General features: G+C 42.4%; 4 protein-coding genes, 1 long non-coding RNA gene and 1 other non-coding gene across 7 annotated transcripts; 2 read left to right on the top strand and 4 right to left on the bottom strand.

Moving 5' to 3' along the window:
• Positions 1 to 5,347: 5,347 nt before the first annotated feature.
• On the bottom strand, positions 5,348 to 15,963 carry nat16l (N-acetyltransferase 16, like). Its single transcript, XM_024373344.2, has 6 exons — positions 15,874 to 15,963; positions 15,380 to 15,529; positions 11,011 to 11,208; positions 10,734 to 10,843; positions 10,448 to 10,571; positions 5,348 to 6,359 (listed from the first exon to the last, which is right to left on the bottom strand). The coding sequence occupies exons 3-6, from the start codon at positions 11,197 to 11,199 to the stop codon at positions 5,778 to 5,780; spliced, it is 1,005 nt and encodes a 334-aa protein (XP_024229112.1). The 5' UTR covers positions 11,200 to 11,208; positions 15,380 to 15,529; positions 15,874 to 15,963; the 3' UTR covers positions 5,348 to 5,777.
• An 8,811-nt stretch (positions 15,964 to 24,774) lies between these two features.
• Positions 24,775 to 36,691, bottom strand: si:ch211-196f2.6 (immunoglobulin domain-containing protein). Of its 2 annotated transcripts, none has more exons than XM_024373343.2 (7): positions 36,363 to 36,691; positions 34,683 to 34,856; positions 34,300 to 34,485; positions 33,862 to 34,018; positions 32,202 to 32,256; positions 26,059 to 26,283; positions 24,775 to 25,824 (listed from the first exon to the last, which is right to left on the bottom strand). In XM_024373343.2, the coding sequence occupies exons 1-7, from the start codon at positions 36,427 to 36,429 to the stop codon at positions 25,555 to 25,557; spliced, it is 1,134 nt and encodes a 377-aa protein (XP_024229111.1). In that variant the 5' UTR covers positions 36,430 to 36,691; the 3' UTR covers positions 24,775 to 25,554. The 2 variants fall into 2 exon arrangements, with proteins under 2 accessions (XP_024229111.1, XP_024229110.1); XM_024373342.2 differs by having other exon boundaries at positions 24,775 to 25,860; positions 36,363 to 36,688.
• A 25,260-nt stretch (positions 36,692 to 61,951) lies between these two features.
• nat16 (N-acetyltransferase 16) lies at positions 61,952 to 86,703 on the bottom strand. Its single transcript, XM_024373341.2, has 5 exons — positions 86,518 to 86,703; positions 67,715 to 67,938; positions 65,364 to 65,588; positions 64,830 to 65,099; positions 61,952 to 64,528 (listed from the first exon to the last, which is right to left on the bottom strand). The coding sequence occupies exons 2-5, from the start codon at positions 67,928 to 67,930 to the stop codon at positions 64,196 to 64,198; spliced, it is 1,044 nt and encodes a 347-aa protein (XP_024229109.1). The 5' UTR covers positions 67,931 to 67,938; positions 86,518 to 86,703; the 3' UTR covers positions 61,952 to 64,195.
• A 25,484-nt stretch (positions 86,704 to 112,187) lies between these two features.
• Positions 112,188 to 112,269, top strand: trnal-aag. The gene has a single exon. It is a non-coding gene; the product is annotated as a tRNA-Leu (tRNA).
• Positions 112,270 to 112,416: 147 nt separating this feature from the next.
• On the top strand, positions 112,417 to 117,044 carry snapc2 (small nuclear RNA activating complex, polypeptide 2). Its single transcript, XM_024373340.2, has 6 exons — positions 112,417 to 112,542; positions 112,933 to 113,171; positions 113,600 to 113,773; positions 114,492 to 115,260; positions 115,709 to 115,797; positions 116,197 to 117,044. Exons 2-6 carry the CDS (start codon positions 112,941 to 112,943, stop codon positions 116,803 to 116,805), a joined length of 1,872 nt encoding a protein of 623 aa, XP_024229108.1. The 5' UTR covers positions 112,417 to 112,542; positions 112,933 to 112,940; the 3' UTR covers positions 116,806 to 117,044.
• A 719-nt stretch (positions 117,045 to 117,763) lies between these two features.
• On the bottom strand, positions 117,764 to 136,848 carry LOC112214529. The gene is made up of 3 exons (XR_002948124.2): positions 136,810 to 136,848; positions 119,642 to 119,752; positions 117,764 to 118,008 (listed from the first exon to the last, which is right to left on the bottom strand). It is a non-coding gene; the product is annotated as an uncharacterized LOC112214529 (long non-coding RNA).
• Between the last annotated feature and the right edge of the window lie 7,331 nt (positions 136,849 to 144,179).

Genomic DNA, 144,179 nt, shown 5'->3' with positions numbered 1-144,179 from the left:
ATTAGTTTGCAACAAGCCAGGCGGCCCAAACTGTTGCATATACCCTGACTCTGCGTGCAATGAACGCAAGAGAAGTGACACAATTTCCCTAGTTTAATATTGCCTGCTAACATGAATTTCTTTTAACTAAATATGCAGGTTTAAAAAAATATACGTCTGTGTATTGATTTTAAGAAAGGCATTGATGTTTATGGTTAGGTACATTCGTGCAACAATTGTGCTTTTTTCGTGAATGCGCTTTTGTTAAATCATCCCCCGTTTGGCGAAGTTGAAGTAGGCTGTGATTCGATGATAAATTAACAGGCACCGCATTGATTATATGCATCACAGGACCAGCTAGTTAACCTAGTAATATCAACCATGTGTAGTTAACTAGTGATTATATGAAGATTGATTGTTTTTTATAAGATAAGTTTAATGCTTGCTAGCAACTTACCTTGGCTCCTTGCTGCACTCGTGTAACAGGTGGTCAGCCTGCCACTCAGTTTCCTCGTGGAATGCAATATAATCGGCCGTGTTGATTACCGATTGTTATGAAAACTTGAAATTGGCCCTAATTAATCGCCCCATTAATCGGTCGACCTCTAGCTACAATAGCCCGTTGTAGGGCTTTAAAAGTCAGAGGGAAAATAATGAATGAGAATGCAAAACCGAGAGCAGCGAGAGAATAAGAAAATTGAGATATAGAATACAGAATCAATGCAAAGAATACATTTAATAGGAAATCTATACAATCACAGTTGAAGCATCTGTCTAACCTCTCAAAAGAACAAGGACAGGTACTTTAGGCTTCTGACTGACTGTGCGTTGGAAAGAGGGCCTGGTCTACACAGGGAAAGGGTGTAAGGGAAAGTGTCCCCACCTCACAGCTGTTTCCTTCCAAACAAAAACGTGAAGTGAACTGAGTTACATTTGAAGGTAAACTCTTTTTCCCGTCCTATAACCTTGGTTCTGTAGATTCTGAATGGAAGTGTTGACCTGTTTGTCCTCCCCTGCTGTCCTCTCCATCTCTCCTCTATCACCTCAATCTCATCTTTCTCCTCTTCATTTTCACCATTCTCTCTCTCAATCTCCCTCGCTTTTCTCTATCATTTTCTCCTCTCCTTAATTTGACCACTCTTGCCTCCATCACCCCTCCTCACCCCAAATCTCCTCACCCTTCTCTCTGCGTTCTCTCCATCTTCTTCTTCTCCATCCATCTCTCCCTTCCTGTGACGCACATTTCACCTTGCTCACCCTCCATACCTACTCTCCTTAAATCTCTCCTCTAACCTGTCTCTCCTTTTTTCCCTTCTTTTTTCTCCTCTCATCGCCCTCCACCTTTCATCTCCTATGACGCACACAAGTGATACATTTCGTCTGCATCCCAAATGGAGCCCTTTTTCCTTCAGCGTGCACTACTTTTGACCAGAGCCTGATGGACCCTTATGATCAAAAGTAGTGCACTATGGAATTTGGGACACAGACTCCGAGTCATCATAGAGCCACTTTAGTGCACCAGAAACTTTAAACTGTTTTTGGGGCGAGTTGACACAGAGAGAGGATGGGAGCTAGAAGATAATGTGTGTGTTTGTTTGTTTGTTTGTTTGTGTGTGTGTGTGTGTGTGTGTGTGTGTGTGTGTGTGTGTGTGTGTGTGTGTGTGTGTGTGTGTGTGTGAGATAGAAGATAGATAAGGAGAAGATCATATGAGAGTGAAAGTAGGCGTGTTTGAGCTTCCTCGCCGTCCAAATTGATGATAATTTGCCACAGAGAGTGATGTGTGTGTTAGTGTGTGAGCAGCAACGGAAGTGTGTCATTACGTTCATCGCCATCCTAAGTATCATGATTAGCTGAGGACCTGTCTCTCTCTCCCCCGCTCTCTGACTCTCTCTCTCTCCCTCTCTCTCTCTCTCTCTCGCCTTCTCTCCCCATCCCCCCCTCCTCTCTCACTTTCTCTCTCCATCTAAGGGATGCGTCATTCTCAAACTGCCGGGTCAAGTGCGAAACCAATGTAAAATTATAGCGGAGAGAATAAGGGGAGAATAAATGAAGATTGGAGAGAAGACAGAGAGTTGATGAAGAGAAAGAAAGGGAGATGGAGAGAAAGAGTTGAAGAATTGAGAATAAAAGAGAGCGAGAGATAGCGAGAGAGAGGGGGAGACAGCGAAAGAAAGGAAGATATGAAGAGTTGAGAAAGAAATGAGAGAGAGAGAGAGAGAGATAGATAGAGAGAGAAAAAAACAAATCAGCCCACCTCCCGCTACCCCTTTACATGCACACGCTACACCATAAACCCTCTGAAAGGCGAGAAGAATGAATCTGAAGAACCTGCTTCTGCTCACTTACTTTCACTCTCACTCTCCATCTTAAACTATTCCCTTTCTCTTTCATTACTCCACTATACCTCCCTCCCTACCTTCCTCACTCCCCCCCACCCCATCTTACTTTCTGTCTCACTTTACCGTTGAAAACCCTTACCCTCTCATTACTCCCCCCTCGACTCCTACGCCCCCTTCATCCCGTCCACCCTACCTCCATCCATCCATTCTGGCAGCTTAAATTATCTCTCCCCACCAGCTATTATTTCTATGACTCACTACACTGCAACATCACCACACCAATACCGCCCTGACAAATTACTGTCTGACTCTCTGCTGCCCACTAGAGGACACACACACCCACACACGCACACACGCACACACACACACACACACGTGCGCATGCATACACACACATGCACGCACGCACGCATCACACACACACACACACGCAAACGCACACACACACCAATACCACCCTGACAGCTTTATTGACTGACTCTGCTGCCCACTAGAGGTGGGGACTGCAGTCCATTCATAAAAACAGATGGGGGAGGGAAGAAAATGGTTAGAATCACCTAAATTCGCCAAATACATCTGAATGTACAAGAATTTGACTCTGAGAAATGGTGCTGCCCCAATAAACAGAATACACAGACAGACAATAAATATGTGTGTGTATATCATACATAAGATTATATTTTCTTGCGTTGTTGTTTTCTTCTGTCTTTTCCTTTTTTTCTCTTTTAGTTCATTCTTTTGGTTGTTGGTGCATTGGGGGATTCTTGGGGGTGGGGAATGGAATTCATTGTATTTTTTATTTTTCTTCTTGGGTGGGGGCTGTGGGAGGGGTCTCGAATGGTTGAGGGACAGCTATTGGGGAACTGTGGGGGGGGATCTTGGAGGGTTCGGGCTCATGTTTTTTGGCCTGATGGTAGATCGGTCAACATGCCCTTGAGCAGGGCATTGACCCTGGATGCTTCTGTGTCTCGCTCTGAATGGGAATCTGTTGGATGACTGGTATGATGTAGTTGTTGAGCGGCTTCACCGCAAGTATATTGCATGTTTCGAATATTCAATAAATAAAATTAAAAAGGCAATATCACCTCCTTCCACCTCTCCAATTCGCCCACCACGCTGACAGATCCACTCTGCACACTGCCCTCACCCACCTGGACAAAAGGAATGCATATGTGAGGATGCTGTTCATCGACTACAGCTCGGCCTTCAATACCAGTGTCCTTGAAGCTCACGGCCCTGGGACTGAACTTAGGTCTTGGACTTCCTGATGGGCTGCCCCCAGGCGGTAAAGGCTGGCAACGTTACCTCCTCGACACTGATTCTCAACACGGGGGCCCCACAATGGTGCGTCCTCAGTCCCCTCTTGTACTCTCTCCTTCTCCCTCAATGTCAGCAACAACAAAAGAGCTGGGGGTTTAGTCGTGATTGACCTGAACAATTTTGCCAGAGGGGAGTCGTTGGAAGAGGGGGAGGCCAGGGTAGAATGGAACAGCAAGGATCTTTCCTGCACATTGACCTTTCCCTAGAGTCGTGCAGGACCTTAACGGAGGGCAGGTGGCAGCTGATAACCCTCTCAGCAGACCGGACAATCCTTTGCAGTTTGCCCTTGGACCAGACAGTGATTGAGGATGTGAGGATGGAATCTATTGCCGTGTTTACACAGGCAGCCCAATTCTGACCTTTTGTCCATGAATTAGTCTTTTGATCAATCACATCAGATCTTTTCAAATTAGATCTTTTTCAGAGCTGATCTGACGGTCAAAAGACCAACAAATGAAAAAAAGATCAGAAATGGGCTGCCTGCGTAGAACCGTATCAGTATTGTCTGTGAGAGTTTGATAGCGATAGTCATAAGTAAAGATGTGCAGGTAGAGGATTGGACACACCAAGCTTATTCTGTAGATAATGTATTAGAAATTGTAAAGCTTTCTCATTTCCTATATTGCCTTAGCAAGGCTTTTACAATACACCAGGTATAATTGAATAGGTAAATCTAATATTAGTGTTCCTCCTTTCCTTATATACTGTTTTATCCGTGGCTACTGTTTACGTTGCCCCTGCCAGTACTTTATTTTGTTCCAAATAAAACCACTTGAAAACACCACACAGCCCATTGAGAGCTACAGTACTTTGGTGGCGCCTAATTGAACAACAATGCAACTAAATGTATGAAAGCTATGTTACTCACAGAGCTGTTTTGGATAGTAATGTTCTTTAATTCTCTTTGGGATCCAATTAGTCATTCTAATTAGGTAAATACAGATGTAAAATGTTTTAGTATTCAGGAACAAGCACTCAACACACACACGTTTTACCCTGGTTGAGACGGAGGGAATGGAGTGTGACTGAACAGACAAGACACCTAAAAGCTGAAAGCTCTGTCCTCCAACCAAGGACCTTTTAACTACGATATATACTTCACACCAGCCTGTATCATTGATAACTTTCAGATATCAACTGCCATTAAGATATACAGGTACTGTACAGTACATCTCAAATCAAATCAAACGTTATTGCGAGCGGAGCGAAACGCTTGTGTAGCAAAATACTGGTCTGGTGTGACGTCAATTATGATTTCACACATGTTGAGATGCTACAGTTACTGGCTGATGATGTATCATAAACTAAAGTCACTGGATACAATTGTACTATAAGATAAAGAGTCAGGAACCATGTATTCATTGTCTCACAGAGAAAGGTCATTGAGTTTACTGGAGCCACAATACCCAGCTCTTTTCTCTGTGAGATGGAGTGAGTCAGTAACCATGTTTTGTACAGTAGCACGACAGCGTCAGTCTTCATTGAGTTCAATGATCTGAATCACCTAAAAGTACTGAATAACAGACATACTGTATCAATTAGACAGCAACCGGGATTCATAGAAGTGCTTTCAAGCATGTTTTCCATGCAGCGCGCACACGCGATTGGAAATGATGCAGACAATTAGCTCTGTCATTTCCCCCCCTTTTTAGCTCCACCTGCTTCAGTTATAAATGGATACAGTAATGAGAGAGAGAGAATGATCAGCGACATTCTATTCATTTATTCTTATTGATACTGATTTGCATTTCACAGTCATGATGAATCAGTGATTTGATAGACTTGTCTTTACAAAAATGTATAATGATTTAATAAGAAAACATTTATTCCTGTAATGTCCCATTATAAATTCTTGCATCATCACAATCGTACAAAAAAAAAAAAAAAAAAAAAATCATATTAACTTCTGGCTGGCTTTGTTCCAATCAATCAAATCAATATAAAAAGTATGTTAGATACTGTATGATATATAATGTATATTGATTACATGGTTAACCCTCCCCCAGGGGGGTATGTTTAGTTTTTTCCCTAGCACTATACAGCTGATTCAAATAATAAAAGCAAGATAATGTGGAAAACCCTTCTCTAAGTCTAATTTGCGCACTCTCACTGGCCTCTCTTTTGCTCTCCCCATCTCCTCACATCCCTCTCTCCAGAAACAGTTGTTCCCAGTACTCTCTACACCTCGTTACCCCTGTATATCCCTCACAGAACTCCCTCATCCCCTCCCATAGCGACTTATTCAGATACACATGAACCAACACCTTCCCCTTCACCTCCCTCCTCTCCCTCACTTTCTCGAAATGGCCGGCAAGTGCCCTCTTTGCTGAAACTAGATCAGTTCCAAACATATCGATATTGAATCTCAGCGATCCTCCCTTGTATGGGATTGGATAAGGTGGAGTGTAAAAGCTGAGGAAGGCAGGTCTTTCCGGCTTGTCGGCCAACCAGGTGAGGTTTCGCCTTGCTAAAATCTCAAGATTGCCTTCGATTGGTTGTAAGGCCTGCCAGTCTTGGATAATGGCACCACCAGGAAGTTCAACCCTGGAGGGGAGTTCAGGATCAAGGAGGATGTTCTTCAGGTGTTGCTCATCCTCTATCAGAAACATTTGAGGGACGGACACACCTGGCTCACTTCCTGTGGTGGAATGTAGTTTGTTCCTCAGGTGTGAGATGAAACCCTCGAAACTGTCGGCCTCCCCGATGATTGAGAGTCCAGCCTAGAGAGAGAGAGAGACGGAGAGAGATTGAGAGGGGATGGGATGGAGAGAGAAATTGAGAGAAAACGAGTGAGTGAAACAGTGACAGCAAACGTATATATGAGGGGGATGAAGCGGAGGTAGATGTAAAAAGAAGAAAAACAGGGGTGGTTTGAGACCTTAGTTACGAGTCCATTGTGGTTTTTGTCCCCTTGTGAAAGGTGCAGCAATAGTTTGTGTGTGTGCCTGTGTATCTGTGTGTGCGCACGCAAGTCTCTTAGCAATACAAGCACAGCCTATCCCTAACAAGCTCCCTCAGAAACTCAATGAATAAATCATCCATTCAACTTTATTGGCCCATAGGGCTGAGGTCAAAAGTACAGCACTATATTGAACAGGTTCCATTTGAGACGCACTCTTTGACTCAGTTAGATTAGATATAACTTGTCTCCATGCGGTCCGCAGTCCTCAATGGGACTACTGCTGCAATAAACCAGTCTAAGTGTTTCCATTAGTACACAGCACTGTTTCATATTGTATTCACCACACCAGTACCCATGACACAGGCTTGCATCCCAAATGGCCCCCTATTCACGCTGTAGTGCACTGGAGCCCTATGGGCCTTGGTCAGAAGTAGTGCATTATATAGGGGATAGGGTGCCATTTAGGACAAAGACACATGCTGTTTCTTCCTTTAGTCAGGTGTTCTTTGAAAGGCAGTTGTATAGAGCACCACACAGCCACACGCTGAGACAGACTTTTAACCACTGTGTTTCCAGGTATGAGATACTGACATTTGGGCTGGTTTCTAGGAAGAAATAGGACATGCAGACAGACTGTCTGCACATTTGCCTTTCAAAAGGCTTTGACACAGAAGTAAAAAATTCAAAAAGGAATTTGTGGTTAATGTTAGTATAAGAATATTTTTAAGATAAATACACAACGCAGAGGACGAGAGAACTAGGATTAACGATCAAAAGGAGTTGGTTTTCAGTTCAACATCTGTGGGATGTCAGTCTTGACAGCTACGTTCTGTGCATTGAGCCGGGGGCAGGAAACTTGTTATTTGGTTATTGGCTCAGTTGTCCTGCAAGGACTTCTGATTGGTCAACCCCAGGCTAGGATGGGGGTTATAAATGGCATCCTGTTCCTTTGTTCTGGGGAAAATCTGAGGACAGGGGAGACTGAACATCTACCTCCCAGCATAACACCTTGATTTGTCCTCACTGAATAAACCCATTCGTCTCCCCCTGATTTGCTTTGGAGTTTGTGTTATTCAAGAATAACATAAATTGCTAACATTAGGGTTGAACCAGTATGTGGACATGAAGATAGGGTTAGGGTTGAGGCTGGGGTTAGGTTTGAACCAGGATGGAGACATGAAGATAGGGTTAGGGTTGAGGCAGGGGTTAGGGTTGAACCAGGATGGGGACATGAAGTTAGGGTTGAACCAGTATGTGGACATGAAGCTATAGGATTAGGTTTAAGATGGTTTCTGTTTGTGCTGATATCAAAACTTGGGTTGCACGGGCCTATTGCAACTTCCTCCTCGGTCTGCATGTGTATATGGAAATTCAGTCTGGAGAGGGTGTGGGAACATGGGGCAGTAAATCAGTCTGGTCTGGAGAGGGTGGGGGAACATGGGGCGGTAAATCAGTCTGGTCTGGAGAGGGTGGGGGAACATGGGGCGGTAAATCAGTCTGGTCTGGAGAAGGTGGGGGAACATGGGGCGGTAAATCAGTATTCAACACTACTACAAAACATAAAATGCGCTTCTTTCTACGTCCACTTGCGTTGCAGCTGCAGTGAATGAGTAGCCAAGTGTATCGATCGCCTGCATTTTTATTATTATTAGCAGCCCGTTGTGTGCGACTCGAGTTTCACCATCAGGTGGAAGACTGTGTCCTCTCTCTCTGGTCAGTCTCACCGGAGGAAAGGAAGGAGAGAGTAGAGACTGTGAGAGGTGGACCCCTCTGCTGCTCTCTCCCTCCACTGATTCTAACGCCGTGTAAAAAAAAAAAACTGGGAACTCTGAAATCTTTGACTTCCGACTTCAGTGCATTCAAGACAACTGGGAACTGGATTAGACTGGGAAAAATAATTTTGAACGGTTATACAACTCGTAAACTCTAACCAAGTTCCCAGTTATCTTGAAAGCAACATGACCATCAGATGCAGGTATCACCAGTCCAGTAAAATTGCCAGCTGTGCCTCGCAAGTGTTACACAAACTGATCTATTTTGTTATCAAAACTCGAGTTTTGAAATATAATATGGTCTGAGAATAACAATATTGGCATATAGCCAATGTATTAGGCCTACTGCACAAACGTTATTTCTACAGAACTGTTTTTACTAGGTTAATGTTAAAAATGTTTTTTTTTTAAAATCTTGACTCGATTTGATCTCGACTCAAAAAAGGTTGGTGACCACTGGGTTGGGTTGGGGGAATCATGCAATCTGTTCTGTGGCTGAATTCAAGTATTTTTGTTGTTTTATTAAACTATGTAACCCTTTTGTTAACAACAGTTCTGTTATTGACAGCGCCCCCTTTCAACCTATCACAAGGCCAATAAACGGATCTCACTTTACGACTCTGAATGGCCCTGAGGAGGTCAGGAGATAGAAAACAGATGCCATTGGCAAGTCAGCAGAACATCTTATGATCTTTACGTGTTACTGGATAAACGACCAATCAGGATTTTGAGTGCTAAGGGACTTTTTATTCCTAACCTTTGTCAGAAAGAGAAAATGGCGCCAATAGCGCAAATTACATATAAAAACGCTTTATAAACACTGTATTAAACTGAAGGACTCATAACATGTTGTTATAACTTGAAACATAATGTAAAGTTTTCTGATCCTCCGATGTAAAAATAAAATAACTATAACGGACAATTTGCCGTAACATGAATGTATGCACTTTTACACAAGGAGTGTTGGGTACCTACAGGCTACGCATATCATGTTAGAGATTGTGAAACTACCTTCTGTTCAAGAAAAACATGATATAAACACTTATGAGTAAGTCTTATACCCTGACTACACCAAAATACTTTTGCTAAATAAATGTATAAATCTATGTTATTCAATCATTGCACCCAAACGTTAACGAGCGTCTGCGTTGCCAAGGGCTAAAATAGAAGTCCTTTATTTCTGACGCAGATCGCGCTGCAAGTCCTGCCTCTCCCATCTCCTCATTGGTTTATAGAAGCAGGGACCCACGTGCCATCTCCTCATTTGTTATACCCACGTGGGTGATTGAAAGACGAACTGAGTTGCCGGTCGTCATGGTAATATTATGAAAGTGTAGATGCCAATCACCATATAAGTTCAAAAGATGAAAAGCTTGGAAGGAGGAGAGATGACTAGAAACGATTCGGTTGACCGTTTTATGTGTGGATTAATTGTTGGAGTTGAGGACCTTGTGTATTTCAGGTAAAATAATGTTTATATACCAGGACAAATTAGCTAGCAACAGCAAACTAGCTAAATAGGATAAATTAGCTAGCAAGTGCAAGCTAACTAGCTAAATTGCCATAAATGATTAATGCTTTTCGTTTTTTAAAATATTTTAACCTGCATGTTGTGATCGTGTTTGGTGTAGGGGGACAAAATAAATGTATGCACAATGGCGCACGCGCTCATCCGGTTTGGGTTCCGTGTCAGGTTTATCTCAGGCTGGGGATGTTGTGGTGGATTGTCTTGGTGAAGGTAAGCGGGAGAGTCTCACAATGGGCTCTGGGAAACAGACTGAAGGGGATGGGTAGAAGGTAGGTGGAGAGGTTAGTATTGGGGAGGGTTCAGAAGGGAAACGGTCAGGATTGGTTTTCCCTTTGTTTTGTCCGGTCATCACAACTTTCTCCACCTTTACCCCTTTCTCCATAGTCACCACCTCAGAGGTCTTGACGTGTATTGGGTTGGGTCCCTGTGTTGGGTTGAGGGTTTGGGTTGTGGTTGAGGGTTACGGTAAACAACACCCTTCAAAACAGTTTTCTACACCACTCATTAAAAAAGTTGAAGGTTTGTACAGTAAAGTAAATTATACAGTAGTATAGTAAAGTATACAGTAGTATAGTATATATTAGTATAGTATGAATTATAACTCACCCGTCTCCCTAGCTCTGTGAATTTGGATAATGTCTGTGTGGGCCCAGCTGAAGGCTCGTCAACCTTGGTTTGTCTCTTGGTCCTGACGCTGGGGTACAGCTGCTGGATGTACTGGTCAGCAAATCTGTATATGTATACATTCCGTACATTTGTCTTTAATTTACGATGGACTTGAGCTGTGTATGTGACGTTATTTGGTGTTTACTATGTTTGTTGCTGTTCTTTTTTGTTGTGTGTCAAAAAACAAATCTATAAACAAATAAATCATAAAAAAAGATCCGCAAACCTCTGGATAACCCCAGCCACGCCGCGACCCCTCTCGCTGGGACACACCCTCAACCCCTCCACCACTACTGTACACCCCTCGTCAACGATTAGACCAGACACCAGTGCCACCTAGGGGAGAGGGGAGGGATGACGATGGATTTAGGGATGGATGGAGGAGGCAGAGGGAGGGAGGGAGGGATGGATGGTAGAAAGGGAGAGAGGGAGGGATGGATGGAGAGATACGGAAGGAAGAAATAGGTATGGATGGAAGTAGAGAGAGAGAGCACTACACGGACCAATTTGCCATCTCTGCGACCCAGTATAACCGCTCTGTCAGGCTCAGTCATCCAACCGGCATATCGATGAGGCAGGTAGTCATTCCCTCCATAGATTTGAACAGAAATGGACATGACATCATCGTAGTCCTTTTGTTCAGCCACCCAGAATGTCAGGCCGTCGCTCTCCCCAACACAGCTACCTGCCATGGTTTCGGTCTGTAAAAGTTGTTGTTTACAAACAATGGAGTAAAGAATTATTGGCTACATATCAGTGGTCACTAACTGGTCAATCGCGATCGACTGTTTGATCTCAAAGACATTCCTAGTCAATCGGCAAACATTTCTGTAAAAAAAAAAAAAAAAAAAAAAAAAAACATGAGGCCTTGCATTTGGTTTTATTTATTTTTGCAGTTTTTTTATGTTGTTATTTTTAGGGGGTGCTGGCGGTAGGTGCAGCCGAATCAACAGGCCAAGTGTTCCCATTTTCCCCCCCGGAGGGTCCAGAAAGCAACTCAAGTGCACTACAGGCCTACTGCTGGCCAATCGGATGGCTCAGATTACAGTGTCTGCAGTAACGTAGCAGGTGTAAAAGAAAGGTACAGCAAAGTTGATATTGTGAGATTTCAAAACCTTGACTAGAGAGACTTAAGGAATACAGCAAAGAGCTGCTGTTTTTGTGAGCGAGTTCATGTTTTACTTCCTACTCAGCACTGTCAACAATTTTTATTCAACACTTGAGCAACAAAATGCAACCTCTTCCTACTTCCACTTGCGCTACAGCCAGCATTGCAGCTGTAATGAATGAGTAGGAAAGTGTATCGATAGGCTTGCGTTATTATTAGTGGCAGGGGTCTTTTTCAATATCGAGGAATATTTCACTCTCTCTTCATCGGAGTAACAACATTAATTTGTGCACAAAGCAGAAATAATGCTGTTCCACTTGAGTTTTGCCATCAGCTGGAAGACAGAGGTGTGAAGTTTGCAAATGATTCATTCTTTTTTAACAACGCTTTTGACCTGCTAGTGACTCGTTCATTTTAGTCGTTATTTTGACCTGCTAGTGCTGGCCGCAATGAGTCCTTCAGCAGGATTAACTTCTTATGGCTGCAGGGGCAGTACTGAGTAGCTTGGATGAAAGGTGCCCAGGGTAAATGGCCTGCTCCTCAGTTCCAGTTGCTAATATATGCATATCATTATTAGTATTGGATAGAAAAAACTCAGAAGTTTCTAAAACTGTTTGAATAATGTCTGTGAGTATAACAGAACTCATATGGCAGGCAAAAACCTGAGAAGAAATCCAAACAGGAAGTGGGAAATTGAGGTTGGTCGATTTTCAACGCAGCCCCTATTGAATACACAGTGGGAAATTGGTTATGTTGCACTTCCTAAGGCTTCCACTAGATGTCAACAGTCTTTAGAAACTTGAATGAGGCTTCTACTGTGATGTGGGGCCGGATGAGAACTCTTTGAGTCAGTGGTCTGGCAGAGAGCCAGGTCCTGGTCGCGCATTTCACCGGATAGCGACCTGCATTCCATGGCTTTTCTACAGACAATGGAATTCTCCGGTTGGAACGTTATTGAAGATTTGTGATAAAAACATCCTAAAGATTGATTCTATACTTAGTTTGAAATGTTTCTACGACCTGTAATATAAGTTTTTGTTCGACGTTCGGCTGGACCTGCTCGAGCGTTTGGATTTGTGTACAAAACACCCTAACAAAAGTAGCTACTTGGACATAAATAATGGACATTATAGAACCAATCAAACATTTATTGTGGAACTAGGATTCCTGGGAGTGCATTCTGATGAAGATCATCAAATGTATGTGAATATTTATAATGCTATTTCTGGCTCTGAGCACCGTACTCAGATTATTGCATGGTAGGTTTTTTCCATAAAGTGTTTTTGAAATCTGACACAGCAGTTGCATTAAGGAGAGGTATACCTATATTTCCATGTCTAACAATTGTATTTTCATCGACATTTATAATGAGTATTTCTGTAGAATTATGTGGCTATGTAAAATGAGATTTTTAAAATATAAATATGAACTTTATCAAACAAAACATTCATGTATTGTGTAACATGAAGTCCTATGAGTGTCATCTGATGAAGATCATCAAAGGTTAGTGATTTTATCTCTATTTGTGCTTTTTGTGACTCCTCTCTTTGGCTGGAAAAATGACTGTTTTTCTGTGAGTTGGTGGTGATCTAACAATCGTTTGTGGTTCTTTTGCTGTAAAGCCTATTTGATATCAGACACTGTGGTGGGATTAACAACAAGATTACCTTTAAAATGGTATAAGATACATGTATGTTTGAGGAATTTGAATTATTAGATTTCTGTTTTGAATTTGGTGCCCTGCACTTTCACTGGCTGTTGTCATATCGATACCGTTAACGGGATTGCAGCACTAAGAAGTTTTAATGCACGCTCCTCTGTCTCCAGAGACGTGCTCCGACCACCAACTTTCTGTCATATGCGCGCAGGAAAATAGATCAAGAGCACAGAGATAAAAAATACATGTTTAGAAATTATAATTGATCGCATGGTGCAAAAATGACTGCAATTCATTGATTATTGAACGTTATGGATACATCTTTGTAGAACCAAAACTTATATTACACAGCCTCTGCGCAACAAACTAGTACTCGAGAACAAATCGTTTTGGGGAAGCAGTTTGCGAACGACTGTGCTTATCATCTTGCCTGGCTACACATACTCCTTGCTCTGGCCAACGCCCACAGACATTAGTTTATTCTCCACAATGAGAAGTATGTAGCGAATAACAGAGCAGCGGAATCATTTCGTGTGTCGTCAGGCTAATTATCATCCTCACGGCAGTCAAGCAATGCATTCTGCCAAGAGTCATTCATAATCTAGTCCAAGCATAGTGGTGGCTGCATCATGTTATGGGTATGCTTGTTATCGTTAAGAGATGGAGTTTTTCAGGATAAAAATTAAATGGAATAGAGCTAAGCACAGGCTAAATCCTACAGGAAGACTCAGTTCAGTCTGCTTTCCACCAGACACTGGGAGATGAATTCACCTTTCAGCAGAACAATAACCTAAAACACAAGGCCAAATCTACACTGGAGTTGCTAACCAAGAAGACAGTGAATGTTCCTGAGTGGCCGAGTTAGATTTTCAAGAAGATTTAAGTTAAAACTATAACAAGACTTGAAAATGGTTGTTGAGCAACGATCAACAACCAATATGACAGAGATTGAAGAATTTTGAAAAGAATAAATGGGCAAATATTGTACAATCCAGGTGTGCAAAGTTCTTAGAAACGTACACAGAAAGACTCACAGCTGAAATTCCTGCCAACAGTGATTCCAACATGTATTGACTCAGGGGTGTGAAAATGTATGTAAATGAGATGTTTCTGTTTTTAATTTTCAAGAAATTTGCAAAAATGTCTAAAAACATGTTTTCACTTTGTCATTATGGGTATTGTGTGTATGATGAGTGAGATTTAATTTTTTTAATTTAATCCAATTTGAATAATGCAAAGAAAAATGGTTAGAATTGGTTTTGTCCCATCATGCTCTAGCGATTCTTTGTGGCGGACCGGGCACCTGCAAGCTGACTTCGGTCGCCAGCTGGACGTGTATCCTCCGACACATTGGTGCATTGGCTTCCAGGTTAAGCGAGTAGTGTGTCAAGAAGCAATCCTCAGTATTCAATTCTCAGGTTTAAAAAAAATATATATAATCAATAATATATCAACCGGGACTGTAGTTTTTTCAATATGAGGGAGAGAATGGCTGCTCCACTATTGCACAAGCAAAACTCTGCGAACACCCAGAAATCCACTGTCACGAAGTGATCTTTCACGCTCATTTTTTCAAAATAAAAGCCTGAAACTATGTCTACAGACTGTTGACACCTTGAGTAAGCCATAGGAAAAGGAATCTGGTTGATATCCCTTTAAATGGAGGCAAGGAATCCAATGGAACAGAGAGCTTTCAGGAAAAACAGCCCTTCCTTGGTGGATTTTCCTCAGGTTTTCACCTGCAATATCAGTTCTGTTACACTCACAAACAATATTTTGACAGTTTTGGAAACTTTAGAGTGGTTTCTATCCTAATCTGACAATTATATGCATATTCTAGTTTCTGGGCCGTTTCAAATGGGTACGTTTTTTAGCCAAAAAACAAAACTCCTTCCCCCTACACTCAAAATGTAATAAAACAAAGTATTGGTGAATTAGGCAATCGTTTCCTTTCTTTTTCAGCTTCAGACTGGCCTATTTCTCACTTGAATCATTGTTTGTGTGTTTAATAGTTAATAGGCTATATTACACGATGTAGTGAACTACTTTTTTCAAAGTAACTTAAGTTAACAGTATTATTCTTAAAGGTAGATTTAGAGTAGCTTACCTTCTTCCAGTGTGGAGTAATTGCTTGGTAAACAGTATTTTCAGAGTAGCTTCCCCAACACGGATCAGTGTCCCACGTCGGTTCTAAAGCAATTCCGTGTCCTAGCTTTTACATTGCAAAGTCACTATAGGCTGTAATTTACACTGTAGGCTGTATTCAGACAGACAGACAGACAGGCAGCAGGTGTAGTTAGACATTCAACACAGGACAACACACGCAGGCTATGTCAGCCAATAACGAAAACCAATCCATTTTTGGCAATACAGGGATCCGTTTTCAATGCACCCCAACAAAACATACAACTTTGTTGCAATGTTACAATTACTTTTCCATTAAGAAGTTGTTAAACATAGCGCTAGACATGCAAACACTGAACATTATCACAATAGCAGACATTTTCTCATTGCAACTTTATCCCGAAAAGTAATATGATAAAGAAATATTAACTTAATGTGTAAGGAATCTATATACAGAGACTGAACAACGTTTCATACCCCGTGACTTGTTTTGAGTCGCCTGGAAATCCGTCAGTTCCGTGATTTTACTAGTATTCTGCCAGCAGCACCAAAAACAACGTCATGTTTATATCGTAATGAGAAACCTTCAAAATAAAAGCCCGCATTTCAGAACATTGCAATATCGTTGAATCATTCAAATGATGCTTAATTTTCTTCAATGGCCACTTTTATTGTCCCAACAATAAAAGGCAATTAGTCATTTATGTCTCAGCTAATGTGGGGTGGAAAATATGTTAAAAGTAAAGTGTGTCAAAATAAAGTTAGGACAACAATTTTTAGTACACATTTTTTTTTTAACCTTTATTTAACCAGGCAAGTCAGTTAAGAACAAATTCTTATTTTCAATGACGGCCTAGGAACAGTGGGTTAACTACCTGTTCAGGGGTAGAACAACAGATTTGTACCTTGTCAGCTCAGGGATTCAATCTTGCAACCTTCTGGTTACTAGTCCAACGCTCTAACCACTAGGCTACCCTGCCACCCCATCATCTTTAAGGTGTCCAGTTTTGATATATGCATTTTCAATTACTCAACTTTGTTCAGTGTGGTTATAGAATGTGTAAACATGTTGACGGCAACAATAGTGACCGGTGGGATAACACCGTGCATCTAGGTATACACATACTTATACACATACATAGTTCTTGTTCTACCAAACCAACTCTGTTCTTTCTTTTAGTTTCACTTTGAGTCAAGTTCTGGATATGTTGGGTCTAGGTGACTGCCCAGACAAGGCATGCAACATTGCAGTTATCCCTCAAAATGAGAAAGATGCTGTCCTGAGGGATTGTGATAGCGATGGGTCAGATATGGACTATGGACAGGCCATTTGCCAGCCAGGCTGTTGAATGCATATGCTGCACCTATGCAAACAGATCTTGACAGGAATAACGTTATCAGTGATGATGACCTACCCCCCCAAGGGCCTCTACCCGCCAGAGGGTCCAGTCAGAAGAGCCAAGGGCCTCTACCCGCCAGAGGGTCCAGTCAGAAGAGCCAAGGGCCTCTACCCGCCAGAGGGTCCAGTCAGAAGAGCCAAGGGCCTCTACAAGCCATAGGGGTCAGCCAGAAGAGCCAAGGGAAAAGCTGCAGGTGGTCAAAAATAAAGATTGAGTGTTCAAACATCAAAGAGGCCTGCCACTGATGTGATTCCAAAACACATAGTATACAGCCCAAATATGCAAAAGTTTGGCACGAAACCACTGAGCCATGGAAGGAGATCTTTACTGGTTGCTACTGTTGAAGACTTCTATTTTAGCCATTGGCAACACAGACGCTCTTTGGCGCACATGAGCAGTCTGGGGGCAATAATTGACATGTGTTATAACATATATATAACATGTATTTCTACATTTATTTTGCAACGCTTGTGCAAGCAACGTGTCTGGTTATTCTAACATTTATTAAATAAAACAAATCCCTCATCAATCTACACACAATGCCCCATAATGACAAATTAAAAACAGTTTTTAAAAAAACAACAGAAATACCTTACTTAGATAAGTGTTCAGACCCTTTGCTATGAGACTCGAAAAAATTGAGCTCAGGTGTATCCTGTTTCCATTGATCATCCTTGAGATGTTTCTACAACTTTATTTGTCTCCAACTGTGGTCAAATTTAATTGATTGGACATGATTTGGAAAGGCACACACCTGTCTATACAAGGTCCCACGGCTAACAGTGCATGTCAGAGTAGAAACCAAGCCATTAGGTCGATGGAATTTTCCGTAGAGCTCAGAGACAGGATTGTGTTGAGGCACAGATCTGGGGAAGGGTACCAAAACATTTCTGCAGCATTGAAGGTCCCCAAGAACACAGTGGCCTCCATCATTGTTAAATGGAAGATATTTGGAACCACCAAGACTCCTCCTAGAGCTGGCCGACAGGCCAAACTGAGCCATTGGGAGAGAAGGGCCTTGGTCAGGGAGTTGACCAAGAACCCGATGGTCACTCTGACAGAGCTGCAGAGCTCCTCTGTGGAGATGGGAAAACCTTGCAGATAGACACCCATCTCTACAGCACTCCACCAATCAGGCCTTTATGGTAGAGTGGCCAGACGGAACCACTCCTCAGTAATAGGCACATGACAGCCCGCTTGGAGTTTGCCAAAAGACACCTAAAGGACTCTCAGACCATGAGAAACAAGATTCTCTGGTCTGATGAATTCAAGATGAAACTCTTTAGCCTGAATGCCGAGCTTCACATCTGGAGGAAACCTGACACCATCCCTACGGTGAAGCATTGTGGTGGGATATTTTTCAGCAGCAGGGACTGGGAGACTAGTCAGGATCGAGGGAAAGACGAACGGAGCAAAGTACAGAGAGATCCTTGATGAAAACCTTCTACAGAGCGCTCAGGTTCACTTTCCTACAGGACAACAACCCTACAGTAAGCACACAGCTAAGACAACGCAGGAGTGGCTTCGGGGCAAGTCTCTGAATTTTTCTGAATTTGAGTGCCCCAGCCAGTTTTAGATTAAGGCTGTAAGGTAACAAATGTGGAAAAAGTGAAGGGGTCTGAAAATTTCCGAATGCACTTTAGACATATGCATTTAGTCCTGTATGTTATATTAATTCCAAAACATACATTAATGTACTGATGCTGTGTTGAATATCGGTTGGAAAGACAATACACCGTAACACTTTTTTTTGCTTACCCTGTTTGCTTCCAGTGTGAAATGAAAAGCCTTTCCATACTAGACTTTCAAGCACTCTTGTCCTTGCCCTGATGGAGGTGCCAAATACAGATTCTTAGCAGTTGACTGTTCGAGAAGCCAACTGCATCAAAGGACACAGTGTGAGCATTGATGGACTGGCATACCCTTTAACGACCTAGATTATCCTAAAGGTGATGCTGATGGCTGCACCTTTACACATTTAGATCAACTCAAGGCCAGCCTTAACATGAGCCAAAATATGCATCAATTTAATCGCTTGGCCTGGCAAATAAAACATTTTTGATGCAGTATCCTAGTAAAATCATGTTGCTACAGGTTTCTAACACTACAATTATGCAGAGCCTTCCAACGATTTTCTTAAACCCACGTTGGTCGCAGTTAATCCAAAGATATGCCTCTTTGATAAGGGTGTTGGACTGATTCATGGGTCATAGCCCATCTCTACAAATTGTAATTTGCGAGAAAATGCAAATTATTGTTACTTGGCCTTATTAGAAGTCCTGTCTTAGGGCCTCCTGAGTGACGCAGCGGTCTAAGGCGTCACTACAGTCCCGGGTTCGATCCCAGGCTGTGTCACAGCCGGCCATGACCGGAAGACCCATGAGGCGGCATACAATTGGCCCAACCAGGATTTCCTTTTCCCATCGTGCTCTAGCGACTCATTGTGGCGGGCCGGGCGCCTGCAAGCTGACTTCAGTCGCCAGCTGGACGATGTTTCCTCTGACACATTGGTGCGGCTGGCTTCCAGGTTAAGCAAGTAGTGTGTCAAGCAGTGCGGCTTGGCAGGGTCGTGTTTCGGAGGACGCATGGCTCTCGTCCTTCGCCTCTCCCGAGTCCATTGGGGAGTTGCAGCGATGAGACAAGACTGTAACTATCAATTGGATATCACGGGGTAAAAAGTACAAACAATTATACTGGTTAATATTCATTACATTTAACAGGTAAATAAAATTGATTTTCATTTTGATAAAAAAAACACTTAGCTTTTGTGATTATTTTGTTGTTGTGAGTGGGTATTGATTTCAGGACCATGGATAGTACCAGGTCATTTACAGCTGTGTTGTTGGATATGTACGACACGGTCCCCATTCAAAACTAACCATATTTGGTTAGTAAAGACCCTACGGAGTATTTTCAACCCCACTTTAGCTGAGACAGGTAGAATAGATATTGATAAAAGTCACTTTGTCCGAGAGAAATTTCCGTGAATCTACAGCCCTTATTTTATGTGTTTCTAAAATCCCCTAAGGGAAAAATGAATGGTGGAAAAAATGATTGGAACCATTTCCCTGTTTGACTGCTAGGTTTCATGGGTATTATGACACCTCCACTGTGTGGCTCTATTCCAGTGGGGGCAATAGAGGGGACAGAGCAAAAAGCCAGCAGCAGGCTGTGTGACACAGCCCCCCTCAAAAACGAACCATATTTGGTTAGTGGAGATCTGACTGAGTATTTCACACACCAGTTTAAATGAAACAGGTTGTACATGTGTTTCACTACAACCCAATAAATATCCCATATACTCCTCAAACTCAGCTCTGGACCTTGAAGCCAGCTTTTTTTCATTGTTCCCCAATAATCAGGGACTGATTTATTTCTTCAAATACATCCTACACTTCAAATACATCCTACTGCTATATTGTATTTACTTTGCCACCGTGGCCTTTTTTTGCCTTTACCTCCCTTATCTCACCTCATTTGCTCACATCATAAATAGACTTGTTTCTACTGTATTACTGACTGTATGTTTGTTTTACTCCATGTGTAACTCTGTGTCGTTGTATGTGTCAAACTGCTTTGCTTTATCTTGGCCAGGTCACAATTGTAAATGAGAACTTGTTCTCAACTTGTCTACCTGGTTAAATAAAGGTGAAATAAAAATAAAATACAAAACAAAAGTTTTCAACATACCAGTATTTGTGTAAACGTTCAAAAGAAATGCTGGTATAAAAATCAAATACATCAAATTAACAATGAATTTTTTTAAAGGTGGTTGCAATGTTTTATAAAACAGTTGTACTGCACCATAGTCATATATATATATTGTATATGAGTTTGAAGCCGTTCCCTTTCCCCTGCTGCAGGTGTAAATCCAGGTGTAGATGTAACATAATATTAGCAATCATGGAAAATCAATGAGTATGGTATTTTACATTAGTTATGGTATGTCTTAATTTGTGGAAGTTCATCATCCAATATGAATGATACAGTTTTAAGTCGGAAGTTTACATACACCTTAGCCAAATACATTTAAGCTCCGTTTTTCACAATTCCTGACATTTAATTCTAGTAAAAATTCCCTGTCTTAGGTCAGTTAGGATCACAACTTTATTTTAAGAATGGGAAATGTCAGAATAATAGTAGAGAGGATGATCTTTTTCAGCTGTCATTTCTTTCATCACATTCACAGTGGGTCAGATGTTTACATACGCTCAATTAGAATTTGGTAGCATTGCCTTTAAATGGTTTAACTTGGCTCAATTGTTTTGGGTAGCCTTTCACAAGCTTCCCATGATAAGTTGGGTGAATTTTGGCCTATTCCTCCTGACAGCTTGTGTAACTGAGTCAGGTTTGTAGGCCTCCTTGCTCGCACACACTTTTTCAGTTATGCCCACATATTTTCCATAGGATTGAGGTCAGGGCTTTGTGATGGCCACTCCAATACCTTGACTATGTTGTCCTTACGCCATTTTGCAACAACTTTGGAAGTAGGATTAGGGTCATTCTCCATTTGGAAGACCCATTTGCGACCAAGCTTCAACTTCCTGACTGATGTCTTGAGATGTTGCTTCAATGTGTCCACATAATTTTCCTCCCTCATGAAGCCATCTATTTTGTGAAGTGCACCAGTCCCTCCTGCAGCAAAGCACCCCCGAAACATGATGCTGCCTCCTCCGTGCTTCATGGTTGGGATGCTGTTCTTTGGCTTGCAAGCCTCCCCCTTTTTCCTCCAAACATAACGATGGTCATTATGGCCAAACAGTTCTATTTTTGTTTCATCAGACCAGAGGACATTTTGGAGCAGTGGCTTCTTCCTTGCGGAGTGGCCTTTCAGATTATGTTGATATAGGACTCGTTTTACTGTGGATATAAATACTTTTGTACCTGTTTCGATCTTTGTCCCCATGTGCAGTTGCAAACCGTAGTCTGGCTTTTTTTATGGTGGTTTGGAGCAGTGTCTTCTTCCTTGCTGAGTGGCCTTTCAGGTTATGTCGATATAGGACTCGTTTTACTGTGGATGAAGATACTTTTGTATCTGTTTCCTCCAGCATCTTCACAAGGTCCTTTGCTGTTGTTCTGGGATTGATTTGCACTTTTCGCACCAAAGTACGTTCATCTCTGGGAGACAGAACGTGTCTCCTTCCTGAGCAGTAGGATGGCTGCAGGGTCCCATGGTGTTTAAACTTACATACTATTGTTTCTACAGATGAACGTGGTACCTTCAGGCATTTGGAAATTGCTGCCAAGGATGAACCAGACTTGTGGAGGTATACCATTTTTTTCTGAGGTCTTGGCTGTTTTCTATTGATTTTCCCATGATGTCAAGCAAAGAGGCACTGAGTTTGAAGGTAGACCTTGAAATACATCCACAGGTACACCTCCAATTGACTCAAATTATGTCAATTAGCCTATCAGAAGCTTCTAAAGCCATGAAATAATTTTCAGTGACAGCTTTGCACACTCTTGGCATTCTCTCAACCAGCTTCATGAGGTAATCACCTGGAATGCATTTCAATTAACAGGTGGGCCTTGTTAATAAACGTTAATTTGTGGAATTTCTTTCCTTCTTAATGCGTTTAAGCCAATCAGTTGTGCTGTGACAAGGTAGGGGTGGTATACAGAAGATAGCCCTGTTAGGTAAAAGACCAAGTCCATATTATTTCAAGAACAGCTCAAATAAGTAAAGAGAAACGACAGTCCTTCATTACTTTAAGACATGAAGGTCATTCAATCATGAAAGTTTCTTCAAGTGCAGTCACAAAAACCACCAAGCACTATGATGAAACTGGCTCTCATGAGATCCGCTACAGGAAAGGAAGAGCCGGAGTTACCTCTGCTGCAGAGGATAAGTTCATTAGAGTTACCACCCTCAGAAATTGCAGCCCAAATAAATGCTTCACAGACAAGTAACAGACACATCTCAACATCAACTGTTCAGAGGAGATTGTGTGAATCAGGCCTTCATGGTCAAATTGCTGCAAAGAAACCACTACTAAAGGACACCAATAATAAGAAGAGGCTTGCTTGGGCCAAGAAACATGAGCAATGGACATTAGACCAGTGGAAATCTGTCCTTTGATCCGATGAGTCCAAATTTGAGATTTTTGGTTCCAACCGCCGTGTCTTTGTGAGATGCTGAGCAGGTGAATGGATTATCTCTGTGTGTGGAGTTCCCACCGTGATGCATGGAGGAGGAGGTGTGATGGTGTGGGGGTGCTTTGCTGGTGACACTGTGATTTATTTCGAATTCAAGGCACACTTAACCAGCATGGCTACCACAGCATTCTTCAGTAATATGCCATAACATTTGGTTTGCGCTTAGTGGGACAGTAATTTGTTTTTCAACAGGACAATGACCCTCATGGCTGTGTAAGGGCTATTTGACTAAGAAGGAGAGTGATGGAGTGCTGCATCAGATTACCTGGCCTCCACAATCAACCAACCTCAACCCAACTGAGATGGTTTTCAATGAGTTGGACCGCAGAGTGAAGGAAAAGCAGCCAACAAGTGCTCAGCATATGCAGGAACTCCTTCAAGACTGTTGGAAAAGCATTCCAGGTGAAGCTGGTTGAGAGAATTCCAAGAGTGTTCAAAGCTGTCATCAAGGCAAAGAGTGGCTACTTTGAAGAATATAAAATATAAAATATATTTTGATTTGATTTGATTAACACATTTTTGGTTGATACATGATTTCATATGTGTTACTTAATATTTTTGATGTCTGCATTATTATTCTACAATGTAGAAAATAGTACAAATAAATAAAAACCATTGAATGAGTAGATGTGTCCAAACTTTTGATTGGTGCTGTATATTTCTCTATGCATGGGAATGCTTCCTAATTTGAAATCACTTGGAGCTGATTTGCTGGTGTTTTTAAGTCTTTGCTAGTGTTTTTACAGCCTTTGGCAGGCCACCAGTTGGGGAACTCTGGGTTAAAGGTATTTATGGTTAGGATTAGGGGGTTAGCTAAACTAGGCTTTAGGGGTTAAGGTTAAGGTTATGAGTTAGGTTAAAGGGTTAAGGTTAGGTTAGCTAACATGCTAATTATTTGCAAAGTAGCTAAAAAGTAGTAAGTAATTGCTGAAGTTGCTAATTAGCTGAAATGTTCAAGTTGTCCGTGATGAGAGTTGAACACGCAACCTTTGGGTTGCTTGACATTCGCGTTACTTGCCTTAAGTAACCATCTGTCTTATGTAACCATACCAAATGTAACATCTCATCGGCCCCTAGTAATTTGAGTGTCCCCGCTTTTCATTTAGTATGTTACGTTTTGTCTGTGAGACTAGGCTGCCTAATAACATCAGGAAGGGATTGAACTTTAGTCCCAATTGTGGCCTTCTGTGTAACCGTTATAAAAGTTGACTTTTCACCTGGACTTGGACTGCAAATGTCAGAAACCTGTACTGCAATATATGTCATTGTAGCAAGCGCCACATGTGCCATTGTAGCCTACTGCTATTCCCGATTTAGGCTAGCCTATTTGTTTTGACTTCTTTTCAAATGGTTTCTGGAAGAACTACTGTATCTAGTATCCATAATTAATATCCTTTGCCTCATAACACATTATTTTACATGCATTCGTCTGTTAGAACCACGTGAGTCTGCTGAGGGGAGAAAAACTCATAATAATGTCTGGAGCGGAACATATGGAATGGCATCAAACACCTGGAAACACTGTTTGACGTATTTGATACCATTCCACTGATTCCACTCCAGCCATTACCATAAGCCTGTTCTCCCCAATTAAGGTACCACTAACCTCCTGTGGTTAGAACTATCCCAACTTTACCCAGTTAGGTCACTCCCATAGAATTCTATGCTCACTCCCACTAAGGCCAACTATGAATCGTTGACGTATGCGTTGTGCTAAATTTCCTGGGACTGAGGTTAGTGAATAAATGGTCTTGTGTCGTCCCCCAGTGGCCCCCCAAAAAAAGCAGGCATATTCTAGATATCAAGTGAAGGACTCAAACACTTTTGCTAGTCTGATTTTTAATTGAAACAAAGAAATAAACATTATATACAGAAATTGCAATCACAAAACCAGATACACAAAATAAAAATCACTCACTGTCTTGTTCCTTACAGTGTTGGCTATAAAGTTGGCTATAAAAGCTCTTTTTTAGAATCTAAAGGTCATTCAACCCATTACTATATTCAAAAGCATAATGTTCTATTCACACCGCACATCATACAGTTACTGTATGCCACACTGTTGTGAGCTCAAATGTGAGAAACATCTGAGCGATGGCCGAGACTTCAAACCCCATTGACCAGTGTGTGTGTGGTGTCTGTCTGTCTGTCTGTCTGTCTGTCTGTCTGTCTGTCTGTCTGTCTGTCTGTCTGTCTGTCTGTCTGTCTGTCTGTCTGTCTGTCTGTCTGTCTGTCTGTCTGTCTGTCTGTCTGTCTGTCTGTCTGTCTGTCTGTCTGTCTGTCTGTGTGTGTGTGTGTGTGTGTGAGAGAGAGAAACGTCTGAGTGATGGCCGAGACGTCTAACCACATGTACGATGTTCACAGTAAACAAAAAACCATGGCGATTACCTGTGAGTTTAATTTTCACTACAAATTTCCCACTGGGGCAATAATTATTAATCGTATTGATTGACAGCTAACCTTAGGAGGTCAGGGTTATTCACCCAATGTCAACAGTGCATTATTCCTCCCAACACACACGTACACACGCACACACGCACGGCCCGCACACACACACAACAACACAACACACCTTCCCTTCATGAACCTCCTCGCTGAAGGGTTAGTCTCTGGTTTCTTCAATTTCCTCTTTCTCTGTTCCTATGTCTGATTCCAGTTCCCCCCTCCGTGCAGAAAGGGTTGATGGGAAGTTGGGTTCTAGTTCTAAATTACATTCTGGTTCTTGAACCTCCATCTGTGTTCCAGGTTCCAGGGCTAATGGATGGATAGGTTCAGGCTCAGTCTGTGGTTCCACGGTTCCTTCAAGGGTTGGTTGAGGGTCTTGTTCTTGTTCTAGATTAGGTTCTAGTTCTGGTTCTTCTGGTTCCTCTCTCTGTGACACCCGATGATCCCCCAGAAGAAAATAGACCTGATGACGATGATGACCTTATCAAATACTCTACAGTATGTGTGTGATTTCTGTGTTATTTGGCATGAGGCACAGGCTTCAACAAACATTACATAATGTTTTTCAATTTCTTTGTTTTCAATTGACTGTTTTGTAAGGCAATGTTTCCTTATGCATAGTCATTATTCATTTTAAAAAACTTTTGAAAGAAAGATATACCTTTTGTGGCCCTAGTTCTGCCCCTTGTTGTGGCCCTTGCTGGTGTGGTCCCTGCTGTGTTGTGGGGTCCCAGGCCTTAGCTGTCCCCTGGTAGGCCTTCCACAGTCGTCCATACAGCAGATCCTGCTTGATCTTAGTGTACAGCTTAGAGGGGTCAAAACCCTGGAGCTGGAGGGGAGGAGGTGAGGGAAGGGGGGGTTGATGGGGTGGCTCCTCTGTGACCTCCTGGATGGTATAGAGAGAGAGGGGGTGGGGCAAGAGAGACTAGGTCATATGCATGTTGTTTTGAAAATAATTGGTAAGTAATGTTTCAGTTGTCCTTTTATCCTATTCTATCATGTGTAAACACTATTCAAAATAATTGGTCCTGTTGTCCGGACCTCTGGCAGTCTCTTTGGGGGTGCCACAGGATTCAATTCTCGGGCCGACTCTTTTCTCTGTATACATCAATGATGTCGCTCTTGCGTTTGGTGATTCTCTGATCCACCTCTACGCAGACGACACCATTCTATATACCTCTGGCCCTTGGTTGGACACTGTGCTAACTAACCTCCAGACGAGCTTCAATGCCATGCAACTCTCCTTCCGTGGCCTCCAACTGCTCTTAAATGCTAAATGCATGCTCTTCAACCGATCGCTGCCCGCACCTACCCGCCCGTCCAGCATCACTACTCTGGACAGTTCTGACTTAGAATATGTGGACAACTACAAATATCTAGGTGTCTGGTTAGACTGTAAACTCTCCTTCCAGACTCATATTAAGCATCTCCAATCCAAAATTAAATCTAGAATTGGCTTCCTATTTCGCATCAAAGCATCCTTCACTCATGCTGCCAAACATACCTTCGTAAAACTGACTATCCTACCGATCCTTGACTTCGGTGATGTCATTAACAAAATAGCCTCCAACACTCTACTCAACAAATTGGATGCAGTCTATCACAGTGCCATCCGTTTTGTCAACAAAGCCCCATATACTACCCACCACTGTGACCTGTATGCTCTCGTTGGCTGACCCTCGCTTCATATTCGTTGCCAAACCCACTGGCTCCAGGTCATCTATAAGTCTTTGCTAGGTAAAGCCCCGCTTTATCTCAGCTCACTGGTCACCATAGCTGTCACGCCCTGGTCAAAGTATTTTGTGTTTATCTTTATGTATTTGGTCAGGCCAGGGTGTGGCATGGGGTTTTTGTAATTGTGGTGTGTTTGTCTTGGGGTTTTGGTGGTGGTATTGGGATTGTAGCTTAGTGGGTTGTCTAGCAAGGTCTATGGCTGTCTGGAGTGGTTCTCAATCAGAGGCAGGTGCTTATCGTTGTCTCTGATTGGGAACCATATTTAGGCAGCCATATTCTTTGAGTTTGTCGTGGGTGATTGTCCTTAGTGTCTTACTTGTACTCTCTGTTAGTTTGCACTAGATAGGCTGTTTTCGGTTTTCATTACGTTTATTTGTTTTTGTAGTGTTTAGTGTTTAGTCGTGTTTACGTTTTGTTTAATAAATATGGATCAAAATCGACACGCTGCAGTTTGGTCCGACTCTCCTTCATCACCACTAGAAAACCGTTACAGAATCACCCACCACCAACGGACCAAGCAGCGTGTTAACAGGCGGGAACCACAGGAGAGGCAACAGAGGCAGCAGCAGCAGGAGCAGCAGCAGCTGCAGTGGGAGAGGCTGCACCACCTGGAGAAATGGACATGGGAGGAAGAACTGGACGGTAAAGGACCCTGGGCTCAGCCTGGAGAATATCGCCGCCCCAAGGAAGAACTGGAGGCGGCGAAAGCTGAGAGGCGCAGATATGAGGAGGCAGCACGGCGTAGCGGATGGAAGCCTGAGAATCAGCCCCAAAAATTTCTTGGGGGGCTCAGGGAGAGTGTGGCAGAGTCAGGAGTCAGACCTGAGCCAACTCTCCCTGTTTATCGTGAGGAGCCAAGGAGGAGACCAGAACCAGAGACTGTGAAGGAGTTAATGGGGAAATTGGAGGAGAGAGAAATGAGGGAGTTGCTGTGTTGGTGCTTTTTGCATGGAATTCGCCCGACGGAACGTGTTGGGGATTTGATGGCACCTGGGTTAGCGCTCCATACTCGTCCTGAGGTGCGTGTTAGTCGGCTGGTGAAGTTGGTGCCAGCCTCACGCACCAGGCCTCCTGTGCACATCCCTAGCCTTGCACATCCTGTGCCAACACTGCTCTCAAGATCTCCAGTACGCCTTCACGGTCTAGCCCATCCTGTGCTACCTCCACACTCCAGTCCTCCGGTAGCAGCTCCCCGCTCCAGGCTTCCTGTGCGTGTCCTCGATCCAGTACCACCAGTTCCAGCACCATGCACCAGGCCTTCAGTGTGCCTTGCCTGTTCAGCGCAGCCAGCGCTTTTCTCCTCTCCTGCGCTGCTGGAGTCTCCCGCCTGTTTAGCGCAGCCAGAGCCTTTCTCCTCTACAGCGCTGCCGGATCCTCCCGCCTGTTCAGCGCAGCCAGAGCCTTCCTCCTCTACAGCGCTGCCGGAGCCTCCCGCCTGTTTAGCGCAGCCAGAGCCTTTCTCCTCTCCTACGCTGCCGGAGTCTCCCGCCTGTTCAGCGCAGCCAGAGCTGCCAGCCTGCATGGAGAAGCCAGAGCTGCCAGCCTGCATGGAGCAGCCAGAGCTGTCAGTCCGCATAGAGCAGCCAGAGCTGTCAGTCCGCATAGAGCAGCCAGAGATGTCAGTCTGCATGGAGCAGCCAGAGATGTCAGTCTGCATGGAGCAGCCAGAGATGTCAGTCTGCATGGAGCAGCCAGAGATGTCAGTCTGCATGGAGCAGCCAGAGCTGTCAGTCTGCATGGAGCAGCCAGAGCTGCCAGTCTGCAAGGAGCAGCCAGAGCTGTCAGTCTGCATGGAGCAGCCAGAGCTGTCAGTCTGCATGGAGCAGCCAGAGCTGCCAGTCTGCATGAAGCAGCCAGTCTGCATGGAGCAGCCAGAGCTGTCAGTCTGCATGGAGCAGCCAGAGCTGCCAGTCTGCATGGAGCAGCCAGAGCTGCCAGTCTGCATGAAGCAGCCAGAGCTGTCAGTCTGCATGGAGCAGCCAGAGCTGCCAGTCTGCATGGAGCTGCCAGTCTGCAAGGAGCAGCCAGAGCTGTCAGTCTACATGAAGCAGCCCGAGCTGCCAGTCTGCATGAAGCAGCCAGTCTACATGGAGCAGCCAGAGCTGCCAGTCTGCATGAAGCAGCCAGAGCTGTCAGTCTGCATGGAACAGTCAGAGCTGTCAGTCTGCATGGAGCAGCCAGAGCTGTCAGTCTACATGAAGCAGCCCGAGCTGCCAGTCTGCATGAAGCAGTCAGTCTACATGGAGCAGCCAGAGCTGTCAGTCCGCATGGAGCAGCCAGAGCTGTCAGTCTACATGAAGCAGCCCGAGCTGCCAGTCTGCATGAAGCAGCCAGTCTACATGGAGCAGCCAGAGATGTCAGTCTGCATGAAGCAGCCAGAGCTGTCAGTCTGCATGGAGCAGCCAGTCTGCATGGAGCAGCCAGTCTGCATGGAGCTGCCAGTCTGCATGGAGCTGCCAGTCTGCATGGAGCTGCCAGTCTGCAAGGAGCTGTCAGTCTGCACGGAGCTGTCAGTCTGCACGGAGCTGCCAGTCTGTAAGGAGCTGCCAGTCTGCAAGGAGCTGCCAGTCAGCACGGAGCCGCCAGAGTGGTCAGTCTGTAAGAAGCCGCCAGAGCTGTCAGCCTATATGGAGCAGCTAGTGCCGCCAGTCTGCCCAGCGCCGCCAGTGCCCCCAGTCTGCCCAGCGTCGCCAGTCTGCCCAGCGCCGTCAGTCTGCCCAGCATCGCCAGTCTGCCCAGCGTCGCCAGTCTGCCCAGCGTCGCCAGTCTGCCCAGCGCCGTCAGTCTGCCCAGCATCGCCAGTCTGCCCAGCATCGCCAGTCTGCCCAGCGTCGTCAGTCTGCCCAGCGTCGTCAGTCTGCCCAGCGTCGTCAGTCTGCCCAGCGTCGTCAGTCTGCCCAGCGTCGTCAGTCTGCCCAGCACCGCCAGTCTGCCCAGCGCCGCCAGTCTGCCCAGCGCCGCCAGTCTGCCCAGCATCGCCAGTCTGCCCAGCGCCGCCAGTCTGCCCAGCGCCGCCAGTCTGCCCAGCGCCGCCAGATCTGCCAGTCAACCAGACTCTTCCAGATCTGCCAGTCAACCAGACTCTTCCAGATCTGCCAGTCAACCAGACTCTTCCAGATCTGCCAGTCAACCAGACTCTTCCAGATCTGCCAGTCAGCCAGGATCTGCCAGTCAGCCAGGATCTGCCAGTCAGCCAGGATCTGCTGAAACCACCAGCCAGCCAGGAGCTGGTAGATCTATCTACCTGCCTGAGCTTCCTCTCACTCCTGAGCTTTCTCTCACTCCCGAGCTTCCCCTCAGTCCCGAGCTGCCTCGGTCCCGAGCTGTCCTTCAGTCCCGATCTGCTCCTCAGTCCAGTGGGGTTCTGGGTGGGGACTACTAGGCCATGGTCGGCGGCGAGGGTGGACTATCCAGGGACGAAGGGAGAGGGGACTAAGACATTAAAGGAGTGGGGTCCACGTCCCGCGCCGGAGCCGCCACCATGGACAGACGCCCACCCGGACCCTCCCTATTGTTTTGAGGTGCGTTCGGGAGTCCGCACCTTAGGGGGGTTCTGTCACGCCCTGGTCAAAGTATTTTGTGTTTATCTTTATGTATTTGGTCAGGCCAGGGTGTGGCATGGGGTTTTTGTAATTGTGGTGTGTTTGTCTTGGGGTTTTGGTGGTGGTATTGGGATTGTAGCTTAGTGGGTTGTCTAGCAAGGTCTATGGCTGTCTGGAGTGGTTCTCAATCAGAGGCAGGTGCTTATCGTTGTCTCTGATTGGGAACCATATTTAGGCAGCCATATTCTTTGAGTTTGTCGTGGGTGATTGTCCTTAGTGTCTTACTTGTACTCTCTGTTAGTTTGCACTAGATAGGCTGTTTTCGGTTTTCATTACGTTTATTTGTTTTTGTAGTGTTTAGTGTTTAGTCGTGTTTACGTTTTGTTTAATAAATATGGATCGAAATCGACACGCTGCAGTTTGGTCCGACTCTCCTTCATCACCACTAGAAAACCGTTACAATAGCAGCACCCACCCGTAGCACGCACTCCAGCAGGTATATTTCACTGGTCACCCCCAAAGCCAATTCCTCCTTTGGCTGACTTTCCTTCCAGTTCTCTGCTGCCAATGACTGGAACGAATTGCAAAAATCACTGAAGCTGGAGACTCATATCTCCCTCACTAACTTTAAGCATCAGCTATCAGAGCAGCTTACAGATCATTGCACCTGTACATAGCCCATCTGTAAATAGCCCATCTAACTACCTCATCCCCATCCTCATTGTTATTTATTTTATTTATATATATATTTTTTGTTGCTCCTTTGCACCCAAGTATCTCTACTTGCACTTTCATCTTCTGCACATCTATCACACCAGTGTTTAATTGCTAAATTGTAATTATTTCGCCACTACGGCCTAATCTTACTTCATTTGCACACACTGTATATAGACTTTTCTATTGTGTTATTGACTGTACGTTTGTTTATTTAATTTGTAACTCTGTGTTGTTGTTTGTGTCGCACTGCTTTGCTTTATCTTAGTCAGGTTGCTGTTGTAAATGAGAACTTGTTCTCAACTGGCCTACCTGGTTAAATAAAGGTGAAATAAAAATAAAAACATTTTAAAAAAGTGTGGGAAACTTATGAGCGATGGCCGAGACATCAAACCACATTTACCAGTGTGTATTTGTGTGTGTGTGTGAGAGAGAGAGAAACGGCAGAGCGATGACCGAGACGTCTAACCACATGTACGTCATTCACAGTGAACAACAGGAAACCATGGCGATAACCATGGTGACGGTGCCCTGTGGGTTTTCATGGTAACGTAGGTTGCTATAGTTACAGGGGTCACTCTAGCCATAGAGAGAGGACATGCTTTATCTCTATGACTCTAGAAAGGCTTGTGATTAGGGAGCCTACATTAGATGAAGTTAGGCCAATGTATTTTGGCAATGGTCCAAGGTAGCCTACTTTCAGTTACATCAATGGCGTTAGAATTGCCTTGCGATACTTAATTTATTTTCCATTGTGTCAAAAAGGTATGTAGGGGATGTTGAGCTGGAAGAATAGCTGACAGAATAACTTTACCTCCGAGTCTGTGTGCTGGTCTGTCAGATAAGTCTCCACCTCGAACAATCGCCTCCTGGAAAAAAAATATTTTTATAACAGCAGATATCTGAGATCTGATGACTTTTGGTGTTATAGTCAGTGCTACTGGAAACTTTACTGAGAGAGAGAGGCCCGTCGTTCCATGTGAGTGTGAGAGAAATAAAAGTGAAAAAGAAGACAGAGGGGAAGATAAAGCAAATGATATAGAGAGAGAGTGAGATGGAGATTTTTTTTGAAAGGAAAAGAGAGAGATGGATTGCGAGAGAGAGTTATAATAAAGATACACAAAGAAGAGAGAGATACAGAGATGAATGATATTGATAGACATATATATATATACTGTATATACAGTATATACACTGAGTGAACAAAACTAATATTGAGTTGCCGCCCCCTTTTGCCCTCAGAACAGTCCTGATTCGTTGAGGCATGGACTCTACAAGGTGTCGAAAGCGTTCCACAGGAATGCTGGCCCATGCTGACTCCAATGCTTCCCACAGTTGTGTCAAGTTGGCAGGATGTCTTTTGGGTGGTGGACCATTCTTGATACACACAGGAAACTGTTGAGTGTAAAAACCCTGCAGGGTTGCAGTTGTTGACGCACTCAAACCTGTGCGCCTGGCACTTACTACCATTCCCCATTCAAAGGCACTTCAAGCAATAAGGGATCATAGCTTTCACCTGGATTCACCTAGTCACTCTGTGTCATGAAAATAGCATGTTTTTCACCTAATGTTTTGTACACTCCGTGTATATATTTATATACCAATCAAAAGTTTGGTCACACCTACTCATATAAGGGTTTTTCTTTATTTGTACTATTTGCTACATTGTGGAATAATAGTGAAGACATCAAAACGATGAAATAGCACACATGCAATCATAAAGTAACCAAAAAAGTATTAAGCAAATCAAAATATATTTATATTTTACATTCTTCAAAGTAGCCACCCTTTGCCTTGATGACAGCTTTGCACTCTCTTGGCATTCTCTCAACCAGCTTCACCTGGAATGCTTTTCCAACAGCCTTGAAGGAGTTCCCACATCTGCTGAGCACTTTTTGGCTGCTTTTCCTTCACTCTGCAGTCCAACTCATCCCAAACCCTCTCAATTGGGTGGAGGTCAGATGATTGTGGAGGCCAGGTCATCTGATGCAGCGCTCCATCACTCTCCTTCTTAGTCAAATAGCCCTTACACAGCCTAGAGTTGTGCAGAGGAAACTCTGGGTCTTCATTTTCCTGTGGCGGTCCTCATGAGAGCCAGTTTCATCATAGCGCTTGATGGTTTTTGCAACTGCACTTAAAGAAACTTTCAAAGTTCTTGAAATGTTCAGTATTGACTGACATTCATGTCTTAAAGTAATGATGGACTGTTGTTTCTCATTGCTTATTTGAGCTGTTCCTGCCATAATATGGATGTGGTCTTTTGCCAAATAGGGCTATCTTCTGTATACCACCCCTACCTTGTCACAACACAAATGATAGACTCAAACGCATTAAGGAAAGAAATTCCACAAATTACCTTTTAAAAAGGCACACTGGAATGAGTAGGTGTGTCCAAACTTTTGAGAGAGAGAGAGAAAGAGAGAGAGAGAGAGAGAGAGGGAGAGAGAGAATGGGTTTGGTTGACGAGTAGGTACCTGCGGCAGCAGTGTCTGCAGCAATACTTCAAGCAGTAGTAGAGAGAGATTGCGATACTGAGGAGACAGATGGTAGGTCCCATTACTAGCAGAGCCCACTGCTCCACTTGTCTCTCCTCTAGTAAACCCTGTGGGCCTTCTGACACCTTGGCCTCCTCTGTGAGTAGACCATAGATAGACACACATTTAAACATGCTCACATAAATTCACACAAAATTGTGCATACAAGCACTACCTAACCCAAGTGGGTTGTAATGGCAAGGTTGAACTTGTGTTTTGGTGAATGTTGTGAAATAATATAATTGTAATGTTTTTTTTTATGGATAGTTGTGATCAATAAAGAACAGGAACAGAAAATGAAAGAGGGGAAATACCAGGATGTGTGGGGATAGGAGAGAGAGAAACAGAGAGAGAGACAGACAAACAAGATAAAGGTACCTGTGCTTTCATTAATCCTGGTATTTGTACACTGCTCCAGTCCTCCAGAGGGAAAGGTCATGAATTTACAGCAGAACTGATTCTCCTCCAACACAGTGCTACCTTTCAGCCTGAGCGTGTAATGGCCGCTGGAGGCGTTACCCTGGATCTCCACAGTATCGTTGTACTTCGGGAACACGTAGGTACCTTAATGGCAAAATATTACATTATTCATATATATTATATTATATATCTAAGTGTGTTATTCTTGTGGCATTTTGTGTTATGCAAATTCTGCCTTTCTTCAGTTTGTAAACTGGGACCAATAATCAATAGTCAAAGTAAAAGCGAGTAATATGTATTATTATGTATTACGTATTAATATGTATTATTATATTAAGTACCAAACACGGGGTGGAAGATGCCCAGTTTCAATCTGGTGGTGGTGTGGTTCGAACTGCTGGTCATCTCCCAGTTGATCTGAGAAACAGTGTCTTTGTCCCCCATGAGACGACAGGTGATAGATAGGTAATCTCCATGCCATTTGTGAGATACAGAAATCCCACTGTCTGTCATGCCTGTGGGAAGTAAAAAAGAAGACGTTGTTGCGGCAAGTTGTGTAGGTGCTAGTAAAAACTAGCAGTGAAACTTCCAGTGAAATAATGCTGAAACCATGTTTTTGTGGATCATACACTAAAGACACTAGAACACGTATTCAGACAGTGGTGTAAAAAAGTACTGCTTAAGTAGTTTTTTTGAGGTATCTGTACTTTACTATTTATATTTTTGACAACTTTTACCTTTACTCCACTACTTTCCCAAAAATACACTTGAGTATACAAAATATTAAGAACACCTTCCTAATATTGAAAGTGTTCCACAGGGATGCTGGCCCATGTTGATTCCAATGCTTTCCATGGTTGTGTCAAGTTGGCTGGATGTCCTTTGGGTGGTGGACCGTTCTTGATACACGCGGGAAACTGTTGAACTGCAGTGTTGCAGTTGTTGACACAAACCTGTGTGCCTGGCACCTACTACAATATCCTGTTCAAAGGCACTTCAATCTTTAGTCTTGCCCATTCCCCCTCTGAATGGCACACATACACAATCCATGTCTCAATTGTCTCAAGGCTTAAAAATCCTTCTTTAACCTGTCTCTTCCCCTTCATCAACACTGATTGAAGTGGACTTAACAAGTGACATAAATAAGGGATCATAGCTTTCACCTGGATTTGCCTGGCCAGTCTACAGTATGTAATGCAAAGAGTATGTATCCATAATGTTTTGTACACTCAGTGTATGTACTTTTTTACTCCCATACATTTTCCTTGGCACCCAAAAGTACTTGTTACATTCCAAATGCTCAGGCAGGACCGCAATATGGCCCAATTCACGCAACTATCAGGTTAACGCGTTGTTGTTTCCATAACGCCTCTGATCTGGCGGACTCAATAAACACAAATGCTGCGTTTGTAAATTATGTCTGAGTGTTGGTGTGTGTGTAAATAAAATAAAACATTTAAAGAAAAGTGTGGCGTCTGGTTAGCGTAATATAAGGAATTTGATGTATAGCATTTACTTTTACTTTGTACTTTTACTCAATTATGACAATTGAGTACTTTCTCCACCTCTGTACTTAACTACATTTAAAACTAGATACTTTTGGACTTTTACTCAAGTAGTATTTTATTGGGTGACTTTCATTTTTACTTGAGTCATTTTCTATGAAGGTATCTTTACTTTTACTCAAGTATGACAATTGTGAGTACTTTTCCCACAACTGCATTCAGACATGCATGCACACACACGCACAAACACAAACGGTCAAAACCTGCAACATACTTTTCTTTTTGTCGAAACCTTGCACTTTTTAAATCAGCTGGATGTGTATTACCCTACATTCAACTGTTAAAATAGGTTTTAGTACTGCATAACCAGAACAATGCAATGTAATGAAACCTTGGTTTTTGAAGACCACAACGGAAAATATGTATATATTTTTTTACATGCTCAATTATTATGTTAATTCAGATTTTGCACAACTAAAACTTGAATCTTGTTCTAGACAAGTTAGTCTAACCAACCTGTCTGTATCAGCATGAGGACCAGAAGAGTGCCGACACGGCGTTTTCTCATATCCGACTCTGTCATCTGTCGCAACGTTCAGCCTTCTCCTTTCCTCTTCACTTGTTGCCTTTTTGTTGTGTTTTCCAGTTCAGTTTCATCCGTTGTTTGTTTTTTACCTCTGTCCTTTTTTCCACTTCACCATACTTACTCTAATTTGTTCATGCCTTGTTTCTCTGAGTGTATCTCTGTCTTCACACCAATTTCTTGTCTCTGACTCACAACTCTCAACTTCCTCTTTCCGAACACTTCCGGCCTTAGCACCTTTCATATGATTTCGCTGTGTGTATCGCTGTATCTCCCTCTCTCTCTCACACTCTCACACTCACTCACTCACTCACTCACTCGAAAGGACGAGGAAGAGGAAGTGAACAGAGTCACGATACAGCTTCTGACATGTTCACGGGTTACTTCGGTTTTCCCATTCTGCTTTCATTTGAACTACACACACACACACTGACTCAATGAAGCCTGAAACACAGACATTATAGAACCGTGAGGTTGGTGTGGCTGAATAGACAGTACCCTAAAGAAACCAGAACCCAATAACATATCCCATCACTAATATTAGGATGCAGCTTTGGATCTCTTGATGTGGTTTGGACAGCAGTCATGAGGCCTAATCTGGGATCTTTCCTGCTGTTCATGGTCATTTCAATTGTGACACGTACAGGGCCAGTTCCAAGCATAAACAACATCATTTTGTGTGTGTGTGTGTGTGTGGGGGGGGGTATACGCTTGCTCTTATTCCAGAAAGCACACCAGATATACCCTGGCATTATGTGGCTTAGTGATGAGGAGAAGGTTAAATGTTTTTTTGGTCCATTGTGTATTTACGTTTGCGGAATATTTACATAAAGCCTGGAATAAAAGAAAAAGGGCTTCCTATAATTAAATAGTAAAAATATGTATCTCCTTTCTGGTAAATGGTGTGTGTATATAGATTGTGTGTGGGCTTGTCCACTGTATGAATCTTCTCTTTGTGTCAGACGGGGCTCAAGTGACTTCTGTCAAAAACACTTTTTTTTTCAATTATTCTTTTCTTTTCTTGTGTCTTTATTTATTTAATTTCTGTATTTATTTGTCTGTTTATGGTATGTATGTATGTATGTATGTATGTATGTATGTATGTATACTACCATTCAAAAGTTTGGGGTCACTTAGAAATGTCCTTGTTATTGGAAGAAATTTTTAAAAATTGTGTCCATTAAAATAATATCAAATTGATCAGAAATACAGACATTGTTAATGTTGTAATGTTGTAAATGACTATTGTAGCTGGAAACGGCAGATTTTTTTATGGAGTATCTACATAGACGTAGAGGCCCATTATCAGCAACCATCACTCCTGTGTTCCAAATGGCATGTTGTGTTAGCTAATCCAAGTTTATAATTTTAAAAGGCTAATTGATCATTAGAAAAACATTTTGCAATTATGTTGGCACAGCTGAAAACTGTTGTCCTGATTAAAGAAGCAATACAACTGGCCTTCTTTAGACTAGTTGAGTATCTGGAGCATCAGCATTTGTGGGTTCGATTGCAGGCTCAAAATGGCCAGAAACAAATATATTTTTCTGAAACTCATCAGTCTATTCTTGTAATGAGAAATGAAGGCTATTCCATGCGAGAAATTGCCAAGAAACTGAAGATCTTGTACAACGCTGTGTACTACTCCCTTCACAGAACTGTGCAAACTGGCTATAACCAGAATAGAAAGAGGAGTGGGAGGCCCCGGTGCACAACTGAGAAAGAGGACAAGTACATTAGAGTGTCTAGTTTGAGAAACAGATGCCTCACAAGTCCTCAACTGGCAGCTTCATTAAATAGTACCCGCAAAACACCAGTCTCAACGTCAACAGTGAAGAGGCAACTCCCAGATGCTGGCCTTCTAGGTAGAGTTGCAAAGAAAAAGCCATATCTCAGACTGGCCAATACAAATAAAAAATTAAGATGGGCAAAAGAACACAGACACTGGACAGAGGAAGATAGGAAAAAGGTGTTATGGACAGACAAATCTAAGTTTGAGGTGTTCGGATCACAACGAAGAACATTCATGAGCCGCAGAAAAAATGGAAACATGCTGGACGCCATCTGTCAAGCATCGTGGAGACAATGTGATGGTCTGTGGGTGCTTTGGTGGTGGTAAAAGTGGGAGATTTGTACAAGGTGAAAGGGATCTTGAAGAAGGAACGCTATTGCTCCATTTTGCAACGCCATGCCCTGTGGACGGCGCTTAATTGGAGACAATTTCCTCCTACAACAGGACAATGACCCAAAGAACAGCTCCAAACTATGCAATAACTATTTCGGGAAGAAGCAGTCAGCTGGCGTTCTGTCTATAATGGAGTGGCCAGCACAGGGTTGAGCTGTGCTGGCCACTCCATTATGGGAGAAGCTTGACTGTATGGTACGTAAGAAGTGTCCATCATGCCAATCCAACTTGTGGGAGGCTTCAGGAAGCATGGTGTTACGGTTTTCTTCCGTCGAAAGAGAGTCGGACCAAAATGCAGCGTGGTTAGTTAGATACATGTTTAATAGCGAAGAAAAAACAAACAAGACAAAAACAACAAACGCAAAATCCTAAACAGTCTATCTTGTGCTAACACACACAGAGACAGGAACAATCACCCACGAAACACTCAAAGAATATGGCTGCCTAAATATGGTTCCCAATCAGAGACAACGAGAATCACCTGCCTCTGATTGAGAACCGCCTCAGGCAACCATAGACTTTGCTAGAACACCCCACTAAGCCACAATCCCAAAACCTACGAAAAACCCCAATACACAAACACACCACAAAATAAACCCATGTCACACCCTGGCCTGACCAAATAAATATAGAAAACACAAAATACTAAGACCAGGGCGTGACACATGGGGTGAAATCTATTTATGTATTTAATTTTTTTCACTCTTTATGTGATGCGCAATGCAGAGAATGCCGGAAGAATTATTATCATTTAATTACCGTAATGAATTATTGCAATGTTTGTTAATGCGTCAATTAATCCCATAAGGGATAGGTTGCCAATTGTCAATTTGACACAAAAATAAAAGTTAATTCATTCTTTCAAATTTCATTCGGTAGCTAGTCTAGCCAGCTTTCTAAACTTTTAGTAATCACGGTTGAATACCGACCGGGGCACGTGCCCAGGTGCCCTGACGTCCAGGGGGCCCCATTGACTTTTTTGTGGCATAAGTAATTACAAATTTGCAGGAAATGAGTGGTCATTTAGTTAGCTAGCAAGAAATGTGAATCACTTTGCTAGTTAGTTAGTTCCCCTTCAGTTGTCAAAACGTGGGTTGAGAAAAGCATGCATTCGCATGCAAGCTGCAAGAAGGACACGCAGGCTACCATTCCCCATTGTTTATCAGTGCAATTTCAACGTCCATCTAGCTGGAAAAGTTTCAGATGGTTTATCTTAATGTTCCCTCGTTAGATTTGAGCTCATCTCACTCTGGCTAGCATTAGTTGTTGACCTTGTTGTTGTTGATGTGCATAGGCACATTGAGGGAGAGAGAGTCTACCTTTTCATGGTTGTTTGATCAATAGGACTCTGAAGTTCCCAAATGTAAGATGACTCCCGTGGTATTAACGTATTTGCAGAAATCCATTCAGGTGTATTTTGGCGAATGCGTTGTAATGATCTGAAGTCGCGCTGTTGCTGCTGCCTGTAAACACACAGTCCAGTTCAAAGTGAATGGTGGCAGGCCAGTGTGGCAAATCGCTTATTTGCATATAGGCTTGCTGTAGCTTTGATTTTCTATGGCGCACCGGTCTGCATAGACTCCGGTCCTGAACAAGACTGATATTTTTATTAGGTTTTATTTACTGCAGTGTCTACTACTTGACCAAACGCACGGCCACTTTCCCACTCCATATTGCTATGCCTTACATTCTATGAATTTGTGAAAACTTTAAAATAACCATGTCTAAGTGCTTGCTTGTCAGAAAATGTAACAATAATACATTTTAAAAGTAACATTCTTCCTGGGGATGTATATGAACAGATTTGAATAAGATTTCATATTCCACTTAACGTTAACACACCATGATGTCACCATGGTGTGTGTGTGTATGTGTGCCTGTTTGTGTTCTCCCACCGGGCTCTTCTATTAAATACTAACCACATGGAAATGTCAAACACGAACATCACAGCTCTCACCACCAGAGAGCATACTGAGCTGCACCATCACCACCAGCAGCAGCAGCATGCATGCAGTATGTTTCCTCCATAGAGATAGATAGAGGACTCATCTATGTATCTGTGACAGCATTGGCAGCGCCATTGTGACAATCTCCCTATTGAATTAGTCCATTTTCTTCTACACGGTTGGCTGATCCCTCATGATGTCCCGGGTGGACATGACTCCAACAGGGTCACCAGGAGGGATCAGCCAATGAAATTGGAAGTCTCACACAGTTGACTACATTAAAATGGTGGAAGCACTCAATGGCGCTGCCCATGCTCATATAGCCTTTTGGCCACTAGAGGACTCTATCACTCTTTATGGTTTCACCACACCAGACCTGAGACCAAATTGTATTTGTAATCTTTGAAATATGTTTAGCTTTTGCTCTATCCTTCTTGGAGTGACAGATAGAAGGGGTTTGTAGTTTTGGGATATTTTATTGGTTCCATTAAGCCAGGCAAGTTTAGTCAAACACAGATACATTTATTTGAAATTATTTAGAATAGTATTTGAACCCTGCTTTTCGCCACAAACTCACATGGAGGAGTATTTTTAGTTCTGCACAGCACACTGCAGATAGATGCTAGATATAGATGTAGCCTTCCTACACACTGGAAGCCATGTAGGTCATGTAGGTCCTGGTCAAAAGTAGTGCACTGTGTAGGGCATAGGATGCCATTTGGGACATAGCCCCAGTGGCTTTGGCCTTCATCTCCTGATGACTCTTTGTCTTCCTATGTTCTGTAGATTGATCAGAGCTGTGTGTGTGTGTGTGTGTGTGTGTGTGTGTGTGTGTGTGTGTGTGTGTGTGTGTGTGTGTGTGTGTGTGTGTGTGTGTGTGTGTGTGCGTGGGATTCATCAGTCCATTACAGACAGAGGGGAGCTTCTGTGTGCCGCTGCCCACCGTTGTCCTCCAGGAGCAGAGCAGCTAATCAGATCGCAGGGCCGGGAAGCAGAAGCCAATCAGATCGCAGGGCTGGCATGTCAAGGTTATGTAACAATGGGGTGGAATTTTGAGCTGAGTGCTGTGCTGTCGGCAGTGAGAAAGGTGCTGGAACCTGTTCTAGAGTGCCGTCAAAGTTCTATCTAGAAGCTAAAAGGTTCTTCAGCTGTCCACTTTAAGGAACCCTTTTTGGTTCCAGGTAGAACTATTTTGCGTTCCATGGAGAATCCTTTCCATTGAGGGTTCTACATGGAACCAAAAAGGGTTCTACCTGAAACCTTTTGGAATCCTTTTTTCTAAGAGTGTAGGATTGCTGTCCTAGAATCAGTTTTGCCTCTTAAATCATAGTGAATTAGAGGGGGGACCTGATCTTATATCAGACACTTAGTAAATACAGACTCAGGTCTCTGGGAAACTGTCTCTGCACAACTAGACAACCTACTGATAGATCTGCATCTGAAAGGCCCTTAGGAATGTGTGCCCATAAATAGGTCACTAATACACAGCCAAACCCAATGCTTTTACACTTTCTCTTTTTTATCCTCTTATTGTTGCTCTGAGTATTCCAAAACTCTATAGGAGATTTTGTAAACACAAAACACAAGAAAATAAAGAAGGATTATTAAAAGCAGAACCATATGCACACTGACTATTCATAATAAGCACTCACGCTAATCATATACAACCTAATCGTATACGCCCTACCCCCTTTTTAACCCTTTCACCTACACTACATGACCAAAAGTATGTGGACACTTGCTCATCGAACATCTCATTCCAAAATTATGGGCATTAATAAGAGTTGGTACCCCTTTTGCTGCTATAACAGCCCCCAATCTTCTGGGAAGGCCTTCCACTGTTGGAACATTGCTGTGGGGACTTGCTTTCATTCAGCCACAAGAGCATTAGTGAGGTCAGGCACTGATGTTGGGCGATTAGGCCTGGCTCGCAGTTGGCGTTTCAATTCATCCCAAAGGTGTTCAATGGGGTTGTCAGGGCTCTGTGCAGGCCAGTCAAGTTCTTCCGCACTGATCTCGGCAAACCATTTCTGTATGGACCTCGCTTTGTGCACAAGGGCATTGTCATGCTGAAACAGGAAGTGCCTTCCCCAAACTGTTGCCACAAAGTTGTCATTGTATGCTGTAGAATTAAAATGTCCCTTCACTGGAACTAAGGGGCCTAGTCTGAACCACAAAAAACAGCCCCAGACCATTATTCCTCCTCCACCAAACTTTACAGTTGGCACTATGCATTGGGGCAGGTAGCGTTTTCCTGGCATCCACCAAACTCAGATTCATTTGCCGGACTACCAGATGGTGAAGTATGATTCATCACGCCAGAGAACGCGTTTCCACTGCTCCAGAGTCCAATGGCGGCGAGCTTTACACTACTCCTGCCGATGCTTGGCATTGCGCATGGTGATCTTAGGCTTGTGTGTGGCTGCTCGGCCATGGTAACCCATTTCATGAAGCTCCCGGTGAACAATTATTGTACTGACGTTGCTTCCGGAGGCAGTTTGGAACTCGGTAGTGAGTGCTGCAACGTAGGACAGACGATGTTCATGCACTATGCGCTTCAGTACTCGGCTGTCCTGTTCTGTGAGCTTGTGTGACCTACGACTTCACGGCTAAGCCGTTGTTGCTCCTAAATGTTTACACTTCACAATAACATCACTTACAGTTGACCGGGCAATTTAACGAACTGACTTGGAAAGGCATCCTATGACGATATCACGTTGAAAGTCATTGAACTCTTCAGCAAGGCCATTCTACTGCCAATGTTTGTCTATGGAGATCGCATGGCTGTGTGCTTGATTTTATATACCTGTCAGCAATGGGTGTGGCTGAAATAGCCAAATCCACTAATTTGAAGGGGTGTCCACATACACTATATATACAAAAGTATCTATCTAATAGCTGTAAGCTTCTCTAATGTTAAACATGTAAAGTGTGGTGTATGCAGGGCAGCTCTCTTGGTCCTCTAATATTTTCTGTTTTTACCAATGACTTGCCACTGGCATTAAATAAAGTCTATGTGTCCATGTACAGTTGAAGTCGGAAGTTTACATACACATAGGATGGTGTCATTAAAACTCATTTTTAAACCACTCCATAAATGTCTTGTTAAACAAACTATAGTTTTGGCATCTACTTTGTGCATGACACAAGTAATTTTTCAAACAATTGTTTATAGACAGATTATTTCACTTATAATTCACTGTATCACAATTCCAGTGTGTCAGAAGTTTACATACACTAAGTTGACTGTGCCTTTAAACAGCTTGGAAAATTCCAGAAAATGATGTCATGGCTTTAGAAGCGTCTGATAGGCTAATTTACATAATTTGATTCAATTGGAGGTGTAACTGTGGATCTTTCCGTCGATCCTGAGTAGTCCCTGTTGCTGAAAAACATCCCCACAGAATGATGCTGCTGCTACCACCATGCTTCACCGTAGGAATGGTGCCAAGTTTCCTCTAGATGTAACGCTTGGAATTCAGGCCAAAGAGTTCAATCTTGGTTTCATCAGACCAGAGAATCTTGTTTGTCATGGTCGGAGAGTCCTTTAAGTGCCTTTTGGCAAACTCCAAGTGGGCTGTCATGTGCCTTTTACTGAGGAGTGGCTTCCACCTGGGCACTCTACAATAAAGGCCTGCTTGGTAGAGTGCTACAGAGATTGTTGTCCTATCTCCACAGAGGAACTCTGGAGCTCTGTCAGAGTGACCAGCGGGTTTTTGGTCAACTCCCTGACCAAGGCCCTTCTCCACCAATTGCTCAGTTTGGCCTGGCGGCCAGCTCTAGGAAGAGTCTTGTTTGTTCCAAATGTCTTCCATTTAAGAATGATGGAGGCCACTGTGTCCTTTGGGACCTTCAATGCTGCAGAAATGTTTTGGTGCCTCAACACAATCCTGTCTCACACCTCTACGGACAATTCCGTCGACCTCATAGCTTGGTTTTTGCTCTGACATGCACTGCCAACTGTGGGACCTGATATAGTGTCATGTCTGTGACTGATTAAATTATGTGACAAGCTATTTTATCAAACCGATTACCTGACATTTGATTGATTACAGCAATACAACATTTTCTAAAAATTGTATTTACTGAATACCTAATTAATCACACAGAATTACATATACACAGGATGGATCATACATTGATTACTAATCATGTCATAAAAGAAAAAGTCCCTAGCGGACGAAACCGATATGACGGCTGGTTACACAAAGAGAGGGTGTTGGGTTTGAATGGTAGAGTGGGAAGACTGAGGTACAAAGGAGATTGGTACTCTATCGGACCTTGAAAAGCTTTGCTAATGTAAATACAGAATCTTATGCATTCTAATAACCGCCAATTCGGAAAAGGAAAATGCAAGATATATATTTACCCTGAGCTGCACTTTGATAGATGGGTCGAAGATGGAAGACTGGTTTGCCCAGCAGAGATCGTCCTTGTACTTTGTAGAATCTGTCTGGTCGTAGTGTTGTATGGCGGATATGTTGTAGTACCCTGTCTTCTCAGGAGATTGTCTGTCCTTTCCTAGGCCACATATGTTTACAGCTGCTGCTGATAACTCGACGTTTAGGAAAGTTCAAAGTTCATACCAAGTTGCCATACTCAGCTCGTGCCTTATTCTGGCTGGTCTAGTCGAAATTCACCATTCCAGCGTGGTGATCGTCACCTCCATGTTGAAATTAGCCCTTTTAAACATATGGACACCAGCCCTTACGTCAACGGGAACTAAATGTTAATTTCGTTAGGTTGTAGTTGAAATTAGCCTTTTTAAACGCATGGAAACCAGTCTTCATGTCATCGGGAACTAAGGTTTGACTCCTGTCAACAGGCTTTTGCAGTGGGGGAGAGAAGGGCTTGTTTCATAGTTCTCAACCAAGGTCTGTTCACTTGGGCGTGGCCACTGAGTGAGCATAGTTTACTTTATGAAAACAATTCTCTCATATAGAAGTTAAAATTACATTTAATCTTTTCAGATATAGTTTCATATTTAAACATTTAAATTACACAATTCCAAGTGAATCTGATAAGTAGAATGTGTAGACTTTCCAAGAAACAATTTATGTTGACCTATCATCCGATATAATGTCCTAGACACCAACTGATCTGACATCATATTCTTTAAGTACCAACTGGTTGGATTACAGAAATATTGTTATTTTCCCCAACCTTTTTATGCTACCATACTCTCTCTATGTTAACAAAGGGCTTTCCAAGAGTCCATTATGTTGAGTGGAGAGAAAAGGGGGAAAGGTATTTATGGGGGTCGTAAACCTCCCCCAACAAGGCAATGTCATGACAATAGACAGGTGTGTGCCTTTCAAAATCATGTCCAATTAATTGAATATACCACAGGTGGACTCCAATCAAGTTGTAGAAACATCTCAAGGATGATCAATGGAAACAGGATGCACCGGAGCTCTATTTCGAGTCTCATAGCAAAGGTTGTGAATACTTATGTAAATAAGGTATTTCTGTTTTTTTTAAAACTGTTTTTGCCTTGTCATTGTGGAGTATTGTGTGTAGATTGATGAGGGGGAAAAACAATGTAATCCCTTTTAAAATAAGGCAAGCGTAACACAATGTGGAAAAGGGGAAGGGGTCTGAATACTTTCTGAATACACTTTTTATATTCTGGACTCTGACATTGCTCGTTCTAATATTTCTATATTTCTTCATTCCTTTTTTGGATTTTCCTGTATTGTTTTGTATTGTTAGGTATTAATGGACTGTTCTCCAGGAACATAAGCATTTTGCTTAACATCTTAAAATGATTTAGAATTGTATTTTATTTGTTCAATAATATGCATGCCAGTCTCTCTTGGCTAAGAGTTGGGGAAAGACTGACTGCATCACTTCTTGTGGTTTGCATAGTCAACATAAACACAGCACTGACACACACTTACCCCAACAGACATGCCACCAGGGGTCTTTTCACAGTCCCCAAGTCCAGAACAAATTCAAGGAAATGTTCAGCATTTTACAGAGCCAAGATTGCATGGAACTCCTTTCTATCTCATATAGCTCAAGTGAACAGCAAACCTGGTTTCAAAAACAAATGGCACGACGCCTCTCCCCCACGTGACCTACTTGTTGTGTGCATGTACCGACATGGATCTGTAACTGATAGGTGCAAACACACACTACATGTTCATGTTTTTAAATGTATGTAAATCTTTTTTTTCCTGTAATGTCTTTATTTGTAACGTGTCGGACCCCAGTAAGACTAGCTGTCGCCGTTGGCGTCGGTCAATGGGGATCCTAATCAAATAAAATCAATCACATACACACATAAGCACGCAAGACAAGGGTAAAGCCCTAAATCTTATTCTCCTTATTGCATAATGATTCCCCTTCGAAACACTTTGATCTGTTCTAGGTGACTGCCCTTGGAGTACATATATTCATCTCACTTCTATTATTACTACTTAGTGTTGATGATCACCCAAAATGTTCCAGGTTCTATTTAATCCTCCCTCTCCATCTGTCTGGTTCCCTCTCCCACTTCCTCTTCTCTCTGTCTACGTCCCTTCCTCCTTCCTTCCATCCCTCTCGTATCTCCATCTCTGTCCCGCCCTCTATTCCCCTCCCCCCTCCCCCCATCTGTCCATCCTGGTTCTATCCTCCGGTCTGGGAGGGAATATTATGCTTGAAGAGACTTCAGTTTCAGCGTCATGACACACGCACGCACACACATTCAGCTTCACGACTGTGGGGAAGAGTCCTCTGCAGTGCTGTACAAACACACATGGTTCTCACATTGAAGTAGTGGAGCAGTGATACACTCACACATATACATACACACACAGGCACTTAGTAACGCATGCATACACGCACATAGTCATGCAGGCACACATGCACACACACACACACACACTACACTGTGACCTCAGTTGGCACAGCATGACCATGTGTATTATAAACTATCTTGTTGCAGGAACTTATATATGTGTTTATTTAGTTTTGTTGTTATCGCTAAGATTACAAAGAAGGACCAGACAGACACAGATTGGGATATATATATTGTATACCTGCAGGTCTTAGGAAGTAATTAGCCACGAATATCTAATACATAGATATTCTATATAGATATGCCACCACTTAGTAAAGACTATGTAGGTTGGTGTAATCCCGTGTCCCTCCCTATATGTTCTATCTGCCTCGCCTACAGTCTGCTCATAATGATTAAAGAGATATATGTGTGTGTGTGTGTGTGTATCAGGGGGGATGAGGAGAGGGGAGGCTCGATGCGCTGCGGGGCCGTTTGTTACATCAGCCTGTAGTCCTACAGTATCCTCCATCCCCTCCTCCTTCTCCCCCTCTCCTCCTTTTCCGCTCCTCTTCTCTGATGCTGAGCCATGAGCTTGGCATGGATGCCCAAGGGCTCAGAGAGACACTGCCAGCTGGGATAACTGTGCCAGCGTGCCTCGTGCACACACATACACCACACTCTACATGCACACACACAACTCCCCTCCCACATTTACCCCAACTCTGTCCAATCAGAATTCCACCCCTCCCCCAGAGTGCAATTGGGGGGGGGGGGGTGTATAGGAGCGGGGGCATAGAGGGGGATGGAGAGGAGGAGAGGAAAATTCCACTGGGTTATTGTCTGGTCCACTGGCATTATATACGCACACACAGTGGCATTCAACCTTGGGGTGTCAGTGCCATGGTGGGATTATTGTGCGTTCGATGCCATCCGGTGTTTGCAGCAGCTAGAGGGCTGTACATTCACGTGACACATTACTCACTCGGTGTGTACGGCTGTGTGTGTGTGTGTGTGTCTTTGCATACACATGATGTGTTACTGTCTGTGCAGAGCAGGGCTTCAATATGGCCCTGGATGGAAAAATACAACGTGTATGATACATGAATTGGATCTAAATGAAATGTCATATGGTTGGACCATTTCAACGAGTTATTGACTATGGTTATGAGGTATTCATACTATATCCTAAATTGATCTGCAAAATCAAAATAATAATGATAAGAGTGTGTGTGTGTGTGTGTGCATAAACACCATATCCTGCTACTATTTATAAACCCTATATGCGCTACAGTTTAATGCATGGAAAGAAGTACATCATATGAGACAATATCCTGATAATGGATATATACAGCGGCACAGAACAACACTCATCCCATTGCAGAGCATTTGTGGTCATACTTGTGTCCGTCTGTGTTGAGTCCCACCCACAGTGCATGTGACTACTGTGTACCTACAGTACATTATACATAAATGAACGTTATCTGTAGCCTATAGGATATCTCGTACACAAAATGCAGCTCAAAGTGAAAACTGTTGTTGTTAACTGTATGTGTGTGTGTGTGTGGATGTGTTTAACTATACTTGTGGGGACCAGAAGTCCCCACAAGAAAAGTAAATAAACAGACATTTGACCAACTGGGGTCAAATGCTATTTCTGGGGAGTTTAGGGTTAAGGTTAGACTTAGTGTTAGAATTAGGTTTAGGGAGGAGCTAGGGTTAGGATTAAGGTTAGGTTTTGGGGTAAGGGTTAAGGTTAGGGATTCGGGAAAAATGGATTTTGAATGGGACTGAATTGTGTGTCCCCAGAAGGTTAGTTATACAAGACTGTGTGTGTGTGTGTTAACAGTACATGTTACTGGACCTGCTACCTTGTAAAGTGATGAGATCGTCACCTAAGATATTCATTGAGTGTAACTCTGTAAGAGTAACCGTCTGTGTGGTGTTGCTATGGCCAGGGGTTAGAACACTGTACAGTAGGTAGACTGGTGCTGTGTATCTTGAAGAAAGACATGCTAAATCAATTAAAAAACAAACGAATAAAAGAGCAAGGTAGCTTGAAGACTCAATAGGAGTATTTTTCTAAAGCGTTCTAAAATAACGCTCCACTAAATCAATTGGAAAAGATGTACAACTCTTCCCTGTCTTAACCACCCCTGGTCAACCACGTTCCCCCTCTGTAGGGCCCCAAATGTCCCTGATTCTCTTCCCAGTCTGAGTGCAGCTCTGAGTCTATCTATGTGTGTGTGTGTGTGTGTGTGTGTGTGTTTGTTTGTGCCTATCAATGTCTCCTGTGTGGTCTGGCCCAATTAAAACCTCAAAAAGAATACTGAATGGCCGTCGCTAATTGTGGGCAGAAAACAACACACCCAACCCAACAAATATCAACCCCTCCACCCTCTTCCATACACATACCAAATGGATCCATTTGTCCATCTGTCTGTCCCAATGTGAGTGTTAGCCGCACCATGGTAGAGGTGGTTGGGTTTAGGTTCAGGGTTGTGGGAGGGTGCTGTCTGTCTGTCTCTCCCAGTGAGGGGGCCACCATGTGGGGTCATGGAGCAGCTGGGGTCAGCTGGCACTGGTGGATCATCCCCGTCTAACCCCACCTGTCAAACATGGACACCATTTGTTGCTACCAGAAATAAACCTTAGTGGTGTTTATCCCCAACCGTAATAAAAGCCTCTCTCTTTCTGTTTCCTGTTCTCTGTTCCTATTTGTTGCCCAAAATGACCCATAGGGCTAGATTCAACCCGGATCGAGGAAAATCTGTGTTTTAGCGCGATTGAAATGAGGTCATTTCCGATTGAGCCAACATACGGGACGCAGCGTTTCATGTAAATGCAGTCTCACGCCATAGCGCGCCTCTTCCGAGATCCAAATTGAATCTAGCCCTAAACCCTAATCTGGTGGTTAGCCCTAAACTCTACTGTGTGATGTTTTTTCTTAAAAGCAATTTTGGCTCCCTCTCTTCCTGTTTCTAGCTTTTTTCCCCCCAATTTCTCCGTCGGTATTCCTCCCTTTCGTTCACTCGTTCTCCATCTCCCTCTCCAGGGAGTGTGATCTGACTATTGCAGGTTGCCATTTACAGCCATTTGTTGTCCCCCTCCCCCTAAATTAACCCACAACCATGTCAGAGCAGATGAGAGACCATAGACACCATTGGAATCTTATACATTTCTATTACCATTTGCAGTTAAAGTTGTTAAAAGTGCTCCCGTTATTAAACAGGTGCTGTGTTATTTAGAGGTGTTATACAGCAGATAGCTTTTGATGGGTTGGTGTGTTTTATATATAAAACAGACAGAGAGGAATAGATATGGAGAGAGAGAGAGAGAGAGAAAGAAATCCATGAGTCGTGTCACAGACGCATTGGTAAGAGCTCCTGCACGCACGCGTACACACACACCCACACACACACACTGGGCACCTAAAAATATTTTTAAAAAACAGAGGACCAAATGCAGTCCTCTTTCTACCCACAAAACTAGATTATCTCTGTGCTTTGTTTTTTGAGTGGGGGAGGGTGGAGGGGTTATTTGTTTATTTTCTTGGTCGCAGAGAGCACAACATACACACACACACACACACACACACACACACACACAGCCACGTACTCCCACACTGATTTACTGTTGTATTCCAACCATCTACCCAAAGTAGGCTACTGTCAATTTTACTTTACAACCCACTGAGAAACAACAACCGTGGCTCTTATAAAACCCTGATATTTAGTGGGCTAGTGTGTCATTTCAAACCATAATGACATGGAAAATCTGGTAACCTTTTATAACCTCTATATAGCCATCCTTTTGACCTCTATGGTAAGTGTGCCATTGTATTGTTGGGTATTGAAAAACATAATGACATGAAAAATCATGTAACTTCTATATAACCTTTTATAACGTTGTTATAACCGTTGAGATAAGTTCCAGCTTGTCCTTTATGCCATTGTATTGTTGGGTATTGACCAAGTCTCATTTTGCATTAAACATTGAGTTCCAACAGAATGTGTCCCTGAGGCGTATATGCCACTGCTTGGCTATAGTGTTGTGTTGTTTAGTAATGGCTCCATCAAACCCAGTGTTGGGGCCAAGGCCATAACACAAAAGTGTGTGTGTGTATGTATGTGTGTGTGTGTATATGTGTGTGTGACCCAAAACGCCTTCTAATGGATGCCATTTTTATGGACAATTTAAATCAGATTGGTCTTCCATGCTGACTCTCTCTCTCTCTCTCTCTCTCTCTCTCTCTGTGCCCTGCCACACATCAACTACTTTGCCCATTGCCTATACCACTGAACCATTGCCTATAACACTGAACCACTGCACCATTGCCTATACCACTGAACCATTGCCTATACCACTGAACCATTGCCTATAACACTGAACCATTGCCTATACCACTGAACCACTGCCTATACCACTGAACGATTGCCTATACCACTGAACCATTGCCTACCACTGAACCACTGAACCATTGCCTATACCACTGAACCATTGCCTACCATGAACCACTGAACCACTGCCTATACCACTGAACGATTGCCTATACCACTGAACCATTGCCTATACCACTGAACCATTGCCTATACCACAGAACCATTGCCTATACCACTGAAAATAAATACAGTACATTTGAGAAAAGGATAGTTCTGATACTGTGGTGCCATTGAAAATGTCATAGTTATGTTGGTTGTTGAGTTAACGCTACAAACAGATAACAGTCTTGTTTTTAAATCTTCCACCCGTCAAGCCTTGTCCGGCATCACCATTTCAGACCATGCTTACAAATGTTTTCACCAAAATGTCAGCTTAACTTTGATCTTTTTTTTGGACCCCCCCACTACATTCTACTGTGTGTTTGTATGTTTGAGAGTGTGCGTGAAAGAAAGGAAGAAAGAATGAAAGAAAATGGTAAATGTAGCCCGAAGTCTACACACGTGGCTTTTTGTGTGATTTATGTTCAATGGGTATGCTATCTGTTTCATTTGTTTATGTTTTGTGTGTTTTTGTACATTGTGGTGCATTATAACACTTGTGTTACACTCTCACATTGATTGTCGTGGCGTTTCGTTTGTTTTGTTGTCTGTGCCCCTGTAAAACACACACATCTCACCACCCCACCTTTATTGTTCTTTTTTTTTTTTTTTTTGTCCTTGTAAATATCTATAAGTCTAACACAAAAAGTGAGCTCTTTTAATATATAGAAAGAGCCTAACATTCTGGCATGCACTTGTTGTTTTCTCTTTTTTTCTTTTCGTGTTTCTTTTTTTTTTTTAACTAACAACACCCAACAAAGGCAAATATCAAAACAGAGAAAGTTGAGGGGGATGGAGGGGGGGAACTAAGGAACAAAAAAATCATAAAGAAACAATCAACAAAGAACTTCTGAAAACGTCAGAGTCTGTAGTGCTGTGTTTCATTCTCGAACATTTCTAACATTTCTGTTCTGTTCCCTGTTAGTCTTGCATTGTTCACTTATCCTATAGGAAACAAAATACCACTACAGATATACTACTCAAATACTACTGAAATACTACTCAAATATTACTCAAATACTACTACACACATAAGCAGCCCGGACTTCAGTTTGCTATTATCATCACAATGTTAGAATGGCTTCACAATGTTTCTACAGTTACACAACGTCTCTGTGTTTTACTGCTGTTCTGTCTTTAACAATGTCACAATATCTACTGTTGCATTACACATGTAATAAGGTTTATATGTTTGTATATGTTAAAACGTCCTTGGTTAAACTACCTATCCTAACAATGGAGAGAAAGGGAGGTAAGTTGAAATGCACAATTTTCTTCACAGATTACTACTACTACAACAATATTATATAAACGCAAGCAAAAATTGTAAAAAAGGAAAGAAATGTTACCAGTCAATACTACTTCCCCTTTTGTAGCCATCACTTTAAGATTATACAGCGTTTAAAAAATAATAATGTATTACATGTAAGTATATGGCTAGGTTTACACCGAAAAATCCTTTTGTGAGTTTGTGTGTGTGTGTGTGTGTGTGTGTAAAGTCATGAAACTTTAACTTCTACCTCTGTGTCCCATAATCTAAGCATATACTCGCCCCCCCAAATAATACTAGCTTCCCTCCTTAGTAAAGAATAACGTGTTAAAAGAATGCATAACTCAATCACTTGGTCAATACAGAAACATACTGCCATTGGACAAAGTCAAAATGCATATCTTAAGTATTGTCCTATGAGGTTTCTCCAGTATTTATCTTGTAATGTTTGAACTTGGTCATTTTGCTCAGTGTAAACCTAGCCACGTTTCTGTGCCAAACCCATCGTCACTCCCCAACATTCACACATTTTGCATTCGAGGTGGATAGAAACAACACGTTCAATTAGACCTCTCGTCGATTGTGAAGGTTGTTTTTTTTTTTTAAATGATTGTATTTAAAATAGTTTTGCATCTGTCAGTCTCACAAATGGTTTTCTCTTCTGAAAACGGAATAATAATAATCAATAATAATAATAAATAAATAAACTAAATCGTTTTTTTTTTTTTTCAATCCGTTTTTTTTTCTCTCCAAATCACCGCTTGAGAATAAGCAGGGAAAGTTGGGTATAAAAAAAAACTATTAATAAGAGAAAAAAAAAGGATTACATTTTTTTCAAATAACCAACTTGGCTTGATTATTGTATGTACCCCTCGGCAGACACACAGCTGGAAATCCAATAAGAAGTCTCACTAAAATGACTTTAAACTGTAAAGTTATTAGACTAATAAATGTACAGTATATCCTGACTTTTATCACTCAGGATCCTATAATACTAGCATGAATTGATCAATATAACCTGATTGCAGGTTATAACCTGTTATAACTGTTGAGTCAGTGGCATATTGGCTTCAACACACAATATATTCCACACTATACTCTGCGTCTGTATATAATCGTGAGACTCTAGGTGAAACTCGACAGCTGCAGCCATATCAAGGAAAAAAGGGCTATATGAAAACTCCAGCACCTTAACCTTTGCTCTATGACCTTTGACCTTATGACCTTGGTGGTTCCGAGCAGGGGTCAAGGTCTTGGCACTTTCATGTAACCCAAGTCTACATAACATATGTATTTGTATGTTCATTCAGACATTGGTCATTTAGTTGGACCCCCTATAGGGAAAGTTTGGCAAGGTACGTATGAATATTTTGCCGCTTTTGACTTTTCGATGTTGAAAAATAAAAACAATCATGAACAGCAATGGCCATGTCTTTGACCAAAGCTGTCTATTTGTTAACTTTGAAGGCGTCTCCAGATACATCTAATCTTGAAATCTCCAAAATATCTCTTATTATTTCTAATAAAGGAGATTGTTGAGTCACTTTCAGGCACAGCAGTAATTGCCATCATTCAATTTCTGTACATGCACATTTACGGTGATATTTTTTCCTTTCGATTTTTACAGTAGGTCATACAGAGAAGCTGTGTTTCGACCTTCACATTATAGATAATCAATTCTGATTGTGACGTTATAACAATAGTATAGTGTGACAGATGGGGCTGTGTTGTGTTGCCTGGGAGACCATCTGAGAAGACTTTGGTTTGACTTTAACTGACATTTGGACACAGAACACCACAGTATTCGGGTGGGATTATTCCACTTAATAGGGAGTATAATATCATAGTATGCTGTTTCTTTGCTTTACATCTTTGGATGTAAATAAGAAAGAAAGAAGGAAAGGGAGTTAAGTAAGAGTATTCACTCAAGATTACCTGAGGAATGAATGTGGTGGTGGACCATTTGATCAGGAAGCTCTGAGACCTTTGAAGTGAATTGAATGAAACCCCACTGAATGACCACGTCTGGTGTTACACAGAAATCCCCCCACCCCGGTCTGGTGTTACAGAAAAATCAATCCCACTTAACATTTTTCCAGAACTTGGGTATGGATACGCAACCGGAAACTGTTTTCGTGTTTGTTTTAATCTTAAAGTGCATATAGCATCTAAAACCTCTCTGTTCAAACATACAAAATTACAATATGGTGTGTCTTGTTTTCTTCTAAAAGTCCATATTCAGATTTCCTTTCAGATAGATAGATTTTTAGGCTATTTACAATGTACACATGAATGTATGCAACAAGGGTACATACTGTATTTCATGTGCAAGACAGTCAGTGCTACTTTGGGTTGGATAACATGCACATAGCACGGTTCGCACGATTAGTTATCACAACACAGACGCTATATGCATGGTCACAGATAAATGGGGTAGAGGGTCCAGTTGCGTTTCACCCATAGAGATAGAATACCTAGAATGGCCATCCCCATTCAAATCAATGGTAATGGCCGCCATGTTTCTATTCCTAGGGTTTCTTCCACTCCCATGTTCCTTACAGTATTTTTCATCAACAGTCATAACATATAAATGCACAAAAGCACAATACAGTAGTTGTTCACAGTTCGAAGAGACATTGGCATGGGGCAGTATGGTCAAGTAGTCACTTTATATAATTTTCTTTTATCTCCCCCTCGGAAAGGAAATGAAGAGGAAAAGACTTGAAACCTCTTAGTTCTGCTTGTGGTTTCAGTGGAAAGTGTTTTGTTTGAATGACAGTTTCAGTTGAATTTATCATTTGCAAAACATTAAGCTTTCATTTGTGCTTCTCGTCTTAATTACTTTTCACAGGCGTGGACAACATTTTGACACAAACTTACGCCTGCATTTCTGTCTTCGACTGAGATGAAGATTTGTCTTAAATGAACCTTGAGTTGAATGAGGAGATGTAAGACTCTTCCAGGGTTCAGAGGAAGAGGAATAAACGTAAAGAAGAAGGGATGAAAAAAACAAAGGAAAACAAAACAAATGTAAAAACCACTTTCCCGGGACAGGGCGATGATCAAACACGCATTATGGGTAGGTGCTTTCATCCATTTAGAAAATATAGAAAAATGGGATTATGATCAATTTGACATGTTACCGTATGTGCTTGTGTGTGTATTACTGATGTTACATGTGTGTATTACATATGTTACATGTGTGTATTACATATGTTACATGTGTGTATTACATATGTTACATGTGTGTATTACATATGTTACATGTGTGTATTACATATGTTACATGTGTGTATTACATATGTTACATGTGTGTATTACATATGTTACATGTGTGTATTACATATGTTACATGTGTGTATTACATATGTTACATGTGTGTATTACATGTGCATGTCTGTGTACAACTACGCTACTCCTGGCTACTCGATATCAATGGCAGCACTGTCTGAATCCATTCCAAGCCTAGCTATAATTTACCCATTAATGACTATTATCCTGTCATTATACCCTCGACACAGAGTCCATTCCAACATCCAGAGCTTCACGCATTGAGCCAAAACCACATCCACCAGCAGCGGCTTCCAACAGCCATAAAAGTAGACAGTAGGTACCCGTCTGGCTCTCTCCAAAACCCACAACAAGCATCTGAAAAACTCTCTCTCTTCCTAACCTCTCCCCCCGTTCCCTCTTCTCCCCTTCCAAACTCGAGATAAGCGCCCGAAAAACCCTACACATCTCTCTTTCCTAACCTCTCCCCCCCTTCTCCTCTTATTCCCCTTCTCCTGTTCTCTCTTTACAGAGCCATTGTCCTAAATGGAACCATATTCCCTACATAGTGCACTACTTTTGATCAGAGCCCTATGGGGGCCCTGGTCAAAAGTAGTGTACTACAGAGGGAATAGGGTGCCAATTAGGACGGAGGAGGAGTCTTTCCATTCACAACCTGCTGAGACAGTAGCGGATCAGGTGGTTCGGTAAGGAGACCATTGCCCTATTTGACTGAAAAGGGTCTCTGTCTCTCTCCCCGTGCAACCAGACACTGCGACACATCGACAGATTACGCACACACACGCAGGCATGCACACACACACGGGGAGAAAGTCTGGCTGAAACTCTAGCTAACTGTCGCGGAGCCTCTTCAGTGTCGCTGGGTAAGCAGTAAGCAGTTCAGCAGAGGAATAGACATTCCTGCCTGTGTTCACGTCGACGCATGTAAAGTGTGTGTGTGTGTGTGTGTTTAGGGCCCCTTACTGTATCATTTATCCTGCCATCAGCAGGCGATGGGCCTTCAACTCCATCTCCATGTGGAGTTAGTCTATATATATATATAAATACAAACCTTGCTGGTTCTTACCTCCCCATAGGGGATTAAATGTATTTTAGTCTTGAAAGGAAACCCTGACCGTGTGTCTGAAACAGCACCCTATTCCCTATATCAGGGATGGGCAACTTTGATGGGGTTGGGGACACAAAAAAACGGAACACGTCATGAGGGACCACAGTTACTCGTGGGTCTGCGTACCCATATGTGCGTACCCCCCACCACATTGGCAGCAAATTATTTTAGCAGCCCCCCTCTTGACAGCTGAGAGAACATTTTAGATTTTTTTAGAGGTACTTTTTTGCAATTCTACACATTTTGCCATGGGGTGGAGAGAAATGTTTGCATAGCTGCGGGAAGTAGGGGTGCTGAGAGTACTTCAACACCCCATGAAAAATCGAATTTAAATTTTTATATATTAAAATACATTTTCTCCATCAAATTAGTACACTAGCCCTTTATTACTTGTGTATGAGTGGAGATAAATACTGGCCAGCAGAGCAGAGAACCTTGTGTATTCTACTATTCTAACTTGCAACAGTAAGTTAAGATCCCAACTGAATTGATCTGAGGGCCATCAAAAGGGGGCGGCGCCAGTTGCCCATCCTTGCCCTATATAGTGCACTACTTTTGATGAGGGCTCTGGTCAAAACTAGTGCACTTATGTATGGAATAGAGTGTCATTCCGGACACAGCCTCACCCTGCATACAGAACAGCTTAGCGCTTTCACTTGACTTCCTGGTTCTCTAGTTGCCCTGGATAGATGTGAACACAACACTGGTTGTGTGAAAAATGTAACCCAGTCGAAATAACTGGTGACCAGAAAAGACAACCTATCACTCACAACACTGCCAATGAGACACAGGCTGTACACCTGTTCCTGGAGAGCTACCATCCTGTGGGTTTTCACTCCCAACCCTAAAATAGCGCACCTGATTCTAATCACTGGCTGATAAGCCGAATCAGGTTAGTTACAACTGGGGTTGGAGCGAAAACCTATAGCTCTTCAGGAACAGGGTTGGAGAGCCCTGCTGAAGTGTCTACAAGGACACATAGTGTGGATACATGTCAATGGTAGTATGTATGTATAAATAGTTTGACTGGCCTCGTCCTCAGTTGTCATTCACCTCTTCCTCTCTGTTGCTATCTCTGTCCCCCCCCACACGTTTTTGCCTGAACTTTTACCCACAAACATGTGGGTAAAAGTTGAGACTCTACAGTATGGAACCTCATAGAGTGGTTATAAAGCACCTTAGTGTGGCTACAAAGCTTCACGGAATGTTATCAGGGTGCCTGGGGTACAGTAGAGTCTACAGTTCCTACTGTAACCATCCGCCCCTGGTTTTTCCAACCTCTTACGCCCTTTAATTACCAAAGTGGTAATGCAATAATAAAGAGAGAGAGAGCGACTCCTGTTACGCTACTCTACTCTAATCTCCTCTTCCACAACCCCCACACCATCCCTCCTTCCCCTCCTGCTCTCCCTGACCTCTCCTTCCCTCAACCCCATATCCTCTATGACCTCCCTCCATCTCTCCTTCCCTCGTCTGTCTTTGCGACCAGGCCAAGAAAAAAGAAGAAGTGAAAAGCCATTTCCTAAACGAGTGACGAGGGGTTCGTTTTACTCTCGCCTTCTCCACCACCAAGCATAGCTACCGCTAGCCACTAGACTGGTCCCAGATCAGTATGTGTTTTAATCAACTTTCTCTGACTGTCATAGACAGAGGAGATGGCTGAAACGCCTACAGATCTGGGTACAAGCAATGTTACCAATACAAGTTCGAGACAATACATCTTCCCTGTGTTTGAAACACATCCCATGGCACCTTTCATGCTTCCCTATCAGACAAAATGCTAACAACTGTAACACGTCTCTGCTCTATCTACTTCATGACAGCTCAGGCTTTTAATAACAACCATCTCTGCATTCAAAATGACCAAATCTAGATTTAAAGAGATTAAATGTTGAGTGGTTTTAAGAACAAGGTGAACATGGGTGAGGAATTAAAATTAGAAAAAATGGGATGGTGGAAAAATACTGGTTAGATAAAGAGGAAATAATTAGTAGAAGATAAAATAATTTTTACAAACTAAAGAATCTCAGACAAAATTATCAATTTGTACAATTGGAGAACACAAACCCACAGCAAGATGATAACCAGCCATCAACAGCCACCAGAATTGTAAATCAAAGCATTGTTTGTACATCAAATGTGATCAATAATGAGTATGTATGACTATTATGTTTAATCAACCAATTAAGCATCTAATCAGATTCATAACGAGAAAGAATTCATTCACAACGGAGATCTTATCTTTGCTCTGAGTTGCGTAACCGTGGCGATTGTAACCATGGCTGATTAACATCGCCGTTGACGACAGCGAGACAGAAAACATTAGAACACTATCGAGTGTTCCCGTTCATCTTTCCATTCCATTCCCAACACTCCATCAATCATTTTGAACAGACCCCCGTTTCATTCGCTGCCCTGCTGCCCTCCCCAACAGAATCACAGCGGCAGAGAGCGAATGAATCGGGCTGAACAAAATGCTTACTTTACCATCATTAGACCAAGATCCGACTCAATGGTAGCACAGTAACAGTAACCTCGCTGTATAAAAAAAACCCGAATCAAATCAGCGCTATCAGGGATGGTTAGAGTATGAAGTACCCTCTTCTTGGTTTAGTACATATCCATACAGTAGCTTTCACATGTAAAGTGCATGTCACATACTACTACACAGTGCTTTAGGAAACCCTAAAAGATAGACCGTATCTATTTCCAAGGCTGTTGGTTAAACACCATTCATTCTCTTTGCTGTGTTTGTGTGCTCTGGGGGACAAGGGAGGGAGGAGAGTTTGTTTAGAATGTTTCAGAACAGTGGATGACTTGTACTTCTCTAGAGAATATCTCTGAGTACAAGGATAGATCAGCGTGGATTATCTGCTGTAGAGTCTTTTGATCAATCTGAATTATCTGATGGGAGACAAATTCATTGTGAAGCAGTCTAGAACCAATCCAATCTCTTTGGATCTCTACCAAACTTTGTCCTTCCAGCTTTCCCTCAAACACACAACCCAACATACCTTTACAAATAATCAAATAAGTCCCAAGACAAAATATACCTACTGAATCCAACATCCCTCTGAAATACTGTGCACATATCTGTAGGTCAAATATATATAAATATACTAGACGACACAGACAAACCACCAATTGAAGATGGAGAACATGGGTATAGACAGTCTTTCCTGGGTGGGTATGTTGGGCACTGAGGCCGTTTGTATGACAACAACCTTGTCTCTGTGGTAGTAGATACAACATAGATTAGGGCATGTTGTTGCGGGGGTAAGTGGGCATCTGGGCAATAGATTGCATGGGCGTGATGGGGATGAGCGGTAGTTTTTTTGGGAAGGTTGCAATTTCCTTTTGTGTGGATTTGATGCGTGTATGTGTGTGTGTGTGCGTGCGTGCGTATCATATCAGATATAGTAAGTTTACCTAGCGTGTTCACCCTCCAACCAAATACATCCTCCCTGTCGTATCCTTGGGCCGTGCTGTGGTATCCAATTTAGCCATATGGTCTTGGAAAATCATTGGATTCGTGGGTCTGTGGACTTTGCAAGGTATTATGGGTATACAATACAACACGGTCTATCTGAGACCATGCAACGTCCACCGGCGTCTCACTACCATGACACTGTGTTACTATAAGATAGCTATATCACACTCCTCACTGTCACTTCGGATGCTTTTAAGAACGGAGAGCTCCGTTGTTACGGAGACCAGGAAGCTCCGTTGTTACGGAGACCAGGAAGGAACAGTAGAACTGCTTCCCATTTGCCAGTTGTGCAGACAGACCGACAGGCAGACAAAAAGACAGATATGGGGTGTGGAACTGGACTGGACGGAAAAGAGGATTGTTTTCAAATGTCAAACAGGGATACACTCTTCCGTCTTATCAGAGAGACAAATTAGCTCCTCCGCTCCCATCTCAATGGCTTTCCCGTAAATACACGGATCTCTACTCATGAACGTCCAACACCAACGAAAAAGTATTACTCACTTGTGTATCCTACGGAGCCACAAGCAACTCGGCGGTTTTCTGAATAGGTTTTATGAACAAGAAGCCAAGTAATGTTTATATTAGGTTAATAACGTTTTGCTTAAGTTTCATGAATAGTAAAAACCCTCATCATCTGGTCCTCTGTTCACACACTAGCAGCAGGAAAGCAGGCTCTCCAAGACCATTTACATACACCAGATGGCCAGCATGGATATGACAGCACAACCAGGGCCCCTTACCTTTGACCAGCCAAGAGTTGATGATAATCTACATAATGATGTTTTAAACTCAGTGGCTTTTAATTGGTCTTGAATCTATTCATGGAGAACGAGAGAATGAGAGAGGGGTTGTTCTTGATTGTGAGGAAAAGCTCGACCTTCCCATGTCATGGAGAATTTCTCAGAAATGATTTGTCTGCGGGGGGGGGGTTCATGTGGGGTTTCGTATGTGGGGTAGGGGTAAGACTTTAGAGACGGGTGGGGGTGCAGTGTTTGCATTGGGTAGATGTAAATGGGCTAGAATGTGAATGCCAATCTTGTTAAAAAATACATCTATGTGGGATTGCTTGTGTACTACTCTTCACCACTGGACTCGGGTTGCTAAAAATCTTTATCTTCCTCTTCCTCACGACTAGCTGCAGCAAAAAAAGGGGGGTTCAGTCCAGCTTTGCTTCTTCAATGGGTGGGAAAAAAATAGAAAGTGCTTCTCAAAGAACTGAGAAAATCATCATCAGCCTTTACAAAGCATTGTTTCGTTGTTTCTGTTTGGCTTTGACGAATATGGAATCCGGTATGACATTTGCTTCATTCTTCATTCCACTTTCTCCAGGCATCTTGTCCATCCATCGTCCGATATCGATCCAGTCCAATCCTTCAGTTCATCATGTGTGAGTGTGTTTAACCTTTCGTCTCGGAAAGACAGGAGGATGACAGATGGGGTGTCCAGACAAGGGTCAGTGTACCAAAAGAATTTAAAAAGATATTCTCTTCCGCCGTCCAATTCATCCCTTACAACAAGGTCCCTTTTACAACGAGGGCAGGTTGGAGAGTCCATAGACTGGCCAGTCTCTCTTCTGTAGTGGTTTTAGATGGCTTCAGTCTCAATTTGGGGGTTGCAATGTATGCTCGTTCAGTGCTACGTCATGTCAAAAGCATCACTTCTTAAAGGGAACGTTCAAGAGCAAAGAGCCAAAAGCTTATAAAGCTTAGTAGAGTGGCTATGAAGCTTTGTAGAGCGGTTATGAAGCTTTGTAGAGTGGTTATGAGGCCTTTGAGAGCAAACTGTGTCCCATTTGCTTTGCTGAGCTCTTACCACGTGCCAAAGCTTATGAAGCTTCTTAGGGTGGCTACGCAGCTTCATAGAGTGGATATGAAGTGTCTTAGAGTGACTGTAGTATCTATGTTGATGTTTTCAACAACCACGAGGGACTAGAATTGAACCTTTACAAAGGCTGATAATATTTGTGATGGCGACGTTTACCGTTGAAATATGTCTCTAGCTACCGAACAATGTTGTTAATGCTAAGTCAATCTCAACTATATTAGTTCAATTGTTTGAGTCTTTGCGGAATACTGTATAGTACATCTACCTTTTTTTCACATTGTTAGCAATCTACTATAGAGTTAGCTTAGATTGCACATTGTTATACGACAGCCTCCAGAAAGCTCCTGCTGTTAATATATTACCTCTTTACGTACTACTGACGCATTCAAGTACGCGTGGAAAAGTAGCTATAAATTAGCAATATGGTTAAGTGCTTAAAAATAAAAATAAAAACTGAGTGACTGTTAAAAAAAAAACAACGAAGACAACTAAATTCTTTTAAAAGTTAACTGGCCAGGTTTCAGTGTTATGAGCTAAGTGTGTTTCTAGCTGTTCATTTTCAGCCATTTAGTGTGAATTATAAGCGTGCAAATGCTCTGTAAGATTCACTGAAGGGCTATTGTTTGTTCGACAGTATTTGGGGATTTGGTGTTAGATAGAATAAGTCCAAAAGGATTTCTACCATGACTATGGATGGGAGTGATGCGTTCTAAATCAGTTCAATTCAGTCATCTCTAAAAGTAAACCAACTCCTCTCTTCCTCACTTCATCACTCGCACTTTAGCACAACAGCTCATATGGTTTAATAAAGTGCCTCAAGAGTTGTGCAGACTTATTTGCAATTCAGAATGTGTACATATTTATACTTTATATTTACAAAAAAAAGGATTAAACGGCATAACATACCATAAACTAGCTTGCATTTTCTATTTTATTAAAGGAGTAACGTTAGCATGAAGTTACTCCTGTTGTTTAAGAGTTAGATTTTTGCGATGACTGAATGGTAAAAGACTGAGAAATTAATTTAAACTAATTTGTCAAAAGGTATTTCGAATAACTGCCTTTTTTCCCAAAAATATTTTTGTTAGCGGTAGTGTTAATATCAAATATATTGCAAATCTAATGCGGCTTCTAAGTTGTTTCACTATAGACTTGCTTAGGGAGGTTGTTGCTAATTGTTCCGGAGTTTCTTTGGGAACTTTCCCATTTCATTTTCTAAAGAGAATGTGGTTTGTTCATTCGTTGGGTCTCTGAAACATTTTCTGAATTTGTCAACTTTTCCCGTTTTTTCCTTCATATTGTTTCTCCTCTTCCTCTTCCTCCTTCCTCCTTCCTCTCCTGCCAGCTACATGACATCCGACTCGACCACGCACTGCTCTGTATATTCCTTAACCAGCTCCACCTTCAGTGTCTGGCGACAGAATTCGACCATGGGTTTCCACATGGGGGGATCCAGAAACATCTGACACATGACGTAGCCCTTCAGGGTGGCTGTGTGGCGCCGGAGGTGACTCAGGAACTGCTGGAGCACCAGGCCTATGTCCTTACCGAACACGTCGATGTTGAGGTAGTACGTGTCGTCACCAACTCGGTAAGGACCTCCAGGCACCCGGAAGGGGTGGGTGCAGAGGCTGGCCACGGCGGGGACGTCGCGGTCGTCCACCATCCAGTCGATGTCCTTGAATGAATTAATTCATTTTATTTGAGAAATGTCAAATACGTATAGAGTTGCTTCAGCCATGGGAGTAGAGCAATACATTGAAAATAATCAAGGATTTTTACAACTTTTGGGTTTCAAAATTAGAGTAACTTTCCCAAGTTTTACAGATGCTTATTTTCCCCTGATTCCGAGTCTTCCAACCGAGATTTCTGGGAAACCTGGGAATTTGGGGAAAGTTACAGGAATTTTGCAACCCCAAACACGATAAAGTCAACCAACTTATTTCCACAGAGGTTCTCATTATGATATAATATTTTACCTTCTTCAGAAGAATGGCCATGTTGCTGGGTAGGGGCTTGAACGGCTGCCAGTCCTGGACGATGGTAGCGTTAGGGAGTACGTTGGACATCAGGCCAGAGTTGAGGAACATTTGGTGGGCCTCGTTGAGGTCCAGAAGGACCGGGGGAACAAGGGGGGTGTCAGAACCCTGGGGGGTACCCTCAGAGGAGGGAGGGAGGGTCACATGCAGCCCCAGTTCGGAGAGCCGGAGCTTGAGGTCTTCGGCATTGAAGCGAACTAGCAGGATGCCCTTTCGGAGAGAGGCGGTGGTGAAGGGACGTAGGGTAAAGAGAAGGTTGTGTGGTTGGTTAATAGATTGTTGTGAAAGGGGAATGTGTCATTTTGGTAGAACATGATTTCCTGACACAAGTGGACTAGAGTTATAATGGTTTCTCGTCAGAAATAGGACGACTAGAAATAACTTGGAAAATGTTGGAAATTTGGAAGGCTTAATACGAATCAATCAATTAGCCAATCAGGCAAGCAACAAATGAACCAATTAAACAATAGCTACCTGTTTGGTGATAAGGCGGTACTTCTGAAAGTCCTTGGGCCCCAGCTGGTCATCGCGGGTCAGCCTGGTCACCTTCACCTCAGGCCACTTGGACTTGACCAGCTGAGAGCAGAACCGCAGAAGCACCCCTGCCACGCCCTTCCCCCTCTCCTGGGGGGCCACACGTAACCCCTCCACCAGCATGGTGTCACCGTCATCTATCACACACACTGACTCCAGGGCAATCTGGTGGGGGGGGGGTAAAGGAGAAGGGGAGAGAAAGACGTAGGGAGATTATGAACAGCTGAAGAGATACACATTGTGTGAACATCTGTAATTCTCTTGTTATTTCTAGGTAATATACATTTGAAGTCTGAAGTTTACATACACCTTAGCCAAATACATTTTAACTCAGTTTCACAATTCCTGACATTTAACCCAAGTAAAAATTCACTGTCTTAGGTCAGTTAGAAGAACCACTTTATTTTAAAAATGTGAAATATCAGAATAATAGTAGAGAGAATGATTTGTTTCAGTTTTCATTTCTTTCATCACGTTCCCAGTGGGTCAGAAGTTTACATACACTCAATTAGAATTTTGTAGCAATGCCTTTAAATTGTTTAACTTGGGTCAAACGTTTTGGGTAGCCTTCCACGAGCTTCCCACAATAAGTTGGGTGCATTTTGGTCCATTCCTCCTGACAGAGCTGGTGTAACTGAGTCAGGTTTGTAGGCCTCCTTGCTTGCACACATTTTCAGTTCTGCCCACAACTTTTCTATAGGATTGAGGTCAGGGCTTTGTGATGGCCACTCCAATACCTTGACTTTGTTGTCCTTGAGCCATTTTGCCACAACTTTGGAAGTATGATTGGGGTCATTGTCCATTTGGAAGACCCATTTGTGACCAAGCTTTAACTTCCTGACTGATGTCTTGAGATGTTGCTTCAATATATCCAAATAATTTCCTCCCACATGATGCCATCTATTTTGGGAAGTGCACCAGTCCCTCCTGCAGCAAAGCACCCCCACAACCTGATGCTGACACCCCCGTGCTTCACGGTTGGGATGGTGCTCTTCGGCTTACAAGCCTCCCCCTTTTTCCTCCAAACATAACGATGGTCATTATGGCCAAACAGTTCTATTTTTGTTTCATCAGACCAGAGGACATTTTGGAGCAGTGGCTTCTTCCTTGCGGAGCGGCCTTTCAGATTATGTCGATATAGGACTCGTTTTACTGTGGATATAAATACTTTTGTACCTGTTTCCTCCAGCATCTTCACAAGGTCCTTTGCTGTTGTTCTGGGATTGATTTGCACTTTCACACCAAAGTACGTTTATCTCTAGGAGACAGAACGCGTCTCCTTCCTGAGCGGTATGACGGCTACGTGGTCCCATGGTGTTTATACTGCGTACTGTTATTTGTACAGATGAACGTGGTACCTTCAGGCGTTTGAAAATTGCTCCCAAGGATGACCCAGACTTGTGGAGGTATTTTCTGAGGTCTTGGCTGATTTCTTTTGATTTTCCCATTATGTCAAGCAAAGAGGCACTGAGTTAGAAAGTAGGCCTTGAAATACATCCACAGGTACACCTCCAATTGACTCAAACCATGTCAATTAGCCTATCAGAAGCTTCTACAGCCACATAAGTTTCTGGAATTTTCCGAGCTGTTTAAAGGCACAGTCAACTTAGTGTATGTTATCCTCTGACATACTGGAATTGTGATACAGTGAATTAGAAGTGAAATAATCTGTCTGTAAACAATTGTTGGAAAAATGACTTGTGTCATGCACCCAGTAGATGTCCTAACCGACTTGCTAGAACTATAGTTTGTTAACAAGAAATTTTATGGAGTGGTTGAAAAACCAGTTTTAATGACTCCAACTTAAGTGTATGTAAACGTCTGACTTCAACTGTAACTCTCAATGGTTCCAAAGTAGGCCACTCCTAATCTCCAGGGTTCCTTTAGGACTCTAACATGGATTCTATTTCTCTGGTATCACCCTTGAAGACTCTTGTAACTCCTCACACCACTTTGCCCTGCTTGTTTGCAAAGCATTAGTATGACAGTGTGGTTGGTCTCGAACAGCCAGGCAGTGTAGTGCGTGGGCAGGTACTGGTAGTTCCTAATACAGCCCTTTTTACAGCTTAATAACCCCCTTAAAAACAAGCTATAACATGTTTATATTACCCTTATAACACTGTTTATAGCCTTTTCTCCCCACTTTTCCCTCTTTGCACTCCAGTACAACGGTACAGTTGGTCTCCTGTTGCCAGGCCTGGTAGCATTCCTCACACTCTTACAACACCTTAATAACATCTTTGTAAACATGCTAAAACATGTTTATGACACACTTTTTAACCTTTTCTCACCACTTTGCCCTGCTTGCGGGCCAGTATGACGGTGCGGTTGGACTCCGACAGCCAGGCGGTGTAGCGGGTCGGCAGGTAGTCCAGCCCTCCATAGATGTCCTGGCTCATCGCCATGATCTCTTCAAAGTCCTCCTCTGTCGCCACGGTGAACTGGAGGCCCGTCTGGGGAGGGGTCTCGGGGAGCTGGGGGCGGGGCAGGCTGTTCTCAATCTTCATCTTTACAGCTGGAGACAGGAAGAAGGAATGGAGGGGGAGAGATGGGATGGAGAGGGAGGAAGGCCAGAAGAAGGTGAGTGAGAAAGGGGGGAATGGAGGAGAGGAAAGAATATTGGAGAAAGTAGAGAGGAAGAGAAGAAGAAGATGGAGGTGAGTAGGAGAGTGAGAGAGAAGGGTGGAAGAGGTCAAATAAGAGAGAGAGGAATAGATAAATGAAGAGATCGGGTAGAAATAGTGAAGGAGTGAGAGAGAAGGGATTGGAGGGATATAGATTGATATAAAGAGAATGAGAGGAGGGAGTGAGGGAGTGAGGGAGAGAGATCAATAGAGATCAGGAAGAGGGAGAAAGAGAAAGGGCGAGAGAGTGCAAAAATCTGATTAGGGACCAGGAGCAGGCCTATAAAGCAAATGGACAGGAAGCACATCCGTTGCTGTAATTGAGAATGTGATCTGATTTAACTCCAGTAAAGTAAAGCTACAGTATATACTCTAGAGATAAATAGATAAATAACATCCCATCTTAAAGGGCCAGTGCAGTCAAAATTCTGTTTTGTAACAGCTTATGAAACTTACACTGTAAAAGTGTGACACATTTTTATCTGTGTTATTTCCTGATTGTTGCTGGTTGAAAATACAATCTACACATGACCTTGTAATCCGCAGGTTTTGCATGGGTGGAGTTTCGGCTTGCCTGATGACATCGTCAGGTGATAAATTAGTTAATAGGCTAAAAAGCGATTTGTGTTTCTTTTTGACAATTTTAATGGAAAACTATTATAGTAAAGTACTTAATTGTTACCCAGAAATAATTTGATATTGCTATGAAAATAGCTGCATTGGGCCTTTAAGGAGAAATACTGAACAGCAGGTTCGACAGAAGGGAAATATGCTGCAGAACTCACATCCAGCATTTCTCCAAAGCTGCTAGGTACACAAAGTATCCTTCAAAAAGAAAGATGACAAATACCCAATTTAATGGGGAAATGTAGTTTAGTGTGAATAGCACAATGTTTAGCATATTTATACACTCAGTGGTCAGTTTATTAGGTACAACACCTCGTTCACGAAAATGGTTCGCTCCTACAGACAGTGAGTCATGTGGTCGTGGCTTTCTATATAAAGCAGGCAGACAGGCATAGGCGCATTCAGTTATCGTTCGATTGAACGTTAGAATGGGCAAAATCGAGTGACCTCGTCGTTGCCAGGCGCGCCGGTTCCAGAATCTCAGAAATGGACGGCCTCCTGGGCTTTTCACGCACAACAGTGTCTTTCTAGGGTTCACCGAGAATGGAGCGACAAACAGAAAACAGTCAGCGGCAGTCCTTTGGGCAAAAACAGCATGTTGATGAGAGAGGTCGAAGGAGAACGGCAAGAATCGTGCAAGCTACAGTAACAGCGGGGCCACAAACAGGCAAATAACGGCACAGTACAACAGTGGTGTACAGAATGGCATCTGGGAGCCCACAACTCGTCTGTCATTGTCACGGATGGGCTATTGCAGCAGACGACCACAACGGGTTGTGTCATGCTGATGGCAGAGTCAGGATTTGGCAAAAGCAGCATAAGTCTATGGCTCCATCCTGCCTAGTGTCAATGGCACACGTTAGGTCCCTTGATACCAATTGAGCAACATTTCCATTCCCTTTAGAATTCAGGCTGTTCTGGAGGCTGACCCTGTACTAGATGGGTGTACCTAAAAAAAATTATATTTTCCATTGAACCTTTCTTTAAGTAGGCAAGTAAGAACAAATTCTTAATTACAACGACGGCCTAGGAACAGTGAGTTTAACTGGCTTGTTCAGGGGCAGAACAACAGATTTGACCTTGTCAGCTCGGGGGATTCGAATTAGCAACCTTTTGGTTACAGGCCCAACGCTCTAACGACTAGGCTACCTGTCACCCCAATGTATGACACATGATTTCCAGTGTTCTGTTTGTGACACTCAAGGTGCTGGATGACGGTCACAAGACTTGACACTGAATGTTATGGGATTATTCTCATATCTGTTGATAAGTGATTGACGCCAGACTGGAGGTACAAGGACCGAGGACACACTGATTATTCACTGGTCTATTCACAGTCTGGTGTCAATCACTATCAAAAGACATAAACATAATCCATAACATTCAGTATGAAGTCTAGTGACTGTCAACCCACACCTTGAGTATCACAAATTGAACACTGGAAATTATGTGTAGTACATCATATATGAATATGCTAAACATTGTGTTAATCACTATAAACTAAATATTATTATTATTGTTTTTTTAAACCTTTAAAAAAAATGCGCCCTGTATAATACCATATTGTCACGATCGTCATATGGAGTAGACCAAAGCGCAGCGTGGTTAGAATACATTCTTCTTTATTTAATGAAGAACACGAAGAACACAAAGCGAGGCGTCCCTCTCAAGGGGACGCCACCCCCCCGTTCAGCTCAAACCGTGGCGCAGGCAATGCAAAAATATTCTTAGAAATATTTAACCTCCACACATTAACAAGTCCAATACCTCAAATGAAAGATAAACATCTTGTTCATCTACCCAGCATGTCAGATTTTTTAAATGTTTTACGGCGAAAACACACCACATATTTATATTAGACCACCACCGAAACAAAGACAAGAGGCAGCCATTTTGTCCCAGAAAATATAAAATCATAAAAGCAGGATTAAAAAATAAATCATTCACTAACCTTTTGAAAATCTTCATCAGATGACAGTAATAGGACATGTTACACAGTACATTTATGTTTTTTCAATAATATGCCATTTATATCCATAAATCTCAGTTTAGCATTTTCTGAACATGGCGTCAATGTAAAAAATGTCCGGAGAAATTATAGATAGCCCCGCCAGATAACGCCAGATAACAGCAATACACATCATAAACTTTGACTAAATATGCATGTTCTACATATAGTTAGAAAGATACACTGCTTCTTAATGCAATCGCTTTGTCACATTTCTTTTTAACGTTACAGAAATCGTTCATTTTTCAATAATCTGAGACGGCAGTCAGACATAAGCAATATTTCTCCGCTATGTTGGAGTCAACAGAAACACAAAATTACAACATAAATATTCCCTTACCTTTGATGGTCTTCGTTCAGAATGTAGTGGAAGTAGTCATACTTACCCAATACATTGTTTGGTTTCAAGTCATGTGTCTTTGTATTAGCAAATGCTACGAGTTCCAGCTGAAATGCTTCCAAAATTACTTCTGGCCCCGAACAGTTGCGCATCAAAACTTCAAAATTACATATTATATGTCGACTAAACTGGTCAAACTAAGTGCAGAATCAAGCTTTAGGATGTTCTAAACGTACAAAACAATTATATAATCTCTCGGACGAACGTGCTTCTTTGCAGGCGATCTGGAACAAAAGGACGTGTCTGCAAAAAGCGCGATCTCGTAACCTTATATTTTCTTGCGACACTCAGTCTTTTGCCTGCCAAAGGCTCAAAACTCACGGGATTTGCACAATTAAACGCTGTACTGAATGAGGACATCTAGTGGAAGACATAGAAAGTGTCTCCAGATCCATAGCTGGTTGGGAAGGGTGGGGGCGATGACGTCAAAGTTGCTCCAAGTTTGAGGCTCCCAAAAATAGTTTGGGAGATTGCCTGCCCTGTGAGTTCTGCTATACTTACAGACATAATTCAAACGGTTTTAGAAGCTTTAGAGTGTTTTCTATCCAATAATAATTATTATATGCATATATTAGCAATTTTGGACAAAAATAATTCAGTTTACTATGGGCACTCAATTGCCCCAAAGGGGGCAGTATTCTGCTGAGCCCTAACAGGTTTTAAACAAAAACAACAAAACTAATAAGATGAACGTGACCGCTATATAAACAATGTGCTAACGTGCAACATAACATAGACAATAACCCACGAAATACCCAAAGAAGGTGGCTGCCTAAATATGGTTCCCAATCAGAGACAACGATAAACACCTGCCTCTAATTGAGAACCAATCTAGGCAACCATAGACCAACATAAACACCTAGATGAAAACAACCCCATAAATCTACAAAAAACCCTAGACAGTACAAACACCCTAGAATAATACAAAAACACACATATCGCCCATGTCACACCCTGACCTAACCAAAATAATAAAGAAAACAAAGAATACTAAGGTCAGGGCGTGACAGTACCCCCCCACAAAGGTGCGGACTCCGGCCGCAAAACCTAATCTAAAGGGGAGGGTCCGGGTGGGCCTCTTTCACGGCGGCGGCTCGGGTGCTGGACGTGGACCCCACTCCACCATAGTCTTAGTCTGCTTTTGTGGCCTCCTAGGAACGGCGACCTTCACCGCCAACCTAGGACTGGCAACCCTACTAAAGGGCCCCACTGGACTGAGGGGCAGCTCCGGACTGAGGGGCAGCTCCGGACTGAGGGGTAGCTCAGGACTGAAGGGTAGCTGGCTGGCTGACGGCTCTGGCGGCTCCTGGCTGGCTGATGGCTCTGGCGGCTCCTGGCTGGCTGATGGCTCTGGCGGCTCAGGACAGACTGGCGGCTCAGGACAGACGGGCGGCTTTGGCGGCACAGGACAGACGGGCGGCTCTGGCGGCTCAGGACAGACGGGCGGCTCTGGCGGCTCAGGACAGACGGGCGGCTCTGGCGGCTCAGGACAGACGGGCGGCTCTGGCGGCTCAGGACAGACGGGCGGCTCTGGCGGCTCAGGACAGGACAGACGGGAGACTCTGGCGGCTCAGGACAGACGGGAGACTCTGGCGGCTCAGGACAGGACGGGAGACTCTGGCGGCTCAGGACAGACGGGAGACTCTGGCGGCTCAGGACAGACGGGAGACTCTGGCGGCTCAGGACAGACGGGAGACTCTGGCGGCTCAGGACAGACGGGAGACTCTGGCGGCTCAGGACAGACGGGAGACTCTGGCGGCTCAGGACAGACGGGAGACTCTGGCGGCTCAGGACAGACGGGAGACTCTGGCGGCTCAGGACAGACGGGAGACTCTGGCGGCTCAGGACAGGACGGGAGACTCTGGCGGCTCAGGACAGACGGGAGACTCTGGCGGCTCAGGACAGACGGGAGACTCTGGCGGCTCAGGACAGACGGGAGACTCTGGCGGCTCAGGACAGACGGGAGACTCTGGCGGCTCAGGACAGACGGGAGACTCTGGCGGCTCAGGACAGACGGGAGACTCTGGCGGCTCAGGACAGACGGGAGACTCTGGCGGCTCAGGACAGACGGGAGACTCTAGCGGCTCAGGACAGACGAGGCGCACTGTAGGCCTGGTGCATGGTGCCGGCACTGGTGGTACTGGGCCGAGGACACGCACCTCAGGGCGAGTGCGGGGAGGAGGAACAGGGAGAACTGGGCTCTGGTGACGCACAGGGAGCCCGGTTAGGGGGGCTGCCACCGGAGGGCTGGTGCGCGGAGATGGCACCGGATAGACCGGACTGAGAAGGCGCACTGGAGATCTGGAGCACCGAGCCTGCCCAACCTTACCTGGTTGAATGCTCCCCGTAGCCAGGCCAGTGCGGCAAGGTGGAATAGCCCGCACTGGGCTGTGCAGCCGAACCGGGAACACCATGCGTAAGGCTGGTGCCATGTATGCCCGCCCGAGGAGACGCACTGGAGACCAGATGCGTAGAGCCGGCTTCATGGCACCTGGCTCGATGCCCACTCTAGCCCGGCCGATACGAGGAGCTGGAATGTACCGCACCAGGCTATGCACACGCACTGGGGACACCTTGCGCTCCAGCGCATAACACGGTGCCTGCCCGGTACAACACCCACTCTCTCCACGGTAAGCACAGGGAGCTGGCGCAGGTCTCCTTACCTGACTTCGTCACACTCCCTGTGTGCCCTCCCCCAATACATTGTTGGGGCTGCCACTCGGGCTTCCAGCCGCGCCGCCGTGCTGCCTCCTCAAACCGGCGCCTCTCTGCTTTCGCTGCCTCCAGCTCTGCTTTGGGACGGCGATATTCCCCTGGCTGTGCCCAGGGTCCTTTGCCGTCCAGATCTCCTCCCAAGTCCAGAAGTCCTTTGATTGCTGCTGCTGTCCGTTACCACGCTGCTTGGTCCATTGTTGGTGAGTTATTCTGTCACGATCGTCGTATGGAGTAGACCAAAGCGCAGGGTGGTTAGAATACATTCTTCTTTATTTAATGAAGAACACGAAGAACACTTAAACAAAAACAACAAAACGAATAAGACGAACGTGACCGCTATATAAACAATGTGCTAACGTGCAACATAACATAGACAATAACCCACGAAATACCCAAAGAAGATGGCTGCCTAAATATGGTTCCCAATCAGAGACAACGATAAACACCTGCCTCTAATTGAGAACCAATCTAGGCAACATAAAGGCATAGACCAACATAAACACCTAGACAAACACCCTAGAATAAGACAAAAACACACATATCGCCCATGTCACACCCTGACCTAACCAAAATAATAAAGAAAACAAAGAATACTAAGGTCAGGGCGTGACACATATAAATATATGCATATATGCAAATATATGCAACTTTAGTGACCTTACATTTCCCCATTACAGACCTGGCAATTCCTATTACACCCATACACTGTCTAGATGCCTGTATACTTTATGCTTCACAACACTTCAACCATATCCCTGTAATTCACATCAATGGGTCAACTTTAACATCAATGGGCATTGGTCAGACAGAGTAAGTAGCTTCAAAACACGTCAACCTCAAAGGGTCTCGGTCAGGCAGTCTACACAACCATAACCTCTTAACTTACTACCGCATCCCAATGTTTTGACCAGAGTGGACGGGGTCTTGGTCAGGAAAAACACAGACAACACAACCCCTAACCACACAGACGGCACTAATGTGACTTCTGGTCATCGCCAGGACGCCAGCCCAGTTTGCCCGTCCAGTTTGGCAACAGTTTGTATGTGGCACAGAGAGAGGCGACTGGCATCCGTCCCTGTGGCGCGCCCCCCTCTGCCAACCCCCTATCCCCCTAATCCCTTCGGTAATTCCCCCTCACCCGCTTCCCTGGATTCCTCGGAAAACACTGGCTCACTCGGAAAACAATCACATTTTTCTGAGCTTGGGAAAAGCATGGGGCGAAACGAGCGAGAGAGGAGGAGGGCTCAGGTCGTTGGAAAGGAATTCCGGAAAGGTGCAGAGATTATTGAGTGGTTAAAGCCTGTGTGTGTGTCCATGTGTGTATGCATCCGTATGTGTGTGTGTGTCCATGTGTATATGCATCCGTATGTGTGTGTGTGTCCATGTGTGTATGCATCCGTATGTGTGTGTGTGTGTCCATGTGTGTATGCATCCGTATGTGTGTGTGTGTCCATGTGTGTATGCGTCCGTATGTGTGTCTGTGTCCATGTGCGTCTGCGTCCGTATGTGTGTGTGTGTCCATGTGTGTATGCATCCGTATGTGTGTGTGTGTGTCCATGTGTGTATGCATCCGTATGTGTGTGTGTGTGTCCATGTGCGTATGCGTCCGTATGTGTGTGTGTGTCCATGTGTAACATGTGTGTACATTTTACATTTACATTTTAGTCATTTAGCAGACACTCATATCGAGAGTAACTAACAGTAGTGAGTGCATGCATACCTTTTCAGACTTTTTTGTGTGTATTTCTATGTGTAAGAGTGTATCTCTGTCTCCATCTGTGTGTGTGTTCTCTGTCCCATGCATGCATGGACAGCTAGTGTTAGTTGGCCCCAGGGGGAATGAGGCTTCTAGCTGAAGCAGTGAGGCAGGGCCAGACATTTCCGATAATCTGTCGATGGGAGATGTGTCTGGGCTGAGGAAGGGAGGGAGGGAGGCCGCCTGCCTGGGACAGAGAAAACACTGTCTGGCCCCAGCAGACCTAACACACTCCCCTGTCTCTAACTGGTACTTTTCCATCAACTGGCATGCATAGGCACGGTGCCATAAACACACTGGGGGAGGAGGGGGAGGGGGGGGGCAGTGACAGTGTCACACACACAAACCTGCACACACAATGAATCACTGCCACATTAACTTTAGCATGGCATCAATACACACCTCAGCAGCGCCCTTCCAATCAATTGACCGTCCACATATACACGCGAGCGAGCACACACACCACCGTCTACGACCCGCGTTAACGCTTCACTCGTTTTTCTATCTGTTAACCTCCTCAGTGACATGAAATATCACGAGAAAGATAATTACTACACAGATACACTCTTACAACAAAATGTACTATCTAGAACCTAAGAGGGTTCTTCCGGCTGTCCCCATGGGAGAACCCTTTTTGGTTCCAGGTTAGAACCCTTTTGGTTTTAGGTAGAACCCTTTTGGGTTCAATATAGAACCCTTTCCACAGAGGGTTCTACATGGAACCCGAACCAAACCTGGAACCAAAAACGGTTTTCCTATGGGGACAGCCGAAGAACCCTTTCGGAACCCTTTTTTTCTACGAGTGTAAACAGACACCTGTCCATTACAGAAACACAAAAGCCTATCAGAGGTGCATGGTGTAAGGAGGAGAAGAGAGGATAGGAAGGTTGTTTCTGCATGATGTTCTTGCTGACGTTTGGTTGGCAGGCAAGCAAACATGCTGAACAAAGAGGCATCAAGTGACACACTACATTACCAAACGTATGTGGACAACTGCTTGTTGAACGTCTCATTCCAGAACCATGGGCATTAATATGGAGTTGGTCCCCCCTTTGCTACTACAACAGCCTCCACTCTTCTGGGGAGGCTTTCCACTAGATGTTGGAACATTGCTTTGGGGACATGCTTCCGTTCTGCCACAACAGCATTAATGAGGTTGGGCACTGATGTCGGGCGATTAGGCCTGGCTTGAGGCCGGCGTTCCAATGGGCTCTGCGCAAGCCAGTCAAGTTCTTCCACACCGATCTGCTTTGTGCACGGGGGCATTGTCATGCTGAAACAGGAAAGGGCATTCCCCAAACTGTTGCCACAAAGTTGGTAGCACAGAATCGTCTAGAATGTAATTGTATGTTGTAGTGTTAAGATTTCCCTTCACTGGAACTAAGAGGCCTAGCCCGGACCATGAAAAACAGCCTCAGACCATTATTCCTCCTCCATCAAACTTTACAGTTGGAACTATGCATTCGGGCAGGTATTGTTCTCCTGGCATCCGCCAAACCCAGATATGTACATTGGACTGCCAGATGGTGAAGCGTGATTCATTACTCCAGAGAACGTGTTTCCACTGCTCCAGAGTCCAATGGTGGTGAAATTTACAACACTCCAGCCGACGCTTGGCATTGCATATAGTGATCTTAGGCTGTTGCTTCCAGAGGCAGTTTGGAACTCGGTGGTGAGTATTGCAACCAAAATCAGACGATTTTTACACGCTTCAGCACTCGGCGGTCCCGTTCTGTGAGCTTGTGTGGCTGAGCCGTTGTTGCTCCACTTCACAATAACAGCACTTACAGTTGACCGGGGCAGCTCTAGCAGGGCATAAATTTGATGAACTGACTTGTTGGAAAGGTGGCATCCTATAACGGTGCCACGTTTAAAGTCACTGAGCTCTTCCGTAAGGCCATTCTACTGCCAATGTTTGACTATGGAGATTGCATTGTATACACTTGTCAGCAACGGGTGTGGCTGAAATCATCGAATTCACTTATTTGAAGTGAATTCGATGAAGTGGATTGAAGTGGATTCACTTATCCATATACTTTTGTATATATAGTGTATGTTCAAACCACATGATGTATACAGTAAGCCTACATTTATAAATGAAATAGATTGGAATCCATTTCTTCTTTCTTCCCATCTCTTAGAAACAGTGTGTCAAATCAAAACAAATCAAATTGTATTTGTCACATACACATGTTTAGCAGATGTTATTGCAGGTATAGAGAAATGCTTGTGTTTCTAGCTCTAACAGTTTATTTATTTATTTTTATATCCATTATTTTACCAGGTAAGTTGACTGAGAACATGTTCTCATTTGCAGCAACGACCTGGGGAATAGTTACAGGGGAGAGGAGGGGGGATTAATGAGCCAATTGTAAACTGGGGATTATTAGGTGACCATGATGGTTTGAGGGCCAGATTGGGAATTTAGCCAGGACACCAGGGTTAACACCCCTACTCTTACGAGAAGTGCCATGGGATCTTTAATGACCTCAGAGAGTCAGGACACCCATTTAATGTCCCATCCGAAAGACAGCACCCTACACAGGGCAGTATCCCCAATCACTGCCCTGGGGAATTGGGATATTTTTTTTAGACCAGAGGAAAGAGTGCCTCCTACTGGCCCTCCAACACCACTTCCAGCAGCATCTGGTCTCCCATCCAGGAACTGATCAGGACCAACCCTGCTTAGCTTCAGAAGTAAGCCAGCAGTGGTATGCAGGGTGGTATGCTGCTGGCAGTGCAGTAATATCTAACAGTAATATCTAACAATTTCACAACAATAAAGAATAGGATAGAATAGAATAGGATAGAATAGTATGAAATAGTATAGGATAGAATAGGATGGAATAGGATAGGATAGAATAGAATAGGATATAATAGAATAGGACAGAATAGGATGGAATAGGATAAAATATGATGAAATAGAATAGGTTGGAATAGGATAGAATAGAATATAATAGGATGGAATAGGATGGAATAGGATAGAATAGGATGGGGTATAATAGAATAGGGTGGAATAGGATAGAATATGATAGAATATAATAGGATGGAATAGGACAATAGAATGGCATGGAATATAATAGGATAGAATAGGATAGAAAATGATGGAATAGGATAGGATAGAATAGGATGGAATAGAAAAGGATGGAATAGGATAGGATATAATAGGATATACTAGAATAGGACAGAATAGGGTGGAATGGGATAAAATATGATGAAATAGAATAGGATAGGATAGAATAGAATAGGATTGAATAGGATGGAATAGGATATAATAGAATGGAATAGAATAGAATAGGATGGAATAGGATAGAATAGCATATAATATAATAGGATGGAATAGGACAATATAATGGAATGGAATAGAATAGGATAGAATAGGATGGGATAGGATAGGACAGAATAGGATAGAATAGGATAGGATGGAATAGGATGGAATATGATAGGATAGGATAGAAAAGGATGGAATATGATAGAATAGAATAGGATAGGCTAGAATAGGATGGAATATGATAGGATAGAATAGGATAGAAAAGGATGGAATAGGATAGAATAGAATAGGATAGGCTAGAATAGGATGGAATATGATAGGATAGAATAGGATAGAAAAGGATGGAATAGGATAGAATAGAATAGAATAGAATAAGAAAGCATAGAATAAAGTCAAATCCATTTGCCCGGATATTGTCTTTCTTCCTATCCATTTGAAACAGCAGTGACACTGACTAAACTGGATCACATGTCAACAGAGGGTGACAGCGAAGAGGAGGATTTAGGCTATACAGTGCTGCTGTCACAGTGTTGTAGTGATGATACTCTAGACTACACACACACACACACAAACACACACACACACGTGCACAAACACACACACACACAGACAAGCACATTCTTGTACATGTGCACAAACACACACACACATATACACACTGTCAGACACACCATCACACACACATGCGCTACTGTCCTGACTCTTTTACTAAACACAGAGGATTGGAGCGATAGGCCTGCAGGCCAAGTTATTACGAGTTTTAGAGAGCCAAAACAAAGAGAGGTACGCAATAAGTGTGACCTCAGTACTTCACGCTATTGCAGTGTAAGTCCAATATCAACACAATGACCTATCCTATTACTCAGGTGTGTGGTGCGTGTGACTGTGTGTGTGTGACTGTGTGTGTGCGTGTGTGGGGGGAGTTTGAGATTTCCATTTGATTTTGTCAATTTTATCCCGTGGGCCACACAAGGGACAAAGAAACGACAGATCACACCTTTAGGTGACGACGAAATTACAGAACACACCTTTAATTAACCTATTACACATAACACTCTTCACATCATCTATTTCTGGATCAAATACTCACCTATGACCTTCCTTGTTCTCTATCTCGAAGACCTTACGGGGTAAGATTGAGGATTCTCTATCTTTCTCTCTCTCTCTTTCACACACACACACACACACACACACATCCCTTCTAATCTTGGATGATTTATTCAGCGAGCAGTGTCTGCCGATCCGTGTGAGGTAAAATGCCACGTCGATACGTCCCATCGTCATCGAGCACACGAGACGTGTGTGTGTGTGTGTGTGTGTGTGTGTCTGTGATCATTTTGCATCGGCATGATACAATTCTCCGTCCTCTCATCTGAATAGGGAGAACACATCAACACAATCTACAACTGGAGATTACGTTTAATTTTCACAAAGCAGATACTGAACATCCGTCGTGATTCCTGAATTAGGCTACATTAGAGAAGGCTTTTGCTGCAGCGTTTCAAGGTGATTGTAAAAGGATAACTCCCTGGTTTCAGTTCGCTTTTGTCTGTAAATACGTCACAATAGGCAGTGCAACGTGAGGGTAGTAGCCTCTATCTCTTTCTATCGTTCTTTGTCACGAACACATACACACACACACACATACACGCAAGCGTGCTTGCACAAGCACACAACAAACGCACGTGGCAGCAGCCTCATCCTCTCTCTCTCCCTTGCTTTTTGTCTCTTTCCTCTGACTCCCTCCCTCTGGATCTAGTCCATGTGCTTATGCTTGTGTGTTTACATAACTCTCTGTGGTTAAATCCCATGACGTATTTATACACTGTATTTCCCCTGTACAGTATTTCCCTCCCAGAGCAGCTGATCTGAAGTCGGTTTTGACATTGACCCTATGATGGTTGGGGTTAGAATTGGGGATTGCCTGAGCTGATCCTAGATATGTGCCTATGGGCAGCTTCTAATCAGTTAGATGATTTTTGCGCTAGAGGACGTCACACACGTTATGGAACATGACGTTCACATGGAATCAAAATGGCATATGTGGCCTGTTTTAACAGTTGTCTGAGGGCATCATCATCAAGCATGAGTAACTTACTTCCTCTCGTTTGTATAAATCTCCCACTCCCCCTCTTTTTACTCCCATCTTCATCAGCCCATAATTTTACAGAACAACTCCTTGTTTATATAAATGTCTCATTCTCTAATGTCCTGCTCTCTCTCTCTCTCTCTCTCTCTCTCTCTGTGTCTCTCTCTCTCTCTCTCTGTGTCTCTATTTATCTCTCTTTTTCTCTCTCTATCTGTCTCTCATCCTATAGTTTTTGTCAAAATCGCAAACTTACTATCCTGATATATGGAAGATTTACATTGCATAATTTCAAAAGGCTAATTTCCTCTTCCCATCTCTCTGGTTTTATTTTTTTTTAAGGAGAATTACATACAATATCCTTGGGTTAGGATTGGAAATCATTCTAGAGCTGCAGAAAAAGACATTTACATCCTGCAGAAAATATATATGTATTAGATCATACTAGAGTAGTACAGTATGTGTAGAAAACAGTGGTTTTCTACACATGGTCCGCGGGAGTACTGCAGCTGGTCTGCAAATTCTTTTACATATATTTTCTATATCTAAAAAAAAATAAAAAATAAAAATAATAATATTTGGGAGTATTAATGCCATTGTAAGCAATTTTACATTATTTTTCACAATACAAATTGTTTATAATAATATTAGGCCTTTCATTTGTTACATTCACTATTAAAATGGACTAAATGTGATCGCAAATATATTTCATGCTTAAAAGATTGTGCGTATCCGTGGATGGTGGTCCTCAACAGCTTTTGAAGGTTTTTGGTGGTCCCTGGAACAGAAAAGGTTGGGAACCACTGATGTAGACACATTAGAACATACTAGCAGAGCTGCAGTAATAGGGACCTACAGGTAACTGCCAAAATAAAGGAAACACTAACATAAAGTGTCTTAATAGGGAATTGAGCCACCACAAGCTGTCAGAACAGCTTCAATGCACCTTGTCTGGAACTCTTTTGGAGGGATACGACACCGTTCTTCCACGAGAAATTCTATAATTTGGTGGTTTTCTCAGGCGCCACTCCAGAATCTCCCATAAGTGTTCAATTGGGTTGAGACCTGGTAACTGAGACACACACACATTCACACACCTTTTAAACCCTCTATGCTCCTTTGACACCCCTCTTTCAAAGCCACTGAGATCTCTTCTTCCATGGTACGAAGAATAATGAGCAACTGGGCATTTTCTTACATGACCCTATGCATGATGGGATGATTTAATTGCTTAATTAACTCAGGAACCACACCTGTGTGAAAGCACCTACCTAAAACATACCTTGTATTCCTCATTTACTCACGTGTTTCCTTTATTTTGGCAGTTACCTGTACATCATACTAGAACTGCAGAAATGTAGACGCACATAATTCTAGAGCTGCAGAAATATAGACATCAATCATACTAGAGCTTCAGAAATATAGCCATACATTATACTAGAGCTGCGCTGGACCAACCAAACACTAACACACTAACATGTGACAAATAACATTTGAATTGATAAACCTAAACAAAAACAGGCATCCGTTTGATGCAATGTGCTGGGATGGGATAGTAGAGAAATTAGAGTGCGACCAAAACCTTACCCTTTTTCGTATCTCTATGTTAAGAAAATGTCTTAGAAAACACTTATGAAACAAACATGCTATTCCTATCCAGCTGTGAATGACGAAGGCATGAGTCTGTTTCCCTTGAGGTCCATTATACTGATGTGAGTGACACAGGACAAATGCCCTGGCATGCATCACCATGACCATTAGGACACACAATGAAAATTAAATTAACATCTCTTATTGGAAAAACACAGGTCCCTACCTGTTTCAGTCTGTTTTCTTCCGTTTTGTTCCTAATGAACAAGACCCAGATCGGCATCACAATAATGTCTGCATCACAAGCAAGCAAATGCAGCAACAGACTAACAAGACTGAATAGCTGACGATGACGCTGTTGCACTGAACTCATCAACACTCTTACCTTCCCATAACTCTATTTGTCACTCACTCCGATAAGAGAGTTAGCCATTCTACACAGATCTAGGATCAGCTTAACCTCCCCCACTCCTAACCCCCTCACTCCTAACCTTAGGGTGGAAAAACACAGAATTATCTCAGATCAGTGTGTAGGCAATACATGAGGAACTTCAACCAACTATTTTTTTAAATGTAACTAGGCAAGTCAGTTAAGAACAAATTCTTATTTACAATGACAGCCTACCGGGGAACAGTGGGTTAACTGCCTTGTTCAGGGGCAGAACGGCAGATTTTTACCTTATCAGCTCAGGGATTTGATCTAGCAACTTTTCGGTTACTGGCCCAACACTCTAACCACTAGGCTACCTGCCACCCCAATATATATATATATATATGTGTGTGTGTGTGTGTGCGTGCGTGTGTGTGTGTGGTTGTGTTGTTAATCCTTTATAAACTGCATGGTCGGTACTCAGTCCTGTGTGGGTATAGAGGACACCCCAGTAAGTCTGAATAAATTAACTTCACCAGAATTGCTTTTGGGTTAAGAGGGACGGGAGGGTGGAGGGTTGGGGACGGGAGGGGTTGATGAATGTGATGGGGGGGTCAAATGAGTGTGTATAGAGCATATAGGGTGTGTGTGTGCTGTGGCCACGTGTGTGTGCATGTGTGTGTATACAGTAGAAGGAATGAGGGGTGAATGGATAAAAAGGAGAGCAGATGCAGAGGGGTGGGGAGGTAGGGGGAGGGTGTGCGTGGGGGGGGCTCTAACCTTTCATGGTACCTCCTAAGTGTGTCATTTTTCATGGGCCTGATAGTAAAAGACATGAAATTTAAAGGCAAAAAATAATGACCTTTTAATGTGGCATGAACACAACCAGACATTATGTTTTCATCTGATTGTCAAACAAATCACTTCAAAAAGCAGGCTACCTGTGCATATTCGTCCACTCCGAAATAATTCCAGCATCCAAACAGCCAATACATGGTTTAAACCATGACAGATAGGTGGGGGTCTTTGTTTCATTTAGAATAAGCTTTCATTTTCATTGACCAGGTAAATTGCATTTCAAACAAAAAGGTGAATGGTTAAATTAGCATTATTTAGAGACCCCCCAAAGTTTGACTGCTGTTGCATTCAGGGAAGAGACCCCCCCCACACTGTAATTCGCACACTGAAAATTGCATACATACCTCATTTGTTGGATATGTAACAATTATTTACTTAACTAATAGTAAGACATTTCTGTCCTAGTAGTGTCTGTTTTTATGGTCTCCACTCTAGTTCCCTGCAGCTAATCTGGGCGTATGGTCACTAGAGATGGCTTGAGCTGACAGATGAGTTAAAGACTGCATTACATATACAGGATGTGGTCGGTGTAACCGAGATAGACCACTTCCCCGTGCAGATAACGGCAGGATGAACCCAGAGTGACTTATGATGCTCCTTGGTCTGTATGAAGTGGTTGAACCAACCACGATGAATCATTCTTAGTGTCAGCTATATACAGGACTCTGCACTTGTGTACGGGTTAGGTTACTCAGTCCAACACTCAAGAGTGGGGGGGGGGTCGACCAGCCTCATTATTGCAATAATTAATTGATATTAAATAAAGAGGATTGTTTGAAAAAAATGACCAAGTTTCTCTCAGTACTGAATTTCCACGACAGCCCTTCATGATAAAACATATAACTGCTCAACCCCCCAAATGGCAAACTTTTCCTTATGTATTTCCCTCCTTTTGACCAGAACCCTACAGACCCTAGTCAAAAGTAGTGCACTACATAGGGAACAGGGTGTCATGTGGGACGCACAGCAAGTCCTTCGGGCATGTCCTTTGAAAATGCTGCGACACTCACTCACTTCACTCCATCCCAAATCTATCTAGAGTGAGAAGAGTGAGACACAGAGAGACAGTGAAAGAGAGAGAGAGTGAGAGCGAGGGATGAGAGCAAGAGACAGACAGACCAGAAATCAAAGAGTAGGGTGAGAAAGAGAGAACTGTCTGTATATCTATAAAAGGTTGGACAGTTTGCAGGCCTTGATGCCCTGAATCTGTTCTACTCAATGTTGTGCTTTCCCATCTTTCTCCCTCATCAACTGTCTCTGGATACATCTAATCATGAGGACACAGTCATGTCTCTCCTCTTTAATTCCCGAATTCCAAACTGTCAAGTGGAATCAGATCACATAGTATGCATGCATTCCCTCTTCATTCCCGAAGAGAGGAGCAAAAACGCGAGCGCATGCACACGCGCTCCTTGGCGCACGGCACGCGCACTGCATGGGCACGTTGGTTCGAAGAGCCGGTTGGTTAGAAGTCTCACTCCATCTCCCACAGCTCCTCATGCCGAATGTGAGCGAGTTTCCCAACCCAGACTGAATGTGGAGAAATAGATCAGGCTTTGATCTACGGTGGAACTGTCCCAGGCTGGGAAATAACCATAGCCTAGAATGCATGCATAGCATGTGTGCTTATACATAATGTATTTCCTTTACATGTTAAGTTAAACCTAGAATTACAGGAATTGCTGTTATAGCTAAATTCTGAGAAATAGCCTATAACCTCAATTGCGCCACACGTGCACCAACGTCTAGAGAACCTAAGAATTCTAGCTGTCACGACTCTATCCAAGCACGTGCTGTACGTACACATACCGGAGGCGCGCGCACCGCTCAGCAGCTCCCTCACTGGTGCCATAGCATTGCGGCCGCAGATGCGTATTTATGCAACATAGCCTATGTTGTGAATAAAGGAATTATTCATCATAGCTTGCCATCTCATGCCCCCTAAATCTCCACCCGCCCACACACGTCACCTATCTGTCCTTTATGCCGAAATGTATGCGACTCCTTTTCCAAGGGCTGTCAGCATTCCATGCTGACTGCAACTGCACGGCTTATCTTTGGATAGAGCCTAACAGATAAATATATCGCAAAAGTGATGCCGAGAGGTGATATCTGAGAAACATGTTTGTTATCTTTATTGTTTCGTATGACTATATTCATTTATTATATTCGGCTGAGGGTGATGGTGATGACAGCGCCAGGATTGCATCCTCAACGGTGATTGGGTGAATCTTTGATCATGTCCATATTCGATTAGATCGGCTATCGGCATCATTCATCCGCATTGCCTATACTATAGTACATACAGACAGACACACCGTCCCATAATGCTATAGGCCCACAGTAGACTATAAAAACTGCATTGTAGCCTATGGACTAGTTTCGGGGTAGTCTTATACATCGTTTCATTGCTTTATCATTACCATCTCCTCCACTGTAACTAAGTCTCTCGGGCAAATTCCTTAAATTTGGCCACACAAAATGGCCGATAAGAATAGGATGGGGATAGTGGAATAATCGGGTCGGGAATATGAGAAAAGGTTTAGGTAGGCTACAGAGACATGATAGAAAGGCAATGCAGAATACCCGATCACACGTAGCCTTCTTTGAAAATATAATTTGGCCTAGAAATAAAATATGATTTCAAATATGACAACAAATATCACAAAATCATAATGATCGATCATGGATGGATACCGTTATCGTGAGTGATCGATCATCTTGACTATGCTCACCAATGTGCTCCAAATGTCTGCCACTGCCAGTGAAATGTATTCATTCCTTCTTACCGTTAGTGAAGCCCGGAGGTCTCGTGCAAGTGTTGTCGGTAACGGCAGGTGTATTGCCAGGTGCAAGAGGTGGATGGATGGTTACAGCAGCTACTGTTCAAATTCAGGATAAAATACAAATTCTCCCAGCCACCGGCTCGAGTTTTCAATATAAGAGATTACCGTTTAGGCCCCTCCTACAAACCCTGCATGCTCGGCTCTCTCTCTTCGTAGTAGGCTAGGCTATCCTAACCCCTGCCTACCATCATCACCGAAATATCCCCCACCCAGCCACCCATCAATATCTCTCTCTCTCTCTCTCTCTCTCTCTCTCTCTCTCTTTATTGGCATGGGAAACAAGTTTACATTGCCAAACCAAGTGGAATAATTAAAAGTAAATAGCCTATTACACTCACAAAAGTTTGAAAAGAATAGAGACATTTCAAATGTTATATTACTGGCTGTGTACAGTGTTATAACAATATGCAAATAGTTGAAGTATGAAAGGCAACATGTCACAAATCTGGCTGCTGTGATGGTATACTGTTGTGTTTCACAAAATAGATATGGGAGTTTATCAAAATTGGATTTGTTTTCAAATGATTTGTGGTTCTGTGCAGTGGCGAGTTTCCCATGTAAATCTGTGGGGTGGGGGGGGTGGGGGGGGTAAAACATATATATTTTTAAATACATGCCAGCAAAGCCACAACACAACACTACAGTAAACAATACATTAATGACATTATAACGGTGACAAACAGTGCCCACAAGCTGTCCCAACAGCAGAGTCTCAACAGCAGTTCCCAACACCTTACCACTGCTGCACCTGGCTATCAGCGGAGCCTTGTCTGGCAGCGAAACAGTTCATTCAGCCTCATTTACGGTCTTTAAAAAAAATTGCTGTGTTTCGTTCAAATTGGAAAAATGTAGTTAATAAGCTTCCATGACTTTGTCCACACAGGGCATCTGAACGCACAAAATACATTTAGAGGATTTTCATTACATTTGGGTGTTTTATTTAACTTTTGTACACCTGTGGTGTTCCCCATCAAAATGAATGGGTGAGACTACAATGAATGTATAAAATTGATTTCAGGCACATGCCCATTCATCAAATGGACACACTTTCTCTCCCAGACCCCCACATGCATGTGTGTTTGAGCACACACACACACACCTCACTCCCCTTCTTGGCTTCCATGGCAACCCCCACGGGAACCTTTCCCCAATAGAATCTTTCCCCCACAGGAACCACACCTGTTGGCATTCTCACAAACAATTATTGTTTCAATAATATATAGAACTTTTCTCGCAGCTCTGGTATATAAATCTTTTTTGAGACCTTGCTCACAATTCATTCTGTGGCAGCACAATGACCAAACGATATACTATATGTGAGGCTCTTGGTCATATCTTTGATCATGACACTGGTGAGGAGGAGAGAGTCTTTGTTAAACTTTGACACAAGGTAGTCTGTGATAAATAGCACAATATGTTCCATCTGAGTATTTGTTATAGTCAAAATAATCCATACATGATGCTTTTTTTAAACTCAAAAACGAGTTGTATGAGCTCAGGTCAATGAAGCCTACAGGCCATAAATAGCAAATAGCAGTTCAAAACGTGTAATGTTCACAAGAATTTAAGTTGATAAAAAGATCTAACACAACATTAGGTGATAATACATGTATTATTATGGATTTATAATCAGTTATGCGGTGGTCATTTTGGACCGGGAACACAAAATTTATTAAAATGAAATGAACACAACAGGAGGGTTAAACAAATGTGGTTTCTACTGACAATTGAGATGTACAAACTATGACATAAGGGGACGACGAGTCGATAAGAGGCAAACCCGTAATTTCGATTAAGACATTAATGAGCGAGCTTGGACGGATGTAGTCAATATAACTATTTGTTCAGCACTTTTTAAATATACAGCGACAGAATTCAGAACATGGGCCGTTTTTACAGTATTCTCCCTGTATGCCAAGTCAGAACTATAGGATTAATAAAGGGGGCATATAAGCAGGCAATGAAAGCTCTTACAATATCCGGTGATTACATTTCTCTAAAACAGGCTATACAGGCTACATGTGCACCACCAAGTCAGAACAGTAGGCAAAATGATGAGGGGGAAAAGGGACCAAATTATTAGGATGAGGCACATGGGCTACTAACAGCTTACTACACAACATACACTTAGTATTACTTTCTTAGCTACAGCATTCGTATCGCCCTGGCATATGACATGACTTATGAAGCAGCATACAAGGCATTTTTTGACTCACCTTGTGGTGCTGTGCTCACTTGAACAGGAAGGTGGCACAACGGTCCTGTGTGGGAACATTTTGTCATCAAAGTCTGGCATTCTCTGGATTTATGGTGCTTTCAAGACAACTGGGATCTCGGGGGAAAAACAAGGTCGAATCATGGTGATATCAGTGATCTTCAGGTCGGAGCTCTAGAAAGAAGCCTGAGTTCCCGACTTGCAATTCAAAGTTGGATGAGAGTTTAAAACTTATTTTCCCAGGCGGAGCTCGTTTCCCTCAGAGTTCCCAGTTGTCTCGAACTCACTGAAGTCTGAGATTTCCCATTTCCGAGTTTCCAGTTGTTTTGAGCATGGTCATGCTGGATTGGCAGCATGGCAGCATGGCCAATGTTGAATGTTTGTCCTTTTCAGCTTGGTAAAGAGACCCTTTAAACCCAGACCACACACCCACTCCACTGAAAAGCAGGCTAGGGATTGCATTTGCACCGCTTGCAGTTAGCCACTGATTCCTTCCGAACCACTCATTGTTGAATTTGCGATTTCCAACTTGTTGTGTAATGTTTATGGCCAATGGCCGACGAGCGCCGATACGTTTTATCACTCACCTGCTACTTAAAACAGCATTCACGAAGGGAGGAGGGACAATGGATGGAGAAACCTGCTTCTCTCCTCATGTGCTGCCTTTCGGGGAGGGTGTACTGAGTGGAAACAATTGTTGGACCTACGCCTGACACTCAGACAATAGATTGTGTCGAGTCACTGCACCCTTTTCACGGATCCGATTTCTTCTCTTCCACCGCGTGTTAAATATGCTCGGAAACTATATTGCAAAGAAAAGGAAATAAGAATAATATCATGAAGTTAGATACAATAGATGCAATCTAGGCCTAAATATAATCCAACTCCAGATAACATTTTAATTGTATTTTTGCTGATTCTATGATTCCAGGTAAATAACTGTGTCATTCAGATCTGGCTCAGTTTGATTGAGCGTTCAACCTCACACAGTGGAGGGCAGTCTTTTGAGTACAGTCTTGATTGTATCAAGTGGCCAAAGGGTTAGACACCAGTTTTGGTGAAGCAAAAAAACATACGCTGGCTTTAGTTTCAATGGCCCAAATGAATACATTTAATTTGTCAGAAGATGACAGAAGTTTATGTATGTGACCACCCATACATAAAATGTATGCACGCTTAGGATAAAAGGGTCTGCTAAATGACATATATTAACAAGCCAGAAAAAGAAAGTGCAATATTGTGAACTTAGTTATGTGTGTATTATAAAATAACCTACTTGTTTCAGAAATACAGTGACTTCGGAAAGTATTCAGACCCCTTGACTTTTTTCACATTTAGTTACGTTACACTCTTATTCTAAACTGGACTAAATATGCTGAGTATTTTCTCAGCAATCTACACACAATACCCCATAATGACAAAGTGAAAACAGGTTTTTAGAATTTTTGAAAATGCATTAAAACTAGATCTGGGAAAGGGTACCAAAACATTTCTGCAGCATTGAAGGTCCCCAAGAACACAGTGGCCTCCATCATTCTTAAATGGAAGACGTTTGGAACCCCAAAGACTCTTCCTAGAGCTGGCCGCCTGTCCAAACTGAGCAATTGGGGGAGAAGGGCTTTGGTCAGGGAGGAAACCAAGAACCCAATGGTCACTCTGACAGTACTCTAGAGTTCTTATGTGGAGAAGGGAGAACCTTCCAGAAGGACAACCATCTCTGCAGCACTTCACCAAGCAGGCCTTTAAAGTAAAGTGGCCAGACTGAAGCCATTCCTCAGTTAAAGGCACAAGACAGCCCCCTGAAGAGTTTGCCTAAAGGCACCTGAAGACTCTCAGACAATGATGAACAAGATTCTCTGGTCTGATGAAACCAAGATTGAAATCTTTGGCCTGAATGCCAAGCGTCACGTCTGGAGGAAACCTGGCACCATCCCTACAGTGAAGCGTGTTGGCAGCATCATGCTATGGGCATGTTTTCAGCGGCAGGGACTGGGAGACTAGTCAGGAACGAGGCAAAGATGAACGGGGAAAAGTACAGATCCTTGATGAAAACATGCTCCAGAGCACTCAGGACCTCAGACTGTGTCAAAGGTTCACCTTCCAACAGGACAACGACTCTAAGCACACAGCCAAGACAATGCAGGAGTGGCTTCGGGACAAGTCTCTGAATATCCTTGAGTGGCCCAGCCAGAGCCCGGATCAAACATCTCTAGTGAGACCTGAAAATAGCTGTGCAGCAACGCTCCCCATCCAACCTGAAAGAGCTTGAGAGGATCTGCAAAGAAGAATGGGAGAAACTCCTCAAATACAGGTGTGCCAAGCTTGTAGCATCATACCCAAGAAGACGCAATGCTGTAATCGCTGCCAAAGGTGCTTCAACAAAGTACTGAGTAAAGGGTCTGAATAGTTATGTAAATGTGATATGTCAGTTCTTTATTTTGAATACATTTGCAAAAATGTATAAAAACTTGTTTTGCTTTGTCATCATGGGGTATTATGTGTAGATTGATAAGGGATTTTTTCTATTTTTGATCCCATTTCAGAATAAGACCGTAATATATCAAAATGTGGAAAAAGTCAAGAGGTCTGAATACTTTCCGAATGCACTGTATTTAGTATTAGTTGTTAACACGGCCATGGATTATATTGTCCAACCATTCTGACGTCACTTTGTGTGTTTGACAAGACAAATGTCATGTGGGACACACGCACACACGCACACGCACACACACACACACACACACACACACACACACACACACACACACACACACACACACACACAAATACACTAACTGGTCCATCCACTGGAAAATGCCCAGTCGATCTCCTAGCTGCATTGTCTGAACTTCACTGTTGTGTTATTTGGTAGATCCTCCTAACAACCCCCTTACTAAGCTTTAGTTACTGTATTTAACTGTCATTAGAGTAGAAGAATAGACATGGTAAATTGAATGGTTCAAGGTGTCCTTGTTGCTACCAATAGACAGAGACATTAGATTCCACAGACCAGACAGACAGAGAAGGCATACTATAACTTTAAAGCACTTGAATTCAACTTTTTTTTTTATATATATGGTTTCTTATATTATTACATCATCAAACATGACTCATTGCTCAATATCACTTCATTCTCCACAACGTATCATACGACGATCATATCAACATCTTATCTGAAGTGAACTGGAATGTCACATCAGTAACGTACATACCTACCTAAGATATGCATTGTGTCTCTCATTTGTCACTTCCTATACGCAGGTGATTCACTCACTTGACAATCTGAAGCGAGTGAAAGTGAGTAGTTGTGCAAGTGTTGTAATATAAAGAAAGTGAAGTTATTTCAACGCTATTAAGAACGAAAGGACACTGTTACAGACAACAGAGGCAATCACAGCAAGTGTCAGTAATTCACTGTAAGTAGCGTTCAGAAATCTTTCCATACTGTACTATTCCAGTTCTATTTCAGCTGGCATGGCAATATGGTACTGTGGTGACCGTTAATCTGCTATTGTGACATCCACATACTGAACAGTAGTCGCGTACACTCACATGTGATACAGTACGTACACGCTTACAAACAAACTAATGTGCACACAAAAATGTGGACTTTTAATCTGCTATTGCAACATAAATTGTGTTGTGTGTACAGGAGCACAAACTCACTGATACGTACGTACACATTATCATAGTGTACACACACTTAACAAAGACCACGCACATACACTGAGTGTACAAACATTATGAACACCTGCTCTTTCCATGACATAGCAATCCAGACTAACGCTATGATTCCTTATTGATGACGCTTGTTAAATCCACTTCAATCAGTGTAGATTTTGTTTTTTTACCTTTATTTAACTAGGCAAGTCAGTTAAAGAACAAATTCTTATTTTCAATGACAACCTAGGAACAGTGGGTTAACTGCCTTGTTCAGGGGCAGAACAACAGATCTTTACCTTGTCAGCTCAAGTATTTGATCTTAAAACCTTTCGGTTACTAGTCCAACACTCTAAGCACTAGGCTACCTGCCACCCCACTAGGCTACCTGCCACCCCACTAAGCTACCTGCCACCCCACTAGGCTACCACCTGCCACCCCACTAGGCTACCTGCCACCCCACTAGGCTACCTGCCACATGTGGAATACTTCTGACACCTTGTGGAGTTCATGCCTTGAAGAACCCAGTCTGTTCTGAAGGGAAAAGGGGGTGCAACTCAATATTAAGAAGGTGACCCTAATGTGTTGTACACTCAGAGTATATGCTGGCAATCACCAACACCATCGCATGCCCACTTCCACTTCCATACCATGGCATGCTCTGACTAAGTATGTTATTAGACGTGACGGTATGACTGTGTGTGATAGAATGACAGAGCTGTGATGTAATGTCTATGTGGTAAGGAGATCTACATGGGAAGGTAAGGTCAAATAGGGAGGGAACCACTGCACAAAACCAGTCCATACAATAGGAACCCCTACACTAGTTCAAATACCGACCTGAAAGGGTTTGGGTTTGTAAAAGCAAAACGTTTTGCCTCAAACGTGTCATTGGCACGTAATCAGTCTGAGATACTGTTGACTGTACGCTTGTTGACTAGGGGACCGTTTGTGTTTGTTTGTGTCTTTCGGATCATTCCATGTAGTCCTACAACCATTTAATTCCTATTTATGTCCATATAGCATACGTATTAGCCTATACCGGAGAGCTATGCGTGGGTATGCCTGTGCACCAAGCTTTCTTTCTTTTTAAAATTTATTGCCATTCTATGTGTTCTGATGCTATATAAAATGTATTCTGAGGTTTATAGATGGGTTGGTTGTAGACACGTGCACAACTATGGGACAAAACAGACAGGGTTGACATCAGTCAAAACACCTCAACACAAGACATGGTATCAAGAACAAGATAAAACTAGTTGAAATGATCCACCTACGATTCCACCGGCAGCTTTTTGCCATAGCTGCTAGCTGTTTGGTCATTCAGTATCACAATAACGCACAGAATGCTGCCCCATTGAATCGCGCTCATCGTTTTAGTGATGCTAACCCGTCTATTACTCAGTCCCTAAACCTAACACTTACTTTGCTTATTATCCACAAGCCGACTCAACCCTAACCCTAGCCATTGCCCTTACCCTAGCTTCATCTCCACATCCCAGTTCAACCATAACCCTATAGCCTCAACCCTAACCCTAAACCCTAAAAGGGTTCTTTGGCTGTCCCCATAGGAGAACCCTTTGTAGAACCCTTTCCACAAACTTGAAACTTTCACTTAAACAATGGTAGGAACCAGAAAGATCAGTGTTAGGATACTCAAATTCTTTGCAGATGGTTGTTTTCATAAAAAAAATCACCAGCCCGATGGGGCAACCGCAGAGCAGGCTCTCCCCAAAACTATCTTTTGGTATTTAATTAGTCCATTGTTGACATAGTCCAAAACTTCTTTAGCTTTTCAGCAATCAAGTTTTCAAGATATGTGCCTTTCTAAACACAGAAATCATTTTGTATTTTGAAATTTACATATCTTGAAAACTTGATTGCTGACAAGCAAACATTTTGTGGACTATATCAACAATGGACTAATGAAACAAATACCAAAATATAGTTTTTGGGTAGAGGTTTCCTTTAAGCGGCACCAATACACGAAGTCTAGAACCAACAGGACCCTGAACAGCTTCTACCCCCAAGCCATATGACTTGCTAAACAGTTCAAACAGCTACCCTGAGTTTTTTGACCCCTTTTTCATGATATCCAATTGGTAGTTACAGTCTTGTCCCATCGCTGCAACTCCTGTACAGACTCGGGAGAGGCGAAGGTCAAGAGCCATGCATCCTCCAAAGCCAAGCCACACTGCTTCTTGCCACAATGCTCACTTAACCCAGAAGTCAGCCACACCAATGTGTCGGAGGAAACACCATACACCTGGCAACAGCGTCAGTGTGCATTGCACCCGGCCCATCACAGGATTTGCTAGGACGAAGCTGGGCCAATGGGGCTCCTGGTCAGCTGCGACACAGCCTGGGATCAAACCAGGATCTGTAGTGACGCAGATAGTACTGCAATGCAGTGCCTTAGACTGCTGCGCCACTTGGGAGGCTTCGCATGAATCCTTTTTGCACAAACATTTTGACTCATCACATACGCTGTTTCTACTGTTTACTATCTGTCACTTTAATCCTAGTTATACTTTATGTACATAGCTACCTCAATGACTTCGTACCCCTGCACATTGACTCTGTACTGGTACCCCTTGTATATATAGCCAAGTTATCATTACTCATTGTGTATCTATTATTACTTTTATTATTATGGATGCAAGGACTGACCATCCATGATATCTAAATTATAGTTTTAACCATGTTTTGAGTCTATAATAGTGTTTGTTTACAAATACTGGAGTCAAACAAGCTTATATTTTCAGTTCTGATGGGGTATGACAGTTGAACTAAGTACACAAGGCAGTTATATTTTTCAAGAATCAATAGGTACATCCTTACATTTTCATTCCAAAAATGGATGTAGCAACTCCTTTAGTGTCAATCCCTGTGTTGGTATGTATATGTGTGTATTTTTGTCCCTGTATTTACTGAGCTGCACTAAATCAAATCCCTAACAATTGTATTTGGTACGGTAATGAAGTATCAAATGTTGAATCGTATCACAACTTACCATAGTTGGGTGACATAGTCATATCCTTGACCCACATTGGCAGGGAAGAACAACATTACGACACAAATCTACCTCCCGCTACGACAAGATTCCTTTTCACACAATAGTTTACAATCTAACACACAGCAGAGATGTACAACCAATTGACTGTTTTTGCTATCAGTCTTTGCGACAATTAGCAACCGCGGCCGGTAGCCTAGTGGTTAGGGTGTTGGGCCGGTAGTCAAAAGGTCGTTATTCGAATCCCTGAGGTGAAACATCTGTTCATGTATAGACTCTGTGTATACATTCATTTTAAATCGATGTAGATGTCATCTTGAACCTGCAACATCTAAGTCTGACATTTTCATCAATCACTCTCAATCAAACCACATACCTGTAAAGAAACACCGCCCTCTTCCTGTGACAGAGAGAAACACATCGTCTGCATACTGTAGGTTAGTTGGTACGTTCCTTGCTGCTCAGATTACTTTGACTCAAACTACAACTGTCCCTCTAGAGGTTTTAAATGATAAAACATCCTTTTATCCTCTACAAATTCAACTGAACACATTGCAGCGTTAATATTCTTTGCGAAGGACCACAACTCAAAATAAGCACCCAATATTCTGGTCTGACAGGAAACAACACAAAAATTAAAATGAAGTGAGGAATCCTTTATTACCAAGTTGGGAAAAATACTTCATTTTTCCTAGTCCCAATCAGATCTATTGGTACTACTACATGTATGAATAAAAACACATCACATTTAATCTATAATATTACAATACAAATAAATAATTTAAAATGTATTACTATTTAACTAAATTACTATTCAACTAAAACTAAAAACCTATATATTTCACAGTAGGGTTAGTTGTGCCACCCCTTGTTTCTAGGACACCATACACAAAATAAATAATGTGGCAAAATAACACATGGAATCAGGTAGTAACTAAAAAAGTGTTAAAGAAATCAAAATATATTTTATATTTGAGATTCTTCTAAGTAGCCACTCTTTGCCTTGATGACAGCTTTGCACACTCTTGGCATTTTCTCAACCAGCTTCACCTGGAATGCTTTTCCAACAGTTTTGAAGGAGTTCCCACATATGCTGAGCACTTGTTGGCTGCTTTTCCTTCACTCTGCAGTCCAACTCATCCCAAACCATCTCAATTGGATTGAGGTCGGGTGATTGTGGAGGCCAGGTCATCTGATGCAGCACTCAATCCCTCTACTTCTTGGTCAAATAGTCCTTACACAGCCTGGAGGTGTGTTGGGTCATTGTTCTGTTTAAAAATAAATGATAGTCCCACCAAGCGCAAACCAGATGGGATGGCATATCGCTGCACAATGCTGTGGTAGCCATGCTGGTTAAGTGTGCCTTGAATTCTAAACAAATCCCTGACAGTGTCACCAGCAAAGCACCCCCACACTATCACACCTCCTCCTTAATGCTTCACGGTGGGAACCACTCATGCAGAGGATCATCCGTTCACCTACTCTGTTTCTCACAAAGACACAGTGATTGGAACCAAACATCTCAAATTTGGACTCATCAGACCAAAGGACAGCTTTCCACCGGTCAAATGTCCATTGCTTGTGTTTCTTGGCCCAAGCAAGTATCTTCATCGTATTGGTGTCCTTTAGTAGAGGTTTCTTTGCAGCAATTCGATCATGGAGGCCTGATTCCTCTGAACAGTTGATGTTGAGATGTGTCTGTTACTTGCCTCTGTGAAGCATTTATTTGGGATGCAATCTGAGGTGCAGTTAACTCTAATGAACTTATCCTCCGCAGCAAAGGTAACTCTGGGTCTTCCTTTTCTCTGGCGGTCATCATGAGAGCCAGTTTCATCATAGCGCTTGATGGTTTATGTGACTACACTTGAAGAAATGTTAAAAATTCTTGACATTTTCATGATTGACTGCCCTTCATGTCTTAAAGTAACGATGTACTTTAGTTTCTCTTTGCTTATTTGAGCTGTTCTTGCCATAATAGGGACTTGGTCTTTTACCAAATAGGGCTATCTTCTGTATACCACCCCTAACTTGTCACAACACAACTGATTGGCTCAAACGCATTAAGAAGGAAAGAAATTCTACAAATGTACTTTTAACAAGGCACACCTGTTAATTGAGTGGTCCCCATTCCCCCACTAATTAGTGAACCCTCACTCATAAAAGGATTGATCGCTGACCTCTGCAGCAATATCAAACCTAACTATGCCATTAGCGGAAAACCAGCAGATATTGCGACAAACGCCCTCCAAATTAAACCATTGGGCGCAGGACTTGTATGGGTTCTCTCCAGTTTAGCCTGATGTGTCACCATCAGAGATTGGCATCGGTCCTGTAGCGCAGTGTACAGCAGAAGCACATGCAAGAAACTGCTGATATAAAGGGAAAGTTGGAGAGAACCAGGAAACGAATGACAAAAGCGGAAGAGGAAAACTTTCTGCTAGCCGAGGAACTGCGTTTGAAAACGGAACAATTAAAAGTCATGGAAAAACGTATGACGATGAACGAGCACAAACTCTTCAACAAAATCCTTTTCTACAGGAACAACTCAATTTAGCCAAAACTAAATACGACGAGGCCCTCGCCAAACTAGATCAATCTGACGAGTTATATACAAGCAGGAGCGCGCAACTTGCATGCAGTTTTGATGAACGTTACTCAAAGCAATAATGTTCTAGTACAAATGCTGCAGGCCAGAGACGATCAGTTAATGAACACAGTGGCCAAGTTGGATGACAAATCAGTGGAACTCATTGAAGTCGCTGACCAAATGAATGATGAGAGAAATCAGGTGATGAAGATGGAAATATTGATTTCTAAGCAAGTGGAGGAAATCTCATCACTGAATCTCTCGCTCCGCACTCAAGACCTCTCTACCTGCAAACCATGACAGATAAGTGTGAGGCCGAACGGAGCAAGTGTGACACTCATGTGTATAAAATAAGTACTCTAAGCCCCCAAGTGGACTCTGCTATGCAGCAGACATTGCTGGGTTGCTGCTGGCGTGTAAAATGGTCGGGAGCTGAACCCTGAATAATTCCTTTATGCCAGAAGACGTGTGACCGTGGTCCACACGTTGAAACGGTTGGAAACTCTCAATCTCTACATGAGGTGAAGAAGATAAACCTACCAGACCAGAAACAACGCCAGTCTGCAGCTGCGTGTGTAAAGTGATTTGGGACTTTGGCTCTCTACCCGAGGAAGAAAAGAGGCGAGAAGCTCACTTCAGACAGTCACTTGTACAGCTAAGTAGCTGCTGCGAGGAAACAGTCATTGGAGACAGGACAACTAAGAAGATGGACATTGTGACCTCAAGTAGACAACCAGAACCTTACACCCATCGAGCCATTCCCCATAGAAGGATTGATTGGTTTCAACAGAGAGACGACGAACAAAGACATCTACATGTAAATACATTGTGTTTCTTACACAAATGGGCGGCAGCTCATGTGCAAGATATATGGTTACTGTGAGCGTAGTTTCCAAATATATGATAAATCTCCCTTTTTCCCTATCTCTCTATTTTTCCCACCCCCTTCTCCATCTCTGCGTAATAAGCCGTCATATCTTGTCAGTTCACTAGGGACCTTTGTCTCATGTAAGTGCGTATGTGTATTCTTTGTTATTATTTAGTTAGTTATTAAACACATAATTCAATCAATTTGTGTAGAACTGAATAATCAGAAAATACTGGGGATCTTGCAGATTCAAGAGGTCTGCTATGTTTACAATTGGCTCATTCATCCCCCCCCTCCCCTGTAACTATTCCCCAGGTCGTAGCTGTAAATGAGAATGTGTTCTCAGTCAACTTACCAGGTAAAATAACGGATAAATAAAAATAAAAAAATGTAAAAAATTCAGAATGAGACTGATATGAGGTAATGATTAATAAATTACTGTTATCGATATATCTTATGTATATATCATCTAGCGTTTAATTCAGGAGATGGTAACTCGTTAAACAACTTCTTCCGTGGTGCCCCAAATCCTAATGGGTTAATTGTTGCATGGTTCATTTAATCGAGTAACAGTTAACAGTTGGTTAGTTGATTCGATAAATAACAGTCATCACATTAATGAAGTCATGTCACAGTAGAACCAAGTACAAGAGAGTCCTACCCTAGCCAAGACAAACAGTAGCTGCCAGCCAGACATGTGTAACCTTCTGATGGAACTAGGAGCCGCGGAAGCCAGACTGACAGGTAGGTAGAAGAACTGAGGAAAATGGAAGCTACTGTTGCTCTCCTACACAGAGAGACTGAATGTAATCTAAGGCAAACTGAAAACCAATAAAAAAATGTGTTAATGTATTCAAATGCTCAGAATGAGAAACAACAGACTAACAACTAAGAGTGTAAGTCCACATCATGTCCAAATCATCAGAAAGTATCTAAAATAGATTGTGAAGCTCAATAGAGTCACTTATAGATGTTTTGAACATGATGTGAGTAAAATGCTCAAATCGGTCCCATGACTAGTATGGGATTTGTGCCACAAACGCAAAAAAATATGCATGTGGAAACCATGCCAGGGAAACTAAACCAAAGCATCGATTGCTGTCATACCTTGTCCATAGACTGCTTACAGTGTAAGGAAAACAATATGTATTTTGTAATTTGGGTGAACTATCCCTTTAAGTGGAAAAAATGATTATGTTACCCTTTCAACATTTTATCTGCCAAGTTATTACATTAACCGGCTTTATTACATAAAAAATCTAAAGGTTAATACGTTTAGAAAAGTTATCACATTAACCAGTGTTATTACATTAACCATCGTTACAGGGCGGATAAGAGCGACTCATCTTGGAAGTAGTGGGGATAACAGCTGTCACAGTGATATGAAAGCAGACTGCAGCAGTTATCCCAGGTAGAGCTCCAAATGTGCACTACATTTGACCAGGACTCATAGAGCTCTAGTCAGAAGTAGTGCAGTATATAGGTAGTAGGGTGCCATTTGGGATGCACAGGGCCAGAAATCTCTTTTATCTTCTGAGCTTTGGGGAAGTCATCTCTTTTCCGCTGTCCCTAAAATACAGCATGTTCTAGTTAGACAAGATTAAAGTGAGGTTTTGATTGAAATGGGGAATGGGAAAGGGGGTCAGTCTTGGTCGTTCACAGTCACAGTATAAGTAACTGAATACTGTCCCATATTTTGTCTCTCATGACACCATATGTGATAGATACAGATTTATGCTTTTATCAGTGGAGTGGGATATAGCAGTAGCCTACTTACCAACCCTGATCCTGGTCAAGGCAGTGCAGGCATTTAATCCATGCCAGCATTAATAGAACAAGTCGAATGTGTTCTATTCCAATCTGTCTGGAACTAAAGCCTACACTCTTTAGTCCTGGGCAAGAGTTGGTGACCACTGGACTATGAAGTGATCAAACAGATTAAATGAATACCCTATCCACCCATAGCCTACACCAGTGTGGCTGTTAATCTAGAGATGTAGGATCTTAATTTGATCACCCTGTTGCAGGAGAACTTTCCTGCAATGCCGGAAATATAAAACTTGCAGTGTATTTGAAGTTTGTAATTTCCACTTCGATGTTTCCTCTCTCTATAAACCCCTACAAAAATGTCCATTAATTATAATCCACATAATAATAAATGTTGTGTTGCTACAGGATTATTTTCCTGCTGTAAGGGATTTCCTCCTCTTCTTCCGAAGAGGAGAGGCAAAAAGGATCAGAGGACCAATATGCGGCGTGGTAAGTGTCCATGGTTCTTTTAATATGTAAATGTACACATGAACAACTGAATACAAAAACTGTGAAAACCCAAAACAGTCCTATCTGATGCAAACACAGAGACAGGAACAATCACCCACAAACACACAGTGAAAACCAGGCTACCTAAGTATGATTCTCAATCAGAGACAACTAATGACACCTGCCTCTGATTGAGAACCATACTAGGCCGAAACATAGAAATACCCAAATCATAGAAAAACAAACATAGACTGCCCACCCCAACTCACGCCCTGACCATACTAAATAATGACAAAACAAAGGAAATAAAGGTCAGAACGTGACACCTGCTGTAGTAAACTGTCTAAAATTGAAATCCTATATCTGCAGGCAACCCGATAGGTTGTCAGGGTCATTTGGGATGAGCAGTTAGGCCTATCTAACCGAAGTAGTACAGAGTGAACCTTTGTAACCAAAGTGCCCCTCAGGTCATCAAACCAATATGTGCATGTGTAACGGATGTGAAACTGCTAGCTTAGTTAGCGGTGGTGCGCGCTAAATAGCGTTTCAATCGGTGATGTCACTTGCTCTGAGACCTTGAAGCAGTAGTTCCCCTTGCTCTGCAAGGGCCGCGGCTTTTGTGGAGCGATGGGTAACGATGCTTCGTGGGTGACTGTTGTTGATGTGTGCAGAGGGTCCCTGGTTTGCGCCCGGGTATGGGCGAGGGGACGGTCTAAAGTTATACTGTTACACATGTTTGTGGCTGTGTGGCTGTGTGTGTGTGTGTGTGTGTGTGTGTGTGTGTCATGGCCGAGCAGCCACACAAGCCTAAGATCACCATGCGCTGGCTGGAGTGGTGTAAAGCTTGCCGCCATTGGACTTTGGAGCAGTGAAAACACGTTCTTTCGAGTGATGAATCACGCTTAATCATCTGGCAGTCCGACAGATAAATCTGGGTTTGGCGGATACCAGGAGAAAGCTACCTGTCCCAATGCAGAGTGCCAAAGTTTGGTGGAGGAGGAATAATGGTCTGGGATTGTTTTTCAAGGTTCGAGCTAGCCCCTTAGTTCCAGTGAAGGTAAATCTTAATGCTTACAGCATACAATTACATTCTAGACGATTCTGTGCTTTCAACTTTATGGCAAAAGTTTGGGGAAGGCCCTTTCCTGTTTCAGCATGACAATGCCCCCCCGTGCACAAAGCGAGGCCCATACAGAAATGGTTTGTGGGGATCGGTGTGGAAGAACTTGACTGGCATGCACCAGAGCCCTGACCTCAACCCCATTGAACACTTTTGGGATGAATTGGAACGCCGTCTAGCTGCCAGGCCTAATCGCCCAACATCAGTGCCTACTATATATTCATTTTGGAATGAGATGTTCGACAAGCACGTGTCCACATACCTTTTGTCATGTAGTATGTCGGAAACAGTATTGGATATTATGATATCCCCAATGAGGTTATCAAATTAAATAAATTCAGCAAATTCCATTTCCTCACTTTAAAATAACAAATAACTTCCCTCCCATTGAATAAATCCAAATGAATAAATTATGACACCAACCTACGTGGGGGAATGTTTGGGTGAACTGTATATACATATGTAGGATCTTAATTTGAGCCAGTTTGCTACGGCAGGAAAATAATCCAAAATGTTTATTATTATGTGGATTATAATTGTTGGACATTTTTTGTGGGGGTTGATACATTTTTGTAAGGGAAAATCAAGGTTGAATTATCAAAGTGGAAATGACAAACTTCAGAACCTTTTTTTAACCGAAAAAACAATACAAGTTTAAAAATTCATACATTGTAGGAAAGTTATCCTGCAACATGGTGATCAAATGTAGATCCTACATCTGTAGAATCTTCATGCAGTGGCATAAGGAAGTGGTTTAAGGTCATCACTAGTTACCACAGCCACAAATGATTAAACCCTGCCTATTTCTAAAAATGTATCTTCTTACAATCTGATTTCAATCCTAACCCTAATCATAACCCTAACCCAAATGAGTGACGAAAATATTCATCAAACACCTATTTTTCAGTGGCAATTGATGAGACTATGAGTAAACAAAAATTATTTTTCAATTCAGTTGACTACAACGAGATGAGAGGAAATTATCTCTCTGACTAAAATCTGACTACTAAGTGGACTGAACAAGAGATTTTGGAGCGATTTAGAGCTTTTCAGTGATAAGCACAATTAATATCTGTTCAGCAGTGGGAAGGACACGCCGGCACACACAGCCAGCCTACATAAGCTGGTTAGCTGCGGGGGAGCAAGCAAGGAGTGTGGGCAAGCAGGCAGACAGGCTCCGCTCTGGCTCAGGCTCCGCCTCCGATTATACAAATCGCGCAGGCGACTCTCTTGCTTCCGTGTACCTAACCAGTCATCACCAGCCAGTTAAGAGTCACAAGCTGCTTTACGGAATTTTAAACAATAGCAGCATTGAGTTTCATAGTAAAACAACAGCTTAACCAAGTTTTTCTCTCACTTGAGCATAGAAAAGTAGGCTGTCTTTGAATTTGTAGTCTCGCTCAACCCTCCCACTGTCACCACTGCATTTCGTAGCCAGGGACTGTAGCCATCTCTTTCCATCATACCTTCGTGGGCTGTTCTAAAACTGGGCTACTTGAGGACCTGGCCTTTTAGGCTACACCTTGTTCAGTCATGTCACCGCCCCTTGTCAAATGTAGTGTACTGTATAGGGAATAGGACGCCAGTTGGGACACAGCCTGATATGATGTTGTGACATATTTATCTCCCCTGAGATATTCTGTTTCTTCTTCTTCAGCTGTCACCCCTGACCTCCGACCCCGCACCTTGACCCTGTTGAGGTCAAGCTTAAACTCGAGGAGCAAGGCACTGCAAAAAAAAGAATCCTGTCCAAATTAAAACTGTGAACCTCTCAATCCCCCCCCTCTCTCTTTCTCTCTTTTCATCTCTCCCCTCTATCATTCTCGCCATTACATCCCATTACTTCTTGACAATATATTCTTCTATTTGTCATTCCATACGACCTAGTCATTCACACGTAACGTATGTTATTTACAAAGGTAATCTCTTTATCAATGTGTTTCTTACCATGTCTGTAACATATTTGCTTTTACATTCTCGACAGGACTCTCTGTCCTGAAAGGAGAGGCTTCAGTGCCCTAATGTGTGTCATTGAAGTTATTTTGGATACACAGTAGGGAGGCTGTGTGGGCTAAATATAGACGCGAGGCAGGGGGTGGTGGTATGGAGAAGAGAGAGAGCGAGGGGGGAGGTAGAGGTTGTGGTGAGGAGGAAAAGAAGAAAGGGTTAGCTATTTAAATATAACTGTGCTTATCATAACAGGCAGTCTGTAAGACTTCCGGATAGGATAGGCTTCAGGATTAAAACCCGTATCTATCCATTACAGCAGCAATTCACCACTATCTGTTGTAGCTGTGCAGATAGAGAGAAGCTGATACAGTACCGACTGAGTGAAAATGACACAAATCACAACTAGGCTGCATCATTGTGCACTATTGTAGGCTCAGGCTGCAGAGAAAGCATTATGTTCATCCTAATTGTAATACAAAACTGATTGTGTCACAAATATTTCATCACAACTACTACATCAGTATCATATTATCTGTTTATGCTGCAGATAAAACGATCTTGTTTTCCTAATCCGGAGTTGTTGTGTTGTTAGTTGACATCGTTTTTGTTTGGGCAATAAGAGATAACTTGAATAAAATACACTTGGACATCATCAAGTTGTCCAAGTGGGGCGGCAGGTCGCCTAGTGGTTAGAGCGTTGGGCCGGTAACCAAAAGATCGCTAGATTGAATACCTTAGCTGACGAGGTAAAAATCTGTTGTTCTACTCCTGAACAAGGCAGTTAACCCACTGTTCCTAAGCTGTCATTGTAAATAAGAATTTGTTCTTAACTGACTTGCCTGGTTAAATAAAAAAAGATGGCCATGTCCAAGTGTAATAGTTATTGCACTCTACAACCAGTAGGGGGTACTATTGTACACAGCTGTTGCACCAATGCTCTGAATCAACACTGCCATAATCCACATCTTTGGCACCCGGGGAACAGTGGGTGCTTTGCCTTGCTCAGGGGCAAAACAAAAGATCTTTACCTTGTCAGCTCGGGGATTCAATCCAGCAACCTTTTGGTTACTGGCCCAATGCACTAACCACTAGGCTACAATAGGGAGATACACTATGTATACAAACGTATGTGGACACAACTTCAAATCAGTGGATTCTGCTATTGCAGCCACACCTGTTCCTGACAGGTGTATAAATTGTGCACACAGCCATGCAATCTCCATAGACAAACATTGGCTGTAGAATGGCCTTACTGAAGACCTCAGTGACTTTTAACGTGGCACCGTCATAGGATATCACTTATCCAACAAGTCAGTTCATCAAATTTCTGCCCTGCTAGAGCTGACCCGGTTAACTGTAAGTGCAGTTATTGTGAAGTGGAAATGTCTAAGAGCAACAACAGCTCAGCCATGAACTGGTAGGCCACACGAGCTCACAGAATGGAACTGCTGAGTGCTGAAGAGTGTAGCACGTAAAAAATAATCTGACCTCTCTAGAAGCAACATCAGCACAATAACTGTTTGTTGGGAACTTCATGAAGGCTGAACAGCCGCAGACAAGCCTAAGATTACCATGTGCAATGCCAAACGTCGGCTGGAGTGGTGTTGATTCTGTGCTGGATTCTGTGCTTCCAATTTTGTGGCAACAGTTTGGGAAGGCCCTTTCCTGTTTCCGCATGACAATGCCCCCGTGCCAGTGGCGTGTATTCATGGCTGCCAAGGGAAGCCAGGCTTCCACCCCAAAAAAACATACAACTATTTATATTTTGTCTCTCTGTGTTTCATAATTTTCCTTCAATTCACAAGAGGCTGAATGTATCTCAGAGGAGAAAGCATCTGAGCGAGCAAAACAGCGCCCCTCTGTCTCTCTCATCGTAGGCCCTCTATCCGTGGCTGTCTGGTCCAAACGAGTATGACATTGTTGCCGCACATAACATTGAAGGCAAGGGAAGCCAGCAAGTTTTTGGCCTCCCTTGATAAAAAATAATATAACAGTTAGCCAATCAACATTGAGCTGAACTGAGCGAGCTCAACTGTGAATGGTCCTGGTGCACCAAAAGAAGTCTCAGGTGAAGCCAGCTTTGATTCTGACATCACTCCTATCAAATCCCTTTGGGAGCATTCATCACTGACAGAAAAAGTTCAATTGTTGCATCTGGTTGTATTGTTGTCCTCCGGTGGCTAGCTAGCTAGCTAAAATGGGCCCTTTCCTAAATTAGCCATGGATGGAGATAGAGATTTGGACTTGTGATTGTACGTAATTCTCCGTACTGAGCAATGATTAGAACGGCAATTCTGATCCAACCATTAATTCATACATTGTTGTGCCCCTGGCCTGAGAGGAAGGAAGTTCAATATGTAGCTAGATGCAGAAGGCTAATGTTAACTAGCTAACTTTGCCCATGAATGGAAATTAGGCTAGCGAGCAAGCATTTTAGCCAGATAGATACAACAAAAAATAAAAGTGTGTACTCTATGACAGTTTCATCAACATGAAAGAGAGGAGGATGGCATTCGCGTTTCTCTAGATGTAGGATGAGTCAACATGTTTTTCTACTTGCATGAGCGCGCACACACACACTGACAGGCACACACAGAAATCAGAACCATGGACAGCCACATCATATTTAACTTACGTTGATTGGACTAAATAGTTTTTGGTATCTTTTAGTTGTCACTGCATTAGACAAAGCAGAGGTGATTTTGCCAAGGCAGCAGCTACTCCTCCAGCAAAATTAAGGTAGATATACAATTTAAAAAACCTTACAACACATTCACAACACATTTCAAAGCACATTTACAACAGATTTCACAATAGGCCAAGTGTGTGCCCTGGGGCCCCTACTCCACTACCACATATCTACAACACAAAATCCATGTGTGTATGTATAGCGTGTGTGTGTATGCATGTGTCAGTGCTTGTGTGTGTGTCACTTCAAAGCCCCTGCTGTTCCATAAGTTGTATTTTTGGTCTTTAAATCAAATTTTACTGCTTGCATGAGTTATTTGATGTGGAATAGAGTTCCAAGTAGTCATGGCTCTGTGTCCTACTGTGTGCCTCCCATAGTCTGTTCTGGACTTGGGGACTGTGAAGAGACCTCCGGTGGCATGTCTTGTGGGGTATGCATGTGTGTCCGAGCTGTGTGCCAGTAGTTCAAACAGACAGCTTGGTGCATTCAACATGTCAATACCTCTCACAAATACAAGTAGTGATGAAGTCCATCTGTCCTCCACTTTGAGCCAGGAGAGATAGACATACATATTATTCATGTTAGCTTTCTGTGTACACCCGAGGGCCAGCTGTGCTGCCCTGTTCTGAGCCAATTGCAATTTTCCTAAGTCCTTCTTTGGAGGCACCTGACCACACGACTGAACAGTAGTCCAGGTGCGACAAAACTAGGGCCTGTAGTACCTGCCTTGTTGATAGTGCTGTTCAAAAAGCAGGGCAGAGCTTTATTATGGACAGATTTCTCCCTATCTTAGCTACTGTTGTCTTAATATGTTTTGACCATGACAGTTTTACAATCCAGGGTTACTCCAAGCTGTTTAGTCACCTCAACTTGCTCAATTTCCACATTAGGGTCTATTCATTACAATATTTAGTCGAGGTTTAGGATTTAGTGAATGATTTGTCCCAAATACAATGCTTTTCGTTTTTGAAATATTTAAAATGAACATATTCCCATTCTGAAACTTACTGCAGCCCTTTGTTAAGATTTGATGATGTGGAAGTTGAAATAGTGCTGGAATCGTGGAGGCAGCTCCTGTTTTCTTTGCGACTTGCGGTAACTCTCTTTGGTTCTAAATCAATAGTTGTTTAGTGGTCCGAAAATGTTGGGAAACATGAACTTGCTTGACCATGCTGTAGGCCATGTAACTTTCTGTTACTGTACGTGGTTGATTTTGCAAATACAGGCACTTTTGGATGGAAAATGGTTTGGAAAATGAAACCTCTTGAAACTGCTTTTTATCTATCTGAATATTTTCTTCACTCTGTCTGGAAAAAAGACAATACACCTTTGCCTCTAAAATATTTGGTGTGACGGTAATGACTTAGCATTGTGCTAATGACAGAGTGTGGTGGAAATTACATTTCATATTAAACAACTGACTAAAAATAATATTTAACATTTTAATGTCACAGTTGTACGTGTTTCATTTTATTGAAGATATAGAACAGACTATTCGTTTCAATTCAAAGGTGTTCAATGGGGTTGAGGTCAGGGCTCTGTGCAGGCCAGTCAATTTCTTCCACACCGATCTCAACAAACCATTTTTGTATGCACCTCGCTTTGTGCACGGGGGCATTGTCATGATGAAACAGGAAAGGGCCTTTCCCAAACTGTTGCCACAAAGTTGGAAGCACAGAATCATCTAGAATGTCATTGCATGCTGTAGTGTTAAGATTTCCCTTCACTGCAACTAAGTGGCCTAGCCCAAAGCATGAAAAACAGCCTCAGACCATTATTCCTCCTCCACCAAACTTTACAGATGGCACTCTGCATTGGGGCAGGGAGCGTTCTCCTGGCATCCTCCAAAACCAGATTTGTCCATCGGACTGCCAGATGGTGAAGTGTGATTGTGTGTGGTGATCTTATGCTTGTGTGCGGTTGCTTGTCTCTGAAAACCTATTTCATGAAGCTCCCGGCGAACAGTTATTTTGCTGACGTTGCTTCCAGAGGCAGTTTGGAACTCTGTAGTCAGTGTTACAATGTAGGAGAGATGATTTTTACTCGCTACGCGCTTCAGCACTTGGCGGTTTCGTCCTGTGAGCTTGTGTGGCCTAGCACTTTGCGAATGAGCCGTTGTTGCTCCTAGACATTTCCACTTCACAATAACAGCACTTACAGTTGATCAGGGCAGCTCTAGCAGGGCAGAAATTTGACAAACTGACTTGAAGGAATGGTGGCATCCTACAGTATGACGGTTCCACGTTGAAAGTCACTGAGCTCTTCCGTATGGACTATTCTACTGCCAATGTTTGTCTATGGAGATTGCATGGCTGTGTGCTCAATTGTATACACCTTTCAGCAACAGGTGTGGCTGAAAAAGCCAAATCCACTCATTTGATCCACTTATTTGAAGGCGTGAACAAATACTTATGTATATATAGCGTATGTCCTTGCCCTCTCCTTGGTTGATTTAGAGGGCATCTTACAGAAACATTTTAAATAAATAATTAAATTCAGTAATAACCATAGTAGGTCACATAAATAGACATCAAAAGCACTCAATCGTCCTATCCTAATACAACATGTAATGGTCTTATTTTGCAAATAGGTGTCCAATTTCAACTTAACCATAATCATATATGTAATTTGTTTGTCTTTTCAGGTCTTAAGGTAAGTAAAATGTATGAACTCATTACCACCATTATCACCACCACATTCTGTCCTTACCATCACAGTTATATGGTGGTGATGACGTGTGGTGGGAATGACATCTTTACAGTATTTGGTCATACTGTAAATAGCAGGGATTCTAGAATGCTAACTCCAGTTGAACAGCTAGCATACAATGTATCCTAAATACACATAATTAAAACATTATTTCAAAAATCTAACATAATTTGATAAAATTATAGCCTATTTGGTAATGATGTATAAAGTCATATTTACCTTTATTTTCTATTAAAAAAAGTATAAAATGGCTTATGTATATCTAATATATACGTAGTTTCCATTTATTTGACTCTTTTTTTAACCGCTACGGGGTGTCCCTATACCGGAATGTTTGTTGCTAACCTGCGCTAATGTGATTAGAATGACATTAGAAGTAACAGCAAACTTTCCAGGACATAGACATGTCTTATATGGGCAGAAAGCTTAAATTCCTGTTAGTCTAACTGCACTGTCCAATTTACAGTAACTATTACAGTGAAAAAAGACCATGCTATTGTTTGAGGAGAGTGCACAACAACAAAACACTTTTATCACAGCAACTGGTTTGATACATTCACCTCTAAAAATAAATATTGTACTTACATTCAATAATCTTGCTCTGATTTGTCATCCTGAGGGACCCAGAGATAAAATGTAGCATAGATTTGTTTGATCAAATATTTTTTTATATTCAAATGTAGGAACTGATTTCTACAGTTTGAACCCCTGCTGTCTCTGGCTCCACACCCACCACTTAGATGTGTGAAAGTTAGTGAATGAGCTAATGATCCATCATGTATGACATTCCTGGGAGTGTGTTAACTTAAATTTTGTATTACCATATCATTTGTGTATATTCTCTATAGTTACATACCAATTCTGCACATTTGGGCAGACTTGATACAAAATATTGTGCAGTATTGCAACGCTTCATTGGATCAATCTGAAACTTTGCACACCATCTAGTGCCAAAATGTAAATTGCGCCTAAACTCCAATATTATATTATGGCATTTCTCTTGCATTTCAAAGATGATTTTTAAAAAATATTGAAAAAAATGTTTTTTTTTGTTTGTATTGTCTCTTACCAGATCTAATGTGTTATATTCTCCTATATTAATTTCACATTTCTACAAACGTCAAAGTGTTTCCTTTCAAATGGTATCAAGAATATGCATATCCTTGCTTCAGGTCCTGAACTACAGGCAGTGTCACGGCTTTCTTCCTGGGAAGGAGAGGCGGACCAAAACGCAGCGTGGTTATAGTTCATGGTTTTTTAATAAGAAAACTCAAACATGAACAAACTACAAAACAATAAACGTGAAAACCGTAACAGTCCTAACTGGTGCATAAAACACAAAGACAGGAAACAATCACCCACAAAATACACAAAGAATATGACTGCCTAAATATGGCTCCCAATCAGAGACAACCATAAACACCTGCCTCTGTTTGAGAACCAATCCAGGCAACCATAGACTTACATAGACACCTAAAAGAACACAACCCCATAAATCTACAAAAAACCCTAGACAAGACAAAACACATAAATCACCCATTTCACACCCTGGCCTAACCAAAATAATAAAGAAAACAAAGATAACTAAGGCCAGGGCGTGACAGGCAGTTAGATTTGGGTATGTCATTTTAGGCGAAAATTTAAAAAAAGGGTCCGATCCTAAATACAACAAGTGCATTAAAAATGTTATAATTATCAAGACTTTTATGAGTGTAGTACATACAGAATGTAAAGTGTCTGGGTGTGAGACAGGACAAAAATAGTGCAAAACAGGGAAATACAGACATGAAATACTTTAGAAAATAAAATAAAAAAACATTTTGAAAGCTGAAAAATGCAAGGTTATTTTAGTCTCTACTTAATGCGAAATAAACAAATCTAAATGAAAATGTTGTATTAAAGATCTAACCCTGAGACACATAAAGGCCCGTATTTGCAAAATCACCCACATGCAATATGCTTTGTGGACTTTTTATGATCAAATAAAGGTGCAGTGAATTTATTCTGCCACTGTGTCTTCTTATTGTCTCAGTCTCTAGGCCAATATCACATTCGCAAGGCATTTGAATAAATTATTGAACTATTACAACACATAGCAAGTAATATGGGTGGCTTTGCTTCCCCAGTGATTTTACCCACACACAGCTACTGCCTGGTGCACAAAGTAGGAAAAATACAGAAATGGTTTGTGGAGATTGGTGTGGAAGAACTTGACTGGGCTGCATAGAACCCTGACCTCAACCCCATCAAACACCTTTGGGATGAATTGGAACGTCGACTGGCTGCCAGGCCTAATCGTCCAACATCAGTGCCCGACCTCACTAACGCTCTTGTGACTGAATGGAAACAAGTCCCTGCAGTACTGTTCCAACATCTAATGGAAAGCATTCCCAGAAGAGTGGAGGTTGTTATATCAGCAAAGGTGTCCACATACATTTGGTTATGTAGTGTAAATGGTGGGATATGTCTGCTGGTCTTCATTAGCGAGTCAGATGAATTTAAAGAAATGAAACATAAACTTATACATTCATGCTGTGCGCACCGGTAGCGTGGCCGAGCGGTCTAAGGCGCTGGATTAAGGCTCCAGTCTCTTCGGGGGCGTGGGTTCGAATCCCACCGCTGCCAATGTTTTTTTCTTTGTTTAAATTTTCATAAAGAATTATATTTCATATACGACTATAATCTATGATACATTTTCTTTAATGTGCAAAAGTCACATCATTACAAAATGTAGTTTGTATTTCCAGAACGCGTTTCTCGAGTGGTACATTGTTCGTACTTTTTTTAACCTGCGGCAGTCCGTAGTGTATTGATTCTTGAGCAGAAAACGTGTTGTCAAGGTTAGGTATAGAAACAGAACAGGATTCACTCTTTCCGGGTAAAACGCAACATTTACAGGTATCTACTTGCACTTTATCACGTCGATAACAAACTATAATTTAGGGACTGGGACAAGGATAGCTTTGTAGTTAGCAAGCTAACACTGGTCTTTCGCGCGACGACAACGAGTTGCCTCTGCACTCTTTTGTCGCGTTCCATTTTACTATATCCTTTCATCAAAGCAAATGTGTTGCTGGATAAGTTGTCTCTGTCTGTACAGGGTGCCATTACTCCAAAATAGGAAAACGACTTGAGCACATTGTATACCGCCAGACTAGCTCTGGTCCACGTGAATACGTCAGCGCGTAACGCTAATTGGAAATCCGACGCATGCGCGTGGACCAGTGCTAGCTACGATAGCTCTTGTCTAATTGTTTGTCTTCCATCCAACTAAACGTTGCTACCTAGCTAACACAATGAAGCCGCCCTCTCGTTCTCGAATACAACCGACGCGCTATGTGAACAAGAAGACCGAAAAGACTATCTCGAAGCGAAAACCAAAGTTCGCGTGCACGGGATGGAGTCGGACGGAGCAACAGGTCCTGCTGCGGTGCCTCAACAAGCAGAACAAGATGACTGGCGGGATTCACGGGGCAATAGACCTAGAGGCCCTGCACGAAAAACTTCCCAAGCAGTCCAGAGAAGAAGTAAGTTAGCTAGGAAGTGCATTACAAATTGAGGTCACGATCATTCATTGAGCATGTGAGCGATGTATTTCTGTCTCTCTCTCTTTCTGTCTCTCTCTTTCTGTCTCTCTCTCTCTTTCTGTCTCTCTCTCTTTCTGTCTCTCTCTCTCTCTCTTTCTGTCTCTCTCCTCTCTCTCAAGAATAGTAAACCAACATTTGACAACTGGGGACATTATGTTGGTTCCCATAAGGTTAAATGCTATTTCTGGGGGGTTAAGGTTAGGTTTTTGGGTTAAGGTTCGATTTAGGGTTAGGGAAAATAGGATGTTGAATGGGACTGAATTGTATGTCCCCACAAGGTTAGCTGCGCGTGTGTGTCCAGTTCTGTATCGTACGTTCATACACAACACACCAATTAGTGTTTCTCTTCCATCCACTCTCCCTCCCAGATCCAGTCCCAGTTGGAGTGTCTGATGATGCGTGTGCTGAGAGCGGTGGTGGGCCAGGTGAAGAAGCAGAGGTCTGAGCAGAAGGCAGCCCTGAAGCCCATCCAGCTGTGGGCTGAACTGGCCCATGATATGGCTGGAGCTCTGGAGGAACCCATTACCTCAGCCTTCGCTCAGGTCTGTTCATTTATATATATATATTACACAATACCACGTCTTTCAAGGGAAGGTGAAAGTATCTCAAAAGGGGCAATTATGTTAGAAAAACAAAGTATGGACTAAAACATCACTAAAACAGGGGTGAACTGAGGATTATTAGGTGAATGTTTGATTGGACTAAAACATCACTAGCCGGCTTTAATCACACCCGTTTAACGTCCCATCTGGGCAGTGGGATATTTTTTTTTTTAGACCAGGGGAAAAAGTGCCTCCTACTGGCCCTTCAACACCACTTCCAACAGCATCTGGTCTCCCATCCAGGAACTGACCAGGACCAAACCTGCTTAGCTTCAGAAGCAAGCCAGCAGTAGTATGCAGGGTGGTATGCTGCTGGCAATATATAATGTATTCGATTCTACTGTCAATGCCACTCTGACATTGCTCGTCCTAATATTTATATATTTCTTAATTCCATTATTTTACTTTTAGATTTGTGTATATTTTTGAATTGTTAGATACTACTGCACTGTTGGAGCTAGGAACACAAGCATTTCGCTACACCCACAATAACATCTGCTACATATGTGTATGCGACCAATAACATTTGATTTGACTAGGCTTAAATATTTAGATGATAGTCTAGACATATTCAAGATTGAAAGTTACAAACTCTCCCTCTCTCTCTCTCATCTCCCCTCTATCGCTCTCTTCCCTTCTCCCTCAATCTTCTCTCCAGATGCTAGTCATCTCAGCCACAGAGCCCGGCAGCCTGACCAACTCGGACCCGCCTCGAGAAGACTACCTCCCTAAGCAACAACGCTCCAACTTCAAGACCATCCCACCTAGACCCATACCCACCCCTATCTCCCAAAAAAAAACAGCCCCCTCAGGGGTATCTAACAGCCCTATAGTGTTTAACATTGCTTCTACACCCCAACCACCACCTGCAGTCTCTGTACCAGTCTCTGGTGTTCCTGCCACCCAGCCGTCCACAATGAACCCCGGTTCTGGCGCATCCAAACAGAGAGGCAGGACCACTACACCAGCCTCTACGGTTGGAGCCCTACCCCAGCCTGGTTGCTCTAACTCCAGCATCCTCAGTCAGATTCAAGAAGGGTCTGCCATTTCCACTGTGCTTACAGTACAAATGCCTGTACAGTCCCTTTCTGCCTCATCGTCTGGTCCTACTACAACACTGCAGTCCCAGTCGGTGGCACAAGGTGGCGCGCATGGGCAGACCATGTCCAACGTCCCTTCCACTCAGCTGGCAGTGATGTCCTCTCCTGCCCCTGCCGATGTGTCAAAACAACAACAGCCCTCTGCTGCAGCCTCCTCTATTAGGCCGCAGCCTCAGCATCCCGGGGCTGGGCCAAGGAAAAGTAAACATGCGGATGAGAACACACCTAGATACACAGGCCTGGGGAGCATTGTGGACTTTGAGAAGATCTATCGGTTCTTAAGTACGGTCCATGTGCAGAGTGAATGCTTCAAACTGACTCCTATGGGTGAGATGATAGCTATTGTTTGGGTGGGGTGTAAGTTATACACTTTTTACCTTATGACAGTCGATAATCTGGTTTCTTTCTTTCTACATGTCTTACCAGGGTTGGGATCAATTCCATTTTAAATTCCAGTCAATTCAGAAAGTCGTCCAAATTTTAATTGTTCATATTCCCATTTGAAAAGCGTTGAAGATAATTGGAATTTCTGTGTAGTTCTGGAATATACCGGGATTGAAATGGAATTGACCCCAACCCTGCTTGTTATACAACCAATTGCTTGTAAAGATGCATTTGGGTCAAGAGGATAACACATTAGAGCACTAGGCTATTTCCAATGTGGTCACATTGCTCTGTCACATTCATATGTTGCAAAAAGATTGGCCAGTCTGTCCCATTTCCTCATCATAATCTTCTTCTTGTTCCAATTCTTCTTTGACTTCTTTTTCCCCAGAAAGTGCTATAATACTGGACCTGCTGATGTCTCTGCCTGAAGAGCTCCCCCTCCTGGACTGTGCCAGACTGCAGCACCACCTGCTCCAGGTACTGTACACTCAACTACAGATCTAAGATCAGATTGCCCAGCTGATCTAGGATCAGTTTAGCTTTTTAATTCATAATGAATAAGACCTGGGACTTTATCCACAAAGTATTAGTGCAGCTCTATGATCAGTTTAGCTTTTTAATTTAGCAAGGAATAAGAGTTGGGACCTGATCCTAGATCAGCACTCCAACTTTGAGACCCTTTGTGAGTATGGGCCCAGGCCTAGAATTGCGGATGGGTGATCTCCACCTCACTCATTTCTGTGTGAGGGAGTTTGCCCTTTTGCTAGTCAGACCTCTCCACCATCTTACGTTTTCTCTTTTTAATATATTCTTTCCACCATCTCTCCCTTTTGAGATATATTTGACAACATTACTCTGTTTTCTTCTCACCCCTAGGTCCATGAACGGTTCTCAGCCCCTGTTCCTAAAGTGACCCAGGAGGGCACCGGTACTGGGAGGCCCTGGTCCTCAGCAGCAGGAGATCAAAGAAGACAAGATGGAGCAACAGATGGAGGAGCAATACTTGTTGCTGTGACAACGCCCCCAAGTCTAGATGCTGGTGACAAGGTGGGGGCCCCACTTCAAGTACAACAGGGGAGTCAGGTAGAAGGAGGAAGAGGTGTGGCTATTAGTGGAATCCCAGATGGTCTGGGAAGTGATGGGATGGAATGCACTTCAACCAATCAGGGTGTGGCAGCAACGGTGGTGCCTGTCAACCTGGTCGCCGGGTGTTCCAATTCCGTTGCTAAGGATGGGGCTGTGCCGTTGCAGGGGAGTACAGAGGAAAGAGCGGGAACTGAGACTGTCGCGCCTTCACAGGGCAATGGACAAGCCCAGGGACAAACGCCCTCGACCAATGACGCGTCAGCAAAGTCAGCGACGGCTACGCAAAGAAAATCTGACTGGGAGAAGGCGGGACTCTGTCCCCTTAACCCCTTCATGGTGCCTTTGAAACTGTTGGCACGGAAACAGATCCAGTCGCTGGACGAGGTTGTGTTACAGTAGCCTCCATTTTGTTTTATATTTTGAGACGGAAAAAACAAAATAGCTGACAACTTGAGGATTTCATAGAATGTTCTAAAGCCTTGGATTAGTACAGCAGTACTTAAGTTCTTTAATTAGAAATGTCTCACTTTAACCTTCATTCATGGTTCATTTGATTGTGGTTTGTCATTTTTGGTTGCTTTGATATTATGCAGTTTACAAAAATGAGTCAGGAAATAAATCTTTGTTTTTATTACACATTTCAAAGATGTTTTGAGTGTTCAATATCTGTTCTCTGTATACAGACACGTTGTTAGGCCATGTTATTATATACATGTGATATTACAACATTATTCATTAGCTTTAGTACCAACGTTAAAAATGAGTACTGCTAATTGTCAAACTGGCACAAGTTGCATCATATCATTGGTAAAACAGTTTTTGCTGTTTCATTCAGTCTTCGCTCCCAAAGAGGAGACCTTCCAATACAGATCTTGTTCCAGTCTGTTTTTTTCCCGGTGGTCGATGAAACACTGATTTAAAGGATGAGCCAAGACATCTCAGAGTGACTTTATCTCCGGTCTGCTGATCATAAACGGTCAGGCAATATTGAAAAAAGGTATTTAACTATGGAATAGGTTTTTAAAGTCAACATTAGCTCCTCCATAGTATCCCTATGTAGTAATTTACCATGAAAGTACACCAGTTTATAAAGTGCAACCACAGTATAATGTATTTTACAGCTTTTTTTAACCGGTTGAATGACAATGTAGCCCACTTGTCAAACTCAAGGCCCGCGAGCCTATACAATCTGAAAATGTTTGTTTTTTTTGTCGCAGCAAAACGGTGTCAATCGACATTGAAATTACTAAAACCAAATCAAACGTTTGTAGAAATTATATTGGACTTTCATTTATAGTCTCTTCACTTTTGTCCAGCTTGCTAACAGTCCACGAAATGAAAGTTAGACATTCTGGGAGCATCAGAAATTCCAAAAGTGCTAGACTATTTTTTGCAAATTTTGACGACAAAGAAATACAGTATATAATACACTTTAAATGCCGCATTCTGTCCTTCTTTCCGCCTTTGATTGGCTGCCAGGGTCACTCAAAGCAAAACGTTGCCCTGAAGAGGTCGGTCGGTTCAGGTGTTTGTATGTCTTGTATGGCGTCCCTATCAGCCCACCAGGAACTGGTAGATGGTCTCAAACCTCTCCCTGGACACCTTTTATAGGAGAAGAAAGAGTAAGAACAAAGCTTTACTGTCCAATTTTATTTATCATGTTTTTGTTGCTTTTTAACCCCTTGAGAAAGTGTTTAAGTGACTTGCTCAAGGGGCACAACGTCAGGAGATGGCATCTAGTATAGCTTGAATAGAATCCCCAACTGTGCCTGTGTTCCATGGTATGGAGACATTGGAGGAGTCTCCCTCTGCCTCGTACTGCAAGCCCACTCGGCCACCATAAGGTGAGTTAGGGTTATTCTCTATGATAGGGGAGAAAAATTACATTTACAAATGGTCCCCCAAGCTAATCATGTTTTAAACCAGGCCAAGTACTCTACTGATGAGGATAATTAATAAAAACTTTTTGGGGGAAGGTGAAGGTGTTATGCCACACTTTTAAAGTCAAATACTTTGTATAACAATGGCATATTATCCCTTTAACTAGAGTTGATGTCTGCGCCCACATGGATATAATTAGCATCATTTTTTTTTTTTTAAATACACATAAAAATCTGTAAGCTTTTTTTGTTGTTGCATGGGCTGCATCTCAACACTGCTGGCCTTCTGTTTTGGCCTTCTGCACTTGCGGCGAAAGGTGGCAGCGCTACAGCCTGTGTTTGTCTGACCATGAGACATCCTGAAAAATCGGTCTTCACAAAAACGTCTGTAGCGTCCGAACGTCCTACAAACTATTATAACCCCTTTATGGAAAGATGACACTCTCACACACACAATGGTGTTCTCTGTTTTGCTCTACGACCCCCACAAGTGTCAGACTCGTCTGAATTCGGTACTGCCAATCTGCCAACTTCTGTCTGCAGCATCCGAACAGTTTGGGCTACACACTAATATGAACCCTCTTTGGGAAGGTGAGACTCTCACGAACACATACACGTCGGTCCAGGACGCTCACAAGACTCATCTGAAAGTAGCCCGGTACGAGTTTATAAAAATGAATGCCCCTTTTTGCCCTCAGAACAGCCTCAGGTCAGGGCATGGATTCTACAAGGTGTCAACATGCTGGCCCATGTTGGCTCCAATGCTTCCCACAGTTGTGTGGATGTCTTCTGGGCGGTGGACCATTCTTGACACACGGAAAACTGTTGAGTGTGAAAAACCCAGCAGCATTGCAGTTCGTGACACACTCAAACTGGTGCGCCTGGCACCTACTACCATACCCTGTTCAAAGGCACATAAATATTTTGTCTTGCCCATTGACCCTCTGAATGGCACGCACAAGTAATCCAAGGCTTAAAAATCCTTATTTAACCTGTCTCCTCCCTTTCATCAACACTGGTTGAAGTGGATTTAACAAGTGATATCAATTAGGGAATCACAGCTTTCACCTGGTCAGTCTATGTCATGGAAAAAGCAGCTGTTCCTAATGGCAAAAAGAAAAGGTGTTACAATAAAAAAAAAACATCCTGATCTTATGTTTCTCAGATATGTCTCAATTAAAAAAAATGTTTTTTGGACTCTGTTTTTCCATGTATGAATCTGTTATTCAATACATTTCTAGGGGCTAATAGCATTGCGTCAAATTCAATGTTTCGTCCAATAATTTGACTCCAGGGGGTTAAAACACAATTATAGCAACAACCTATGATAGCAGAGCAAGCTTTAGACAGTTTACCTGTTAGGACCGTGGTACTACTTGAACCAACCAAGTCGCCACTCGTAGTTGGCCTGTCGGGCCACTCAAAGTCGTCCTCCAGCCACTGGTTCAGTATGGATGTCTTTAGCCCTGATATGAAGGAAAGGGAAGAGTGGGGACTTAGTTAACTGAAATAACTTATTTACATAAGCATCCAGACCCTTTGCTATGAGACTCGAAATTGAGCTCCGGTGCATCCTGTTTCCATTGATCATCCTTGAGATGTTTCTACAGTACAACTTGATTGGAGTCCACCTGTGGTAAATTCAATTGATTGGACATGATTTGGAAAAGCACACACCTGTCAGTGACAGTGCATGTCAGAGCAAAACCTCTGCCATGAGGTCGAAGGAATTGTCCGTAGAGCTCAGAGACAGGACTATGTCAAAGCACAAATCTGGGGAAGAGTACCAAAACATTTCTGCTGCATTGAAGGTCCCCAAGAACAGTGGCCTCCATCATTCTTAAATAGAAGAAGTTTGGAACCACCAAGACTCTTCCTAACGCTGGCCGCCCGGCCAAACTGAGCAATTGGGGGAGAAGGACCTTGGTCAGGGAGGTGACCAAGAACCCGATGGTCACTCTGACAGCTCCAGAGTTCCTTTGTGGAGATGGGAGAACCTTCTTGAAGGACAACCATCTCTGCAGCACTCCACCAATCAGGCTTTTATTGTAGAGTGGCCAGACGGAAGCCACTCCTCAGTAAAAGGCACATTGACAGCCCTCTTGGAGTTTGCCAAAAGGCACCTAAAGGACTCTTAGACCATGAGAAACAAGATTCTCTGGTCTGATGAAACCAAGACTGAACTCTTTGGCCTGAAAGCCAAGCATCACATCTGGAGGAGACCTGGCACCATCCCCATGGTGAAGCATGGTGGTGGCAGCATCATGCTGTGTGGATGTTTTTCTGTGGCAGGGACTGGGAGAATGTTCAGGATCGAGGGAAAGATTAACAAATAAAATTGCAGAGAGATCTTTAATGAAGACCTGCCCCAGAGCGCTCAGGACCTCAGAAGGTTCACCTTCTAACAGGACAACGACCCTAAGCACACAGCCAAGACAATGCAGGAGTTGCTTCGGGACAAGTCTCTGAATGTCCTTGAGTGGCCCAGCCAGAGCCCAGACTTGAACCTGATCGAACATCTCTGGAGAGACCTGAAACTAGCTGTTCAGCAACGCTCCCCATCCAACCTGATAGAACTTGAAGAATGGGACATACTCCCCAAATACAGGTGTGCCAAGCTCGTAGCGTCATACCCGAGAAGACTCAAGGCTGTTATCGCTGCCAGGTGCTTCAACAAATTACTGAGTAAAGCATCTGAATACTTTTATAAATGTGATATTTCAATTTTTATTTTTACAAATTAGCAAACAATTATTAAAACCTGTTTTTGCTTTGTCATTATGGGGTATTGTGTGTAGATTTAAAAACAATTTAATACATTTTAGAATAAGGCTGTAAAATAACAAAATGTGGAAAAAGTCAAGGGGTCTGTAGATAAACTGTATCTGTTCATACTTCAATGGTCTCTGTAGTTAATTGACAGGAAAAAGAACAACAACTTGACCTTTTAATTATTATTATTTATTTTTTACATTTAAGGCAATGTGGTTACATACAGTGGGGAAAACAAGTATTTGATACACTGCCGATTTTGCAGGTTTCCTACTTACAAAGCATGTAGAGGTCTAATTTTTATCATAGGTACACTTCAACTGTGAGAGACGGAATCTGAAACAAAAATCCAGAAAATCACATTGTATGATTTTTAAGTAATTAATTTACATTTTATTGCATGACATAAGTATTTGATCACCTACCAACCAGTTAGAATTCCGTCTCTCACAGACCTGTTAGTTTTTCTTTAAGAAGCCCTCCTGTTCTCCACTCATTACCTTTATTAATTGCACCTGTTTGAACTCGTTACCTGTATAAAAGACACCTGTCCACACACTCAATCACACAGACTCCAACCTCTCCACAATGGCCAAGACCAGAGAGCTGTGTAAGGACATCAGGGATAAAATTGCAGACCTGCACAAGGCTGGGATGGGCTACAGGACAATAGGCAAGCAGCTTGGTGAGAAGGCAACAACTGTTGTCGCAATTATTAGTAAATGGAAGAAGTTCAAGATGACGGTCAATCACCCTCGGTCTGGGGCTCCATGCAAGATCTCACCTCGTGGGGCATCAATGATCATGAGTAAGGTGAGGGATCAGCCCAGAACTACACGGCAGGACCTGGTCAATGACCTGAAGAGAGCTGGGAACACAGTCTCAAAGAAAACCATTAGTAACACACTACACCATCATGGATTAAAATCCTGCAGCTCACGCAAGGTTCCCCTGCTCAAGCCAGCGCATGTCCAAGCCCATCTGAAGATTGCCAATGACCATCTGGATGATCCAGAGGAGGAATGGGAGAAGGTCATGTGGTCTGATGAGACACAAATATAGTTTTTTGGTCAAAACTCCACTCGCTGTGTTTGGTGGAAGAAGGATGAGTACAACCCCAAGAACACCATCCCAATCGTGAAGCATGGAGGTGGAAACATCATTCTTTGATGCGACAGCCCCGAAACCTGAAGGATCTGGAGAAGGTCTGTATGGAGGAGTGGGCCAAAATCCCTGCTGCAGTGTGTGCAAACCTGGTCAAGAACTACAGGAAACGTATGATCTCTCTAATTGCAAACAAAGGTTTCTGTACCAAATATTAAGTTCTGCTTTTCTGATGTATCAAATACTTATGTCATGCAATAAAATGCAAATTAATTGCTTAAAAATCATACAATGTGATTTTCTGGATTTTTGTTTTAGATTCCATCTCTCACAGTTGAAGTGTACCTATAAAAAATTACAGACCTCAACATGCTTTGTAAGTAGGAAACACTGCTGATTTTGCAGGTTATCATAAACTTGTTCTCCCCACTGTAGATCAACCAGGACAGCATATTGTGTAGAGATAGGTAGTAATATCACTAGAGTTTTTCCTGGTAAGGTCATGTGATCCCTTACCCACAGTCACAGTTATTGGAGGTGTAGGTCCAGATGTGGCGGGATGAGGAGAGGTCAATGGAGGAGATGTAGTTGGATTGGATGTAGTAGATGGAGAAGGTGTTGTAGATGGTGTGGTCGGCCTAGTTGGGGTAGTTAGAAGCGGTGTGGTAAACGGTGTGGTCGGGATGGTTTGAGAGGGTGTTGTGGTTATTGCTTCAGTTGTTGTTGATGCCTTACTATGTGTTGAGGTGCCAGCAGTTCCAGTTAGAGACTCACTTGCATCCTCAGGGGTCCCTATTGTGTAACCAGGAGTGATTGTGGGAGTTGTCAAAGTCTCTGGGCTTGCTGATTGTGTGACAGTGGTTGTTATTGCTTCAGCGGGAGTTGTTGTCATTTCTGCCTTTGTTGTGTGCTCATCAGGGATTGTTCCAGGTCCTGCTGCAGTTGAGGTGTCAGTTGGCTTTGTAGATGTACCGTCAGCTCCCCGAGTAGATGAGAGTCCAACTGTTGTTCCCGGTAATTGTCCTTCTGTGACTGCTGACGTTTGTTCATTTGTGGTGACAGGCTCACTGGTGACAGACGGTTGTGAAGGACTTGTTTCTGGTGAGGCACTGGTTGCACTTGAGGACTTGAGCTTTAGTTGTTTCAAGTTTGTATTTGGTTGTTTCCGGTTTCATAGTCACTCCCGATGTTGAAAACAGCTTCATCTGTTGCCGTTGTTAAACCAGCTGCCATAGCTGTTGATTATTCAGGAGATGTGTTTGTTTCAGAAGTCACTGTTGATGCCTCACTTGATGTTGAGGTGCCAGCAGTGCTAGTTAAAGACTAACTTGTAACTTCAGGGGGTACTGTTGTGTGACCAGAAGTGAATGTGTAAGTTGTATTTTTGGTTCCCTGGGTAGATGAGAGCCCAATGGAAGTGCCTGATATTTGCCTCTCTGTGACTTCTGAAGTTTGTTTAATTGTAGTGGCAGGCTCACTGGGAACCACAGGTGTTGAGGGAATTGTTTCCTGCGTACCATTTGTTGCTGACACTTTTTTCCTCACAGAATTAGCCATATTTGCTTTGAGTTTGTTTGGTATCACCCACGTTTCTGATGTTGTAATCCTATCTGATAATGGAAAATTGTTCTCTTCAGATGTAATATAAAACCAGTTGATGAGGTTGGATTTTCTGTAGTTACAGGTGTAGATAATCAGTCATTAGTACAGTTTTGTAATAGTTTTATGACAGTATCATAGTATGTATGCATTGCAATCTACAAGGTTCTATGGCCATCAAAGCATGGCAAAACGAACTTATGACACTCCTAGCAGGAGTCTACTGAATTACCTTTATAGTCGGGCGGCAGGGCAGCCTAGTGGTTAGAGCGTTGGACTAGTAACTGAAAGGTTGCAAGTTCAAATCCCTGAGCTGACAAGGTATACATCTGTTGTTTTGCCCCTGAACAGGCAGTTAACCCACTGTTCCTAGGCTGTCATTGAAAATAAGAATTTGTTCTTAACTGACTTGCCTGGTTAAATAAAGGTAAAATACATTTTAAAAAATTAAAATGGACACAATCAAAATAGTCCAAATTGGTGAAGTGAAATTAAAAAATGATTTGTTAAAAAAAAAAAAACAGAAAAGTGGTGCGTGCATATGTATTCACCACTTTGCTTTGAAGCCCCTAAATAAGCTCTGGTGCAACCAATGTTGTGGAAATTTCCTGTATTACCAAATCATGAGAGAGCAAACCACACAAGTCAGAGTTATCATAAAGTCCATCTTTAATTATATGAGCTTCACCACAGCACTGTGACTCTCAGATCAATTCAGTGTCTATAAATGAATTCTCTGAGAGTCTCAACATAATGGCAACTGAGATCCTTAATAGCAAAGATCCACCCCCTAGTCGACATGACAAACCACAGGTCTTTAGGAACATTACACAAAGAAAGACTTTACTTCAGAGAGGAGTATCCCATAGCCAGACAGCATTGGCTATAAATTATCGTTCAGTTTGGTCTCCTAAACAAAGCTCTTATCTCATTCTTGGTACCACTTAGGACCAAGACATTACCTCATCCAATGGCATATATCAATTTGTCAATATCTAGATACTCCCATAAAAAATACAACCCCTCCTGGACAAGCTTACAGAGAGGAGTGACTGGCACACAGACATTGTGGAGCCACCTAACTGGTTCCCCATTAATCACACCATCCCTTCACATGGTTTAGGAATAGTTACATACACATTCACAGATAAGACGAACCCGACCTCTCCCCTCTCTGGGCCCAAGTAACTTTCCCACATAAGCATGCTTATGAAAATTAATAAAACATCTTATTTATAAATGTTACCTAAAGGATTCTGATTCTGCCACGACACCAATTACCTTCAGAAGTCACATAATTAGTTAAATAAAGTCTAACTGTGTGCAATCTAAGTGGCACATGATCTGTCACATGAGCTCAGTATATATATGCCTGTTCTGAAAGGCCCCAGAGTCTGCAACACCACTAAGCAAGTGGCACCACCAAGCAAATGGCACAATGAAGACCAATGAGCTCTCCAAACAGGTCAGGGACAAAGTTGTGGAGAAGTACAGGTCAGGGTTGGGTTATAAAAAATATCAGAAACTTTGAACATCCCACGAAGCACCATTAAATCCATTATTAAAATTTGAAAGAATTTGGCACCACAACAAACCTGCAAAGAGAGGGCCGCCCACCAAAACTCACGGACCAGGAAAGGAGAGCATTAATCAGAGAGGCACAAAGAGAGCAAAGTTAACCCTGAAGGAGCTGCAAATCTCCACTGCAGAGATTGGAGTATCTGTCCATAGGAACACTTTAAGCCGTACATTCTACAGAGCTGGGCTTTACGGAAGAGTGGCCAGAAAAAAATACATTGCTTAAAGAAAACAATAAGCAAACATGTTTGGTGTTCGCCAAAAGGCATGTGGGAGACTCCCCAAACATATGGAAGAAGGTACTCTGGTCAGATGAGACTAAAATTGAGCTTTTTGGCCATCAAGGAAAATGCTATGTCTGGCGCAAACCCAACACCTCACATCACCCTGAGAATACCATCCCCACAGTGAAGCATGGTGGTGGCAGGGATGTTTTTCATCGGCAGGGACTGGGAAACTGGTCAGAATTGAAGGAATGATGGATGGCGCTAAATACAGGGAAATTCTTGAGCGAAACTTGTTTCAGTCTTCCATAGATTTGAGACTAGGCCGGATTTTCACCTTTCAGCGGGACAATGACCCTAAGTATACTGCTAAAGCAACACTCGAGTGGTTTAAGGGGAAACATTTAAATGTCTTGGAATGGCCTAGTCAAAGCCCAGACCTCAATCCAATTGAGAATCTGTGGTATGACTTAAAGATTGCTGTACACCAACAGAACCCATCCAACTTGAAGGAGGTGGAGCAGTTTTGCCTTGAAGAATGGGCAAAAATCCCAGTGGCTAGATGTGCCAAACTTATAGAGACATACCCCAAGATACTTGCAGCTGTAATTGCTGCAAAAGGTGGCTCTACAAAGTATTGACTTTGGGGTGGGTGAATAGTTATGCACACTTAAGTTTTGTTTTTTTGTCTTCATGTTTGTTTCAAAATAAAATAAAATATTTTGCATCTTCAAAGTAGTAGGCATGTTGTGTAAATCAAATGACACAAACCCCTCCCAAAAAAATCTATTTTTATTCCAGGTTGTAAGGCAACAAAATAGAAAAAATGCCAAGGGGGTTGAATACTTTCGCAAGCCACTGTATGCTCATAGCATTGGATGTAGCACAGCTGTCTTAGGTCTTTCTCCATGTACACATCTATGGTCACTCTGCAGAAACAGCCGTTCCTGACCTATGGGCTGTTCTGGTTTTGACAAAGCTTACTTTTTATGTTTATTGTATATTTGCCTATAGTTTGACCAGTGCTTAATTTGTAAACCGTGAGTTGCCGGGACAAAAAATTATGCCAGAGAGTAGTAACCTGGGGGTATTTTAGGTACCAGAACACAGGAGTTTTTTCTCGACCTTTATAATAAATCATTGCATAGTGGCATAAAGCAGTAGAGTTGAGGCGCTTACAGAAGTTGCACGGATGGGAAAACATTTTTGAATTTCATGCAATTCTTCGTCATTTGACATGACTGGAGACACACAAATTATCTAAATGACAGGCTATTTTGACACTGAGAATCTGAGATCAATTAAAACGACCTTGTCTTGAATCCATCAATAGCCTAGGCATAGGTGTGTAGAGACACACATATTGTACAATATGGAGAGGAAATTATAGTCCTAAAAAAATATCCAGTTTCACTAGCTCACCCAATGATTCGCATCTCACTCGCTGCCGATGTCCAATGCGCTCCTGCCAAAAGCATATCTCTCTCTTGTTTTGTTTTGTAAAACAATGTTCGCTAAATAGGCCTATTTGGAAGTTGATCAAATATTTTGGTAGCCTGGGGCAGAAAGATTAGAGTCTTCTGTTTTCCGCAGGAGCCCTTTACTTTCCAACCTGTGTTTTCCCAAGATTGTATTTGAAATATTTCGAAAGGCCTGTTTTGTCTGCATGCTGTTCGGCAAGTTTTCGACGGTAGGATATGTCTTATAATTGGCTACACATATCCATAACTAGGCTATAAAAATAGTTACTGATGGTGTAATAGGCTATTCTGGATTATTTCATTTCTTTCTGAACAGACAGCAGTAATTCTATAACTTTGGTAAATGTTTTTCTATTTATCAGGAGTGCCCGCAGCTCTGATTCTATAAGGAAATAGATGATTAAGTGCAACGCTGGAGAGATGAGTTGCAGGCTCATGTCTAGCAGAGCAGAGAGAGGGAGAGATATAGCAAGTGAATCTCATTCTAGTTCTGGTAGAGATACAGACGTGCATCCCTCACTCACCCACAGCAGAAGCCACGCATTGGTCTTTAGGTTACAATGTAGCGCAAAGCATAGAACCGGCCGACCCAACTCAAATAAATTCTTAGGATTTCAGGCGTGGGCTGAAAATCTACGTTATCACATTACGTGTTTTGAAGGGGTAGGAGATTAATGAAGCGGCAATTTAAATGAAGTTTGATTGCTTTTATTTTTTACATTGCAAAGAGTGCAAATAATTTTTCATGGCATGAGAGGTCCCGGGTACGGGAAAATAGTTTCCGGAATGAAACAGAGAGGTGCCGGATATTGGATCCAGTTCGAATTAAGCTCCGAGTTTGACTATACAGTAGTATGACTACAATTTGATTATACACATAGAAAGTTTTCCCAAGTTCTCAGGTTTTCCCAAGTTCTCAGGTCTAATTGTCATTGCCATAATTTCACAGTTCACTCACTGATACTCTAAAAATTCGTAATTAATATAATGCATGCATTTTTGTGTTTTTTCGGAGGTTCAATCAGTGCCTCCGGAGGTTTAAAAAAATTGCCTGATAAATCCTCAAAAGTGGTACAGTATATTGTATTGCTGACTATAACTTCACCAGAAGCCAAATGCAGTTTAAAACCACACCCATCATTAGAGAATCTAATACATTTCCCATTAAACTTAATTAGCCTACCCATTAAGTATACCTATAACAGCCATAGAAAGTGTATTGTATTGCTGATGATTAACACAAACTTAAGTTACCAGCTGTTAACCCTAACAGAGACAATAGAGGTCAGTTTTTACCAGTTTTTTTTTTAATCCTTCTGAAATTTTGGAACTTTGTCAAGCAGCTAGTTACCAATTTTTTTTATATATTTTTTTTTACCATGATTACCAAAAAATATATATATATTTAACATGATTTCTGTGTTTACCATCACAAATAGATTAAAGCACCGAATTTGGCAAGAATTTGGCACAGAGGTAGATGTATGTACCCTGAAAAGATATCGATATGGAGCCACTTTTTTTCTCACCTATCTACACACAATACCCCATAATGATAAAGTGAAAACATTTTTTAAAACATTTTAGTAAATTTATTGAAAATAAAATACAGATATCTAATTTACATAAGTATTCACACCCATGAGTCAATACATGTTAGAATCACCTTTGGTCTTTCTGGGTAAGTCTCTAAGAGCTTTGCACACCTGGATTGTACAATATTTGCCCATTTATTATTCTACAAATTCTTCAAGCACTGTCAAATTGGTAGTTGATCATTGCTAGACAACCATTTTCAAGTCTTGCCATATCTTTTCAAGTAGATTTAAGTAAAAACTGGAACTCTGCCACTCAGGATCATTTACAATCTTCTTGGTAAGCAACTCCAGTGTAGATTTGGCCTTTTCTTTTAGGTTATTGTCCTGCTTAAAGGTGAATTCATCTCCCAGTGTCTGGTGGAAAGCAGACTGAATAAGATTTTTCTGTAGCATTTAGCCTGTGCTTAGCTCCATTCCATTTTCTTTTTTTTTTTATCCTGAAAAACAATGTCCCAGTCCTTAACAATTACAAGCATACCCATAACATGATGCGTCCACCACTATGCTTGAAAATATGGAGAGTGGTACTCGGTAATGTGTTGTATTGGGTTTTCCAAAAACACAAGAATTTAATTATGCTTTGCCACATTTTTTGCAGTATTTCTTTAGTGTCTTGTTGCAAACAGCATGCATGTTTTGGAATATTTTCATTCTGTATTAGGCTTCCTTCTTTTCACTCTGTCAATTAGGTTAGTGTTGTGGAGTAACTACAATGTTGTTGATCAATTGTCCGTTTTGTCCTATCACAGCCACTAAACTCTGTAACTGTTTTAAAGTCACCTGTGGCCTTATGGTGAAATCTTTAAAACTGTTTCCTTCCTCTCCAGCAACTCAGTTAAGAAGGACAGCTGTATTGATACACCATCCAAAGTGTAATTAATAACCTCACCATGCTCAAAGGGATATTCAATGTCTGCTTTTGTTTGTACCCATCTACCAATAGGTGCCCTTCTTTGCGAGGCATTGGAAAACCTGCCTGGTCTTTGTGATTGAATCTGTGTTTTAAATGCACTGCTCGACTGAGGGACCTTATAGATAATTGTATGTGTGGGGTACAGAGATGGGGTATTAATATAAAGAATCATGTTATACACTATTATTGCACACAGGGTGAGTTCATGCAACTTATTATGTGACTTGTTAAGCAACTTTTGACTCTTGAACTTATTTAGGCTTGCCATACCAAAGAGGTTGAATACTGTACTCATTGACTCAAGATATTTCAGATTTTAATTTTTAATTAATCATTTGTAAACATTTCAAAAAACATAATTCAACTTTGACATGATGGGTTATTGTCTGTAGGCCAGTGACAAAAAAATCTCTATTTAAATTCAGGCTGTAACACAACAAAATGTGGAACATGTCAAGGGTTGTGAATACTTTCTAAAGGCACTGTACATATTTAGCTTCCAGTCAATGTATTTATACCAGGTTTTGAGAGTCTCATCTTTCAGATACAATTAGAACTGAGTTGGTTAGTTAATAGACCCATAAGACAGAGAGTTCCAAATAGCAAATTTTCCCCTACCCACTCAGACCAACTCCCAGGCAGTCCTAGCAAAATTCTTGCTTGAGAAGCTATTTTTGTTTCTTTTTCACCATTCTAATTGGGGGGGGGGGGCAGGAATGTACCTAACTGTTACCCAAAAACATCTGTATTGGACTTTTAAGCTCAAAATATGATTGCACTTTTTGGGTTAAATGTAATTTAAAATCACACGAAGCATAGAAAAGGTAAAGCATTTTCCATTCAAATGCATTCAGTATGGGATCATACAGTGCCTTGCGAAAGTATTCGGCCCCCTTGAACTTTGCGACCTTTTGCCACATTTCAGGCTTCAAACATAAAGATATAAAACTGTATTTTTTTGTGAAGAATCAACAACAAGTGGTACACAATGATGAAGTGGAACGACATTTATTGGATATTTAAAACTTTTTTAACAAATCAAAAACTGAAAAATTGGGCGTGCAAAATTATTCAGCCCCTTTACTTTCAGTGCAGCAAACTCTCTCCAGAAGTTCAGTGAGGATCTCTGAATGATCCAATGTTGACCTAAATGACTAATGATGACAAATACAATCCACCTGTGTGTAATCAAGTCTCCGTATAAATGCACCTGCACTGTGATAGTCTCAGAGATCCGTTAAAAGCGCAGAGAGCATCATGAAGAACAAGGAACACACCAGGCAGGTCCGAGATACTGTTGTGAAGAAGTTTAAAGCCGGATTTGGATACAAAAAGATTTCCCAAGCTTTAAACATCCCAAGGAGCACTGTGCAAGCGATAATATTGAAATGGAAGGAGTATCAGACCACTGCAAATCTACCAAGACCTGGCCGTCCCTCTAAACTTTCAGCTCATACAAGGAGAAGACTGATCAGAGATGCAGCCAAGAGGCCCATGATCACTCTGGATGAACTGCAGAGATCTACAGCTGAGGTGGGAGACTCTGTCCATAGGACAACAATCAGTCGTATATTGCACAAATCTGGCCTTTATGGAAGAGTGGCAAGAAGAAAGCCATTTCTTAAAGATATCCATAAAAAGTGTTGTTTAAAGTTTGCCACAAGCCACCTGGGAGACACACCAAACATGTGGAAGAAGGTGCTCTGGTCAGATGAAACCAAAATTGAACTTTTTGGCAACAATGCAAAACATTATGTTTGGCGTAAAAGCAACACAGCTCATCACCCTGAACACACCATCCCCACTGTCAAACATGGTGGTGGCAGCATCATGGTTTGGGCCTGCTTTTCTTCAACAGGGACAGGGAAGATGGTTAAAATTGATGGGAAGATGGATGGAGCCAAATACAGGACCATTCTGGAAGAAAACCTGATGGAGTCTGCAAAAGACCTGAGACTGGGACGGAGATTTGTCTTCCAACAAGACAATGATCCAAAACATAAAGCAAAATCTACAATGGAATGGTTCAAAAATAAACATATCCAGGTGTTAGAATGGCCAAGTCAAAGTCCAGACCTGAATCCAATCGAGAATCTGTGGAAAGAACTGAAAACTGCTGTTCACAAATGCTCTCCATCCAACCTCACTGAGCTCGAGCTGTTTTGCAAGGAGGTATGGGAAAAAATGTCAGTCTCTCGATGTGCAAAACTGATAGAGACATACCCCAAGCGACTTACAGCTGTAATCGCAGCAAACGGTGGCGCTACAAAGTATTAACTTAAGGGGGCTGAATAATTTTGCACGCCCAATTTTTCAGTTCTTGATTTGTTAAAAAAGTTTGAAATATCCAATAAATGTCGTTCCACTTCATGATTGTGTCCCACTTGTTGTTGATTCTTCACAAAAAAATACAGTTTTATATCTTTATGTTTGAAGCCTGAAATGTGGAAAAAGGTCGCAAAGTTCAAGGGGGCCGAATACTTTCGCAAGGCACTGTACCTATAACTGCCATCAATAGTAGAAAACACCATAGTATATCCATAGCATGGGTTCTCTTGAGACCCATGATTGCTCAGGGGCAACCGCTATGTTAACATGACATTCAACAAGAGCTGAGGTGCATATTACGCTGTATATACAATGACTTAGAAGTGACTAAAGGGAGGTGGTCTGTGTCAAACGAGCTGTTGCTTCAATATTTAACCATCACCTCTCTTTGATCTCTAAATAGGATTTATTATAGCCTTGGTGTGAGGACAGGAGGGAAGTGATGCGATGGCAAGGCAATAAATAAGAGATATGTAGCTCCAATGGAGCTACCATTGTAGAAGATAACAAAGGGTTGTAAATTGTATAGCTTGTTATTCACATGCGGCAATAAATGTTCTTCGTACCTTATTTTTATTTTTTAATTCTCTGCAACCAACCAACCGATCAACGCTCTAGATGCAAGGACTGACAGTCCATGACAACCACATGATTTCTTAAACCATGTTTTGAAGCTATACCTTGTTTGTTTACAATGGAATGGATAGACAAATGCATTCATTAATGAATGAATGTGTCTTGTTTTGGATTCAAGGTTTCCAGCAAGACAATAACCCCAAGCACTAATCAAAATCCACCCCAAAAATTGTTAATCGACCACATAATCAACATTTTGCAATGGCCATCTCAGTTTCCAGGCTTGAAACCCATTGGAAACCTGTGGTTTGAATTGAAGAGGGCAGTCCATAAGGAATTGTGTAAGATCCATCCCGATGTGTTCTCCAATCTCATAAAACATTTGAAGAAAAGGCTGTGTTGTTATCCTCGCAAGGGGAGGTTGCTAGAATATTGAACATTTTGACCCCTATCTTCCTGAGACATTTTTTTGTATTACTTGTTAAACATCTCTTTCTCTGAGCAATTGTATTAGTATAATTAGCATAGAATATAGCTCAGTATTTGTATTCTTTATTTTTATCAAGGGTGCCAATAACTATGGACCTGACTGTATATGACTCTGCAACACTACAGCACAAGAGGGTTCCAATGCAATCCAACACATTTATACTCCCTTGTAAATTAACTTAATTTTTATCAACAGTTTCGCAGTAATTGAGTGGAATCCGCTGTGAATTTGTCAAGTGTCCATGAGAAAGTTCACTGTGACTTCTGTTGATCCTGCAGTTACTGCAAGCCGTCCTTTGCCAGATCCATCTACAGGAAACACTTGCTCGCACTCTCAATTGTATCTCTGTTTAATGGTTTATCACGCTCCCAATCTCTGATAAGAAGCAGAATGTGATACTCAACTCATGCGATTCCTCCATGGCAAACTCGCTGACAATGTCTTTTCAACACAAGTAATTATTTCACACAGGTCAATCCCATCTGTTAAAGTTTTACAACACTGACATGAGATAGTACTAGGGCTGTTACGGTGACCATATTACCGCCACACCGGCAGTCACGAGTCATGAGCGCGTTTAGACACGGTAACTAGGCTTCTCCACTCTCTGATGCTGCTGATGGTCATTAGTAGCCTCTCAAATTTGCTGACTGCCTGGCACTCAGCACTCTATTGTCCCTCAAATCACTCTGACATCATTGCAAATGTTTTCGAAGAAATCTAGTCGAACACCCCATGAGGTCATGCTGCGCAACATTTGTATAGGCTATGCGTGAGAAAACAGAGTTTTGATGGCCTCTATTTAAAAAAGAGGATCCTATCAGCTTTCTATAGACTAGGCCTACTATATTTATTTATCTATCAGATTTCCTAATATTAAGCACATTGCTTCGCTTTACCTGGCATGAATGTGAACCACAGGAAAAGCGTCCTCCATTCCCTATATAAATGCATAGATGACATGTTATTTTATTCCCATGTTCCTGTTCCGAGACAGGTGCATGATAATGGTCCATTCTAAATCCAAAGTAATTTCACACATATATTATTTAGTATGTGTAAAGACAGGGGCGCAACTTTAGTTTTAGAAGTGGGGGTGGGGGTGGGGGGGTAACCTGGCAGGGGGTCTGCCCTCAGAATTTTGGGGGGCATCTATAGCTAATTTCCTGCATTTCTAGGACTGGCCCCAACTTTAAAAAAAATCTTAGTCCACCAAGAGTAGTCTGAATTTATGCATTTAGAATCTATCGCATCCCACAACTGTCCCAGAGTATGTTTGGAATATTTATTTATTGCACAGAAGGACAAGTTGACCAATAGAATATGTCAACTTTTGTACTATGGGGGAATAGTAGATTGACATGTTTTTGCTGTTCATTAGGCCTGCTCATCTTGTTGGCTCACTAAAAGTAGGCTAAATGTTGACAGTTCTAACATCTTCAATATGAGAATTCAATAGAGGGACATGCAGTTGCATCCCCGATGTGTCTGTCTTCAATTGTAGCCTACTTCTTAGCTGAGATGTCTGTGAGAAGGACCCGATCACGTGATGGGCATTGACTAATAAGAATTGAGATATCTGAGAGATCCATGTGAGTGAGAGGTGCTTCGGAGCACGGCAGCTAGAGGGGAAATATAATTATTATATTCAGCCCAAGGGCAAAATGTCCACTTTGACTGCAAAAGGCATGGATTTTTTAGGTTACATTGCGGCCACACTAGGGGCATGCCGCTGGGATATTCGAAGCCTGGTGAGAATATTATCAAGTGCTTGTGCACAAGAAACAAATCAGAGCTCATGCCTTTCATGCAACGTTTTCAAATCATCATTAGAATTGCCTCACGCAGCATTAGAATGTATTAAAAATCTAAACATATATACCAACGTTTGTATCACAACTAAAGTTGCATGAATTAAGCCTATAGGAGGACCTGTTTATTTGTTAACCGCTCAACACAGAATAGCCGCGCGCGCGTGTGTGTGTGTGTGACGATCGGTGCTGCTTAAGACTATGGAGGATTTTTAAAAATTGTTATGAGCATGTTCTTATTTCTATTACAGCATATTGGGTGACTGTCATTCATATTCCATTCACCTAGCTCAATATTACATCAATAGTTTTAGGCTCCTACATGATATTCGATTTTTCCCTATACCTATCATGAGGTTGCTTCAACCTAGTCTACAAAATGGCGCCACTTAGAACTGGGGGGACATAACCTGGTGGGGGGGGGTAAGCTAATTTCCTTAATTTTTACACAATCCAATATGCCGCCTCCATATAGAAGATTTTCAGCCCCCTGCATGCCCGACCCCCATCAGTCTAGTAATAACTTAACTCTCTCCCAATACAATTTCCTTCCCAGTTCCCCTCTTTAGTGTTTTTAATTCCCAAGGGAAAGGTTTGGAAACAAAAAAACACACCTCAAATATACATTAACACACAGAAATAGCACATCCTCCATAGGACTGAGCAGCCCAGCCTCTAGGGATTGCCTAAATAGGAATCTCCCCTGACTTGGGCATGTTTTCAATACAGACTCCTTTAGTCGTACTGAAATTCCATATAAGGCATCCAGACCTTATGAAAGTTGCTCAGTATACCCATAATCTTGTAATAAATCACATCTAGTGACACATAACTTGACATTGTGGGAGGATAACCAACCTTCCAATTAATGGCAATGCTTTTCTTAGCTGCTATAAATGCTTGGTTACACAGTTTCTTCAGATAACAGTCCCCAGTATCAACATTTCCAAGCAAACAAAAACAGGGTGATTTCACCTCCTGATGATTATGATGACTGACCGTGTTCGAACAAAAAAAACAATGAATCATGCTCTCTTTCTATCCATCTGTCTCTCGTCTGCAGGTGTGTTTTGATGTGAGAGAGGAAGCCAGTCCCGTCATCGCCACCTCACCCACTCTTAAGATAACCTTCAGGCCAACTGGGGGCCCAAGGCTGGTTAGGAGCCACCGCTAGAGACACTGTAATTGTGTTGAACTGAGAGAATATTAGGGCAGCACTGTAATTCATGAATCATATGCTGTCTGCCTCTGTTCTTAGCGCTTTCCCTTTCTGTCTTCTACACCTCTCTCTCCACCTCGTCTTTCTTCCTCGTTTTATAATGCACACCATATCTGCATTGAAGTATAGATTGAACTTGTATTTATAATATAATATTACAATTATCATAATTATAATGCATGTATTATGTATTTATAACACCTGGATAATGAACGTATTTCAATAAAGTGTTTCACATTCTCCACTTGTTGAAATTAAGTATCACATTGAAATACTATGAAGGGAGTTAGACATGCATAGGTTTTTTTTCTGTATATATGAATTACAAATCAGCCTTTACTTAAATCATGTTTCTAGTCTATTGCATAGTTACAATGTGTAATCATTGACGTCCCAGGAGCAGGAGTGGTAAACACTGTTGAAGTGTATAATTGTCAGTCATACATGCAGACACAGCATCATTCAAAGAATGGAGATTGATACACCTGGTATTGGATATGACTGAAAAATAATGTCTCACAGAGATTCATACCTGAACCTCACATTTATTTGCCAAGGAAAAGTACATGATCAATGAATATATTTGGTTTGCTGGTTTTCTCAGGAGTCCCTAAAACATTAAACAACATGAATTACAATGTCATACTGTACTCATGTCATAACACATAACACATAATGTTAGCTAGTCAGTTAACTTGCTAAATCGCGATTGTCATAAATTAACTTTATGACAAAAAAATATGCACAAACGTTTGTCTCTACATTAACTAACATATTCCTCTCAATTGTACATTTTTAGTTTGACTCGTTATGACGTTATAACTACTTACATTAGCTTCCCCCGTAATGTTTTGTCAGCCATCTTTGCTGAAGAAAGTCACCAGGGACGGGTGGCTCGCGTCAAACTCGTCATTGGAACCACTCAATATGATTGGTCATATAAAAACCTTGGGACCCAAATGCATAATGAGTGCTCTAACTCCCCCTTGTGGTGGTCTAGAGCAATGAAGCCGTGACACTGGGTACCTCTAAGTCCCGTGGTGTAAGCTCGCAACTTTTAAAGGAGGAACCACTGTACGTGCGAGATCAGGTGCGCATGTGGTCTCAATGAAATAGTAGGCTATAGCCTACCCATGGGCGGGGAAGCACGGGGCAGTAATCTTTCCCAGGAAATGTACTTCCTAAATCGGCCTATGATTAGGCTATAGTTTCCTACATTGCCTAGAAATGGGCCTAAAAATTGATCACCCATAATTCTCTGTCTGAAAATCTATAATCTATAAACTTAGATTTAGAGAAAGTGCAAGTCTCTCCAACTTTGCTCTGTTCAAACTACATCTAGCAAAATTGTTGGGACCATGGCTATCAAGTGGGCTGCATCACATACGCCTAAAATGACATTGCGGGACTGCAATTGGGTTTGGGACCAGTTCTTGCTGTAGCGGGTGGGAGTCAGACAGAAAGCCAGCGGGTGTGACCAGGAGCAGGATGAAGAAATCGGTCGTGTGCAGACCTCTACTATGCACCATGACAGTGAAACCTGTAACGTTAGAGCTGTTTACTGCTGTGTCTGTGAAAAGTAGGGAATTAGCTTGGGAAACTGACAGATCAATAACTTTACATTGTCAGATTGACTAATATAACTCAAATTGCACTGAGAAAACGTCAGAATAACAATCTCCAATTGTTTGGCCTATGGTTTCATCTTCTGATTCAGGTCCAGTGTGATTGAGGCAAAAGAATAGCTAATGTTGCCGCGTCACCACAGATCTGGGTTAGATGCTGTGTTGCAGCCATCCGCTACCGGGGAACCCATGAGGCAGCGCACAATTGTCCCAGTGTCGTCCAGCTTAGGGGAGAGTTTGGCCGGCTGGGATGTCCTTGTCCCATCACGCTCTAGTGATTCCTTGTGGCAGTCGGTCGCCAGCTTCCTCCGACACATTGGTGCGGCTGGCTTCCGGGTTAAGCAAGCATGGGAGTTGCAGCAATGGGACGAGACTGTAACTACCAGTTGGATATCTACAAAATCGGCAGGTTAAAAGTCAAATCTAATGAGTTTCCCACGTAGATGTTTTGGTGGAAACAATGTTGATTCAACCAGTTTTTGCCCAGTGTGTACCGCCTTGCACACGTTTGACTGCATCTAGCTGATCTGGGGTGTAATCATTAGTACAAAAACTAGAGTTTTTATTGGACAAATTCAGGTAAGTCCATCCCCGTTTGGTTCCGATTGCTTCTGTTCAAGAAACGCTTTGCAACAGAATCGGCAGGATGAATTCACCCCTGATCCCCCTCACTTTCATAGAAAACACATACACCATCATCACTGTGCTTGTTGTATAATTCCTTCTCTCATCTACAGTGCCTTCGGAAAGTATTCAGACCCCTTGACTTTTTCCACATTTTGTTAGGTTACAGCCTTATTCTAAAATAGATTCAATATTTATTTTTCCCCCTCATTAATCTACACACAATACCCCATAATTACGAAGCAAAAACAGGTTTTTAGAATTTGTTGCAATTTTATTTCAAATAAAAAACGGAAATATCACATTTAAATAAATATTCAGACCCTTTACTCAGTACTTTGTTGAACTTTTGGCAGCGATTACAGCCTCGAGTCTTCTTGGGTCTCTCCAGAGATGTTCGATTTGGTTCAAGTCCAGGCTCTGGCTGGGCCACTCAAGCACATTCAGAGACTTGTCCCAAAGCCACTCCTGCGTTGTTTTGGCTGTGTGCTCAGGGTCATTGTCCTGTTTGAAGGTGAACCTTCGCTCCAGTATGATGTCCTGAGCGTTCTGGAGCAGGTTGTCATCAAGGATCTCTCTGTACTTTGCGCCGGTCATCTTTGCCTCGATCCTGACTAGTCTCCCAGTCCCTGCTGCTGAAAAACATCCCCACAGCATGATGCTGGCACCACCATGCTTCACTGTAGGGATGGTGCCAGGTTTCCTCCAGACGTGAAACTTGGCATTCAGGCCAAAGAGTTCAATCTTGGTTTCATCAGACCAGAGAAACTTGTTTCTTATGGTCTGAGAGTTTTTAAGTGCCTTTTGGCAAACTCCAAGGGGAATGTCATGTGCCTTTTACTGATGAGTGGCTTCCGTCTGACCACTCTATCATAAAGGCCTGATTGGTGGGGTGCTGCAGAGATGGTTGTCCTTCTGGAGGGTTCTCCCATCACCACATGGTTCCAAATTTCTTCCATTTAAGAATGGAGGCCACTGTGTTCTTGGGGACCTTCAATGCTGCAGACATTTTTTGGTAACCTCGACACAATCCTGTCTCAGAGCTCTACTGACATTCCTTCGACCTCATGGCTTGGTTGTTGCTCTGACATGCACTGTCAACTGTGGGAACTTATAGCGACGGGTGTGTGCCTTTCCAAATCATGTCCAATCAATTGAATTTACCACAGGTGGCCTTCAATGAAGTTGTAGAATCATCTCAAGGATGATCAATGGAAACAGGATGTACCTGAGCTCAATTTCGGGTCTCATAGCAAAGGGTCTGAATACTAATGTAAATAGGGTATTTCTGTTCGAAATGTTTTATACATTTGCAAACATGTCTAAAAACCTGTTTTAATAAAAACAAATGTTTAGCTCGATTTGAGTTGCAGTGTTGGATAGCCTTGGCCAGCTAGCTAACATAAATAGCAGTCCTCTCTGAGTCAGTTTGTCGAGTAGGCTAAATTAGCTGCATTAGTTAGCGTGAAAGGTATACAAAAATAAATAAAATACTACAAAATATATCTCTGCTGCTTCTCCTTAATTTCAGAAAAAAATATTTGTTTTAAACTGTGCAACTATTGTCTTTCTCTCTCTTTGAGTCAACTACTCACCACACTTTGTGCACTGCAGTGCTAGCTAGCTGTACCTTGTGCTTTCAGTACTAGATTAATTCTCTGATCCTGTGATTGGATGGACAACATGTCAGTTCATTCTGCAAGAGCTCTGATAGGTTGGTGGACGTCCTCCAGAAGTAGTCATAATTACCGTGTAAGTCTATGGAAAGGGGTGAGAACAATAAGCCTCCTATGTTTTTGAAAATAGCTGTTGAGGCTACTGTAGACCTTCATTGCAAAACAGTGTGTTTTAATCAGTTATTTGGTGATGTTAATATGTTTTCTATAGTTGTATCTAGAAATAAACTTTAATATTTCACTATTTACATTTTTATGAAATTCGCTGAGTAGGATGGTCCTCCCCTTCCTCCTCTGAGGGGCCTCCACTATGTGTGTGTCCTGAATTATAAATGAGGCCAACTCTGATGCCACCTACCTTTCGTTAATATTTTAGTGTGCACCTGGAAGCACCATCAGAAACACACACACAAACGGAAGCACCATCAGCTGGGGTTTGAAAGTATGGTGGAAAAATCGCAAGATTATGTTATAATACTTTTATTGCATCAAATGGTTGTTTTATTCAACAGAATAGAGTATTCTGTTAACTATTGTGTGGGGATTCTACTGAGGATGGGCCTCTGGGAAATAACACTGACAGGAGATCTACGATGTCTTTTGGGTGATAAAACCTAAAGAGCATTCCAGAGCATGAATTAATGTTTCTGTTCTATACTGTACCGGGCCGACATGGTTCTAGTTTGGAGTCGGAGGGCCAGACACTGGTCTCTACACAATGAAAACTGTTGACACAGCAGATACTGTCTGCTATGTATTATAGGTGTCACATGGAGGACACTGGAGAGTCGAAGCAGGTACTGGGAGTAAAACATTTAATAAAGTACAGACATGGCACGAGACAGGAACAGTGTCAGCAAACTAATAACACAGACAAAAACAATTAATGCAGCAGCAGGGAACAGAGCTGGGGAACTGACAAATATAGGGGAGGAAATAAACAGTGAGTCCAGGTGAGTCCAATATCGCTGATGTGCGTAACAAGGGAAGGCAGGTGTGCGTAATGGATGGCAGGAGTGCGTGATGCAGGGCAACCTGGCGCCCTCAGGCGCCAGGGAGAGGGAAGAGCGGGAGCAGACGTGACAATAGGTATCTTTCATACAGATCTTAACCTTGTGACCCATTCTATATATCTGTTGTTCGTCATGTAGGTTGAAAGGGGTGTATCTTGGCTATAAAATACCTTTGTACTTTTGTCTCGGGGCTCTCAACAAATTATCTGAGCGTGAATCGTCGACCAGCCATGACTAGCCATCCTTATCGTAAAGCACTCAAAGATTTAGTTTAAGTATAACTCTGACATAAGTTAAATGTACCGCCCTTGCCCGGAAATTTGTCACTCTTTCATCCCGCACAGTGCTTTAAATGCGCTACAGTCAATTATAATTGCATGTCTACTTATATTAACTATATAATTATCAATATACGCCTACTGCTTGCTAACTAGCTACTTCTGAAGAAGGAAAATGTTTTATTTCTACCATTTCCAAAAGCTAACCAAACAAAAACAAAATTACTTTTATGAGACATGTTTATGCATTAGTAGCACAATTTCTAACTTATTTACATTATTTTTTTACTTACACTGGTATGTTGATTTCATATTGATGTTGAGGTTTTAAGTTTTGGTGGACTTTTCTTAGCGGATGAACAAACATTGCAAATTTTATTATGGGGCGTTTCAGTCCCCGAGGTGAACATAATTGTACACTGGCAAACAAAATTAAAAACGAGGGCTGAGGGGGTTGCAAACTTCCCTTGCTTGGCTAATCATTTGGACCGATGACAAATATGGCCGCGGGGATTCCCCCAAGGGCATAGGGCTGAGGGCCGAGGGCTGTTTACTTTGAGTTTGAACCACAGCCAGAATAACAGCAGCTGTCCCCAGCTGATAACATCATACAGGCATCAGAATACAGGGGGTCAAAGCTGGTGTCGTTCTAACCCTGCTCAAACACACCGGATGCTACTAATCGGCTGCTCTTCAGGGCCTTAGCCGATTGAGGTGTGGTGTGTGGTCACTAGTGATGCGCGGGTCAGCTGTTTGTTCACCCGCACCTGCCTGCAATTGCTAATAAGTTGAAAATAAAAGAGAGCCGCACACTCTAGGAGCTCAGATGCAACATTTAATTACCAACGTTTCGACAGCCAAGCTGTCTTCATCAGGGTATAATCACAAACACTGCGGGATGACTCGTTTATGTATAAACGTTTATGTAGTTTTCTACTCCGCTAGCCAGCACCTCGCCTAAATAGGTGTGCGTTTCTTTTTCTTCTAGATCGCAATTGCTAATAACCCATAAAGTGAAAATCTAAGGCCCATGTTTTTTTTAAAGCCTCATGTAGATAGGCCTATGTTTCTGCATATAATTTCCGACATTTTGGTAGGCTATTTGTTGGTCAACTTGTCTATAATTACACTGAACAAAAATATAAACGCAATGTAAAGTGTTGGTACCATGTTTCATGAGTTGAAATAAAAGATCCCAGAAATGATCCATGTGCACAAAAAGCTTATTTCTCTCAGATTTTGTGCACAAATGTGTTTACATCCCTGTACATCCCTGAGCATTTCTACTTTGCTAAAATAATCCATCCACCTGACAGGTGTGACATATCAATAAGCTGATTATACAGCATGATCATTACACAGGTGCACTTTGTGCTGGAGACAATAAAAGGCCACTCTAAAATGTTTTGTCACTCAAGACAATGCAACAGATGTCTCAAATTGAGAGAGTGTGCAATCGCCATGCTGACTACAGGAATGTCCACCAGAGCTGTTGGCCAACGTTATTTTAGAGAATTTGGCAGTATGCCCAACTGGTCTCACAATTGCAGAAGTGGCGTCGTGTGGGCGAGCGGTTTGCTGATGTCAACATTGTGAACAGAGTGCCGGTGGGGTTATGGTATGGGTAGGCACAAGCTACGGACACAATTGCATTTTATTGATTGTTAATTTGAATACACAAAACTAGATCCTGAGGCGCATTGTGAGACCCATTTTTTTTAAAGGTATCTGTATTCCCAGTTGTGAAATCTATAGATTAGGGCCTAATTAATTTCATTAAATTGACTGATTTTCTTATATGAACTGTAACTCAGTAAAATCTTTGAAACTGTTGCATGTTGCATTTATATTTTTGTTCAGTATATATACACGCAGCTACTCTTCTTTCATTACTTGTTGCCCTAGAATATATCTCATACATGTATAGAATGAACACTTCCGTCCAGTTGACATACTGTAGGTAAAGTTTTCTTTCCTTTCTGCTTCTTTCCCGCAGCAAAGATGTTTAGGGACCGGAGAGAAAATTCAATAACTTAAAAAAAAAAAAAAAGAGTTGAAAGATTTTTCGATAAGATTTCAGTTCGGCTTGGATGCATATTTTGTGGTTGAAATTCTATCAGCTGATAAAGATAGCACCTTTACTAACTGCACATTTATTCTCTCAAGATGCTGAAAGAAATAAATCATGTTTTCTCCACTCCTGTTCCCTGGTCAGAATTGACATTTGATTTGGTGTATCATTTTACAGCAAGAACTGCTTAATTCTGTAGGGGTTCATATTATATTAGGCTTTGTGAGAGGTTATAGACCTACAAGTCAGTGTCCAGATTTCAGTTACTACTCCAATGAACTCTGACAGTACACCCCCTTGACGTCCCGTGTTGTGACTGTCGAATATGTATTGCGCCTCACAATAATCACACGTCTTTCCCAAACATTAGGCTACTGCTCTGACCCTCCCTTCTCTTTATTTCCAATCTGCATTTCACAGCTTTTCTCTTAAGGAATAAAACCTTTTTGACTCAGTGGATCAACATGAACTTTTTTCTGTCCGAGTTCCCAAAAGCATTTGGAGATTGGGGTGCGTACAGTTAGGCTTTATAATTTCAAAAAATATAAATATGTATTTAATCTTTATTTAACTAGGCAAGTCAGTTAAGAACAAATTCTTATTTACAATGACGGCCTACCCCGGCAAAACCCAGACGACACTGGGCCAGTTGTGCGCCGCCCTATGGGACTCCCAATCACCGGCCGGATGTGATGCAGCCTGGATTTATAAGCTTAGGCTTATGCTCTAACACTAGATAAAAATTATGAAAGAAAAAACTCAATGTGGCCTATAGATGTGAATTGCACAAGAATTATACATCTATGGATTTGTATGCCTTGTTTCCTCTTTGTTCAACCTGCCTGTCCTTCATCCACACATTATTTCATGGCCCTAAACACTGTAACAACTGCTGGTGACAGACAGGATTTGT

Source organism: Oncorhynchus tshawytscha, linkage group LG15 (assembly GCF_018296145.1).
Source record: "Oncorhynchus tshawytscha isolate Ot180627B linkage group LG15, Otsh_v2.0, whole genome shotgun sequence".
NCBI lineage: Eukaryota > Metazoa > Chordata > Actinopteri > Salmoniformes > Salmonidae > Oncorhynchus > Oncorhynchus tshawytscha.
Note: the sequence above shows the minus strand (reverse complement) of the source record. Positions and strands in the feature narration are given on the sequence as shown.

Coding starts and splice junctions, on each gene's coding strand:
- nat16l (XM_024373344.2), bottom strand. CDS start 11,199: ATGGCAGGTAGCTGTGTTGGGGAGAGCGACGGCCTGACATTCTGGGTG. Junction 10,572..10,733: donor GTGGCTGGGGTTATCCAGAG/GTTTGCGGATCT, acceptor ATACATATACAG/ATTTGCTGACCAGTACATCC. Junction 6,360..10,447: donor TCACAGAGCTAGGGAGACGG/GTGAGTTATAAT, acceptor CTCTCTCTCTAG/GCTGGACTCTCAATCATCGG.
- si:ch211-196f2.6 (XM_024373342.2), bottom strand. CDS start 36,429: ATGACAGAGTCGGATATGAGAAAACGCCGTGTCGGCACTCTTCTGGTC. Junction 34,019..34,299: donor CAGGATTAATGAAAGCACAG/GTACCTTTATCT, acceptor GTCTACTCACAG/AGGAGGCCAAGGTGTCAGAA. Junction 25,861..26,058: donor CAGAACTAGGGCCACAAAAG/GTATATCTTTCT, acceptor CATCGTCATCAG/GTCTATTTTCTTCTGGGGGA.
- nat16 (XM_024373341.2), bottom strand. CDS start 67,930: ATGAAGATTGAGAACAGCCTGCCCCGCCCCCAGCTCCCCGAGACCCCT. Junction 65,589..67,714: donor CCCGCAAGCAGGGCAAAGTG/GTGAGAAAAGGT, acceptor CCCCCCCACCAG/ATTGCCCTGGAGTCAGTGTG. Junction 64,529..64,829: donor TGGCCATTCTTCTGAAGAAG/GTAAAATATTAT, acceptor AATTCATTCAAG/GACATCGACTGGATGGTGGA.
- snapc2 (XM_024373340.2), top strand. CDS start 112,941: ATGAAGCCGCCCTCTCGTTCTCGAATACAACCGACGCGCTATGTGAAC. Junction 113,172..113,599: donor CCAAGCAGTCCAGAGAAGAA/GTAAGTTAGCTA, acceptor TCTCCCTCCCAG/ATCCAGTCCCAGTTGGAGTG. Junction 113,774..114,491: donor TTACCTCAGCCTTCGCTCAG/GTCTGTTCATTT, acceptor TCTTCTCTCCAG/ATGCTAGTCATCTCAGCCAC.